Source organism: Oryzias latipes, chromosome 16 (genome assembly GCF_002234675.1).
Source record: "Oryzias latipes chromosome 16, ASM223467v1".
NCBI classification, from domain to species: domain Eukaryota; kingdom Metazoa; phylum Chordata; class Actinopteri; order Beloniformes; family Adrianichthyidae; genus Oryzias; species Oryzias latipes.
Genome location: NC_019874.2, coordinates 31,245,571 through 31,387,610, shown reverse-complemented (window position 1 = coordinate 31,387,610; position 142,040 = coordinate 31,245,571). Strand labels below are relative to the sequence as shown.

The following is a 142,040-nucleotide window of genomic DNA, read 5'->3' as shown; positions in this document are numbered from 1 at the left end:
GGCAAGTCCTGAGAAGCCAGCTCAATGGCAAAAATAAGACCCGGGCAATAAACAGCTACGCACTGCCAGTTATCAGATACCCTGCAGGAATAATAAGATGGCCAAAGGAAGAGATACAGACCACGGATGTTAAAACAGGAAAGCTTCTCACCATGCATGGAGAGTTCCATCCCAAATCCAGCACCCTGAGACTGTATGCTAGCCGCAAGGAAGGAGGCCGAGGACTAGTGAGTGTAGAAGCCACTATCCAGGATGAAACATCCAAGATGCATGAGTACATCAAGCTCAAGGCCCCAACTGACAGTGTGCTCAATGAATGTCTCAGGCAATGGAGAACAGAGGATACAGTGCTGGAGGACAGATCCTCATGGGAGGACAAAACCCTGCATGGGATGTACCACCGGACCATAACTGAAGTGGCTGATATCAAGAAGTCCTACCAATGGCTAGAAAGGGCTGGCCTACAGGACAGCACCGAAGCGCTCATCCTGGCAGCTCAGGAACAAGCCCTGAGCACCAGAGCGATACAGGCTCAGATCTACCACACCAGACAAGACCCAAGGCGTAGATCTACCACACCAGACAAGACCCAAGGTGTAGATCTACCACACCAGACAAGACCCAAGGTGTAGATCCACCACACCAGACAAGACCCAAGGTGTAGATCTACCACACCAGACAAGACCCAAGGTGTAGATCTACCACACCAGACAAGACCCAAGGTGTAGGCTGTGCAAAGAGGCGCCTGAAACAATCCAACACATAACTGCAGGGTGTAAGATGCTGGCAGGTAAAGCATACATGGAGCGCCACAATCAAGTGGCTGGAATAATATACAGGAACATGTGTGCAGAATATGAACTGGAAACCCCAAGGTCAAAATGGGAAACACCTCCGAAGGTGGTAGAGAATGAGAGGGCAAAGATCCTGTGGGACTTCCAGATCCAGACTGACGGACCAACCAGACATTGTAGTGGTGGATAAAGAACAGATGAAAACCGTTGTGGTGGATGTGGCAGTGCCAAGAGATGGGAACATCAGGAAGAAGGAACATGAGAAACTGGAGAAATACCAGGGACTCAGAGAAGAACTGGAAAAAGCCTGGAAAGTGAAGGTGACAGTGGTGCCTGTGGTAATTGGAGCACTCGGGGCAGTAACCCCCAAGCTGGAGGAGGGGCTACAACAGATACCTGGAAAGACCTCAGACCTCTCAGTCCAGAAAAATGCAGTGCTAGGAACAGCTAAGATACTGCAGGACCCTCAAGCTCCCAGGCCTCTGGTAGAGGACCCGAGCTTGGAGGAGAAACCACCCGCGGAGGGTGAGAGGGGCGTTTTTTTTTTATATATATACATGGACCTAAAAGCTCAGTGTGAAAGACGGGCTTCAGTAAATAGGTTGGTGTCTGAAAATGTTGGTGTTTTTTTTTTTTTTATTTAAGTATATTTTCTGTTTAGTGTAAATGCGTTTAATGTAAAATAACCACTATTGAGCAGCAAAAACAATCAAAACTGGTGAAAAAGTTTATTAAGACTTTGTTTGAGGACATCTTTAGGTTCCAATTATGTGAACATAATGGGAATTTCTTTAACATTTACAAACCTTTAACCAAGCAAATCCGCACGCTTTCAAAGTTCAGCTTAACAGGAATAATTCAGCTCTGGTCTAATTATTGTCTTCATGTCTGACAAAGACGTTGAGAGTACAGAAAGTCCACCTTTAGCGGGTAACGTCTCCTCTCACTGAGGTCATTGACAAGCTGTGACTCACACGTTGGCTTTGATCTGCGGGTGTTCACACCTCTTCTGCGAGCGAAGGCGCATCAGCAGGTGTTAACAGACCGATTTAAGGAAAAGTCTCTCAGAGATGACCGCAGGCTACCCACAATCCCCTCACTTCAAAGAGCTCAGACAACCCTGCTGTACCTGCAGCACAAACTGCTTTATGTCCCATTTCTGGCATCCATCGGAGCAGACTTAACACAACACAACAGCCTTAACACACACAACTGTGTTGTTAAGGGTGGAGCTGCAGCCACGGCCTCGGGCGATCCGCTGACGGAGAGCCTACAAGCCACACAAGAGGAGCTAAGCCCTGCTGAAGGGAGGCTGTCATCCTTCCCACCTGTGCAGACTGGCCTGCTCCTCCAAAGGCCAGGCAGGAGCAGGGAGCTTTGCCAGGATTTGGGTGAGAATGGGAGACCGCGTCGCACCTTAATTCAGTAAATGCTTCAAATGAAGTCGACATGTTTGGTATCGAAGCCTCAGGGGAGGAGATGAAAAGGAGACTGGAGGCAGGAGCAGGGAGACCGAGCTCACGCCATTTTAGGAGGCGAACCGCACGGAATTCTGGGATGGATTCTGCCCTGTGACTAAATGAGGCGAGGCAAGGTGTCCGTTTGAAAAGGAGGTTGTCTCTGGGAATCTTACTCCTGATCCTCTGCTGCTTTTTTCATTCCATAAGTGAGAATTTTAAGTTTATGACAGCGGCGATTCGAAGTTTGTTTGAATGTTGGCTTTCTTAGGAAAAACACGACTGTAAGGAAACTCAGACAAATAATCTCTAAAGTCTGACAAGTTCGTTGTTCTCCTTTCGGCATCTACTTCAGGTGTAACCATGGCGACACCGGTGGTTTTGGTAGAGAGTTTTACGCCAGATGGCTTTTAACTTTTTGTTTAAAAAAAAAAAAGTAAAAACTGAGCTCAGCTACAGGTCACCAAGTCACCACCAGGGTTTCCCGACTCAGTGAGTCCCGCCTCACTTCCACTTTAAATAGCCTAATTGAACTGGTTTCAAACCTTTTTTTTTGTCTTCAGGGGTTAGATTTGTTCAGGCTTTTATGAGACTTGTCTCGAAGATGAAGGTGTGGTCTTTTGATCTTTTGTTCTGCTCATTCGCCAGTTCCGGCAAAAACTTGCCAAAACGTTTTTCAACCTTCAACGTTTTTCACTAGTCTTTCTGTTGCAGAAAAGCTGGTTTCAAATGTGACCACAGGATTTATCCCTCTTTTTCCAGTCATCCCTCCAAGTTTAGTTAAATCCATTTACCTTCACATGTGCAACATGTTCATCTGTGTTTATTATTTGGCTGCATTTGTTTTTGTTACATGTTTTGAATTTATGGGACAAAATGAAGTGAAAGTTATTAAAAGCCGTGTCCCACAGCCACTTTTATGTGTGCACCTCACAAAAATCACCCACAATTTCATAAGATCTACAGAGAAATTGCTTATAAATCACGTTAAGTACAGATGAACTGCGTAATTTCCAACCCACCAAAAATTGTAAACAGCTCAAAACCAAATTCACGTAAAGACCCATCCGCCGAAATCCTCGATGGACATCTGCGCACACCGACGAACGAGGAACACAAGAAACACTTAGGATTTACGTTCGTCACGCATGGATCAGGAAAAACGCACATTTCACATGCGCACAATGTGTATGGTGTCTGTGTGACACTGCCTTTTTTCAAAACTGAATGGCAAAAGCTTTTGTTAGTTGTATTCAAATGCAGCACCGAAAATGGGCGGAGTCAAAAGCTTCCTGCTCCGCCCCTTTCTGATCATCCACCTGCAGACCAACAGATCCATGAACGTCTTTGTTTTCCTGGTCTGAGCTGGAATCTGGATCAGAACTGGACGGCTGGATGTGTAAACAGCGTGTAAACAGAGAGCTCTCATGAACAGGAAGAAAAAGAGGGGGGGGGGGTTGCTCTGTGCCCACAACTCAGAAGGGAATTTCTAATGAAATCCTGCCACTTTATTCAGAAAACCACACCGTTTTTGAGATTCTGGCTAAAAACGTCATCATTATCTTTAAAAGACCACTGGGAACGCTCCGAAAATAGATCAAAAGATGATTGCAGTGGAACTTTAACACATTACAAACAAAGAAATACCAATTTGAAACAGAAAAACATTTCAGAATTTAAGTTTTTTTTATTGTTTTGCTGAAGAGACACCATTAGTCCATGGAGCGCTCAATCTCCTCCTTCCAGAGCCGCCGCCTCCACAGAGGAGCGTTTCACAGTCTGGTACTGCAGATTTGTTTGCACACTCTTAAGCCCGATGTATTTATTACCAGGCCGCCTCCCGGCCGCTCAGTCACTCAACCCTCTGCCTGAAAACTGCTTCCTGACAAACAGCCTCACAAACATTTGCACACTTATGGATTTCACGGAGAGCGTTTGGCTCTCACATTTTTCCTCCAAACACGCCGCTCCGAAGTACTTAGCGCATTAGAGAAGTAAAACAGATGGACCACTCAGCACTCACTAATCCTCAGGCATCCAGCTCTGGGATGCTGTGCAGGCCGAACTCTGCATCCCAGCGGCTCTGCAGAGACGGAGCGCCGTCTCACTGCCGAGCAGCGGGTCAGCGGTTCAAGTGACCTGTCTCTGGATGACACACCACTAGACACGCTACTAGCCAAGACATCCCTCACTGACAAAAAAAAAAAGCAAACGGTGAGCCTTGAGAGTCATTTGGACTTTTTACAGTTTTCTGAAAAGAAATCTGGATGTTGGATCCACTTTTGATGTTGATTTCCCCCCATGTGGTCATGGACATGGTGGTGGTGGGCGTATTCAACTTTTCAGAAGCTCAGCAGATGTTAAAGATGTAGAGCAGGGGGGGCCCTGGCCCGTGCCCGGGGTCGGGGTGGGGGGATGCCCAGAACTCCTGGGTAGTGGTGGGTTGATTGTCTGGGGCTGGGGGTGCTCTCCTGGGGCGGGGCTCCGTTGCTGGGCCATACTGGCGCTGCGGGGGGGCTGCTCTACTGGCTGGGCTGGGGCTTGTACTCTCTGTCCCCCCATGCCTTACATGCCAACTTGTTGCCTTATGCTGCTTCATGGTTTTACCCCCCCCCCTCTTTAATCACCCTCATACCCCCCCCCCCCCCCCCCCCAGGCATCCCTCTCTCTTCTTCTCTTTTTCTCTTTTCTGTCCGGTCCAACAAAAGACTGTTACAGAAATGAGTGAGATCAATAAAGTTTAGCCTAAATTACAAAGGGGGTTTATTTAAATATACACCTAATGAGTCAAATGTTTCATAACTCCTTTTCTAACAGTAAAACACAGGAGGCTTTCAGCTCTCATCTTTCTGCTCAGCTGTTAGAGAAGTTAGAAAGAAAAAAAAGATGTAGAGGAGTGGAAACTAGACCCAAAAGTCTGAGACCCTTGTGGGGTTCAAACTATCAGGCATCCGGACAAGTTTCAAGGAAAAGATTAGGACGATAATAAACCAGAAGAAGGAACCAATAGACGAACACCATGAAGACCGGACCTGATGAGACTGGACGAGACGCTTGATGGGCAGTCTGCAGCTCCAAAACGGTCAAACCTGTACAAGGAGCTCTTTAGAGCTGTTCACGTGATACGTGCGCACTCCTCGCTGCAGCCTGACTGTTAGAAATGATAAAATTAGACAATCACAGGTATGTTTGCTTAGACGTCCTATGGGCACTTATGTATCACTTGCACACCTCGTGCATACGGTCAGTAAGAAGCCAACACTCACACCTCACTAAAGACTAGAGTACGGCCTAAGAAAATCGTACGACAGCATCACCTGTACGTCATAAGTGCCTTTAACTTCTATTAGTCTTACAAATACTTCACAATACACTAACGTCATGCAACAATGGTACGAGCCTAAAGGGAACTGAAAGACACACCTGTGCTCCCCTGTGATGCAGGCGCTCCTCTCTACGACCCTCCATGGGGTTCCAGTTGGTGGAGCCAGGTTTCCTTGTTGGTTTGTATTTCTATTTTCACTTTGAGTTTCATTATTGTGTCATTTTGTTGGATGGAGGGATCGGGAGGGTTGAGGGCATTCTGTGTGTTGTTATCATTTCTTTTTACATTTTTTTAAACCGGTAAAGACCTTTGTGGTTCAGCAAAGTACTTTATTAATAAAGTTTGATTTGAATTGACGAATAAAAAAGCCATTTTAGTGAGCCAGTTAGGGGACAAGACAAAGTAAAGTCATATATCAAACTCTTGCTAACAAACACTCACTGTAAACTTTTATAATAAAAATAATAATAATGATTTTTCTTTAAAAGCGCCTTTCAAAACACTCAAGAACAATCATTGATAAAAGAAGAGAAAAATTTGTGATCTGCTAAAAGCAAATTTAAACAGATAGGTTTGAGTCTGGATTTAAAAATGACAAAATTATGTGAAGATGATCCATAAAACAAGTGGATTTCTTCCCAATCTCCTGGATAACTGATGGGGAGACTCCCGTCTGTCTTTCTCTCAGCTGGAATTCTAAAACTAAACCCTTTGCAACTATTTCCAGAATACAATTGTTATGTTACTATTTTTTATTGTTATTAATATTAAAGCTTGATCCAAAGACGTCTCTGGAGTTCTTTAACTCTATTGCAGAAAAAACGAAACGTTTGCCACAAAAGTGGATGCAGACACTTTGAAAAATAGAGACACTTTTAATCCAGTGGAGGAAAAATGAAGGGACGAGTGAGTGTCTGCAAAGTATGCCATCAATCACGAGGCAGGAGAGAAGGCCGGCGGTAAAATGTGCGAGCGGGAGGCAGAAATGAGGGCCGGGGTGGGGGGGTTTGGGTGCAGATAAGTCGGAGCTCTGGTCCTGGGACTGGTTTGAAGGACAGGCCCTCTGCTGTGGGCGCTTCTGGAAGATCTCAGCGGCATCCAGACGTGCCGTCTGCGATTCACACGCCTGCAAACGCCGATGAGCAACACAGACGCATTTTGGCTCTGCGTTTCTGATTCTTACATCAAGCCGGTTATTTCCCGACTTCGTTAGTTTCTCTTTCCTTCAGCGTTTCAGTGAATCGTTGGAAGTTCAGAGCCAAACCCTCCGGATGTCTGTGTGCAGCGTCAGGCCTCCTCGGCCTTTAATCAGCCGCGACACGAGTTAGCAGGTCTGTTTCACACCATGACGCTCTCTCCTGCTGCTGCTGGCAGGTGTCTGCTGAGGAAGGTGACAGCAGGCGGTGTGAAAGTGCTGATAGGAGGGCACTTTTCCAGAACATTCCCGCCCGGAGCGTCTGCGCTGCATGGCAGCGGGAATGCTGATCCGCTGGCAAACCTCCTCGGTGTCTGCTCGTCCTGTCAGGAAGACGTGGAGAGGATCAAACTTCCATCAACGGAATGTTTTTTAAAGATTCTGGGAAAGGTGTGAAGTTGAGTCGCGACATTTGGACTAAAACTAATAAAAAGGTTTCACCGCTCAGCCAAGTGTCTCCATCGGTCTGTTGACCTGCTGGTCTGCAAATGGAGGCAGCGGCCTTCATCAAACTGATGAAGACTCTTAGATGAGGAGTCTAACGTGCAAAAAAAGAAGATTTTCAAGACTTTGTCTTGAAAATCTTCTTTTTTGCACTCCAACTCCAGCACAGGAGTTGCCGTATTCTTGTAGTTTCGCTCTTCGTATTGTTGACTCCAAAATTGCCAAGAAACGGACATTAAAACTTTGGCTAAAAAGTAAAAGTGAGCATGGAAAAAACAGAAATAAACAGCTGAAACGACTTCAGCATCAGCGAGGCAAGTGCAGCCAAGCGGCGCTGTGACAAGTGTTTTAGCTCCGCCTCTCCACACTGCTGTTCTTCCACGCGTTCATCCAAGGCAATGCTTCTTTTGTTCATGGAACCAAAACAGACCCGAGCAAGAATATTCAGAAAAAAGCGACGCTGTGGACTGTTTCCATGGAGACGCATCATCACTGATTGACATTTCTCCTTTTTATCTTTTATTTACATTCATACACCACAGCTGAAGTTCTCTGGAGGCCGATCTGGTTCAAGTTTAGAGTTTTTGCCTCTGAAGGTCCCACCACTTTGACCAGTGATTGGGGGGGGGGGGGGGGCACACACACATATGGAGGTCTGTTCAGTGTTTAATCATCATTGAAGACCCACCAAAAGCTTTTCTGACCAACAGCCTCATCAGCGTGCCGGAGCAAAGTGGACCGGGACACTCCATTGATCTTCTGCGTACGGATCAAATGCTTTTGCCTGTGAACCGCCTCGGAGAGGGAAGGCGAGCAGCATTTCCCAGAAGGCCTTGTTGGAGCTGCCTTTGTACTGAACGGTCTTTTTGCTGCGCTGTGGGTTCCTCCTCAGATGCTGGTAGCTCCATTGTGTCTGGGGTTTGTCATCTCCTGCTTTGGGAAGCTTGGCTGTGGGACAGCTGCCTTTGTGTCGGCCTGGTGTTGAGCTCCGGTGAAAAGGCAACAGGGACCAGGCAATGAGCTAAGTGATGTTTAGCTCTTTGGCTGCCTCCAGTCAATGCACACACACACACACACACACACACACAGAGCAAACTGTACACGCACAGTCACAACAATACACAAAAAATCATGTTTTTGTGCTGAGGAGCCATTATGAGAGGCTTCAACCCTTTAAGCCATCATCACACACAGACACACACACACGCAGACACACACACAGACACACACATCCTTCGTCAGGCTGCAGGTGACGTTGACAGGCCGCTCTTTTGTCCATCATTCACCGAGAGACGAGAGCACAAACAAGGCCGAGCGAGGGAGAGATAAAAGCCCTCCCCCCTGCCCGCTGTAATCCAATTACAGGCCTGCAAATTTGATTGGCGCCCCGGGAGTGTGCCTTCAGCTGTCCGTCATTAGCGACTGGTGAACGGGGGTGGGGGGGTTGGTTCGGAGGGATGTGTGTTGTGTCTGAGTGTGACGGAGCAGGACTGACACTGCGTCTGCGTTGGCTCGCGTCTCCTCCGTCTTCATGTGCCAGCGTCCGATGTTTGCCTCCCATTAGAGCCCATCAGAAAAAAATGAAGCGCACTGAAAAATGCCTCTATTAAAACATTCGTCAGATTATCAAACGAGCGGCGGCTTTGTTTGCCAGGACTCTGGTCTCTGCAGCTGCAGAAGGAAATCCAGCTTTTCTGATGTTTGCTGGTTGAAAATGAGGAGAAGAAAAGCTGAAGGTCATGAAAGATCATGAAGATCAAGAATTGACTTGGATTCTGATAACAGTCAGAATCGCACACAGCTGTGCGTTTTATGTGCAGGTAATGTTGGAGACCTGTGTCAAGACTTCCATCAAGCCTCAGTTTGCACTGCAAACTATTGGATCCTGATAAAGATTTCAAATATTGTTTTTAGACCCTTTAGCAGGTTTGTTGTTACTTCTCTTTGCTCTACACTTTCACAAACTTTTCTGATAATCAGCACAGCCTCATTAAAAACTAGGATCTGAAAATAAGGAAACAATTCTAAAAACTTTTCTCACTCTTGACCGTACAAAACTTGATTTGAGACCCAAAAAAGTCTAATTTCACTGTAATTTTTAGTTCCATTTTTAAGGATGTTGTTTTAAAGTATAAACTGGCATTTATTGTCATTTTTTTGAAGAAAAAAAAGTTGATTTAATTTTAAGGAATCAGTGCTAGTTTTAGATTTAATGAGGTTTTCTGAAGGGGGCCGACTTGTACTAAAATTCATTTTGGTCACATTTTAAGCTCATTTCCACGGTTTTATGTCCTAAATTAAAATACAATGAGGTTCATAAAAACAAATACAAATCGTTAGCTTAGAAAAATAAAAATTGCTTCTTATTGGGCAGAGTACCTTTACATTGGAAGAATCAGTAATTAGTTTGTGTTTTTAGTTTATTTTTCCTTTTTGAAAGCTTGTGTGGAAATCTCTGTTTCTAGATTTTTATATTTTATCACCAGATTTCTTGAGTAAAAGTGACTTGATGCATGGTCAGATCATTTCTAGTGGTTTCTATCTTTAGGCTTCCACTTTTGCTGTGGTGAGAAAAGTGGAGAAAAATAGTTGAGTTTGTCCATTTAAAGACATTCTCAGTAAAACCAAAAGTCTCACAACGTATTTTTGTCTCGTTTCTTTTTATTACACCCGATGGAAAACAAAAGAAACTTTTGGGTGAGAAATAAAAACTTGTTTGCAGACGGAAAATCTTGAGCATATATCATCTTTTGTTGTGCGTTTTTAAGCATTAGTGTTTTTTGTAACTTTGTTTCAAAAAAACAGGTTTGTTTGATTTAAAGAAAGCTGGAAAGTTTTTTTTGACTCATCAGACATCTAATTTTAAAAACGTTTGATTCCAGTCTCACTTTAAGAGGATTTAAAGATATTTAAGACAGAGTAAAAGACTTCAATGTGAGCATCTTTGGCTCATAATTTCATTTTAAAAGGGCAGGACAACACAACTTATATGAAGAAATCTCCTCAAGACAAATTCCACCAGTTCCACCTTCTGATTTTTTCAACAGATAAAAAAAGTATAGTATTTTTTTTTAACTGACTTGACGTTACTTTAAGCACAGAATGTAAATGTAGAGCAATCAAGTATTTAAACTGGTCAAAACGAATCTGTTTTCTGTTCTAAATGCAGCTGGCAGAAGCGGTTCTGTGCAGGAAAACCGGTCCAGCTGTGAGCCTGAAACCAAACAAAAGCTCCAAAATGTAGACAAAAAAGCCTTGAGAGGCCTCGAAAACTCAAAGTGGGAACCTCGGAAAGATGAAACACATAGAAAAGATTTTTCATTTCTAAAAGTTTCCTGAGCTCCAACAGTGACGACATCAGACATGCGTTGATCAAACAATAATCTTCAAGTCAGTCGTCGTGGCGTCCTGGCTTCCTCTAGAAACTACCAGCAGACGTGTTTCGCCCGTCCATTTGGTGAACAGACCTTTCAGATTATTAAGGCAGGCGCCTTTTCCACCCAAACCCCTCCCCTCCGTCCTCAGGAGACCTCTAACTGGATTTATTGCAGATTTGTGTGAAATTTGCTGCACTTTTGGTAACGTTGCACAAACAAAGACGCTTTTCCATGTAGGCCTCACTAGCATTTTCTTCCTGTAAAACAATAACCTTCTTCCAAGCGGCTTTGAGTTGTGACGGTGTTCCTTGTCAATAAAGTTTGTTTCAGTGGGAAAACGTTTCAAGCAGATCTTTTCTGGTCAACTGGAGTTGTTGCCGCTGTGGAAACACCACTTTTCAGGTGTGAAAAAAAAAAGTGGTTGATTTAAACCGGCCTTGTGGAGGTGGGTCCGAATCCTTTCCTTGAACCAGAGGGGATGAATCCGCTTGAATGAGGGTCTCTGAACAGGACACATCTAGATGCCAGTTAGACGCCACACATATCAGCACCGTTACTCATATCTGCCGAAGGAAGATCAGTGAGGAAGTCACAGACATGCCCCTGGTCTTATCTTTTATTGGCTGGCTCCTCTGTCAAGCTTATCTTTATTGGCTGGCTCCTTCTGAGGATAGCCTGTGAGCTGTGCAAAGCTGAGGTGGTGGAGGAGCCACTGCCAGCATGACTGAGACCAACGCAGATAGCTCTATCTGCAGCAGTGTGGGAAAAACACAGAAGCCTGTTTCCACCTTCAGGACAAAGACACACATCAGCAAAGTCTCTGCCGCAGCGTCTCCTCACTTCCTGGACTCCCCAACTCATCCGCTGCCGTAGTGTGGACCCCGCTGCTCTTAAAGCCGGGCGGTCTGCCGGTGAAAATTGGTCAAAGCTGCACTGGCCATGCAGGTGAGCCGCGCCACATAACAAGGTCATAGACCACTCACTGGACTAGACTGCAAGGGAGCCCATTAGTGCTCTTCACGTGATAAGTGCACACTCCTTGCAATTAGGAAATTAGACAATCAGATTGTAGTTTGCATGGACATCCAACGGGCCCTAAGGTATCACGTGCACATCCCATGCATGCGGCATTCAGGACAACATACGGCAGCAAAACCTGCACGTCATAAGTACCTGGAACTTCCATTAGCCTTACATATACTTCACAATACACTTACCACACCACAATGGTACGTTCCATTTTCACGGCGTTCCCAGAGGCGGTCATACGAGCCTCAAGGAAAGAGCAAGACGCACCTGTGCTCCCCCATAAGATGCAGCCGCTCCTCTCTACGACCCTCCAAGGATCCGGACAACCTAAAAACCCACAGAACCGGAAGGGCCAACCCATTGTACGGGTGCATGTGACTATGGCTTACATAACTGACTGCTTTCATAGCAGCTGTCTGTTTTTCTTCCTCCAATGACAACCATTTATCACAGTTATCTAAACGTGATCAGAACTATTTCACATCACAAAAACTCTGTCTGGAAAACGTTTAACTGTCCTCTGACTGTTGTCGTTTTTTATCTCTCTGGTTCACTCACAACAGAGATTTTGTGAAAGAACAGCTAAAAGTGTAAAAGGAAAAAATCTTGTTGGAAAAATGGTCTGAAAATTTGATTAAAATTAGATATTTATGCATTTACTGTAAGCTCTGACTATAGCTTCATCGTGGCAGATTCCTGCACCCTTTGCTTGTTTTTCTGAAGCTGAAGTTTTTTTTCTTTCACCTTTTCATGTTTTCTTTAAAAAAAGGGAAATTTTTCCTGTTTGTTTTTAGCTGCAGAAACTTTGACTGCACGTGGCTTTTGGTTTGTTGGTGAGGGGAATCTAATGGACCATTAAGTTTTGGAGACGGAGAGCAGAGTGTCATCGGCATAACTAGAATGGGAAACAGTTGTTTGATCCTGAAGGAGCTTGAAAAAACTCAACAGAACTACATCAAAGTTGCTAAAGGTGGATGTCTGGCTTGGGGACTTGGATGTGACTCACTTTCATGTCTTACTGACTTGGACCTGAGCTTAAAGCTTGAGGACTTTGGGACTTCAGTGTTACTTCGTTTAGTGTTCTTCGAGGATGTGAAAGTCTGACCCAACAAAGGGGGACTACATCTTATGGTGGTAAAGGTAAAGGTCTTTGTAGTGACATTCTGGACTATTAGACTTGAGACATGACCTACAAGAGGGGATGTATGAGCATTTCTGGTGCCTGACAGTTACACTTTCATCTCTGTGGAGCTTTTCTGCTTGGCAATGATGAAATAATGAGGTTGATGAAACACGTTTGACTGATTTTATACAATGAAATGTTATTTGTACGTAACATGCAGTAAAAATGTGCATTTGTCCCAAAATAATGTTCACTGAACAACAACTGAGACCAGAAATGGGTCCATGTTGAGTTTATGTCTCTGGGGAACTGCGTAAAAAAGAGATTATGTTTGTATTGTTGAAATCCCAACAATTAGGAAATGGTCATCTGTAGTGAGAGGTGTTGACATTATCTTTGTATTTTAACACGAACTCACCTTTTTTCCTCATTTCCTGTCCAGCCGCCCTCTGGTTTCCAGACGATGACGCTCTGATGTGCTGCTTTCAATCACCAGCCTCCCTTTAGCTTATCACATGTGGCATCACTCAACCCTGCCTAAATGTACAGTATGTGTGTGTGTGCCTGTGTGTAAGATGACAAAATAAGACGCTGTTCTCAACACTTGCTTCCTGGAGTCTGGTCTATCAGCCAGATAAACTGCAGGTCTTGTTTGGCAGATCTGTTACAGGAACTGCTGTCCACAGGCGTTACACAGTTTTATCTTCCAGAGCTCAGCTGATCCGTCTGAGCTGACGGAGTGCTAACAATAATTAGCTTATAGAGGTCTGAGAACACTAAGGCACCTGCTGGTAGACACCATACAGTATTTGAGCTTTAGTGTCCCATGAGGGGGTTCATTTAAATCCGCAACAAAACACTGTTGTCAATTTTACAAAACTGTAAAACATAAGCTGTTAAAAATGTCAAAGAGCTGGAGCCTCAAGACCTTCAGCTCAACCTGATCTTTGGGTTCAAGGACTCTGGAAAACCATCTGGATTGGTTGGTACTATCCAAAATCCATCCTGATTGGACAAGCCCTCAAAGTATTTAGGCAAATCCAACTTTCACTTTCAGAAGGGCATTCCACAGGGCTCTGTTCTTGATCCTCCCCTCTTTCCACAAATCTTGATATTTTTTTTGCTAAACTTTCCGTTGCGGAACAGCAAAACCATCAACTCTTGGTCCTCCAGAATCCCCCCTACAAATTCTCCAAGAAAAGTCAGAGTCATCATAAACAGGAAGTTTAACTTTACACCATCGGGAAGATCCAACATAGTTCAGTTTCCTCATCTCCTTCTTCAGGACCTTTTCTTTGCTTGGCTTGATTTTTGTAAAATTCTTTTAAACGTCTTCCAGCCTTGAGATCCAAAATGCATCTGAACATGTCAGTTCTAAAAGGCTGAAGAAGGATAAACGTCGGAGTCCGGTCCAGATCGCCACACTGGGATCCTGGCTTCAGCTCAGTCATATTACAGCAGTGAAACAAACTACAGAACTCTGCAATAACAACTGCACTCCCAGCAAAAAAGGCTGAAAATGAACTTTTCTGTTCTTACCCACCAAAAATAAATTTCCCCACCCGCCACTGACAATTTTTGCAGTTTCAACCGTTTTCTCACAGCATTTGACCTTCAAAAACCTTGCATGTTAGTTTTTTTTTTTTTTTGGGGGGGGGGGGGGGGGGGCACAGATATCTATTATGGGACTGAAAGTAAAATCCAGATTTTTTAGAAAGGAAAAAACAGAAAAAACATCAAATGCGCTCTGAATTGCATGTCATAAACAAATGTTTCAAACCTCTTGAGACTAAAGGTGTCATGGTGCCTCTGTCAGACTCCTCCCCCTCCAGCTCTGCTCCACTCTGCTCCTGATTGCCACCAGCTGCCGTCACTCCACTCATCACCCTCTGCTGCTCAAAAGGAGACCCAATGCCACAATCCAACGCCTGTTCGTTGCCCATTATGGTGACTAGTCTGGTCTTGTCTGGAACAAGGATATTTTGTCTTGCAATCAGTTCTGGCTCTAATTCTGTTCTCCTGCCTCAGGAATTCTACCCACGAGTGACGTCAGTGTGGACCAACTACCTTGCTGTCTTGAAGAACCGGAAGACCACTCGGACTACGCCGACCGTGTTTGTACCTCCAGCCACGCCACAAGCCCTTCACGGCTCCGGACCACGCCTCGCCAAAATCATAACTATCACTGGGGAAAGAAATAAATCATTCTTACCTGCAACTTACCTGTCCTCATTCTCGGCTCCAGCACCTGGGTTCGCCTAGCTTTGAAATCATGACAAAAGGATCAGTATCATAGTGCACATGTGTACTGAAACATTCTTCTGGGACATTTGCACCACAAAGTATTTGAGGCTAAAAGCAAACACCTGTAAGGTCGCCTGAGATATCATAGTGTTATCTCATTGAAGACCACCTGACAGGTGATATGGTTTATATGTCTCCTTTCTGGATATCTGGAACCATAGGAGACCCAGCATCACATTTTCAGTATCACAGGATGTTAATCTGCTCATGATATGATCTGCCCTCAGTGTTCCTTCTCAATCAGGGGGCTGACATCCCCAAGGATGTAGGTCTGGGGATCTGGCCCCCTTTATCAGCCCCCTCCCCACCAAACAACGCTGCCCACATCCCTCTACAGTCATCTTTGTCCTCGGAGTCTCCGAACCCTGAGATAATGTGCGTGAGTTGACATGACTGCGTCCTGCAGTGGCCCCCGTCTGTCTCCGTGGCTTGAAATGACATCACAGGGTCTGGAGATGGTGAGTTGTCTTTACGTTGCCATGACAACAGCATCATTCGTCCTCAGGGAGGGGAGAAGTGGATGCTTATCACACAGAAAAGCTTTTTAACAGAAAGAAATAAAGTAGTTGAAGCTTTGGGAAGCAGTGCCTGATGGGTAACTCAGTTATCCATAATCTATCCCAGTTCCCGTATTCTCTCGTCATCGGCTGAGTGCCGCATGTGCGGGTTTTCTCTGCATTTGTGAGGCTTCTGCGGCCCACGGCTGCCCTGTTTTTTTTTGTTATCATTAAATTTAAACTTTAGGGACCAGAAAAACATCCCGAGTCCACCTCAGGGGGGAGAGGCTGGAGCTCCTCCTTCTGTTTCCTTCTGAAGGGATTACTGAACATGTATAATGATGAATTTACCCAAAAACTCAACTTTGACCTCATGTTTACATTTCATTTATTCATTTATAGAGAACCGTCCACCAGCTTCAAGTGCTGTACTGCACACAATATTACATTAATAAATAAAAAATGCTAAATAAGAACAATTGAACAATAATTAAGAACAGAATGATTAAAATGTTGATGCATAAGAGGATAAAACCGTCCTGGCATGGTCCTGGACCTTTTACGGGACCTTTTTCACCTCGATGGTGGACGTCCCACCATGTCACATTCCTGATTTGGTTCTGCAGGTAAAGTGTTTTCACACTAAGGAAATCTAACAAGAAGAATAAAAAAAACTGCCTCATTAAACACAAATGTATCCACAAGAATCTTTATTTCAATTATTCACACTTTTTGAGTTTTGGTCATATATTTTTATCTAAATCTGTTCCTTCGCTGTATCGCGGTTCATCTTTTCCGGTCTGACTGTTTCGCAGATTGTGTTCTTTGTCCTGATTGGCTGTTGACCTTGTCAATCAATCTCCTTGCTATGACTGTTGTCATATTTGTGTTTTGCCGTTTCTCTTTATATTTTTATAGCGTAAGGTATGCAGGTTCTTTTCATTTGTTTCAGGTGCTCTGGATTGGAGGAAGGTAGATTGGTGGTCGCTTGCGATTGGAGGATGAGGACTTAAATACCTGGCTTCTTCACTGCCCCATGTGGAAATCTCACCAACATTTAATAACAAATACAGTATTTGAAGACGCAGCAACACCTCAACAGAAACGGAACCACAGACTCACAGTCCTTTTCTATAAACTAACAACAGACTTTCAAACAGAAACTGACTGTTTTCATCTTTAGAGGAAAAAACCTCCCGAAAAATCCCAAAACTTTAGACGAACTTTTTACAGATAAGCTATGGTACGACTTCTCTGCCATGCTAGCAGACGGTCACATGACGCCACATTATGTGACAAAGTTTTCATACAATTTTAATTTCACAGTCATTGTATTTTTTATCCAAATTGTCGACCATGTTTAAAAGAAATTCATTTTTTTGATTAACTGAACTTTGTCTTTTTTTTCTTGTACAAAAAATATACATCATAATTTTACTTTGAAAATGTCTTTACTTCCTGTGACAGGGGTGCATTTGGGTTTGTTTAAGTATTCTTCTGCCTTTCAGTTGCATTTTCTGAAGTGTATTTTTACAAAGATCACGAATCTGTGATCTCAGATGTCGCAAATGTTCGCAGTCAATTTTTCGCAAACGGATCGTGAATTTCTGAGTTTTCGGATACTTGGCACAGCCCTGGCGCTGACAGCTGTAAACATCTGTCCCCTTACTCTTTATGAGACTGAGACCCAAATGAAGCCAGAAGAGCCCTGAAGACCTCATCAACACGCCTTTCATGCTGTTTGACTCCCACCATCCACACATCCCTGCTTATCTCTCAGCTTCTCGGACAAATATGGAAAGTGCCGTCAGCGCCATCCCAGTAATCCCGGTATGGGCCAGGACTGTGGACTGTGCAGCTTTCTCCTGACACACAAACAGATGGGGGATGCAGACCTGCCCCCCCCCCCTCCCTGGGAAAGTGCAAAGGGGGGAGGACAGAGAGCCATCGTTGTTGGCGTTACATACCACTCAGAGCGCGCTCAGATAAGACAAGCAAGGAGCTGAGTCCTTCAGGAGACCGACAGATCCAAACCGAGAAACAGCCCCAGAATTCACAGACAAAGGAGTTTGGTTTGGTCTTCACATAAAACAACACTCAACGTTCCTGATGTTCTTGCAGAGCACGCTGTGGGGCTCAAGAATAAACCTAATGAAGGAGGACTCAACCTTAAAGGGAGATCTCTGAAGACAAAGTTCATCTGACCGACTCGGACCAATGACTGCTCACTGGTGACAAAGTAAACCATTTTCTGTTTGTGACATCACACCAACTCCAGATCATTAGTGTTCATTGGTGTGCACAACTTTTATGACAAGAAGTCAGCTTTAAACCTTCCTGATTATTTTTTTAGTCGCATGGGCCCGTTCTGGTTTTTTTTGGGTTGTCCGGGTCCATGGAGGGCGGTAGAGGGGAGCGGCTACATCTCAAGGGGAGCACAGGTGTGTCTTTCAGTCCTCAGAGGACCACTGTCGTTAGTACTGGCTCTCTGCTGACCGTGCACAAACGCTGCACGCATGGGGGTGTGCACTTAATAAGCTGGTGCCCGCATAGGACCCCCGTAGCTGTTATTTCTAACAGCTAGGCGGCATGCAAGGAGCGCGCACGTATCCCAGGAACAGCACTAACGGACTCCTCACGCAGTCCACAGGATCTGTGGATTTGTGGAAACTGAGAAAATGAAAAATCTGTACGACACGCCCGTCCCCCCCCCCCCTTACTTACACTCACACGTTGTACAGTGACCTGCGCCTGCAGTATGCCTGTCGAGAAAAACACGCATGAACATTTTCTCTCTATGGGTTCACTGACTACGACCTGTTTGTCCCGTACAGGTTTGACCATTTTCCCCCCGCATGTAGCTGTAAGGGCAGTTAATAATTCACACTAAATATACTGTTTTATTCCCCGCTCTTCACATGTATCAAACCAGATTTGCATCAGTAAACCTTCCATCTGTCCAGAATTGTTCCCAAACGATAGACTTTCCTTAATCCAAAATTGTCTGACAGATCTCTCACAAGAGAAACTGTGTGACGGACGACTGGAGAGTCAAAGGTCATGTATTTTACTTTCCCAGATAAGCAGCCGGTTTTACAGCTGGTAACTCGGCCTCTCCCACACCTCAAAGCCCAGACCGCTGGAACCGGCTCATGCAGGCAGGTGGGCAGAAAAGGACTTTGTCAAACTTATAGCCGATCAGTTTCACATTTCTTACAATGCAGTGTTAAAACAAAAAACGGTGCTCAGTGCTGATATGAGGAGACGGTGGGGTTGGGTGGGAGGAACCACAGCGGCGGCGCTGATAAAGGGAAAGATGAGGTGTCACTCTCAATTGTTGGCTAATTTAAGACTTTTTCTAATCGCGGCTCACTAATGGCTGCCATTAGGATTTGTAAGATACTTTATCTGTGAGCTGACAGAACACATCGGCCGCTGACGGTCAGCGAAGCCGAACGCGGCGGTGAAAGTCATCCAGCCACGCTTTAGGGGGCGGAGCCAACGAACAAAACATCGTAACACAAACAGAATATTCAGTTTGTTGAAAAATGTGAAAAAAAAGTAGAAACTCTGGACGCCATGGTGCACGCACCACAGTGCATCTGTAAAATGAAACTATGGATTTCAGCTCACGTTTGGGAGACGTGTGCACGTTTTGTGGATGTAAACAACTTTGAAACTGATAAAAATGAATCTTAGTTTCCATAAATTGAATTTAAATCAGACCTCCTTTCTGAGCCGCCGAAGGTCCTGTCAGAACGATAAACACATGGTTGACATGTGGCTGGAAGAGCAGCCTCCTAAATCAGAGTACAGGCTCCTGCAACAGGACTGGGGGGGTCAGCAGGTCACAACATGAGGCCCGCGGGTTCAGGCCGCGGCATCTGTGGGGCTTATCCTTCAGGCTGCACACTCCTCCCATCCCTGACCCCTCCATCACAACACTTGTTTTTTGAAAATCAGAAATCTTTGCACATTTCCGTCGTCAGAACATTTTTTGTCGTGTTTGATTGTCAGAACAAAGATTCCCCAGACCGAACGCACAACAGCATCAGACATGCACCGCCGTTCAGCTACCAGAAAGCCGCCGTACATCTTTCACTCGCAGGGCGGGGGTCAAAGGTCGCACAGAAGGTCATGCAGAAACAGGAGTCCACAGCGACATCTATCTTTCATCACCTCATCCGTCTACACCTCCTTCAGCAGGAGACAGCGGAGCAAAGTAGTGACAGAGTCATCAGCACTTCATTTCTCAGAAAGAAAGTTTGTTGATTTGTGCTGCTCCTCCTTTTTAAAAAAAACACAAAAACAAACGACTGAAAGTCCGTTTCCTGATCCAAACACCCAGGAAGAGAAAAGGGCCGGCTCCATGGGTGTTGGCGGCGCTTCCTGTTATTTCAGCTCACTCACCCTGCAGGAAATGCATGTGTTTATGGAAGCAGGTACAGATAGAAGCAATCAGCTGCTTTCCCTGTTGATTCCTCTAAGCATGACTCTCAGAAATGTTGAAACTGCAGCAGTAAAACCCGACTGAACATCTCCTACATGTTAGCATCCAGCTGACCCGGACTCCAGGTCAGGTAACGACCAGCGTCCGGATGAAAACGTGCCTTCAAATTCATTCTTGCTCTCTTATTTCGCTCGAATGCAACGACTTTCATGCCTGTTGCACAATTTTTCTGTGGAGTTGCTGGATTTAAGAGTCTCTCTGCTCATGTAATCTCCATGTAATCCTCCGCTGCCTGCAGAGCTCTGCTGCCCTTAAGCCGGGGGCTTGCAGCTCTTCTTGGGGTTTGACAGGAAAACGTTTCAGGTATTTTTTTTCCCATTTGCACTCGTATTTTTTTTTTAAAAACACTTAAACAATGTTATCACCTTCCCATGAGGACTGAGCAATCAGAAACATGAACTAGTTTAGCGTGTTCTCAGACAGGCATCGTGGTTGAGTTTATATACGTTTTTAAACCTTTATGTTTTTAACAAATCAAGTCATTTCTGTGAGAAATCACCTTTAAATCAACTTTTGTTCAGCCCCCACTGGTCTCTGCACTAACCGGTGAGTTTTTCAATCACATCAGCTGTTTACAGAAATATAGGAATGACTCTGACCCCCCCATTAGGAAAGTTTTTATGTTTAATATAACGTGAAAAAAATGTATGTCTGAAAGGTTTTATTTATAACTAACATGAAAAGAGTTATGGCAAATCATTTGAAAACACCTTGAAATAAATCTTTGAAACGTTGTACACTAGAGTTTATGGAGCTTTTCCAGTTTTTTTTAAATATTTTTAAAAATACTTTTAGTTTTATACATTTGTATTTTGAGTTTATTCCTCTTATTTTTAAGGAAAAAATAATAAGTGAAATATCAGGATAAATATGATAAACAGAAAGAAAGGAGAACAGTAGAAGAACTATGTTTTGATTGATAGAATAGATTGCTGGTGAGTTCATAAAGAACCCCCTTTATGACTACTTGTTTTTGTAATATAGTGGCTCCAGGTAGGGCAGTACTAGCACGCCATAATATATAAAATATACTTAGTACTGTGATTGATTGTTTGATTGATTGATTGATTGATTGATTGTTTGATTGATTGATTGATTGATTGATTGATTGATTGATTGATTGATTGATTGATTGATTGATTGATTGATTGATTGATTTTAAGCATTGCAGTCAAAGCAATGAAGAATGTACACAGATTTATCAAACTCATTGCAGAAATGATGAAATGCATGGATGAAAAAAAGCAAAATAAAACAAAAGAGACACTTTAATCCCATTTGCTTAATTAAATATAGTGATCATTAACTAAAGTATAAGTAGAGTTTGATTTATTGCTTGAAAAAGAGCGGGAAGAAGCACGTTTATATAATCCCACCCCTGCTGAGTTCATGCATTTGATAGTTTTACAGTTTTTGTGATCCAGTTCTGATTTGATAAGATTCTTTTCAAGTAAGAAAATCCATTATCAGTAACGGTACTGATATGTAATCATTGATCATTAAACACATGATCACATTAAACCAATAATTTTTGCAAAAGATTCAGATCAAGTAAATAAAATCAAGAGCTTATTGATTGTAATTCAAACATTACAATGTAAAACTCATTGATCGTAATCAAAGAGCTTTGATTATTTCACCACAATCAAGTTCACACAATTATTCAAACACCTGTTGATCCTTAAATCCTCTTATCTTCATATCCTGAAATCACAGTTTCTTTATACATTTTCTTGAATATTTGAACATTTTTTGAGCTCTTTACTGAACCCGTTCCAAAGTTTAGTGCCACACACCGACACACAGAAACTTTTCTTTGTGGTTCGTATCAGTTTGATCTTGAAGTTCCTACATCCCCTCAGTCTGTAGCCTCCTTCATTTTCTAAGAACTGTTTTTGGATATTGAATGGTAACGATTTCCCACTGACTCTGTATAGAAGCTGTTGATGTAAAAATCCACAAGGTAATACTGTTTTTAAAGTCTACATTGATCAAATAAATTGTGTGATCAAGATATCAGCCTTTATGTACAATTCTGACGGCTCGTTTTTGAAGTAAAAAGAGAGGATGTAGTGAGCTCTTGTAATTATTGGTAATATTAAGGAGCAGTACAATAAATATCTACTGTTGTATCCTAATACATGTTTAGATTTATTTACGATTGAAATACTTTTTGAGAGTTTAGCTTGTATGTGTCCAATGTGTTTCAATTAAGATATTATTTATTTCAATTGAGAGCTCTTTATTGCCGTTGCAGGTACCAAAAACATCACTTTGGTTTTATCTAGGTTCAAAGATCATTTGTTGTAATTCATCCATAATTTATTTTTTGTTTAACTTTGTGTTCACCACATTGATAAGATCCCTATGATTGTCTGTAGAATAGAATATATTTGTGTCATCAGCAAATAATAAGTGTTTTAAAAGTTTTGACACATTGAATATATCATTTCTGTAAATATTGAATGGCAGTGGGCCCAGAATTGATCCTTGTAGGACACCACAACTTATCTCTGTTGCTTCTGATGTAAATTCATCAATCCTGACAAATTGTTTTCTTCCCGTTAGAAAAACGTTTGACCCAATTTAGCGCTAGTCACATTCAGCAATATTTTTGTCAGTTTGATGTTTGTTACAAAACCTAAAACCGGTTAGATCTCAATTTTTCAATACTTTAGCTGTAAAATGACTACATTTACCACTTTCTTTTCTTTCTTTTTTTGGAGAGTTTTGTGTTCATTTAGGAATAATAATATAATCAAATAAAAAAATATCTGTAAAACAAAAATTTGAAAATAATAAATAGTAAAAAAAAAAGATTAACATCCAGGAAAAGCTTTAGAGATAAATTAAAGTTGAGAGCGGCGTTGTCTGGGCCTACAGGCCCCCCCCCCCCCCCCACCTGCTCATCTTTGCCCCCCCCCTCACTGGCTAAGCGGCTTCTACACACCCCTCACTCCCCCCCCCCCCCCCCATCTAGAGCGGCACCTGACAGATTCATTCTGTCTTTTTTTTAGAAGAATCTGCAAAAGTTAAATTTTTCTATTTTCTTGGCACCAGGGGGTTTTGGCTAGCCACGCCCACATTCCTGATATGGATTGGTTTTGTTCAGCTTGAGCCAAGAGTTCATGTATTACGTTTTCGGTATACATTCCCGTCAGAAATGTGAGAACACATTTTTGTGATGCTGTTGAAAATCAACTATTTTTCCCCAGTAGCTTCAAAGTCATGCTGGAGGAGTTAGGAGGAGATAGATGGGAATCCCTGGGAGGAGTTCACATTTGTAGAAACGTCAAGTTGCTGAGGTCAAAGGTCAAAGAAAATATAAACGATTTATGAATGAATAAATGATTAAATGATAAGAGAAGGCTTAAAAAGGCCCGGACTGCGGCGAAGGGTCAGTAAACCTTTTAAAGGAGGGATTTCCGTGACACGAGTCGTACCGCGCATGGACCTGGCGGCGGTGTGAGCACAGCCCTGAAACCTGAACATGTCGCCGCAGAAGTGCCGCCTCCAGGGACGGCCGAGGTTCTTAGCAGCTGCTCGGTGTCTCTGTGACACCTTTTCAGGAGTGCTAATGCTGGAGAGGCATTTAACAGCCAAACGGGCCCTTTGGCTGCCAGAAAACTGTAATGGATGACTGGACAGTGACAGAGCTGAGCTGGGGGGGTGGGGGGCGGTGGTCCTGATCCTGATCCCATGGCGGCTCTCCTGCTGCGCTGGATGAAAGCTCCCCGACCAGCCGTCGTCGCGGTAACTAATTTACTGAGATTTTCTGCTTGACTGGAGGCACGAGGAAGATCCCCCCCCCCAACCCCCTCCTCATCCTCACATCTGACCATCAACTTCCCCTCAGCTCCCCCTCAACACTCAGAGTCTGAGCCGCCTCTGCCCCTTTCTCAGGGATCACCCTGTGAGGCTTCCAGGAGAAATCTTCATCGTTTAGCAGAAACTCTTGAAGATAACACGACGACAGATCAGAAAATCGTTTTTACAACCACACTACAATTATCAATTTGGTGTCAAAATGCTTTTAAAATCAGGGGCACCGTTATTGATCACTTTTTAGAAGTTGGGAAAGTAAGGAGAGAATTCTGACACAACCTTTATAGAAGGATTCAGCAGTAAAAGCTAATAACACTGCATTCAAAAACCTTCCTGCTCTCTCATTGGAGAATCCGAAACACGAGGTCCAGGTTTTAATGCTCTGTGCTGTAATTTGTCACATGTTTAAACTTTGTTGTGGAAGAAAAAAGTCATCAGTTGGAACAAACTGAGGTCTTCACCCAAGAGCAAGTTGACAGACTGTAACGGGGACAATGAAAGCTGCTGCGGTTGACATAAATTCTCTGCAGGAGAAACGCAGCACCGCTTCTATTAGTTTTAGTTCTTGATAAACAGGAGCAGGACGACTGGAACACGTCCAGACCCTGCAGAAGGCTAATGGCAATGACCGATACATACGACACAGAAGAGACACCTCCTCAAGACCAAATGAGATCCTCCAGGCGGCTGTGACCATCTCCAGGGGGGCGGGGCATCCAGGAGATGGTCACAGCTTCACCTGCTCACAACGAAAACCGAAACACAAAAGGGAAACCAGAACAGCATTTTGAACAGCCTCAAAGAGCAGCCTTCACATGCTGGCTTCTTGAAAAACATTTAACATTTTCAAAGTTAAAGTTTTACAATTAAAATAAGCAGTTTTGCGGAACAAACTCTCATCACAAATCTATGACAGTTTAGCGTTTGATCAAACACAAAACCTGAATGAACTCCAAGCTTCTTGAATATTTCATCTTCTAACATTTTTTTTTGTTTGCAGAACTTTTCTGACATAGATTTTTGGTTCATAGTTTTAATCAAAGAGATAAAATCATGACCTGCCTCCCTTTCTCTTTCACGGCAGTCAGTCATCTGGTTAAGACTTCCTCCTGGTTACTGTTGCAGCCTGTAGGCCTCACATGGGTCACGGGCAGGAAGCCATAATCCTCTCCATGACCTCTGACCCATGATGGCAAATTTAATAAGGTCAAACTCTGGAAGCAGATCACATCCCAACCAGAACCACAAACTCTGGCTGTGTCTTCCCCAAGTACTTCCTTTACGAAGTACGTTCCCTATTTGTTATTTATGTTTATTTATTGTTGTTTGCGCCAAGAACAAAGTTCAGTTTTCCAAGCTTGTTTGGAGCTATTTAATAAAAGTGATGAAACGACAAAAAGAGGAAGAACAATAAACTTCAACAAAGAGGCTTCAGTCCTGCTGTTAAAAAATAAATCTTATTCAGTGTAAAATCACTTTATTCATGGATCTTTATTAAAGAAAAGGCAGTAGAGCTAGATGTTAAGAACTGGATTATGGGATGGGATTATTTAAATTGGCTTCCTCCTATTCCTCCATTCACCCACAAACACACACATTCACACACCGATGGCGGCAACGCTGCCCAACACTGGCGCCAACCAGAAAGGTCAAAGGCCACCGATGCGTGGGCAGGTGGGACGGTGGCCGAACCTGCAACATTATGGTCAGAGGTCGACCGCTCTACCTCTGCGCCATGGCTGCCCCTAATCTTTGATCTGAGGGTTAATTTATCACACAGAAAGCGTGTGTGAGTATGTGTGTGTGTGTGTGTGAGTGTGAGTGTGAGTTCCCGCTTGTGCAAATACGAGAGGTCCAGCTAATTCCAGGTAATTCCAGGCAATAACAACACTGGGGCAACAATAGGGCTTTTGTTTGAGCTGTTCCCCCCCTCCCTCCAGTGTCCTCTGGGTTATTTTTGAGGTGATGCTAATCCCACTTGGAGCGCCGTTCAACCAGCAGAGCAAAATAAACCGTCTGTTTGACGGCAGGATTACGGCTTACATCCCACACGGTAACCTGGATGACGGCTCGTGACCACATCTCTGCATGTATGTTCTGACGATCCGCCTGGACGCTTCTTATGACTGCATGTAGCCTCAGCTGAGGCTGGACCAGAGGAACCTTTAGGTTTTTGTGCATATGGGAAAGTTAAGGGACATAAGTTAAGGGACATAAGTTAAGGGACATAAGTTAAGGGACATAATACCAACTCAAAAAGACGACACTGAAGTTGGCTTCTTACTCACAGCTTCCGAGTGGCGAGGCCACTAAAGGAACATTCCACTGCATTTTTCACACCAAGACCACCTAGAACTGGGTCCTGTTCAAAAACCGCTGGACCTGGACTGCTCCAACCTGGATTCAATTATGATTTAGATAGTTAAGAATGCAATAAACACAGTTTCTGATTTGTGAAAATGTGAAATAGGACCATTTTATTGCATTTTATGCACCGAGTCCACCTCAGACCAGGTCCTATTGAAAAACCGCTGGACCTGGACTGCTCCAACCTGGATACATTTATGATTTACATGGTAAAGAATACACTAAACAGAGTTTATCAAGAAGAAAAGAATCCAAGCTTGAATTTTCAAATGTCCCTGCGTCTTCCTTTTGTCTTCTTTCGGTGTCCAGAGCGAATTTGGGCTCCTCGCAGACTCGTGCAGGCGACGGTTCAAACGCGGTGCTAGAGGTTGTTGTGGTCTCTGAGTGTATAAAGGTTGAAGTTTGCTTCACTGACAGGAGCTCTTTGCACATCAGGCAGCACCCTCACCTCCCTTGGTGAGCCTGATGTTAGCACCTTTGCATCCTCTGACTCCCCACATCCAAACTGTTTCCCCGAACGAACCCGACACAGTTTCACTCTCACAAATCAGGAGGAAAAAAAGGATGTTTGATGCCGTAAGCGTTCATTTAATCTTTATTTTTTCAGAATTACACATTTGTTTTAAGAAATAAACTTTGTCTGTTGTATTTTCTGATGTTAATACTCCGATTACAATCTCAAAAAAGTAATCTGAAAGGAAATTAAATAATTGAACTGTTTTATTTGAGTCTTGTTACGTAAATAATGTATCTTGTAAATAATGACAGAAACCAGAACTGATGTAGAACTCACTGAAAAGGTTGTTTTTTTTACTTTGGTTTCCTAAAAAAAGTGGATCTAAACTCCACGGTTTTCAAAGTTTAAGGCTAACCTTGGCTGGCTGAAACTTTCCGGCGGCCGTTCTCCTTCCGTCTCCTTGCCAAAGTGAAAATCTGTGGAACTGAAGTGTGGAGTTCTGAAGTGGAGGTCAAACTAATAGAAGGACACAAAGGTGAAGCCCACAGGCTAACATGCAGGAAGGGCTGCCGCTCGCTCTGGCCTTATTTAGATATGTGACTCTTGGCACATCTCAGGATCTGCCTCCCCGGGGGGTCAGGCGGGTCGATCCAGTCTGCAGGACCGCAACACAATTACAGCCCTGCTTCTTAAAGAGATGTTTCTCTGAAGTCCGTCTGTTAGCTTTTAGCACCACGCCCCTGCTGCTAAAACCTCATGGTTGTCCGTGCTATGCTGCAAAAAGGGTTGGGGTGTTGCGGTAAGCGTGTTGTTGACCTCTCGCCGCCGGCGTCTGTCGGGCTCCCTCCCTGACAAACGCCTGTAAATGCACATTAATCCCCCTACTTTGACCACAGAGCTGCTAAATAATTCAGCAGCAGCGCGGAGTCAAACATTCCCATCTTAAGATCGAACACTTGTTTGACCAGCTTGATGTCTGATCATCGTGTCGAGATGGAGCAGGCGGCTGGAACGGGGCGGGGCATCAGACACTTTAGAGGCTGACACAGTTATGACATTCAGATGAGTCCGTTTACTTAGGAAGCGCCAGTAAGGCTGACTGAAGGCCAGACACAAAGACATGGAACCACAAAAGAGGGATTATGATCCAATCATCAGAACCAAACTTCAAGAACATGTTAAAGCCAAATTTCCAATGAAGCGTCACGACTTTCTTCAGCTGGCTCCCTTTCTCCAACAGAACAATAGATCCTTTTGGGTACTTTTCATGGTACGGCTTCTTCTTTTCCATCCGGTCCAACAAAAACACAGGATACAAATGTAATCCATATAAAGAAAGGTTGGACTAAATTACACAGGTTTGTTTTTTTATACACCTAGTGTGTTAGAAGATCCACAGACCCTGTTGTAACAGTAAAAATGTCCAACACAAGAGGCCTTCAGCTCGAGGCCTGAGTCGAGCAATGGAACAGACGTTCCCAGGTCTACGTTTCCCAACCGCCCTCTTGACTTGGGCTGTGTCCGAGTTCCCACCCTAACCCTGGAAACGCGAGGTAAAACTGTGAAGAATGAGAGGCAAAAGTCCAAAAACAGACATATAAATATAAAGTATCAGCGTGAAAATGGAATCGTTTGTATGGAGTTTTAGGGGGTGAACAATGCAGAATGACATAAAGGAAATGTTTTTTGGAAAAATTTGCCAAGTCAATGAACTCTCCAACGTTTCTCTTTTGTTGTTGTCATACGATCCTGACGTTTAAAAAGTGTTTCTGCTTTTGATTCCTTTCAAACTGCGTTTGACTTCTGGTGAATCCACTGCTGCTCATCGACCCTGCGATGATCCATCACATCCTCTTCCCTCTTGTCCCCGTCCTCCTTCCATTTGACCTGTCCTTCACCAAGCTCCACAGCAATCCCACTGAGTTTGGGCAAAACAGAGCTGAGGAGGAGGAAGGAGGAGGGAGGAGAGGGGGTGAAGGTGGGAGCAGGGTCAGGAGAAAACTTCTTCTGCTCTCCAGAAGTCAGCTGTGTGCTCCGGAGGCTTTTTCTGCTGCCTGACAGGATGTTGTGGGTCTTATGGGGCTGGAACACCTTAACCTCTGAGATCTTTCTCAGACAAAACTGTCTGCAAATCAGTCTTTGATGGCACTTTCATTTGTTTCCTGCCAGATTCAAGCTCTTTTCTTCACAGTTAAACTACGCATTTAGACCGCTTTTTTTAATGCAAACATAATTCAACATTTTTAACTGTTTTGCCGTGCTGCACCTGCCAAAAGAGGAGGGTGGTGTTTTCCACATTCTATCCTCCAACATCCTCGTCAGTATGGAGGATAATCCTGTGCTTTTTCCACTGTGAGATGTATTGTATAATTTATTTTCAAAGAAGTCTTGATTATTTCTTTTCTTTGAGTTTGTTAAAAGTTCTTTATTTCAGGTGCAAACCCTTTTTTTCTCTGATGTGCCTCATGTCATGTCAGCTGACTCCCAACCTGCTCTCTTTGATTTGATTTGATTTGAAATGGTTTAATTTCAAGCAATCAAAGCAAGAATAATACATAAAAACAACACAATCAGCAGTTATACATTCATACAATGACGTATCAAACTTGGGATAAATAGAATTCAAATCAAAGATTGCTTGAAATTCCACCCTGTTCTACCATAACCATTTTCATTACATGATTTATCATCATCCAGTTCATAACTTTTATCAGACAGAATTAGGAATGACTATGATTACAAATAACAATATCAGTAAAAAACAGACATATCACTGTTTCTGAAATATTTATAGCAAATGCAGATCAAGTATCAAAAGTTAAAAATATGTACAAATTATTTTTCATTAGAAAAAATCATGAATCCATTTTTGGGACACGTGAAGTGATATAATAAGTGATCAATCACTTTGACCACCTTCAATAATTTCATTATTATAAGGTAATGCTGTGAAATTAAAGGGTCCCTATCCTGTCGATTGTCTAAGGTTGGTATTCCTTGTTCTGCTGATTTACAGCCGTCCTTCTGGATTTAACAGAGCTTTTCAGTTCTCGGCGCTGTAACGTCTGCAGACTTAGTGTAAGGTTGTGCAAAGCCACCAATTTGTGTACACATCTCGCAAAAATCAATTACAATTGTGTAAGATTTACATAATAATTGCGTATAAACCAAAATTCTGAACAGCTCCAAACTGAATTCACGTAAAGACGTCTGCGCACATCGATGAATGACAAACACAGAAACACTCATGAGTCACATGAATCACACATGAATCATGAAAAACTGAAATGTCATACATGGAAAATGCGCAGTTTGCACGTAGCGGCCTTTACGGATCAGGGGAATCTGACTTTTTAATGAAAACAAAGTATTGTTTGGACCCGTGGCGGGAGCTGACCGTGGTGCTGACGCCATGGGCTCACTGCTCAGTGTTCTGAACGTTAAAGGGAAGAAATTCAATAAACGTGTTCTTTACATGGTTTATTCATACTTCTGGGCTTTTATTGTGGTTCATTCATGATCCATCTGTGAAAATTTCACATAATTTCATATAAATTCTGCGTATTTTCTTGTATGACCAGTTTTCGTCCGTGGACAACACGCGAGTTGTACATAGCGGCGGTGACATATAACCTTTAGCAAGAGACTTAAAAAAAAAAAGTGAGACCTGTGAGAGTCTGCGTTTGTGAGGATTCTCGTTGTCGGCGGATGAAGCTCCTTGGATGAGCGGTAAAGGTTTCAGCGTTCGTTGGAGCACTTTACCTTTCCATCAGCAGACCGCAGTGCTGGGGATTGGACCACTGATTGACCTGAAAAGAGGATTTAGAAAGTCAGGAGAGCTGAGGACCAACAGCCTGAAACAAGAAACTGTGAAGTTCTGACTTCAACAAACTAATGTGATGAACGCAGCTGGAGACGCTCTCCATGTGAGCTCGTTCCTAATCTGTCTCATTTAGTGTTCCTCACAAGCATGTAGTCTTCACACTCATCCGTTGGTTCAGCTTTACGCTGTTTTTGCAAACTTACTGCACAGCAAATAATTGGACTTCTGCAAAGCTTCCTTTGTCCTTTTTGGCTCCGTTTACCTGCAGCTGCTTTAGAAAGTGACAAAACACTCGGTTAAGCTCCTCATGAGAGAAATGAGAAGGGGGGATAAGAGCGTTCAAGTAGAGGTCAGCGGTGGGGGTCAGGGAGTGGTGGAGATGTGGGTCCTGCATTTGAACTTAACCTGACTGTGGCCGGGACTGACGCAGCAATTAGCACCAGGGATCAGCTTCAAAAGGAACGGCACAGTGTGAGGCTGGTCTAATTAGTCATATGAACAGAGGCAACAGACCGACCACTGCATGCCTCAGGCTCTGTGCATGTGTGTGTGTGTGTGTGTGTGTGTGTGTGTGTGTGTGTGTGTGTGTGTGTGTGTGTGTGTGTGTGTCATGGCAGGTGAAAAAGGCTCCACGCTGGTGAAAGTGCTTCAGATCAAAGCTGTGTTGGCAGCTAACGAAGGATCCAAACTGATTTGGTTCCGAAACGAGAACAGAAGACACGTCCTGGTGATGAAATTCATTTATTTGGTTTATGTTCGGCAGATTTCGGCTCTCGATTATGGAGATTGTTCAGGTCACTATGATCGTCAGGTCAGCCCACCAGACACTTTGAACATAGTTTTCTATATTTTTTCACAGCAGCTCAGGGGAAGAAAAAAGAGTATTTAAAAGCAGTGAAAAGGATAACAAACACGCTTTGTTGAAGATGAGCTTTTTTTGATTGGCAGGTGGACTGTCCAATGGGTGACCCCAACAGAGCTTTAAATTTCCTTTACTCCAACCAGTGACTGTATCTGAGAGCTGGAGTGAGCGACTACTACCACCTCCAACCAAACGAAGTCGCCATCCTTTCATGATACGGACATCGCCATGTTGGAGCCAGACGTCGTCAGTAAGCAGTGAGAGGTCCGAGTCGGTCTGAGTCACTGTTTCTATGGCAACCACTGTTATTAATCAGGAGTGAGCCTGTTGGAAGGCCACACCCCTCCCCTTGAATCCAGGCTACAAGAAATTCTGTCAAACGTTTTGAACATTTGACGCGGCGGCCAGCAGGCTTTGTCTACTTTTATTGAGCCACCTGATTGGTCAGTTTGTAACTTTAATGTCTTGAACTACTGTCATGACAAAAACAAGGAATATGATGATGATGTTAAAAGGTATCAGATCCAGAATGGTTCTTCTGACCTACTGAATGACTAACTAACAGCTGTTTCTTTCTCTGTAGACGTCTTTTGGGTTTTGGCTTCTTGGAGCCAGCAGGTACTTCCTGTTTGGAACGCCAGGGGGGAGGAGTCACTCGGTCCAGTTCTCTTGATCGCATGCTACTTTAGTTTTGATTTTTTTGTCCCCTGCAGAATCTGGGACTTCAGAAAGGAGTTTTTATGGTTTTATTTCTGTTTCTATGACTGAAAAAGGGAAGAGTGGGGTGTTCCAGAGACTCACCCATCAGACCCAGATTCCTACCAAAATTCAATGAGTTCATTTCTCTGAATCATTTTGGGTCTGCTTTCAGAGCTTCTGCAAAAGACTGAAGTTCTGGCCTGAATCCAGACGCAGTTCAGTCCAGTCTGCCCTCAGAGTCACAGAGTCTCTGTGTTTGCTTGCAGGAAGCAGACGACTGACTGCAGACGTGTGACGGGGGCGGGACGAATCTGGGAGTGACACTGAGCGTCAGATAAGAGCCAATCAGGAAGTGAATGAGGATGTCTGTGTCATTGTTACAAAAAGTCTATGTTTCAGCCTGTCACCAGCTCTAATGGACTTTTCCGTGGATGTTTTCGCCCAACACTTTGGCTCAAAGAAGCGGCATCTTTGGGGAATCACTTCCTGCTTCACGCTGTCTCAGGTTTTTCATGAGATTGATGCTCATTTGAAAGGCTATTCTTCAAAACAAGACTGTTTCCTTTCTGTGAAGAGTTGTTTTTTATACTTTCATATAGGTGGAAAAATGCATCAATTGGGATTCCCAGACAGGAGCCCTGTGGCACCCCCACAGGTGGGCGGCAGCTGTGATGGGGATTTACATCCACAAAACAAAAGCATGCACATTTATTCAATGTATTCCTGTAGGCAAATAGTCACCCCTGCTGCCTGCTCTGTAATCTGGTAAAAAATGGCCAGGAAGGCGAGAAGGTCGGGTCGCAACAACAGCCATTTCATCAGGGCGGCCCGAACGCCCCTGGATTCAATTCAATCACAGGGCGATTATTTTTCCTTAAGTCTCACTCTGCAGGGAATTGGCCGGCGTTTGCTGCTGACCTTTTCACACCGCGGCCATTTATCCGCCGAATAATTGTTCAGACGGTTTCCTGGTCATATCCCTGAGTGCTGCACGCGCTCGCCGTCACACATCCAGTTAACTCAGCATCAAGCTGTCGACTCATCAAGATGAAACTCTGCTTAAAACAATTTCCTCTTCTACTTTCTTTGACAGGTTTTAAGAACATTTGATTTTAAAATTATCATTAAAGTGATTTTATCTTTTTTTATCTTATTATAACATCCTTTTGCATCATAATCTGCACTAGTTTTTGTTTTGTTTTTCTTATTGCACTCTTCCAAATAAAGGGACTCGTTCATGTTCATCACCAGCATCAGAATATGTGTATTTAATTCAAGAAAATTTCTAAAACTTAATTGTGAAAGGAAAAAGAAGTGTGAGAATTTCCATAAAACACCCGATGACCTTTATTTAACCAGGCTCAATGAAACTAAGAAGCACAAAGAGCTTAACGAAGAACTGAGCTGCATTTGTGCCCTAGTTTTTTTTTCAAGCTTTATTAAGTAATCTGTTAGTCACAGAGAATTTCTCTCAGTCTACTTAAACTAGAATCCTGCAGAATATGTCCAATAATGTTGCCTGCTATTCTAAAGATGTGAAATATCACTTTATTTTGGTCAAATGGCGACCTTGAGTGCCCAGAAAGGCGCCTTATAAATAAAATGTATTATTATTCTTATTATAATTTTGCAGCTTCTAATCTTTATGTTTGAGTTCAGCCAGAAACCCCCCAAAAAGTAGCAAAAACTCAAAACTCGTTGATCTGTTTTATGAAAAGCTTCAGCTCTGCGCAGCATCTGTGTTTCATCTCCACGCCGTCTGTCGCTTTAAGGCGGCGCGGCCTCCAAAGTGTGAATAATATTCAGTAAGGAGAGGCGCTTAAGTGGGAAAGCTTTTAGCACATTATCCGCTGGCAATTGCAAGGTAATCTCATTTTCCAGTGCAGGTCTCCTATTAAATATCTGCAGCAGAGGATTTGCATTCAGGAGTCTCCTAACAGGTTTAGCCGGTGGGCAGATCTCCGCCTCAGTGTTTATGTGGGGGGCCCTCATCCCGGGGAGGACAGGAAGTGACATTGAGGACACAGACGGAGACCCACAAACAGGCACCTTTAGGAAAATATGAAGTCAGCGCCTCGACGAGGCCGTGCCAGGAGCTCCTTGAAAGCTTCGGCGGCCTGATTGGCCCTGGAACAGCCAGACGGTGCTGCGTGGCGTGGATCCGGGAAAAGGAGGGAGGCGTGCTGTGTGTTTGGGGAGATTAACTCCTTCCTCTCTGGACTCCTCTGTGTTTGTGGCACATCATGGAGCAGCTGAAGGGTTTTCTCCCGGTTCCACTGCGTGGAATGTGACAAACCACTTTCTCCTCGTTGCAGCTATTTCTGGTTTATACAGGAAAGAAAGGTTTTCTGTTCAGCATCACTGACTTAAAGATGGGAAAACTAATGATAGATTTTCTTTTGCACCAAAATCCAGCATTCGTTCATTGATGAAATGTGTTTCATTAATTAGCGTCCATTAAAACCTGGATATAGAAACTTGAATCATGATTTTTTGTCCATCTTTTGTCTGCTTATTAGCTCTCTGACTGTAGATCACGATCAGTGCTAACGGTCTCATTCCGGCACGCGGTACAATGCTGTGGTCATCCCAGTCTTTGACGTCGTCCGTGGAATTTAACTCTTCTCATTTTAGGCGGTTGCTGGTTCCAATCCCAGCTACTTCAGAATAAAAGGGGGAGAAAAAGATTTACCGTTTTTATCTTTTTCATCTCCATTTAGGCTCTATAAAGACCCCTGACCTCTGACCTCTGCTCTGCGGTAGAAGAAACTTCCTTCCATTTCTCAGCAGTTAAAAAGCCTAAACTGCAAATTTCAGCACATATAAAAATAATTCAGGACAGAAATATTTGTGAGGAAAAACCTGAAATAAAATAAAAATCATGTAAAGCATGAACTTCTTCTTTTTACATCAGACGGTCAAACGATGTTTTAAAATTATTGTATTGTTTTCTAAATATGTTTTAGAAATTATTTCATCTGCTGATCATAAAAATACCCATAAATGTTACTTATTTATGAAATATAATCTAAAGTATGTAAAGGAATCCTGTAAAAATAAATATTTTTCTGCAGTGAACTAAACGGCTCATTTTTAATTCAGGATAATATTGTCTCCTTATTTTGTCATAAAATGACTCAAAAAGTGACTAAAAATCATACAATGTTTTAATAAATCTAAAAACAAAATCTGTTAAAGTGAGAAATTTTTTTTCTTCGCTCGACGTGTTATCTACCAAAAATAAAAAAATAAAATTTGAGATAAAAACCAAGTAAAAATGAATAAAAATGATTAAAATGTCAACAGGTGGCGCTATTCAGTGTTTCCTGACTGAAATAAAATACAGCGTTTCTCAACTTAAACTAACAACGAGGTTGTCTTATATGAAGGTCAGATTCATAAGGTTCTTTCATGCGTTTTATGGGAACAAATTCAAAAACATTCAGATTTTCTGTGTTTATTTGGACAAAATATTTCAATTTTATGCAAAAATCTGTAACTTTTGCTATCAAACTAGAGATAAAATCGAATTATTTTCTTAGATGAAACCAGAAGTGTGAATAAAAAGGATTTCCTGTCAGCCTCACAGAAACTCATCTGGGGGGGTATTTTCTTTTTTTTTGGCTCCTCGGTAGTTAAACTCCTCCCGCGCGGGCTTCTCCGTGGCTGCTCGCGCGCTCAGGGCCTCCGCTGGACAGGATAGCGTGACGTGGACCCGGGGCCGTGATTGGAGGGGGGGCTGGAATTAAAACGGGAGTGCAGCCTCCCCCCCCTCATCTGACAGCCGCTCTGCAGGACTCCGGAGTCAGACTCTACCCGCGCGCCATGAGTCCAGCGCGAGCGCACGTCCAGCCGTGACGCACCGAGTCTGCGCGCAGACAAGGGCCCCAAATCTGGACACCTCCCGCAAGAGTTCACGCCAGCTTTCCCCGAGCGTCTTTCTGGAGGATTTGATCTTCGGGGGGTTATTTCTGCGTCCAGACCGACATGGAGTTCACGGCGTCCCCCAAACCGCAGCTGTCCTCGCGGGCGAACGCCTTCTCCATCGCCGCGCTGATGTCCAGCGGGAAGCCCAACAAGGACAAGGAGGCGGAGGAGAACACCATCAGACCGCTCGGTAAGACCGGACGGGACCGGACCGGACCGGGGCTCCAACACAAAACCACCGAGAAAGGAAAAGAGGATTTTCAAATAACAATCCCAGATTTTCCGGTAAACCATCAGATTTACGGGAAACCTGAAAATGGGAAAGTTGAAGGAAAACATGATCCCGGTGATCGGCGGGTTATTTTAGCAGCAGAGATGTTTAAGCAAAACGCAGCTCTGGCCACGAATAATTATTAAATTAAGAATTATAATGAATCCATGGAAGGTAAAGGAAAATTATTTACTGATTTGGAGGCTTTTTCCATTTTTAAAACGATGAGCGATATTTGATCAAAGCTTTCCTTCTTTTTCTGTTTGATTTATTTTAGAACCGCTTTGTGTCTGAAGGGTCAGAAACCACACATTTTATTTTGATGTAAATATTGACATTTGTATTTTTTCCTCCTATTTCTTTTTTGTTAAAAAAGAAAATGAAAACAAGAGAATTGTTTTGTAAAATAGTGTTTCTCTCCTGAAAACTGTCGCTTCTTATCATAACGGAATAAATGCAACCCAGACGCGCGTTTCTCCTGTTTTTGCTCCGCGGCCACAGAGCAGTTTGTGGAGAAATCCTCCTGCAACCCGCAGCCTCTGGCCGACCTGTCCACCCTGGACGCGCACGGCGACTTCAGCGGGAGCGCGCCCGCGGTGTGCACGGAGCCGCTCATCCCCACCAACCCCGGCCTCCCCAGCGAGGAGATGGCCAAGATCTCCTGCAGCCTGGAGACCAAGGAGCTGTGGGACAAGTTCCACGAGCTGGGGACGGAGATGATCATCACCAAGTCTGGACGGTGAGCGGCGGGAAAGACGCGTCTGCCGGTTTAGCCGCTTTTTACTTTAGAGGCCACAGTAAAAACGGCTAACAGTTTTTTAAACAATGAATATTAGTGCTACCAGGCTTTAGGTGCATTATAAGAAACTTCTATAAGTAAAGTAATTAAAAAGTCTGTATAAAATACAATATAAACGTTCTGCAAAATATAAGTCCTATAAATTACACGTTAATTTTGAGAAATATTAAATTTCCACTTTAGAATTATTATAAAAAATATTAACATTATTTAACAATAACGATTATAAACTATACTTTTTATTTAAAAATAGTTTGTTTTTGATTATTTGTTCATTTCATGAAGATCAGCACCAGAAACAACATCTTCATGGAAAGGAGCAGTGAGGAGAATTAAACTCCTAATTTATTTCTGTCCGAAAACATAAAAGAAGAAAAAAAGACATACATAATTAAACACAAGAAAAATACGTTAAAAATATATATTTTTAGGCTATTTATATTTTCAATGTCAAAGCCTACAAGCTTTATTTCTCCTTAATTTTAGATTATGTCATTTCATGGCCCTTATCCACTGTTTTTGAACTGTACTCGACAACAACAGCAACAACAACAATAATAATAATAATAATAATAATAATAATAATAATAATAATAATAATAATAATAATAATAATAATATGGTGAATTTCTCCGTCAGGAGAATGTTTCCAACCATCCGGGTCTCCTTCTCCGGGGTGGACCAGGACTCTAAGTACATCGTCTTGATGGATATCGTCCCGGTGGACAACAAGCGGTACCGGTACGCCTACCACCGCTCCTCGTGGCTGGTCGCAGGGAAAGCCGACCCGCCTCTGCCCGCAAGGTAAACGCACGAGACAGGAAATGGATGAAAGAACAACAAGGAAGGAAGAAAAATGTTCAGGAGAAATGTCTAAAGTGAAGAGTAAAAGGAAAGAGATGCGACCTTTAGGAAATCCTAAAGATTCCCTTCAGGAAACGATCTTTATTTTTGCAATGAGCTTTAATGAAGGAGCTCCAGAAATGTTGGATTTTTCCTGTGATGACAACACGTAGCCTACTTATTAAAATAAAAAAACTTTAATATTTATTGCCATCACAATTAATTTTAATCTATATTTATCGTTTTTCTTTTTATCAAGTAAACACACTTATCAAATATTTCTTTGGGTCGATGACGTCACAGGTTGACAACCACCTCTTTAAAAACTCATAGTTCTGTTTGTGTTTTTGTGAAATATGTTAATAACGGTTTTTTTTTAATTCAGACGCAAAAATGATACTTTTTATCTGCTGACAAAAAATAAGAAAAAACAAAAAAACGAATAAATTACATTTTTGAGATGGGTTTAATTTTGAAAACTGTTGCTAAGTGATCCGAAATTTTGCCAGCCTCATGCGGTCGAATGCTGACCGCTGATTGGTCTGAAGCCAACACTTGTCGACCAATCAGCGGTGTCGCCTTCCGTCTGACAGGTTGTACGTGCATCCGGACTCGCCGTTCACCGGGGAGCAGCTGAAGAAGCAGATGGTGTCGTTTGAGAAAGTCAAGCTCACCAACAACGAACTGGACCAGCACGGACACGTGAGAACCTCCCGCTGCTCTAGAACCGGACCGAGTAAAAAAACAAACAAACGAAAAACAATTCTTCCGGTTTTTTTCTGTCATCTCAGGAGGACCAGAAACTAGCTTAAACATTAGCAGACCGTCGACAAAACCCAGCAAAGATAATCACGGTCGCTTTTATAACGAGGGTGTTTTGTTTGTTTGTTTGTTTGTTTGTTTGTTTGTTTGTTTGTTTTCCAAGGCGGGAAAAGATCGTGTTAGATTTTTATTTGTTCTTTTTGGGCCACAAAATGGAAAACGAAAAGAAACATGTCAGCGTTTTAGAGACACAGTTTTTTAAATTATTGTTCAGATAAAATGAGGATTTTATTTTTAATATTTTTATTTTTGTAGTTGGTAGAAACCTATAATTCTTTATTAAGAATCAGTTTTTGCCGTTTATCCTTTTTTTAACTACTATAAATGCAAGTGAAATATTTTACAAAAGCATGAAATTGTAGAAAAAATCCTTATTAGTCAGAAAAAGGCTGAAAATAAATCACAACTAAAGCTATTTAAAAGAAAAAACTTGTGTTTTTCTGTAAATATATAAAGTCATATTTATCTAGAATTAAGTCATACAGACGGAATAAAAACCAACACAGGTTAACTTTTTTCTGTTATTTTAATTTGGGAAAGAATGTTTTAAAAAAACAAACGTAAATTTGGTTAAAATAGAATAAAACTTCTTTTGTAACCCAAAAATACATCCAAGAATTTGGGTTGAAGAAATCAGTTTTAGGAGCGAGATGTTTGTCTGTTTAACCACTTTAGTTTCTGCAGTTTGAAAGCCTTTTTCTCACCTTTTCTATTTTTGTTTAGCTGTCAGACGTCACATTTCGCTGAACTAAGTCCTTATTTTTTAAACATCCTGATGCTGACAGAAGCAGATCTTTCCATAAGAACAGAATCATGAATCCACACATTTCACCAGGATCCCTCTAAAATAGGGCTTTATTAAAAATAAATGGTATGTCTGCAGAAACTATGGTTGCAGGAGGGAGAGAGTTAGTCAAACAAACGGCAGACATGTTGATGAAGGACTTTGTCAGCTGCTGCTGTGGTTCAGTGGCCAGCAGTCTGTGGGATCCAGCTGTAAACGCACAAACTGTGCCGTATTCGTGGCGGTTCTGGGAAAACGTGGGAGAGGACCTTCTGGGTTATTTTCAGCAGAGGTGGGGTCTAACGCAGCCTGTCTGTCATGGTCTGTAGATCATCCTCAACTCCATGCACAAGTACCAGCCGCGGGTCCACATCATCAAGAAGAAGGACCACACCGCCTCGCTGCTCAATCTAAAGTCCGAAGAGTTTCGCACCTTCGTCTTTGTGGAGACGGTCTTCACCGCCGTCACGGCGTACCAGAACCAGCTGGTGAGTTCTGCTGCTCTAAAGGTTTACAGCGCTCTGAAGTTCACAGAAATGTTATGACATCATCATTTTAAATTTAGTTCCGTTTAGCCCACAGAGCGCCTCATCAGAACCGAGGTGGTCTCAAAGACGCTACGCAAAAATACGAGAATTCTGACGTTAAAATAATCAGAATGCGGACAGACTCTGATCCAGTCCAACAGAAGTTTCTCATTCTGACGTATTTTTAATCCATTTTAAAATGACGTCACATTCAAAGTCCTTCAGTGGAAAAGTTCATAAAGAAGAAGTCTGACTTTTTTATCATGAAGGCTAGTTATGTGTTTATGGAAAAACAATGACTGGATATCCATGCGGCGCCCCCTGGTGGGCTCAGACTGTCCCCCACAGGTCCAGGGTTGGTAGTTTGAATCCACTGGAACGAGTGTGAGCTTCATATTTTACATCAATCTGGACGGAGAAAATCAATTCTTGGGGTTTTTCGTGGTCATTCAGAGCAGCTGAGGCTTCGGCGCCTTTGATGTGACGTTTGCTGAAGCAGAAACCGATGAAGACTCCCGTCTATCCTCCTCCTCCTCTTTCAGATCACCAAACTGAAGATCGACAGCAACCCTTTCGCCAAAGGCTTCCGGGACTCGTCTCGGCTGACCGACATGGAGAGGTACAGGGGATTCTGGGTCCTGCATGGGGGGGGGGCGGCTCTGTTTCACCTTCCATCACTTCCGTCTTCAGGTTTTATGCTTTTTCTTCTCTACAGGCGGATGTTATTCACACCTATTAACGTGCAACCAGCACAAAAAGTGAAGGAAGTTCATGTTGGCATCACGTCATACGTGCAGATTTCTGCGTGTGCCCCACACATTTAAAATAAAAGTCTCATCATCTGTCATGCATCACGTGTGTGAAATCACATGTAAACGTAATCCTAATCGTAACGTCTAGCTGTTTGAGGCTGGCCTCACGTATTTAGAAAATTACCCGCGAATAGACGCTTTCTTTTCTATATTTGTCTGTTTTTTCTCCCCCTAATGAGTTTTTTATTCAGTCTTTACATTCTTTGTTTTTTTGAAATTGTCTTTTATATTATAGTGTCGTTTCTGGAATAATTATTGCTTATTTCTTTCCTTAAAAAAAAAGTTTTTTCCACCCGTTTTTGTCTTCTGTCTGAATTCCTTCACCATTCCCCCTCCCTGTAGACGACTATAGAATCTCTGGATGTAAACGTAATTCACACGCATGACGACTACTTTCTTATCTCACGCCAAAGACGACATCATCCATTTGCTGAGCCTGATCAATGTTTCACAGAGGCTGGTCATGAATCCGCTGTGCTCTGATGACAGAAACTTAAAAAAATACATTTACATACATTTATTTTATTGTCAAAGGACAAATGGTTCAGTCACAAAGCATTCTGGTTGATATTTATCACCGTTTATTTGCAGAGACTTCTGGGAAATTTCCAGGGCTCTGAATTTTGGAAATGTAGGGAATTCAGACGCTCCTGTTTTTGGTGATTAAATCTCTTGTTTCCCTGATAATCTTTCCATTTCTTTGTGCCCCCCCATTTTCCAAGGACGCTCCCAAAACAAAACCTTGACTCCGGCACCGGGTCCAAAACCGTCCGAGCAGCTCAGGACCTCCAACCCTTTTCCCTCAATCAGAACCCCCCCCCCCAAACCGGCCGGCCCCCCAGCACACACCCCTCCTGTCCGTCTCTTTGAGGGCTGTGAATTAGACCTGATCAATTGATCTCAGAGAGCTGCAGAAATCACATTAGTCTGGAGTCGCCCACTGCACTAAAACACACTCTAATTCAATCCGCCGCAGTGACTGATTGAAGCCAGCACGCTCCACCCCCCTGCCCCCCCCCACTCCTCACCTCGCTCCCTCACCCGCCGCGCATTGTGGGGGATCTCTGCGCCGCCTGGGGGGGGTCCGACGCTGATAAAAACACACACATTTGTACTCGTCTGCTGACAGATATTGCACTATCCTAACCTAATTGAAGGGTCGGGGGGGGGGGCTGCTAATGCGGGCGCATGGTTCTCATGATGCAGGCCACACGCCTGTCCACTCACATGCACACAGTGCCCCCCCCCCCCCCTTTTTACAATTTGTGTCATTGTGTTTGCAAAGTGCTGTCTGACAAGCCTCAAATGAGCTAATGGGCTTTGAAGGCGCCGATGACGCACACGCTTATGCACACGCTTATGCACACGCTTATGCACACGCTTATGCACACGCTTATGCACACGCTTATGCACGCGCGCGCACAGGTGGTCCACGCTTTTCTGCCCCGCCCTCTGACTCCGGCTGTACCGCATCCTCCGTGAAGTTTAAGGAAAAGCTGAGGAGCGGTTCCTCCTCTGACGCCTTCCCGTCTTTTGCTTTGGTCTCCATCGGTTTTTCTGTGTCGTTTGTGTCGCCGCACGACCGCCCCCCCACTGGAAGCAAAGAGATTTATTTTGGGGCTCTGTCTTTGGCTTTTGCTGCAGGGAAAGTGTTGAGAATCTGATCCACAAGCACTCGTACGCCCGCTCGCCCATCCGGACCTACGGCGGCGACGAGGAGAGCCTCGGCGAGGACGGACACTCCGCCCACAGCAGAGGTGAGACCCAGGAACCCACTGTTTTAGATGGTGCCGCATGGGGGGGGTAACCAACCAAGAAACGGTGCTTAACACGAAATCATTGAGATTTGACCTGGTTCCAGTCCAGCCCCCCCCCCTGGTTTGGATTCACCGTAAAACTTTCAGCAAGAAGTTTGCAGTTTGATGCTTTTCCAGGAGAGAATATGGGTTGATGCTATATTTCTGAATGGAAATGAAACTTAAAGGGTCAGAATTGGCTAAATAAATGCTTAAATTTGACCTTAAATAAAGTGAAAACAGCACAATAACAATAAAGATGTGTTTGGGAAAAATGCCAGACCCGGGTATCGAACCCGCGAGCTTCTGCACCAAGGACTCCCCATTTATTTCAATGGAGGCAAAAATCCTGGAATATCTGGAAAAGTTCAAGGATTTGAAGGAGCAAAAGTCACAGCTGGGAAAAGCTGAAAGAGCTGAACATTTGAATAGTTGGATGGTTGAAATAGATGAAAAATTGGAGAAGTTAAGAGGTAAAAAACAATGGAAGATACTAGAATAAAGAAAGAGAAACAGGAAAACAAGGATTGAAGGATTTATGGGATTCAACCCATTATGGCACCAAAAATCAATGACAATTCAAAATACAATAATTTTGCTAATTTGTTAAACTTTGTTTTTAAAAAATGTTGGATTAAATTGTAATTTTTCTCATATCAAATTGTAAAATGGAAAAAGCAGTTACTAATTGCACATTGAATTGAATTATGGGTAAAAACTTTGACTAAAATGACATCATCAGAATTAAAGGCCACTGATCAGAAGATGATCAGAGCGGGAATTTAACATCTTCAGGTTCTCGTAAAAGTACCTCAGAAGCAGATCCGATTGTTTTTTTCCTATAAATAGAATCCATTCATTTCATTTAGAAATGGTTTTTAATGATGGTATAGGTGGACTCTTTGATCAGAAATCCCCCCCCCTGAACACGCTTTGGTTTCTCCTGAACTATGGTAAAGATCTTCTTTGAACGTTGCAGTAAAATCCGTCACTTCCTGCTTCTCCGCGACAGTTTTTTTAGTCTCTCTGTCAGCTGATCGTCTAAACGCCGGTCTGCCCGCAGGCTCCGCCTTCACCGCCTCGGATAACCTCTCGCTGAGCTCCTGGGTCACCACCACCTCCGGCTTCTCGGGCTTCCAGCACCCCCAGTCTCTGTCCGCCATGGGCACCGGCGCCGCCTCCCTCCCCCACCCCATCCAGGGATCCCTGCCCCCCTACAGTCGCCTGGGCATGCCGCTGGCGCCCGGCGCGCTGGCGGGGACCATGCAGGGCAGCGGGCCGTCCTTCCCCGCCTTCCACATGCCACGCTACCACCATTACTTCCAGCAGGGGCCTTACGCCGCCATCCAGGGACTGCGCCACTCTTCCACGGTCATGACCCCCTTTGTATGACTGTGAGGAGAGGCTCTGCCCATCGCTCAGTTTTGTGTAAATAGTTTCTCCGCAGCGAGTGACGGCGCGGCCGACGAGACGGGGGGGAAAGACTCGACCTCGGTACAAACTGTGAAACTGAGCGCCTAGCATGTTAAGAACACACCCCTCTCCCCCCTGCAGACGGGAAGCGGTTGCTACCGGCAACAGCGTCTGGTGGCGTGTGATCCATCACAGGGACGCCCCTCTGCAGGCGGAGCTCCGGCCGCGTGGGAAGCGTTCACATGTACAGAAACACGGAGGTTTAATCCCGGCTATGCTCACAGTAGACTGACGTAATCCCATAGGACGCATGCTGACACACCTTTACCTCAACAGGAAGGACTTTTACTTTGAAGAGCCACTCACGCCACAAGTTTCATTCCACAAAAGTAGTTATTTCAAAATAAAGGCAGATGAAACTCTGACTATTTATGAAGCAACACGCCGGTCTGCAGCCTCACAGCAGCTGAGGCTGCAGCTGCGCAGCTCCATCCGTCTGCAGATGAGAGAGTCTCATTCGGGTGGGATCCAGGTGGGCCGGCGAACCGACCCGCTCCTTCGCCGTCAACAGGACGTCCGCGAGGATTCGAGGCCGCCACGTTCCACCCTCACACACGCACAGAGGAGACATCAGAACTGAGGTCGTGACCTCCATCGTTCACACAGAAACAATGGAGACTCTGCTCAGCTTTCAGTTCGGTTCTGACCCGTTTCTCTGAACCGTGCTCACAGAAACTCTGCATCCAGGAGGAGGAGCTGCATCCTCTGGAGTCACAGTGTTGATGTGCCGTGGAGCCGATGGGCGTGTCTGGATCTTCCTTTTGTCATGTCTCGGTTCAAACACACACGTTGTGCTTTGAGGGTTTTTAAGTGCAATATATTTATTTTGCTCTCTGGAAACATTGCGCTGTAACACTACGCGGCATTTAAGACGTTATTTGTAAACCGTGAGAAGTATATATAAAAATATCACCACCGAACTCTCTGGAGCGACTCTTTTATTGTTTCCGCAGCACGTTCATGTTGTTGATGAATCCCACACACAAAAACAGCAACAGGAAATGCAATGACTCCTGGTTTTACTGAAGGGTTTTTGGAACGTTATGACTGTGCTTCAGCGCTCCACACTGCCCCCTTGTGGGCAGTCTCCTTTAGGGCAGCCGGGGATCCATCATTCAGCTCACAATTCTCCTTTTCAAGTCTGAAGTCTTTGTGTTAAAGTTGAGGTCGAGTCTTGGAGAATTTCCTGTTTCTGAGGAGTTTAATGAACCTTCAGAAAATGTTGGCATCAATATCATTTATGCAGCAAACGGAGAAATCTGTTGGAGGTTCAAACCAAACTTAATCCTGCAGATTTCTGCTTCAAGTTGCAACAGGAAAAAACATGAAACGATCAAGAATTTCCCCTTTGAAGAACTCAACTTTAGACAAAGGTTTGTGGCCGTCCTGCAGACAGAAAGGAGGCGGAGTCCTGAACCGTAGAAACGCCTCAGCTCAGCCACAGAGGAAGCCTTCAGAAGAGATCTGCGTGTGACAGGATGAAGACTAATCCAAGAACCGCATGTGGGTACGAAGGTGATGTTGGCACTGAAGCTGAATCCAGATTTTCTCAAATGACCTTTGATGGCTGTTCTGGGAGGAGTAAACTCCACGGTAAGAAGGACAAACGTGAAGTTCTGTTCCTGCATTTGTAGGACCTCATCCTGCTAAAAAATAATAATAAAGCTTCAGTTGCAGCTGATCAGGCAGGTCCAGCTGCACACTGAAGGTCGCTGAAGGTCACTGAAGGATCACGCCAGTCAAGAACGCTTCCATCTCAGAAGTAAGTGCTCCCTAACAGAAACGTGTCACTAACACCACGATTATACAAACATGATTAGAGAAAGGAAATAAAATCTAAACACAACGACACTCAATTCATAAATTCTGTGGATAAAATTGGAGATTTCTTTGATTTTAGGTTTACACATTAAAAGCACAAATTAAACAGACGTCATCTAAGATAACACCCTTGTGTTATCTTAGATGACCCCTCCCCTTCCATTGAGGTGTTCTCCCTACCATGACAAAGGTGGATAAAGGTGGAAAGATTTCATGTAATCCATGGACACCAGTGAAGATCATTGAAGAAAAAAGGTTCAGAGCTCTGTCTAGTGGGTCTAGATGACCCAACTCCCAATGTTAAAGTGCCTAGGATAGCACAAGGGTTACATGAAATCTGTTTTTAATAAACAGTGAAATATAAAACACTCAAAGATGATTAGGATCTTAATAAGGTGTTAACTTTTTACTGCTTTAAGCCTTAATTTTTCAATAAAATATGTCCTTTTATAATATTTGTAATGATGGAGGACGAGTGTGAAGAAAATTAAGGTCAAACTGACATTTCTGAGTATTTCTTTATTCAAATCTTTGTGAATCTGGAACAGATGAAAAAATGGTGTTTTAAAAAGGGGGGCCGCCAGTTCCAAGCTCCGCCCCTTCCCGTCTGATGCATCCACCTGCAGACATGCAAATCCATGAACGTCATTGTTTTCCTGGAATCCAGATCAGAACTGGACGGCTGGATGGCTCCCATGTTGCTCCCCATTTGTGTTGCACCGCTAATGTTAGCTTGAGGGGCTGTAAGCTAGCAGGAGAGAGCCTGAACAAAGGGATGATGGGACATCAGCGGAGGCTTACTTCCTCGCCAACGGTCCCGCCAACAACTCAAAGGTGAATTTCTAACGAGCTCCTGCCGCTTTGCAGAAACCAGGTCCTAGAAAAGCACTGGGAAGGATTTGAAAATGGATCAGAGGATGATGGGAGAGAGCGGTCTTCTCTGGAATGAGGCTTCTCCATTTGAGAACCTGGCGGTTTGCAGGACGAGGCGACCCAGCTGGGCCTTCCTGGTTGGGCGTAGGGCGATAGCTTCTGTCCTGGACGATCCTTTCCAGCTCCTCCAGATGGAAGCGGTCTGCTTGACCTCCTGGTTTCCCCTCCACGTGGTCCTTGGTCTTCCTCGTCTTCCTTTGGGGATTCCAGGTGATGCTGGAATGGATGATGTTGGTTTCCTCAGGATGCCGTCTTCTTCTTCTGGTCTCTTCTTCCACTGACATCTGGTTTGGGGTTTTGCCAGGATTGTCTTCAGGATTGTTCTTTTGATGAACCTACAAGAAAAAAGTGGTTTTGAGGGATTCTGGCTCCTCCTAACCAACATCTACACCCAGTTTAGCTTCTGAGCTGCAGGACGTTCCATCAATCAGTCATCTGAGCTGCCACAGTCCAAAGCTATCTGCACGGGATTGGTGTCTTCCACCAAAGCAAAAGGAACTCTGGCATCAGTCGGTTGTCTTGGGACGAGGGAGGGCAAACGCAGGAAGAGCAGACGAGGTTCAGATCCTGACAAATGCAGTAGAGCTTCAGCGACTGCGGCGCTCACGGACGCACGCGCGGCCGTCTATCAGCAGTAGCATCAGCCGCCACCGCAGACCAACTGACGGATCGATGGCTGGACGTTAGTCACCGTTTCACCAGGAAGGAAAGCTCTACTTCTGCCCCGATAAGAATCGCTTACATCCTTTGAAAATAAATAAATAAACAAATAAATAACATCCAGCGTGGCCCTGATCGGATTACAGGGGGGGAGGAAGGGCAGGACGAGCCGCCGTGAGGAATGGCCCAACAAATTGGAGCCAACAGTTGGGCTGGAGAGTCCATTTTGGGGCCTAATTTACACAGTGAGGAGCAGGAGCTGAATCTAATCTCATTTCCATCAATTTTGCATTTTGGCCTTTTTTTCCCGCTCCCGCAGGCTTTTGGCGGGCTTTCGAGGTGGAGGACAGTCGGCGAGCATTACCGTGTCACAGACGAGGTTCTGCACGGCGACAGCAAGAGGGGCTTCGTTATGTGACGGGCCGCAGAACGCCGTGCTGCAGCCCAACGTATGCTAATAGGCCAAGAGCTCCGAATCCGCCGAGACAAGCTGCTTAATGGATGTTTTATCTGGAAGCCGGGAGCCGCAATCTCCTCTGACGAGACGTGCCAAGTCAAATTTAGCGATAAAGCGCTTTTAACAAACAGGCCAGCAAATGCTTGGGGCAGGACAAAGGACACCGACACGCCGAGCGGCTTGTGCTGAAATGTGGGGCCTGTTGGCAAACGGCAGAAAATCGTTGAAGGGAGGGAAGACGGCGAAGGAAAAGTTGTCTGAGGACAAACGGGGGCGACAGGACTTCCTGGCAGAGCCCAAACTCATTTCACTCTCTGCAGAAAAACAAACGCAGGACTTTAAGGTTCTGAGCCTAAACTGGGCCTGACAGCGAGGCGGCTGCAGTTTCTTCTGACGCATTTGCTCTGTAATGCAGTTATGAACACCAGCAACGCTAAAGGGCTCAAATCTGAGGGGGTCAGGGGGTCCTGAGGGGTCATATGCAAAGAAATGTAAAGAAAACGTAAACGATAAAGTGACAAGACATGCATTGATTGTGGAGGTTTCAAATATACCAAGTTTAGAACCAACTTTTTAAGGATTTTATTCATTAAAGATCAACTCTGATCTATTTCCAGCGACTGATAGATGTGACTGACAGATGTGACTGACAGATGTGACTGACAGACCAAGTGTTTGGTCTTTTATCCACTGTTATGCCGTCTTTAGCCAAAATCATATAATAATATTGGTGCTTCATCAATATCAGATCTATCCGGTTCTGATCCAGATTCCCGCTCAGACCAGGAAAACAAAGACGTTCATGGATCTGTTGGTCTGCAGGTGGAGGATCAGAAAGGGGCGGAGCATGGAGTTTGTTGCTCCGCCCAGCATATTTTCTACGTCACAACAATCTTTTTCAAAGGGCGTTTTCTCGTCTGCTCTGAGAATATGCAGTTTTAATCTTAATTTTCTTCACAAATGTCCTCCATTATCACCAAAAACCCCATTTTCATTCAAGAGGGTCTTTAAATCTCGAACTAAAATATTTTACCTCAAGTTAAACATTTTCTCTTTTAAAGAAAAACAGCAGAAATTCAAGGAAAATGTTGGTGGTTTTTATTCTTCCTGTTGTTCAGTCGTCAAAATTACACATTAAGTCTCTCAGTTTGTGCTTTTGTACATACTGTATATTTTATTCTAAATCTACTCCATAACTCTAAAACATTTAATCTTTCATATTTTTCTAATCTAGTTCACCTTTTAATTAAATAGACATAAATGGCTTTTGTTCTTCTCATTTTTATCTGCATCATACCTTTAATTATGTCATAACCTGTGAGCTGGTGTTATGTGTAGCTTCTGCACTGATGGTGACGCCTCATCTACTGACAGTGAAGGCGTCACGGGTGTCACCCAGCATCTCCCCCCTGTGCCAGCCGCCCCACCAAAGAGAGCGAGGTCTGAAGGCGTCATGATGATGATGATGATGGAATGTCCTCCCTCCCACCCCTCTAACCCCCAACACACAGCTGTGGGGGGGTCCTAACCAGATTGGTGTAACCGCATCAGGAGTCGGTCAGTAATTGGACCTTCTATGAGCGTCTACACAGGAATCCATGGTCATTTGATTAGGGGGTTCCGGGGGGGGGGGCTCTGGAGTGTATCAGTCTGAGCTGCCTTCCTGACCCGACACCCCCCTGAACGAGGGCGCTATCAGGGGTGAGTGTTGCGCCATCCCAGTCTTTTTTTTTTTTTTTTTTTTCAGTTTTATTTTATTTTTATTTCACCTTTGCAGAATGCAATAAAAATATAACATTTATAACAATACAATACAAGATTAAAACACAGTTCTGCAAATCTGCGACTTTAAACATCCTGCACATTTTTTTTTTTTAACAAACTTTATTGTACATTTTTCAATTTACAGACATTCACAGTCACTTGCTCAATAAACAATTGTAATATCAAACACACATATAAGACTGAAAAAACGAAAAATAGTAATATTTTTAACAATGTGTGTGCCTTTTTTTTTTTTTTTTTTTATAGATGCTCATATACAAACCAAATTAGGGTGAACAAACGTTATAAATGCACATATAGAAAGAAAAAGAAACAAAAATGAAATAATAGGCAAAGGCAAGGCCAAAACAATTCAAAATAATAATACTTTTGATATATTTTGATAAATGACTGTAGTTTTCTTGTTTTTGTTAGGAATGCATTTAAGACACTTATAATAATCAGAAAAATAATTCAAAAAAATACTAAATAAAGGGCATGTATTTTTCCATTTACACAAATGAATGAAATGTTTGCATAAAATAATAACAACATTAATGACATCAGAAATTCCCGGGTCCAGATTTTCCATATAGAAAAGAACATCATATAAGGAAAAAAAGGGAATATTTAAAATTTTGAGTGACAACCAATTGTGTATATCAGACCAAAATATTTTAACCTGGTTGCAACTGTAAAACAGATGTTCTAATGTTTCAGTTTCAGATGAACAGAATATGCATAGTTCCGATTCAAATTTGAATCTTTTATGTAAAAAATCTCCAACAGGGTAAATTTTAGATATTATTTTAAAATGTGTTTCTTTCATTTTAGGAGGAAGTGGGTACTTTGTGTATAAAGAAAAAGATTTGTTCATTTGGGTGGTTTCTAAATCGCATCTATTGTTTATACTAAAGTTGCAGAAAATTAATTGTTTAAAGGTTAGAGTTATTAATTTATTGTTGCATTTTTTATCTTTTAGGGGAATATTATTAATTTTCAGCTCCGAAAGTTTTGGTTTGATTTCATTGTATTGTAGTATGTTTTGAATAAGATTAAGTAGAGGTATGGGAATTGCTTTACAGACTTTGTTATAACAGTTACTAGAATCCTTAATCTTGTATTTGGTTACAAACTCATAGTATGATAACAGCCTTCCATCAGTATGCATCAAGTCATGGACAAAATACACACCATTACCATACCATTCAGACATAAACAAGGATTTCTTGTTTACAGTTATAAATCTGTTGTTCCATAAAACAGTGTTGTGAGGGGAGAAGTTATGGTTGAAAAGCATCTTCCCAAATTCTAAGGCTTGTTTGTAAAAGTTTGATAGTTTTATTGGTACTTTTGAAATATTATAATCACACTTCAGCAAAAACTCCAGTCCCCCGACCCACCGAAGAGTTTGTTTGGGATATGATACCACATAGAATGAGGCTGGGAAATACAGCCTTTTAACCATTTCAATCTAAACGCTACAATCTGTGATTCAACATCTAAAGCTTTTAAGCCGCCATTTTTATAATCTCTGACCAATTGTGATTTTCGTATATAGTGAGTCTTATTTTTCCAAATAAATTTAAAGAGAATAGAATTAGACAACTTGATGTTCTTTGGGGATGTATATAATGAGTGACAGGGATACACAAGTCTTGAAAAACCTTCCGCTTTGGATAATAGAATGCGGCCAAATATTGATATATTGATAGGCCACGCCCCAACCATTGATTTAAAGTTTTCTGTATTGTTTTTAGTCTGGGAGTGATATTTACACTTTCTCTATCATTACTATTTTTTGTTATTATTAGACCAAGATATTTCACTTCACTTTTTACAGGTATGTTTTCAATAATACTTTGATTGCAGGTATGTATAGGTAAGATTTCACATTGTTTGAGATTTAGGGTAAGGCCAGATGCTCTTGAAAACAAAAGTATTTTATTGATAACAACAGGTACCATATTTTTATTCTTTAAAAATAAAGCTGTGTCATCAGCAAATTGACTAATTTTAAATTCCCTGTCTAAAATGTTAATACCCTCAAAATCTGGAGAATATTTAAGAAAGATGGCTAGTAATTCCGCTGAAATTATGAACAACAGCGGGCTAATTGGACATCCTTGGCGAACGCCTCTATTAACAGGAAAACTGTTTGAGAAACCTCGGTTGAGTGCAATGTTGCTACTTATGTCTTTGTAGAACATTTTAATTATGTTACAAAATTTTGATTCAAAGCCAAAGGTTTTCAAGGCATTAAACAAAAAGGCGTGTTCTAATGAGTCGAAGGCCTTAAAAAAATCCAAAAAAAGGATAAGACTTTCCTGAGGAATAATTTGATTGTAATCTAATATATCTAAGATTAAGCGAGTGTGGTGGTGAATATGTCTCCCCTTAATAAATGCTGATTGTGATTCGTCTATGATCTGAGATATTCCTGATTTCAGTCTGTTAGCATAGATATGTGCTAGTATTTTATAGTCACAACAAAGAAGTGTGATTGGTCTCCAATTATCAATTAATAACACATCTTTGCCTGGTTTGGGTAAAAGGGAAATAACGCCTCTTTTCATTGTAGGTGACAACATCTGTTCGTCGATGCATTCATTGAACGCCTCAAACAACATTTCTCTGATGTCAGTCCAAAAGTGTTTGTAGAACTCAGCTGTAATTCCATCAGGCCCCGGTGATTTACCACTGGCCGTCTGGGAAACAGCTTTATCAAGCTCATCTATAGTAAGTTCAGATTCCATGAGATCTCTGAATGTCTTGTCTATTTTAGGGACTTTATCATAGATTAACCTTTAAAATAAAAGTGTGTTTTGATTTGAATATTGAGTAGTGTAAAGATTTTTATAGAAGTTGGTGATATAGTCCTTAATATTGTTTTGATCGTCTACTAGAGAGTTTTCTATCTGTAACTTAGTGATTGTTTTTTTCCTTTTTCTGCTTTTTTCCAAGTTAAAAAAGTAAGTTGAATTTTTTTCTCCATCTTCCATCCACTTTGCCTTTGAACGAATAAATGCTCCTTTGGCTTTTTCGGTATAGAGTTCATCTAATTTAGATTGCAATTTGTTAATTTCAATGACATTTTCCTCACTCAGTTGAGTTAAATTACACAAAGTGTTTAATTTTGAAATTATTTCAGTCTGTTCTTGTCTTTTTTTTCTAGCCAAAATTTTTCCTTCTACAATTGCAATTTTTCTAATATTAAATTTCAACCACTCCCATCTATTAATAGGAGACAGGTATTGTATTTCTTTTATTTCAGGAATAAGTGATTTGATTTTTTTACAAAAATTTTTGTTATTTAAAAGGCTATTATTGAATTTCCAGTGGGATGTTCCATTTTTTGGTTGATTTTTTTCAGGGGAAAGAGCCAAAGTGATAGCAGCACAGTGGTCAGTGAGAGGAGAGTGGGAGATATTACAATTCAAGGTTGAAGATGTTAGATTACTTGTTACTAACCAGTAATCTATCCTTGAGCGTTGAGAGTGTTGAGAGTTATTCCAGGTGTATTGAAGCTTATTTGGATTTTGTCTACGCCAAATGTCGATAAGGTCGAGAGAGTTAGAAAATTCAGAAATAATTTTATTGAAATGAGGAGAGTTGTGTTGAGTTGGATGTCTGTCTTGGTTTTCATCTGGTACTACATTAAAATCACCTGCAACAATAATCTTGTCAGTTGCATACATCTGTTTCCAGTTGATTATCTTGTGATTTATGTTTGTGAGGAATTTCTGATTTTTTGTCCTATTATTGAAACCATAAATGTTAACAAGAATATATTTAGTGTCGTCCACCTCAATGTTAACCATTAGCCAATGACCTTCTGTGTCACTTTTATGATCAACAATTTTACCATCAAAATGATGTAAGAAAATTGCCACTCCTGCTGAACGAGGACTGCCATGAGATAAATAAATGTTTCCACTGCCCCACTGAGATTTCCAAAAATCAAAATCTTCTTCACTACTGTGTGTCTCTTGAAAGAAAAAACAGTTCACGTTAACTTGTGCCTTACAGTAAAGAAAAATTGCCTTGCGCTTTGTTACATTCTTAAAACCACGAACATTTAAAGATAACAAAGAAAGAACCATAAAGAATAGCTGGAAAGCAATTAACTCCATAAAGGGCTATAATGCAATTTCACATTTTTCTAATCGGTTTTCTCAAAGCTGTAATAACATTCAACACAATAACATACCAGCTTTGGATTTATTTTCTCTCTTCTCCTTCAGGAAGATGCCTTTGTCCATTCCGTCTAGATGAAGGAGTGTTGGTTTCAAGCAGTGACCTGATGACCATCGATGACCGCGTATCCGTCCTTTAAAAAGGCCTTGAGTCCTCTCTTCCTCGCCTCCTCCACTCTCGGCCAAAGACGCTGACGAGTCTCCCTGTCTTCTTTGCAAAAGTCTTCTTTGAAGCGAACATTTAGATCTTTGCAGATTTTTGCATTTTTTGACATTCTCCAGACTTGGTCTCGAACAACTCTCATTCCAAACTGGATGATAATCTGTCTTGGTTGGTTATTTTTTCCTTTCTGTCCCAGCCGATGCACTGTGTCCACTGAGTGTCGTAGTTCCTCAACGTTGACCGACATCACTTTGGAAAGGATCTTGAGAGTTTAATCACGTGTGATTTCCCCTTCTTTCTCAGGAAGGCCAATAAGTCGCAAAGACCATCTTCTTTTATACCATCCCAGTCTTCCCAACCTGGATGAACCAATCATCCTGATGACCAAAACCCACTAGCGACCTGGAAATTTCCCAGAAGTCCCTGTGAAAAATCAGTGCGCGTCGATGCTCACTAGATCGGCCAATATAGACCACAATGCATTGCGTCTGAACAATTTTTGCCAAAAAAAGAAGTACTTAAATGTATTTTTTAAATAAACCATCAACGTTTTTATCTTCAGCAGACAGTGGAATCATAAATAATCGTCTCAAAACGCTCATATCAATCAAATTTTAACTTTGTGAAATCGATGACGTCATATCCGCCGTTTAAAAAATAAAGTAGTGAGCGTGGCCAATGAGTTCTAATGCAAGATATTTATTATATATCTATATATAGATATATATAGAGAGCTTATATATATATATATAGATATAGATATAGATACATAATGTATAATATAATATATAGATAGATAATTTGTTGTTGTTAAATAATAGAAAACAGTCAGCCTTTAAAGCTCAAACTTTAATGAAACATACATAGTTGCAGGACAAATTAAAAAAAAATTATTACAAATAATTTTTAAAAATAATTTCTAAACATTTATAAGTTTTAAACCTCTTTGACATGTAATTTAAATGATTTAGAAAACCCAACAATAAGTCAATAATAATAATAATAATAAATAGAAAAATAAATAAATAAAAAGTCAACAAATAGTCCAAAAGTCAATAACAGATTTACCCTTAAAAGAAAAAAGAAAACCAATAGATTTCCTGATTTATGTGAGTGATCAATTTGTGTAACACAGATGCTCTGGTGTCGGGTTTCAACCTAACAGTCTGGCCTCTTATCCAAATCTGTTTCCACAAATGTTTTCCACAAATGTTATCCAGACTGTATTACTAGTTGGTACCACACTGATCCATCTGGGTTAGCTCTTTATTGCTAAGACCCACTTTCTCCTGAAGTATGAATCCATTAGAAACCTGCAAGAAAAGTTCAGTCACTGAGTCAGAAATGTATAAATCTATATAACTATAATAGTCTAGTCCTAGTATACTGTATTTAGGTGTAACACAATAAAGTTTACATTTATGTCGACAGCAAATTATCCGTACATCATGCAGCATGTTGATGATAGCCCTGCAGCATCATGCATGTCAACATGTGTTCTATTAATGAAGCCCCTGCAGCAGTAAAAGAAAAATATTATAATCCAACTTACCTGTGAAATGTTATGCCTTCTTCCTGGACTAATTTTTCTGATTTTGGCAGTTGAAACCCTCACAATGAACTGGCATTTTGCAAAAAATGTGTTCACATGCATTCACTGCAGCAGAGACTTGACCTCACCAAGATGGCGGTGCTCTCCTCCCATGAGGAATCACGTGACGTCTCCTGTGAAAAGGTTTTTGTTTTAGGTGCATTCATTTATTTTTGTCAAATAGCACAAGGTTTAACCCTTGTGCTATCTTAGATGACCCCCCCCCCCTTCCATTGACGTGTTCTCCCTACCATGACAAAGGTGGATAAAGGTGGAAAGATTTCATGTAATCCATGGACACCAGTGAAGATCACAAATCATTGAAGAAAAAAGGTTCAGAGCACTGTCTAGTGGGTCTAGATGACCCAACTCCCAATGGTAAAGTGCCTAGGATAGCAAAAGGGTTAATATTTTAAATTTAGAAGCAGCACAGGCTCTTCTGTCTTTAACATCTGCAGCTTTTGTAATAAAACAATTTTCTTTAATTTTATAAATAACAATAAGTTAAAAACCGTATAATTTCTACAGCAATTTCTTAAAAAGATCTACAGTAAAAACATTAAATGCTAGAAAGTCACTTGATAAATAAAAATGTTCATTCTCTCAAAACATTTTTCTCACGGCTTCAAAAAATCTGACTTTGCATCGAGGAGGGCGTGGTTCAAGTCCCGCCTCTCCGAATAAATAAAAGGTTCATTGTATAAACAATGAGGGTCACTGAATCAGATGACTGAAGGCAGATGCTGCCCCTACAGGACCATGAGGGTAAAGCACAGGAAGTCCAAATCAATTCAAAGTTTTTTATTCAAAAAGCACATAATCAAGAATCAAAGATGCATATACTTACACGTGTTAAATACATAAAATGTGCTTTAGTAACTGCTGCACCCACGTCAACACCCTCCCTCCTTTCAACTCTGAGTCCAGTTTCTCCATAAAAGCTTCAGAACCTCGACACCGTCCAGGCGGGAGGACGGCTCCTCAATCGGTTCCAACCGTCGCCGTCATTCAGGAAAAGAAACACCACAACCTTCAACCGCCACGTTCTCTACACCGTCTCTCTGAACCACTTCAAATGTTGGCAGCAGACAGATGTTCTGACGGGTTCTGGTCACTCTGGAGTGAACAGGTCCATGGAGGTCAGAAGCACCTGCTGGAAGCTGTGGGGGGTGGGGGTCTAGTTAGCCATGTGGGGGGGTCTCTCAGGGAGGAGTGAAGTGAAGAAGGTGCTGATGAAGGACCACGCTGTGGTCAGTAAGCTGGGTTCTGGCTGAGCCGCGGCGAGGGCCCGGTCCTCCGGACCTCCCCCGCCCTCCTCAGCACTTTCCTCATCCTCCATCCCCTCATCCATCAGGCGCTCCTGTGGGGACACGTCTGGTGAAACTTCAGTTTGAAACCGGTTTCTGTGCTCCGGCTGCAGGCCGACTGACCGAAGGCCAAGGACGGCAGCAGAGGGCGGAGCCTCACCATTTCCTGGATGTCCTGCCGTCGCTCTGCCTCCCCTTGTGGAGCACCGACCCGATCCACTCCTCTGAAGTTCTGCTGCTCCGGTCTGAAGATCGCCCACCCCGCCTGGTACCTGAACACACCAAACACTTTTCACTACTTACGAAACCAACAGAGACGAATACAAATATAGGACGACTTTTATTCTGAAACAAAATTATTCTGAAGTATGTTGATCGAACCGTAGAAAGCTAAACTTTCAAAAATAAAAACAGGTTTTCTTTAGAACAGTTAAAAAATATGCTGTGACGGACAGCTTTGACTGACGGATGCGACTGACGGGTGCGACTTACAGGTGCGACTGACAGATGCGACTGACGGGTGCGACTGACGGGTGCGACTTACAGGTGAGACTGACAGATGTGACTGACAGGTGCGACTGACAGGTGCGACTGACAGATGTGACTGACAGGTGCGACTGACAGGTGCGACTGACAGATGTGACTGACAGGTGCGACTGACAGGTGCGACTGACAGATGTGACTGACAGGTGCGACTGACAGGTGAGACTGACAGATGCGACTGACAGATGTGACTGACGGCTACAACTGACAGGTGCGACTGACAGGTGCGACTTACAGGTAGACTAGCAACATGGCACCAGCCACCATGACGAAGCGGCTGAAGGAGGAGTAGAAGTAGACGATGCTGAGCAGCACGCCGGCGCGGGACACCGTGTACAGCCAGTCCAGCCAGTCGCGGTTCAGCTCGTCATCGTTCAGCACGGGCCCGCCCTGTGCGTTCATCTGGATGGGGTTGGCCGGCTGGTCCTCTGGCAGGGGGTTTTGGGCGGGGCCGAGCGGCTGTACGGCTTCATTGGGCTGAGCAGGGGCCATGGGCGAGGGGGATGGGGCAGGGACTGGCGGGGCGGCGGGCTGGGCGGAGGCCACAGCTGCGTGGCTGAAAACCAGAGAAGCAGAAAAATGAAAACGGGCAACGGGACGTCCCAGCAGCTAGAGGGCGGTCACACTTACTACTGTAGGTAGTAGTGACGCGCGTACATCTGCTGCCACCACAGCATCTGCAGGGGCATGTACACGGGGTGAAAGGGCACGTTGGGGGGCAGGCCGCCTTGTAGAGGGACCTGCGCTGCAGCCGGCCTGTGGAAAGGAAAGCCCCCATCTGAAGTCTGAGGCCTCAGATCCACTGAATGAAAAGGAAAACTTCACAAAAACTCTGCTTACCACTGAGCATTGGGGGGGAGGCGGTACCTCAAACCTTCATGACTTCCTGGGACAGAGGAGGAGGGGGCCGGGAGGTTCTCCGTGCTCGGTGAATCGTCTGAACTCTGAAACACACGGAAACAGTCACTCGGCAGCACAAACAGTTCTTCCAAACAGACAGAAAATCCAAAAGAAACGGACGGTTAGGTCCTCCACACATCCACCGACTGTTCTGGGGTTACAGGCAGCAGCTCCTGCAGGAGGAAACAGGAGGAGGCACTCCTGGGAGAGCCAGGAGGCATCTTCCCCAACGTCCCGGTCAGGACCCCTCCCACATGGTCAGGACCCTCCCACATGGACATACCGCATACCAAGGAAGACGTTTGGTGGAGTGGAGAGCCCAAACCAGCCTGACTGGCTGAACATGAAAGGAGCAGTTAGAGGAGGAAAGCTTTTGCTCACGCTGGAGTCGGAGGAGCTGGAAGGAGTCCGAGGCACCGGAGACGCTGGAGGACTGTGGGAGGCGCAGACAAGATGCATCATGTGGTATTCGTCCTTCTACAGGAGGGGGGCACCAGGAGCAAATGAAGACGTTGGACAAAAAAACAAGAGATGAGAAACAAAAGACAGCAAAAGGAGGAAGGAGTCCAGCCGGACAGAACGCTCTGTGGAGGAAATCAGCTGTTTCTGTCCAACAGCAAACAGGACCAGCGTTAAAAAAGAATTATTGATCATTAAAATTGAGTTTTCCTATAGTTTCTATATTAAAACATCTAAATTTAATGAAAAAGTTCCACTTGTTTGAGTGGAACAAATGATTGTTTTTCATGGATTGAAACTGTGCAGCATCCAGCCGTACTGAAGGGAAAAGGTTCTTGATAGAACAGCATCAACAGCAGACAGACAGAAAGGGTTCCTCTTCTGTAGACCGGGAGCTTTTCCAGACTCCTACCTTTCTGAGCACGTCTCTGAGCTGCAGGTGGTCCTGAAGGAGGCGTCCCGAGTACACCAGCCGCTGGTCCCTGCAGAGCTGCAACACAAAACGGTCGGCTTCACAACTAAACGCCTTTTGCAGGTCCTCTGCGTCAAACCCAACTCTCCCCTCTGACAGCGGCTGCTGCACATCTGTGCAGAGCCTCAGACAAGACTGAGATCTGCTCCGCAGGAGGAAGAGGAGCTGCAGCTCAAACCTCAGCCCTAAACAGGAAGTTGCAGCTCACCGCCGGGAAAAGGAAGCCAGGCGGCGTCTCGGTCACTCACCGGTCTGCTGGGGTACACGTTGGAGATGTGGCTCTTCAGCCTCTCCACAGTCCAGTTCAGGAAGCAGTTGATGGTCTGGTCTTCATACTTCTGGTTGGGGGCCTTTATGATCAGGGTCACAGGGCTATCCACTCCCCCCGAGTCCATGGCTCATGTTAGAAGAAAAGCCGACTCCGTCCTGCGACGGCTACAAACTGAAGGCTGGAGCCGAGTTTGTCCTTTTCTTTTCTGGGTGGGGCGGTTTGCAGAAACACATGAACACCAGCCAGCACATTACTTTAAACCAGCAAGACGGCATGACCCCCTTATGCACCTAATGACTGACGCAACAATATTTGCAGAATCCATTTTAAAAACTATAACATTGATAACAATACAAGATTATAACACAGTTCTAAACACAAAATGTGGAATAAAGTTCCACATAGATGTGCAGTTGTTTCAATATTTCTTAACCCAGATTACCTTGAGTGTATTATTAAGTGCATTGAAATCAGTACAATCTTTGTCAGAGGCATTAAAGCAACAGATTTTCAGAGGAAAATTTTTTCACCATAAAAAGTTATATAATCTTTGATAAACTTCATTACAAGCAGCTCCTTCTAGTTTCTAAACATGTCTCTGGTAAACTGATCCAACAACAGAGCCTCATTGGACATTGAAAAAGAAATTATTTCACATAAAACGATTAATTATTAAATATAAACAACAGGAGGCTGTTAAAAAACACACGAATGACGTCATTTTTAACGTTCAAGTCCCAGATGTGATGTAAACAGATTTTGTGACCGGGGGGGGGGGGGGGGGGGGGGGGTCACGAGCTTCGGTTCACTTCCTGCACCTGCCGCGTCGTGTCACCTTTCCTGTAAACTCTACCGGACTGCTAAGCGCCGCCCCGCGCTCACGCGCCTCCCGGTGCAGTGAAAGTGCGGTTCCACCTTACCGAGAAGGACGGTCTAAGGGCCGTTTAGCCAATATCTATGGAATTCTTCATGTTTATCATAATTCCCGGTATGAAGCCCGTTGAGACGGCTGTGGTTGTAACATCGGGCTGTAGAAACTAAATGGAATTGACGTCACACACAGACTTGTTGTCAGAGCGGCTCGGTTTAAATAAAGCTTGACTTTTATTTAGAGCTCGGTTAGCATAGCACAGCTAGCTCCGCGGCGGGTTGGGCGGCACCGGACCGCGGGGAGTTCGGATCAAACTGTCTGTCGTGTTGAAAGCAGCCTTTCCTCCCCGTCCAGAACCCCCCCGTACCTGTTCGTTCCTTTGACCGTCTCCTCGCGCCCCCGCTGCTCCTCCGAGCTGCTCTCTGGTTGTCGGAATGTCGGCCCGGGAGCGGAAATCACGTGACCGATTCAGCGCCAACAGCTGACGCGAGGGGCGGGGTCAAAGAAACAAAACAAAACAGCAAGACCAAAACATTTTTTATAGATGTCATTTCCTGCAGTTTGTAAAGGTTTAAAAATGATAAAACCTTTGTGAAATGTCGACAACTATAAGTATTTAGTGATAACTATATTTTTACTTATTTATTTAAAATGTTAATGTGAGTTTTTTCTTCAAAAAATGACATCTTGAATTTTGTTTAACAAAATTATGCAAATTAAAGAAAAGAGAGAAAAACTACCAAAAGGAAATGTAAAAGCCATATTAAAATTAATTACAAATAAGAAAACCGATTATCCGTTAGTTACAGTACTTCTCTGTTTCATAAACATCTTCAAAACTAGTTTTTAGGGTTTTCGGTTAGTTTGACTCCTTTTGACAAACTGGTGGATCAGGAGTCTCTTTAAAAAAAAAACTAATACAGCTTTTTTATGATTTGGAAATAAACAATACAAGATAGGATTTCGCTTAGCAATTAAGTGTACTACAAGTATACTTAGTCTATACTAATAGTAAGGCAGTTGCTTTTTATATTTTATCTATATATTGTACACTTAAATCTAGTCTGAACTATTCCGTTTGTATACATCCTATACTACGTGTACATGGTCTATACTGAAGTATGCTTGATGAAATAAACTTCAGGTGTTGGGGTTCTAATTTATCGCTAAAGATTTTAAATTATTTTGCAAAGTGTTGTATAATTTACAAATTAAACACTAATTTGAGAAAATAAATCAGTTATTTTTAATGAAGTCTTGTGATTTATAAATACATGAGTAAAGGCTAAATAAATCATGTAATTCCTAAAGGTGATTATAAAACAGATGCATTTGATAGTTGGTTTGGCAAACTGTGTTGCTTTTTCTCTGAACTTTTGCGACCTCTCATCCTTTAAAAGATAAAAACTTCTGCTCATTTCTGGTCCCCCATTACTTCACTTATAGATAAAGTTGGACTGAAACCCTCCAAAATGTTCACCATAAGAACCACCGGGATAGATTTTTATTGGTCTGGCAACAAAATGCAAAAGAAAAAGGCTCATTTATGTGTAGAGGATGTGGTTCTGGGGCTTGATGATGCCTGTTTTTGGTTCTGGATCTTGCACAGAACCTCCCTGGTTAACTGTTTGCTGTATCGGTTGATCTTCCAGTGTCCCGGCATCCATCCCAGCAGAAAGCGGTGGAAGTCTGTCCACGCAAACGCGAACATCTCCCTCCACTCCTTCTCCAGAGCGTCGCCGTCCACATCCCGCCTCACGGATCCCCTCAGCTCTGAGAAGTAGTGCTCCAGCAGTCCCGGGACTCTCCTTTCACACTCCCTCTCGTCCATGCAGCTTCCGAGGAAATACGCCACATCTTTCATGCCGCAGCCGCCTCCTACGTACTGAAAGTCCACAGCCGCCACCTCCTGTCCGCTCGGGGAGAAGCAGAAGTTTGCCAGCTTGGCGTCTCCGTGGACGATGGTCTTGAAGCGACATTGGCTGAGCGGCGGCTGCGGCTTTGAGCTCGGCGTCGTCCATGGCCTCCAGCTCGTCCGGCCGGGTCTCCAGGTGCCAGTAGGTGCCCACAGGCCACAATCCCTCCGGTTCGACACCCAGGAAGAGAGCGTGGAAGTGGGCGAGCCAAGCCAAGCAAGTGTAACAGGACGTGATCTGTTCATTTTAATTACACAAAATATTGACTGTCTCTAAGTTTCTTTCCCCCCTTGTATTCTGTGTTGGGTTTTGTAGCCCCTCCTTAATGTGTTCTTCTTCGTGGTTTTCTCTTTATAAGGTTGGCGCTTTCTTTCCCTCTCTCCTTTTTGTTTTACTGTCCAGCGGGAGAGGTGGGTGTCCTGTAATGTTAGCCATATGAATCCTCATTTTATGTTAATTATTGTGCCATATACTGTTATTATTTGGAATCTGTTGTGAAAAACATAAAAACCTTTGTAGATGTTAACTGTTTATTTCAGAATAAGAATTTCCTGTTCATGTTCTGTGCTCCCTCTACCTCTCACCCTCATGTAGGAGCTAATACGGGATGCTAACACCGTAATTTCTATTTTCTTTTTGGAATATTGCCAGATACGCAATAAACGGAGGTGGTCTCCAAGGGTGCTGATGTGTCCCGAGATCTTTTGACTTCCTAAACACAACGCAGAAGTGATGCGGTTACACTTGGTGCCGTTAGACCCGTCCTATCGCGGATCAGCAATCTCTGTCGCCATCACCGTCTCTGCATGATCCAGACCACCTCGCAGGCGGCTAACAGCGGCAGTTTGTAACGGTTGAACTGTTCCCTGCACATTGACTTACAGGTTTTTCAACAGCCCATTGAATAAGGGCGCAATTTTACCTGTGCTCTGACTGACAGGTGTTTTTTTTGTTTGTTTGTTTTTTGTTTTTTTTACATGCGTCGGCTTGCTTATTGTCAAGTATGTTGTTACATGGCAATCAACATTTCTGATTTTTTTTCATGAGTTAATAAGAAACAGTTTTTCCCCCCCATTCTTTTTCTGTTTTTAAGTACTGTGGCTGCACCAACACAGCATATTTTCTGTTGAGGTGATTGATATTTGTGGGACCCTGAAACCGGAAAATATGTCTGAACAAAAGTTTACCAGTCATCAGATTTGTTCTGGTTTGGGGAGGGGTCAGCCCTTGCTTTCATTTGGGAGGGGAAGATTTATGAGGCCCAGCAACTTTCATTGTGTCACAGAACAGTCAGAAATTTCTCCTCCTCTAATCCCTGCTGCAACTTCCACACCTGTTGCAAATGCCCCCCCTAGTCCCACCCAAGTTATTACAGTTGAAACGCTCAGCACTGTAATTAGCGACTTGGCAAAACAGATTGGGGACAATATCACAGCAAATCTCAGTGTGATGCAGCACAACAAACCTGTCCAATCACAACCCGCCGAGAGACAACCCTCAGAACACAATGAACAGTTAAGAGTGGTGATCCAGCCGGAAGCTAAAGCACCACCGTATTTTAGGGGTGACCAAACAGATACCTTTTCTATTGATGAGTGGGAAGATATGATGAGATGTTACTTGTCCAGGCTGAATTGTGGATCTCAACAAGCATTTGACTTAGTGATGTCCAGACTGATGGGCAAGGCCAGGGATGTAGTGAAAGTGTCTCTGCGCTGCCATCCCACACTGAGTGATGCTGAATTGATGGATGTTGTTTTTGACATTTTGAAGCGCAACTTCAGTGAGCTAACATTCTCTGATCTTCCAATGAAGGACTTCTATAATACATTGCCATTTCTTGGTGAAGACGCAATGGATTATTGGATCCGCCTTAACAAAGCTATGGATGTTGCCATTGAGTGCCTTCGAAGGCGAGGCAGACTTGTGGAAAACCCAAGTGCTGAGGTTGTCATGATGTTTATTAACCACTGTCCTGACGCCCGCCTTGCACTGTCTTTTCAGTTAAAAGACCCTCACGAATGGACAGCAGCTGAAGTACAGAAGAAATTGGACAGCTATTTAGGCAAAATCAAAAGCTCAGTCCCTCAGTCAAAACATGGTTTGAGTCAAACCATTCCCAGTCAGAATGCCCTGAGTTTTACCTGTCAGTCTCAGCTTGATTCTAATGCAGTCGCTTTTCCTACAAAAGATCAACACTGTCATCCTTCGCAGGTTTCACAATCAACCAATGTCAATGGCCAACATCAGTCTGTTGGTGATGTTCGAACCCCTCAACACTCAACGGTGACTGCTGATTCTGCTGCTAATACATTCATTTCTTCACAGCCCATAATTGAACATGCCACCCAACAAATGGTGAACATGTTTGATAAAGTTCTGTCACTGTGTACTTCTTCTCTTACAACTGATCGTCGGAGACAACAGCAAAATGGCCGTCCACATGGTCAGCAAAAATTTGAACATTTCCCATGCAAGGTCTGTAGTTCAAAAGACCACACTACCCACGCTCATTGCAGACTATTTAGACTATGCCTCAACTGCTTTGGTTCAGGACATGTGAAACGTGACTGTACATTGGTGGCTCAGAAACCACCAACAGTAGTTCCCTCTTCTAGCACTGATTTAAACTAGCAAGCCCATGTGAAGAGAGGGGCAGCATGGGTCACACGGGAAATACCCTCAGAAATACAGTAGACCCTTACGCAGTATATGTGAACTGTTGTGAGTCATTGTCAGACAAGAAGACTGTGATTTTTGTTGGATCACAACGAGTAGATCAGGCCTGTGAGTTGTTCTACACCCCCGTGTCTGTTGGAAACAGAGCCGTTTTGAGAGGAATGCTTGATTCAGGGAGCATGTCATGCACAATAAGTGAAGAGGCAGAAAGCAAACTACAGTCTTTTGGTGTTGTACTTACTCTCAAATCTGTCCCCGAAAATGTGGTTATGGTTGGTTGTGGTGGCCTGCTAACACGCCCAAAATGCATCTACAATTTGGATCTTGAAGTCTATGGTTTTCGATTTGAAGTGCCAACTTTTGTGGTGCCAGGACAGAGGGATGAACTGATCATTGGTACCAATGTACTCCGTCCAGTTATACAGAAAATGAAGTGTGACCCAAAATATTGGGAGCTGATATCATCAAGGACTTCAGACCCAGGATGCGATGAGTTTCTCCAGCTTCTCAGTTGCACCTCACGATGGTCTGGCTCCGAGCAACCAGACAAGATTGGATCTGTGAAGTTGAGACAAGCTGTCACTTTACTGCCACAGAAGGAATATGTGGTGTGGGGGAAACTGCCATCTTCTACTCCAGTGTCACCAGGGTGCACTGTGATTGTAGAACCATCTTCAACTCGTTCAGCCCCAAAAAGCATCCTTGTTGGTCGAGTTGTGACACCCATGTGGGGTGACCACTGGATCCCAATGAAGGTTCTCAATCCCACACTCAAACCCATAACACTACGTCGAAACACCAAGATTGCTGATGTATTTTCCTGCGTAGCTGTTGAAGATATGACTTTCTATCAGGGTTTGTGCAAAAGTGTGTCTGACTTTTCAGGAGTGCCCACTGTAACACCAGATCCAACATTTGACCCCGTGAAGCTCCTTGCTGAAAGAGGTTTGGGGGACATCGATGTCCAGAGCTGTGAAGTGTCAGATGAATGTAAGAGGAAACTTGCACATCTCCTGTTGACATACCAAGATGTATTTTCCAGAGACAAACTCGACTGCGGTGAGGCTAAGGATTTTGTCCACCGCATTCATCTCACTGATGATCGTCCATTCCGCCTCCCATATCGACGCGTACCACCAGCCCATTATCAGCAGCTGCGTGAAGTGCTTTCTGACATGGAAATCAAGGGCATTATCAGTAAGTCAGTCAGCGAGTATGCTTCACCTCTAGTAATTGTCTGGAAAAAGTCAGGTGATTTAAGGATATGTACTGACTTTCGTTGGCTGAATGCCAAGACCGTCAAGGATGCTCATCCCTTGCCTCATCAGGCTGACTGCCTGGCTGCACTTGGTGGTAACATCCTTTTTAGCACCATGGATCTGACATCAGGATTTTACAACATTCCACTTCATGAGTCTGACAGACACTACACTGCTTTTACAACCCCTCTTGGTCTTTATGAATACAACCGCCTACCACAAGGTCTATGCAACAGTCCTGCTTCTTTTATGAGGATGATGCTCAGTATCTTTGGTGACCTGAACTTCTCCAAGCTCCTCTGTTACTTGGATGATCTCCTGATTTTTGCACCTACAGAAGATGAAGCCTTGATGAGATTGCAGATTGTTTTCAATCGTCTGAGAGCTAATAATCTTAAACTGTCACAGAAGAAATGTCACTTTCTTCGGAGCTCTGTGAGATTTTTGGGACATGTAATAGATGCTGATGGAGTCTCGGTTGACCAGGAAAAGGTCAAGGTTATTTCTGCCTTTGTGAAGAACGATCTCATGAACCCTGATGGCTGCACCCCATCTCAGCAGAAAATCAGATCATTTCTTGGGATGGTACTGTTTTACCAACACTTTATTCCTGGTTGCTCACGTATTGCGAAACCTCTTTATGCTTTGACAGCAGGACAAAAGAGAAAAGCAAAGGGGCGTGGCAAAGCTGGAACCTATCGTACACTCACCCCTCAAGATTGGACACCTGCTTGTGAGAGAGCATTTGAGGGGCTTAAAACTGCGCTACTGAACTGTGTGATGTTGTCCCACCCGGATTTTGACTCCCCCTTTATTCTCTCAACTGACGCATCTATGGATGGGTTGGGTGCTGTTTTATCCCAAGTTCCACCTGGTGAATTGAAAGCTAGGCCTGTAGCCTTTGCCAGCAAGTCCCTCAGTCGCAGTCAGACCAAATATCCTGCACACAGACTTGAGTTTTTGGCATTGAAGTGGGCAGTGTGTGATAAGTTTTCCCACTGGCTAAAAGGTCATAGCTTTACAGTTTGGACTGATAACAATCCACTAACTTACATCCTCACTAAGCCCAAACTTGATGCTTGTGAGCAGCGCTGGGTCTCTAAACTTGCCCCATACTCTTTTGACATCAAATACATTCCTGGGAAACAGAATGTAGTGGCAGATGCTTTGAGCAGAACTCCCTTTGTGACCCCATTAGCACAGCGCATTTTGGCAGAGCCATATTCTGAGCTTTTGGAACAGGTTTGTGAAATGAATGGTGATGTAGTGCAAGACTCATTTCATTTAACCTGTCAAACACAGCTGTTAGACAGTTTGTCTGTTGCCAACAATGCCGACATGTCCATGTCACAAGAGGACGTTTCATCTGTTTTGACTTCTCTGATTGATTGGGATTCTGCTTCCAGGCAGCGTGCAACATATCTGGCTAACCATTTGACAACACTTGAAAAAAAAGACCTGAACATCTCCACTGTCTTTGACCTTGCCGACTTACGTTCTAGACAAGAACAGGATCCTGTTGTTTCAAGGGTGTCTTTCTATGTTGAACGTAAGCAGCGCCCATCAAGGCGAGAACGTTGTAATGAGAGCCGACAAACATTGAAACTACTCAAGCAATGGGAAAAACTTGCCTTTCTAAATGGTATTCTCTACAGAGTGACAAAAGATGCAATAACAAAAAAGAAGAGGTTCCAGTTTGTCGTCCCTGGTTCTTTAATAGCTGCAGTGTTGCGCGGTGTTCATGACGATGCAGGTCACCAAGGACAGCCACGAACATTATCACTTGCCCGTCAGCGGTTTTTCTGGCATGACATGGAGAAGGATGTGCGAGGGCATGTCAGGAACTGCCACAGGTGTGTCCTCAGTAAGACCCCAGAACCTTCAGTAAGAGCCCCTTTAGAGAGCATTAAGACCAGTGCTCCACTAGAACTTGTGTGCATTGACTTCTGGTCAGCAGAAGACCACAACAATAAATCACTGGATGTTCTCGTTATTACCGATCATTTCACAAAGCTTGCACATGCTTTTCCATGTCAAAATCAAACTGCTAAGTGTGTTGCCAAGAAGTTGTGGCACTGCTTCTTTTGCATTTATGGTTTTCCAGAACGTATTCACTCAGATCAGGGGGCCAATTTTGAGAGTGAACTTATGACAGAACTCCTTCAGTTGAGCGGTGTTTCTAAGTCTCGCACTTCACCTTATCACCCTATGGGTAATGGGACGACAGAGAGATTCAATCGCACTCTGGGGAGCATGTTGAGGTCTCTTCCTCCAAGATCAAAGCAAAAATGGCCACAGATGATTCAGACTCTGACATTTGTTTATAACTGCACCAGCCATGAGACCACAGGTTTTGCTCCTTTCTATCTAATGTTTGGTAGAGTCCCAAGGCTACCAGTCGACCACATGTTTAAAAGTGTTCTAAAGGACGACAACATTTGTGACTACAATGTTTATGTCAAAACACTTGTTGACGACCTGCGTTCGGCGATGCTTCATGCACAGCGCAATATTGCAAAGGAGCAAAAACATCAGTCTGACCAATATAACAAGAGAGTGAAGGGTCTGCCTCTTTCTCCAGGTGATCGGGTGCTGGTTGCAAATAAAAATGCCAGAGGCAGACGGAAACTATCGGATAGATGGGAACCCATCATCTACACAGTTGTAGCGTCTAAACCCGCAATTCACATTTACAGGATCAGGGATGCCCATGGAAATGAGCGAGTGGTGCACCGGAATCTCCTTCTTGACATCAACTTCTTACCATTGATGGTTGATATAGATAACAATGCATCCTGCTCTGTCAGTGAAACTGCAAACACTGCTCAAGAGGGCGCAGCATTATCGGTTGTGGATGCGGAGGCTGGAACAGTTGAATCTTCTTTGGCTGAGTCTCTGACCTGGCCTAGTGAGTCTGCTGATGACCGTACATCAGAGTGGGTCAGACAATTCCCCACATCTGTGCCTGACAATGTCACATCACCTGGAGTGCAATCTTGTGATGATTCAGTCCACCCTATTTCATGTCCTTCAGAGCCGCATATCGTAGAGCAACCGACAACTAGATTTGGGAGGGTTATTAAATCAGTTTGCCGGCTTATTGACTCTATGGCTCAGATAGAAATACTTTTGGACGTATGAAACATACAGTTTTTTTTACATGCATAGGTTTTCTGAATGCATGAAAAACTCGTGTTTGACAGAATTCCTTGTATTTTTATTTGTTTTTCTTGGATGCTTTTCTTTTTTAGTAAGGGAACCTGGAAATCTGTATTTTGTGTAGCTAAACGTTAAGGTGTAAAAGGCACCTTATAATGTCTGGAGTTTTTATTTTTGGGAGTGCTATGACTCTAGCACATCTCAGGTCTCTAACCTTTCATTAGGTAGCATGTTGCTGATTTGTTTGGCTCAGTTTATTGATTCCTCAGACCAAAGTCACGTATGCTTTTGTAAATATATTTGTATTTTGTGTAATTCTAAGGGGGTGAGTGTAACAGGACGTGATCTGTTCATTTTAATTACACAAAATATTGACTGTCTCTAAGTTTCTTTCCCCCCTTGTATTCTGTGTTGGGTTTTGTAGCCCCTCCTTAATGTGTTCTTCTTCGTGGTTTTCTCTTTATAAGGTTGGCGCTTTCTTTCCCTCTCTCCTTTTTGTTTTACTGTCCAGCGGGAGAGGTGGGTGTCCTGTAATGTTAGCCATATGAATCCTCATTTTATGTTAATTATTGTGCCATATACTGTTATTATTTGGAATCTGTTGTGAAAAACATAAAAACCTTTGTAGATGTTAACTGTTTATTTCAGAATAAGAATTTCCTGTTCATGTTCTGTGCTCCCTCTACCTCTCACCCTCATGTAGGAGCTAATACGGGATGCTAACACCGTAATTTCTATTTTCTTTTTGGAATATTGCCAGGTATGTGTTAGCGGGCCTTTTTGTTTTACTGTCCAGCGGGAGAGGAGCTAATACGGGATGCTAACACCGTAATTTCTATTTTCTTTTTGGAATATTGCCAGATACGCAATAAACGGAGGTGGTCTCCAAGGGTGCTGATGTGTCCCGAGATCTTTTGACTTCCTAAACACAACGCAGAAGTGATGCGGTTACACAAGCTCTGATCTCCTTTTCCTTCACGCTGGTGCTGCAAAAAAAAAGATGTTTGATGAAACGCCGGCATCACCGCCTGAACTTGCTTACTCTGGGTATGTCGGTTCCAAAAGACCGGATATGAGTTATTGGACTTAGTGACCCTGGGTTGATGCGCCGATATCTGGAGTCACCATGGAAACGCGTGGAGAACAAAAGAGAGCGCAATACTTCAGTGAGTCTGAGATTTTAATGACGCAAATGAAGATTAAACGCCCATGAAAAAAGTAACACGGCTGCATCATCGGCAAAAGAAAGAGTTTCTGTTTGGAGAAAAAGAACAGACAAAGTAAAATATGTAAATATATATATATATATTTACATATTTATTTAACTAAATGTCATATTACTCCAATTCAATTAAATGTTTTTCTATCTCAATTTATTATAATTCTTGAACTCTCATATGTCTAAGTTTGAGTCTGCAGATATTCTCATTTTCATATAATTCAAATAAATGATACAGTGTGAATTTACGATATATACCAAGCATTTAATTATCATAACTCTGACTCTATCTTCAGTTCTCTTTTTCTACAGTTATACTAGTGGTGCTAAATATCCTCATCCTCCTCTCCCTCCCTCTCACTCATGGTGCAGAAAGAATTAAACATAACAGGACAAAATAACTCGGCAAAACACAGTAAAACAGTTAAACAATTAAACACATTTGGTCAAAAAGCCACACTTAAACCCAAATCCATCCAGACAGGCAAAAGGAATGGTATCCCACAATCCCTTGCGGTGCCGATCTAACAGCATCACCAAAGTTACACCTACATAATTGAATTAATTTGAATGAAAGTAAAATAACTGTCTGAAAACTACGTGTTATTTTTAAACTGACTTAACAAAAAAGAATTGATTTATCTTAACTGAAGCAAATCACTAAGTTAGATCAAAGTATAAAGTTTCTCTTTCCAACATCCATATATGGTCTTATCAGCCTCTCATGGTGGAAAAAGTATTATCTGAGCTTCTTCATCCACTAAATCATCTTCAAATGGACACGCCATGCTGCTTCACCTCTCTGAAAACAAACTAACCTTCAACTAAACCTGCTCCAGACCAGGTTATGTTCAGAGCATGAGTTGCTATGGCAACTTGACCTACCCTGAAACATACCTCCATTTCTGGAACTGAAAGCTGAGGTTATCAACTTCCTTAGCCTCAAACTTGCCGTGGGAGTTAGCATAACCTGCTTTCTGGAATCCCCCCCTGGTTTCAAACTGCAGCAGACTTTGGTTTGAAAAATAAGACTTAAGAGGAAACATGTCCAGAATATACAATCACATTTTGTAGTTTCAATCAGAAAATGGTAAAGAAAATGAATTCAATTTTATTTGTATATCCCCCAAAATCCCAACAACAGTCGTCTCAGTGGGCTTAATGTACACTTTAAACTTTTACTGTTAAAATTCAAAAGCTAAAGTTAAAAATTAACTTTAAGTTTCTGAAAACAAAATAAACAAAAACTACATAAACATCTAATGTTCTGTAAATCATTTAATCATACCGTCTCCCATCAAATCCCGCCACATCCAGATCCTCCAGGACTATCAGCATCTCGTCGCCATGGGAACAGGCCGCCAGGCAGGCGGGGATGCGGCAGCTGTCGTCGGTGGAGAAGTTCTGGTACCAGTTCGTCTCCACCTGGTAGGATCGGACCTTCCGTCTGTGGGACCGGTCCGTGTTCCCGCCGCCGGCGCCGGGGCGCCCCGCCTCCTCCGGGAACTTCACGTGCTTGAGGATGACGGAGGGCCGGCGGCAGCCCTGCAGGTGCACGCGCACAATCTCCCCGTAACCGCTCCACAGGCTCTGGATCGTCGCGCCTGCGCACAGGGAGGAGGCTGCGCACGCCTGCAGGATGAAGTCCCGCTGCTCCGGGGTCATCTCCACACCCACGGACACGAAGGAAAGACGCGAATCACAACATCTTCAGCTGGAAGACGCTTTTTCAGAGTCCAGGCAGAGGAAGGCGTGAAACCCGGAAGTAAAAAAAAAAAACAAGTCCGAGGAATTTAAAGAAACAGGCTGTAAATTACAAACCGAATGGACGCTACTGCCCCCTACCGGTCAGGTGTATATTTACTGGTTGACATATTTCACAATTATCCTAATTTTTATGTAATTACTGATAATTTCAATAAATACAATTTTTCAATTAAATGACAAACATTTTATATTAATTTAAATCCAAGTACTTTCAAACTGTTTTCAAGGAAATAAACAAAATATTTAAATGGATAAAGAAAGTTTTATTCAAAGTGATCCATAAACAGAATTTACAGGAGAAAATGGAAGCACGGTTATTTATTTCACCCTTTTGTCCTTGCATTAAAATTAAACAAAAGAAGAAAAAAAAATATTAAAAGCCGGTTTCAATTCAGGAGAGCCGACATGAAATAAATCTGATCAAACAGAAAAGTACAGACAGAGCCACTGAAGGGAATAAATACTACTTCTACTGCTATATCCCATAGTTTTTGACTGTTAAAATGTTATTCAATGCTAAACAGTACAGGGATGAGGATGATGAAGAGGATTTTGTTGTTCCTTTGCCTGGCAGTGATGACAACTAGTGACTTTATGACATGTTTTTAAGATTGCGAGTGTATAAATTGGAAATCAATGGAGGACTCAAAGATTCACAGAGAAGCATGAACTACAAACATGTAAAGATAAAAATGAATACATTACCAGAATAAGACTGTAGTTCAGGTCATTGATGTAGAGGTGAAGTCCCACGATGAACATCTTTTATCTGTTTTTCATTTAAATATGATAATAAAGTTTTTAGACAAAATAAAGAAAAATCTGTCTCGTTTTTAAGGACATAGTCTCTGCAGAGCAGCAGGAGTTCATTGGAAATTCACCTCTGAGTTGTGGGTGGGTGGGACTGTTAGCACAGAGCAGCCCCGCCCCTCTTCCCATTGCCGAAGGCTGGACCTGCTCTATATATTTTCTCCGTCACAAATAGGATCTTTTTCACACCTTAGTTTTTTCGTCCGCTCCTAATTTCACCACAATTTGAAAGAAGAAATACTCAGAACTGCAGTTTGGAGCTGAATTCTCTTTTATCCATGTCCTCCATTGTCAGAAAACGGTACAAGAAGATGTCAAAAACAGCGTTTTCATCAGAGTTTGTCTCTAAGAAGCCGCCTGTCGTCCTCATCGTCGTCCCGTTTTGTGGGTTTTTTCTGGATTTGTTCTAATTGGGGGACGTTTGTTGTTCAGTTTCTAGTGTTTTCTTCCAGACATTTTGGTGTTTTTCTTTTGTTCTGTTAAACCTTTGGATCTTTCCCGTCGTTTGTCCCCTGGATCTCATTTCCCGCTGCTGTGACACCGACACACTGGAGTGTTGGAGGTCATCTCTTCAAAGCAGCACGCCGCCCGAATGGAAAGTAGCCGACTCCAACTCTTCCTGTTCATGCAAACCGGCCCTCACCTTTGCATGTCAGTGCCTTGGGGGGGGGGGTGATTAAACAAAACCTGGACAGCTTTGTTTAGCTTTACAAAGGATCACTGCGGGAAAAGACACATTCCTGATTCCACGACCACACAGTGAGTTTCTACGCCTCAAACAAGCCGCCGTCAGGTGGAGGACATGCGATGTGGGCGTGGCCTCAAAGTGTGTCCAGTTTTCTTTGAGGAGCAGAAAATGTGTAAGGGAATCATCTAAATAATAATAACGAAAGAGAAGCAAATCTAGTCACCTTCTAACAACTACAATTGTGTTTGTGCGCTCACACACATCTACGTTTGCGTGTTTTTCAGACACTTCCAGGATTGTCTCGGCTTTGCTTCGTGAACGCTTTCCCGTCGGACCCCGTCCTCCACCTCAGTTGGAAGTGGCCGCCCGTGGTCTTCCTCAGCTCCGTCTTCATCTGTGGAGTGAGAATGAGGAGACGTTTGTGTTCGGGACAAACGACCATCTTCCTCTCCGTCTGAGGCTGACCTGCTCCAGGAGGCTCTCCTGCACGGTCGGGTCGTTCAGATCCAGCGTGGCGTCCTGAACTCTGACCTTTACCTTGATGAAATGCAGATCCTTCATGGCTGTCGCATAAAAAAATAGAAAAATAAAAAAGAAGGTTGGGGGTCGTTTGAGGTCATGGCTGCATCTTCATCTGTACTCACTGTAGGAACACAGGAACGGCCTTTCCACGGTGCAGTCCATGTCTCGCCAATGACCCGACTCCCCGCTCAGCAGCGCCACACACTTCTCGGCGTACGCCGTGTTGACCGTTTGGGTCGGCCTCCAGAACCTCAGCGAGGACTCGGTCTGGTCCGACCACTCCCAGGGGTCTCTGCTGAGGCCGACGTAGACGTCCTGGCCTTTGGAGACCCCCTCCACCGTCTGGTACTCGGCATGGTTCCTCAGGCTGGTCAGGTCTGTGTGATGCTCCCGGCAGAAATTCTGAGCGGCCATCCATTTGGTTTGCTGTGGAATCAGGACGTACCGATCCGCTCCCTGTTTGGTTCCTGAAACGGGAAGCTGAGTTTGTCATTCGCCACGATTGGAAGTATTCCTTTGACTTTACGCACCACTTGTGCTGTCTTGTCTTGTGGGTTTGTGTGTTTAGCGCACTGTCTTGTGGGGTCCAGATGACCCAACTCCCATCGCTAACGATGGGAGTTGGGTCATCTGGACCCCACAAGACAGCACTTCAAATATTTACCCCTTCATCTCCACGCTAGAGTCCATTTATCGGGGTCTTTGGGACTTTAGACGAGTCCTTACCGTCAAAGCAAACGCCCCCACGGGGGTCTTCACACGACCTCATATGCAGTTTCCCGTCTTTGAAAGTGACGCAGTTGTTGTCCGTCACTGTGCCCCAAATGAAATGGTTCTCCTCCCCCTCCCCGTAGAGGTCTCTGCCGGTCAGGGACCAGTGCCACCTCAGCGTGGACCCCTTGGACAGTCCGATCCACACCTCCTGGCCGTCTCTGCCCTGGACGGCTGCCAGAGCCCCCTGCATCTCCTCCATGTCGGCGAAGGAGGCCAGGTCTGTGAAGTTCTCCCTGCAGAAGATCCGCGCTGCGGCCCAGCTTTTAGGAGACCGGATGAGGACGTAGTGGCGCTGGGACCCGCACACAGACACACAGCACAGTCCTGTGGGCGAAGAAATGCCACAAAATGACAATCTTAGTACAAGCTGGCCCGTCCTAATAAATCCTCCTAAAGTCTAGAACCATTACTTTTTCTAAGAACATAAATCTTCATTTTTGTTTCCAAAATAACGACAATAAATGCCAGTCAACACTTTGAAAAACAACCTTAAAGTAAAAAATAAAAAGTTTGTGACTCCGAAAAATCCGCCTAAAATTCGGACAAATGATTCCCGACATAAACGACACCTGTAATTATATTCAGTAAGAAAGTTAAAGTTGACATATTCAGAATAAATGCTAACTGACCTGTTAGTAGCAGCAGAGTCTTTCTCATTTCCATTGTTGCAATATTGTTCTTAAAAGTGCCTCAAACAAAAGCAAAATTAATGGTTTTTTTTGTCAATAAAATGTCAGAAAAAGGCTCGAGAACGAAGAGAGTCTGAGGATTCCTGCAGATTTGACTCATCCGCTTCCTTTTCTGACTTTATCCTCCTCTGTATGTAAACCATATGAAAAGTCTGCCTTAAGTCGCTCCTTAAACACCAAATTTGCTTAAAATAAGTTCAGTTCTTTTATATTTAAAAGAGACTAATGCAGACTTTTTCAAATCCCCCTTCTTCATGTCTGGGGGGTGCAAATATCTTTTTTAGCACGTGCTTCTTTTTTTTCATCTAAAATTTCATCTGCATCGGAATTTTTTTACATTTAAAATGACTATTGTAACATTTTTGTAAAAAGAGACACGCAAGTTTAAAAACATACGAATGCAACATTTCTTTAAGTCTGTCAATCACTGAAGGGACTCCTGTATGTCTTAAGCTTGTGCTTTAGGCTTCATATGTTTGTTTTTGTCATTTTTAAAGGATAAAGGAGCAGACATGGTCAAACTTTTACCATCTGCCTCCTGTACTTCACTGAAACAGCTCTGCTAGTCCTCAGCCGTCGCCACGCTGTAGGACCACAGTACATCTCTGACACGTTGGTCTGCACGGAGCGTCTCTGCGAATCGTGACGATGAAGTTCAAACCCAGGATAAAGCCGTTTGTATTAGATGAACAGAAAGATGTCAAACTGTTATGGGTCATTTTAATGTTTGTCTTTCTGTCTTTTAATGGAATTTTTCTTCATTTTGAATTACCTTAAGCATTGTTTGTTTTATACACATAATATTTCCTTTTTACGTATCAAAAAACGAGTTCAATTAATTTAAAACTAAGAACATTTTATTTGAGTAATCTGAATACTTTCTCGTAATATTAAAAATTTGTGATGCTGATGATTAAATCAAAGCCTGATAATAGAATCAAACTTTTAATTCAATTTGGGCTCTTTAATTTGTCATATCTCAACGACACGATAATTTTATTCTCTATGATGCAGTAAATGATCTTCTTTCTGCAAGAAGCAACATTTCTATGAATCTATTCTGAATTTTTATTTGTTATGCGATTTCTAATGTAACCCAGAAGAAACAAAGGACTATTTGTCTCTGGGATCTTTTTCACGTAAATTCTTTATTTTTTATAATTTTTATCTATCTTCTTGGTTAGCAGCCATAAACAGTAATAAACAAACAAAAAAAGATTACAATAAAGAAATAAATACACTTTATTTAATTTAAGTAAAATTAATTTAATTTAATTGAATTACTTTGACCCCCGTGCTCTCCGGGGGTTTTCAGTTCCCAGACACTAGGGGGCGCCGCTGAGCCGCATGTTGACTCACATTCCTCGTTTGGTTCGAGCGAAGAAGAGTCCCAATTAGCATCCCGTCCATCAAACCCGACAGGATCGTGGAATAAACGGCTTTTACTGAAAACAGGGGAGTTACATTTCGGTGACTGAAATTCCTTGGACTCCAGGAAGAGCCGCCATGTTTGCTCCTAAAAAAGGAGACCTTTCTCCGAGCGAAAAGGAGCTGTTTGAGGTCATTAGCGCAGGTAAGCTTCTCGAGCTAATCCCGGTTAGCTTCGTCGTGGATAAAAACCTGATGATAGGAGAAGAAGAAAGTCGCTGCTGTGGCTCTGAAATTCACCAGAATGTAACCGTGTCTGACCAACAACTATGTCGTTTGTCTTCGTACAGATGGTTTTCTGTCTGAGTCTTATTTTACACATGTTTCTGGAAAAGTTTAAGATCTAGAAGCGTCTATTTGTCTTTTATTTTGAAATGCAAAGACCACGCAGCGAACTGTGGGTTTGCTTTGCTGACGTCATCAACTTGCTTGGAACTGCGTAGTTTTTCAGTCCAGCTTTGATGCTCACAGCGTCTGTGGGGAGCAGAGATGGAGCTCTGCTGGTTTCAGGCTCTGCTTCAGCTGCAGATTTTCTTCTGCGAGTTCCAATCCTCCTCCTCCTTGTTTTCTGCTGGTCTTTGGATCAGCTTTAACGTTGAAGTTAGATCTAAATCAGGGGGGACGCTCCTCTGACTGTCCTCCATTGGAGTTTGGACTCAGCCTGGTGGTTCAGGGTTTGGTCTCACTGCCTAACCAAAAATATGCAGACATTGATATAAAAGTCCCCAAAAAGAAAACAGATTTGAGTCTGGAAGCCGGATCAGATCATCTGGGTCACAAAGCCGGAGGAGGCTGGTCAAAGTGCCACGCTCAAAACCGCCACCTTCAAGGCTGTGGAGTCACTCCGCCTCTGACTTTTAGTCTGGACAAAACTCTGCTGCACCTCCTTTAACCGTCACTGCTGTTGGAGCTTCACTATAGCATCTGCCTGTCCGTCCATCCATCAGCATTCATCCTCCTAAAGCTTCTGATCCCCTCCACCTTCACTGAGCAGCTCACTGCTGCCCCCCAACTGTGGATCCACCTGCGTCTGCAGACATCCTGCTTCTCCTCTGCTTCTGTGTCTAAATCTGGTCCTGAGACCTGGAGAGGACAAAGTTCCAGATGAAAACGGTTCTGATCTGTTTCTAAGCTGTGTTCTGGTTTCTTCCTCTGTGGTAAAGTTCACTCCCAAACACCAAGGAGGACATGGTGACTCCTCAGAAAGGGTCTCCTCTCTGTGGTTGACCCCCTGACCTTCCTTCAGGCCCAACGACCGGATCAAAACTCTTGGTGTCTTTCAGGAAACGTTCAGGAGGCCTCCAGGCTGCTGGGCTGTAAGGACGTCCGGGTCAACTGTCTGGATGAGGTAACGGGAAAAAAATCCTTCTTTCCTGTTTCTGTTTGGACGAAAAAATAAAACCAAACTCAAAACTCTGAGACCTTAAATGTCTCCAGAGGACATCTGGTTTCCTGCTTACAGTCTGTTCACCTTTGACCTTTTAAAAGAACCATCTGGACCCAAAGATCAACATTTTAGTGGAGCTTTGTCTTCTCTTCTCGTCATCAGAACTGACTGATTACAAGACAAAGTTCAGAAAATCCTACATTTATTTGTCTGCATCTCGTTTCTGCTTCAAAATTCATCATTTTAGCAACAAGACGGACCCTTTTTTCAGATTAAAATACTGCTTTTGTAAAATCTCTCCTTTTATAACCAAAACCTGCAGCTTTTCCAGCTGAAAACTGAGGAGGAATCCCTAAAACTTGGAGTCAACAAAGAGCAGAAATGTTTGTTTCTGTTCTCAATTCATGAGAACTCAAGGCTTTTATTCTGAAATATATTCACTTGCAGCTAAATCCAGCTGTGATAGAAGCCAAAAACATGTATTATCATCTTGTAATAATGTTGTACAGCTGGCTTCATGCATTTATGCCTAAACACATAATAATCTGTGTTTTTCTATGCAACAGAATAAGAAGGCGTGGCCTAAAACTCTGTAACAGTGAAAATGACCTCCTGCTGAGCTGTCCTCTCCTCCACAGTACGGCATGACCCCCCTCATGCACGCCGCGTACAAAGGCAAAGCGGACATGTGCAGGCTGCTGCTGCAGCACGGCGCCGACGTCAACTGCAACCAGCACGAGCACGGCTACACGGCGCTGATGTTCGCCGGCCTGTCAGGTCGGTTCACGGGCGGAAATAACGCCGCGCCTCCGCTTTGACCCCCAGCGTCTGACATGAGCGGCTGCTCTGCGTCCGCAGGGAAGACCGACATCACCTGGATGATGCTGGACGCCGGCGCGGAAACGGACGTGACCAACTCCGTGGGGCGCACGGCGGCGCAGATGGCAGCTTTTGTCGGTGCGTTGGGATGTTTTCTGACCGTTTAGAAAGATCTCATCCCGTAAACCAAAGCAGATTCTGAGTCTGAGCAGGAGATCATGTGACGGGTGGGCGGAGCTTTCACACCTCCAGTCGACTGAACTCCATCTGAGGCTTTCCTTCCTCCTCTTGGACCTTGTATTTTATTTTGAAAAACCTCCTGCTAGTTTAATCTGCTGCGCAAATTAAAGTATTCTAATGTTTTCAATTACATTTTATCTGGATTATTCGAGTCCAAATCAACCAGAAATCTTTTAAAAAGTGTCAGAAAAAGAACCGGGAGAATTTTCACAGAAAAAAGGACTGTCTCTGCAGATTTTGATTCTTCCGCCCCAACCACCGCTACCGCGGCCTGGAACCGGACGGGTTGCAGAGACAAAAAAAAAAACGTTAAAATCTGATTCTAAAGGAAGCTTTATTTTGGAAAACTCCTGGATTCTCTCCATCACATCCGACTTGCTCGCTTGGTCACTAAAATTCATCCTCTACTTTCTTAAAGCGGCTCCTCTGAACTGAAACCCTCAAGTTAGCAAAGTTAGCGAAAATAAACGTATTCGGAAAGTTTCCTTTTGGAAAAAAGAGGAAACGGAAGAAGAGCCTTCCACTTCAAAATAAAAGCTGCATTTAACAGACAAAAACCTGGAGTCTTTACTCCTCTTGATAGTTGTTGGCCACAGATCATAATAATAATGTAGAATATTCAGCAACTAATAAAGTTATTCAAACGGTGGATTCATGTTCATGATCATATTTAGAAAATACCGGTTTGAGTGACAGCTTTATTTGTTTTTGTTTCTTTTTTAGTTCGGCCGAGGCTGAAGTTGGCGTCTGATTTGCAGCTTCCACTTTAACAGATGGGGGTTTAGGGACAATCTGTCACATTTGAACGGTTGCTGCACAAACTCTAGTTTGTTAACAAAGTTTAAAGCTGCTGCAGAGATTTTACAGAGGATGAAGATGAACTCAAACGTTAAACTGGAAGCTAAAAAAAAGATAAATCAGACTTCAGCCTTGGACAGGCTGGTCTGACATCAAACTGAAAAAGGTTAGAGAGCACATTAGTGGAAGATGAAGATGCTGTAGAGCAGTGATGAAGATCATCTGATGATTATTTTAGTGAATCTGTTCTTCTGACAGAGAAGCAGCTTCTTTTCACATTTTTGACCTTCAGAGTTTAGTGCCGTTTTTTTTTTTTTTGCTCCCCCCTGGACGGAGGAGCGTCCGGCCGCTCTTGAACGCGGTCCCGTGTGAAACCAGCTGCTCCCGTTTCCTCCTCAGGCCAACACGACTGCGTCACCGTCATCAATAACTTCTTCTCGCGCGCCCGCTTGGACTACTACACCAAAGCCCAGGGTTTGGAGAAGGAGCCCAAGCTGCCGCCCAAACTGGCCGGGCCGCTCCACAAGATCATCATGAGCACCAACCTGAACCCCGTCAGGGTAAGGCCCGTCAAAGGAACCGGGAGCCCCTCCCTCCCCGTTCCAGGATAAAAGGTTCTGGTGTCCTCCAGATGGTGCTGCTGGTGAAGGAGAACCCGCTGCTGGCAGAGGCGGAGGCTCTGGAGAAGTGCCGGCGGGTGATGGAGCTCATCAGCGAGAAGTGCATCAAGCAGCAGGACATGAACGAGGTCCTGGCCATGAAGATGCACTTCATCGGCTGCGTGCTGGGGAAGTGCGCCTCCTTCCTGAAGGAGCGCCAGGACGGGCTGGACGCGCTCGTGAAGAGGTCAGCGTGCGGCTTGGGCGTCGCCTCGCCGCCGCTCCGCAAACCTAACCGCCGGTCTCCCCCTTCAGTTTGCTGAAAGGTCAGGACGCCGACGGCTTCCCCGTCTACCAGGAGAAGTTTGTGCGGGAGTGCATCCGGAAGTTTCCGTACTGTGACGCCACCCTGCTGCAGCAGCTGGTGAGGAGCATCGCGCCCGTGGAGATCGTGAGTCTCTCTCTCTCTGACCGTCCCATCACACCGCCGTGCTGATCAGAGGTCCAGGTCGCTCCGCCTCCAACCCCCTCACACTGAATCTGGGGGGGTGGTGGTTGTTCCATCCTGGACCAAAGGGCCAGATTGTTTCTTCTTTTTTTTTCTGCTGCTGAGCAGAAATGTGAGGCCGCCACAGAGTCAGAACCTCCAGAATTAAAGAACAACCCTTCCTCAAAACATGATGACATCACAGCGGGAGAAACTGTCACAGAAATGAAACTCTAATGGGGCTCCACTAAGAAAACCAAATGAAGGGGATGAACAGGGGAGGTACGGCTTGGTGGCCGTTTGGGGCAAAGGGAGAATTTTCCCCTTTTACCACTAAATGGGAAAAGAAACTTTTGTTGGAGCAGCTCCCGTCGTGAGGGCATTCCTGAATCTGAACTTTGCTCTCCTTGAAGGGAAACGACCCCACGGCTCTGTCGGTGCTGACCCAGGCCATCACGGGCCAGGTCGGCTTCATGGACGCAGAGTTCTGCACCACCTGCGGCGAGAAAGGAGCCCAGAAGAGGTGCTCCATCTGCAAAACGGTGAGCGAGTCCAACCCGCCAAAGCCATCCGGTGAGGAAAACAGGAAGCTGAACACACTGTTGTTGGTGTTTTTTCTCTCCAGGTGATCTACTGCGACCAAACCTGCCAGAAGATGCACTGGTTCACCCACAAGAAGGTTTGTAAGAAGCTCCAGGAGCAAAGAGAGAAGCAGGAAGCTGAGGCGGCCAAACTGAGAACGCAGCAGAGCAAAGGTGAGAGTCGAAGCGGGAACCTCCCACTCAGAGTTCAACCTGCAGTTTCACAGAAAAAGTGGCACCCGGCAGGCGGATGGCCTCTTCCTGCTCTACCGTGCCGGTGTCGAAGGGGGGTCCTGGCTACCACTACCGCTTTGGGTGTGTGTGTGGGAGGGGGTGAGAGATAGAGAGAACTGGAGTTGTGAAGATTTTAACACTTGATTATGTGTGTGGACAGGCCCCGCCCCATTTTGACCAACATTAACACCAGACTGTGATGATGATGGTCCTCCAGCATCTCCTTGCTTCATGATTGTGCCCCCCCCCCCCCCCCTCTGTAATCATCCTCCAGATGTCCTGAACTCCTTCCTTACCCCCTTTCTCCAACATCCCCCCCCTTCTTTGCCATCGAGTCCAACAATAAACATTTATCCAAATCGACACCTAGGGTCTCAGGAGACCCAGAACCGCCTGGTGGAACAGGAAAATATGTCCAACATCAGACGCCTTCGGCTGCCGTCTGTCTGCTGAGCTGTTGGACAAGTTAAAAAAAAGGGAAATGAGCGTCTGTGGGAGGTTTGACCCAAATGGCCGTTTGTGTTTCAGAGGACAGTGGAGCCGTTCAGGACGCCATGCAGCAGCTCTCCGTAGAAAGCAGCGCAGACGCTGCAGAGACATCAGGCCCCGCCTCCGTTCCAGCCGCCGACAACTGAGGAGAATCTGGAGGGTCTCCAGGAGGAATCCACGCGGCGAGGAGCCTCGCCGACCATCTTCTCTCCAGATGATCCCTTCCTTTGTGTTTGTGGGACATCCTCGCGTTGAAGATGGAGTCCAACTCTGCCTTAAAACTGTAGCAACCTGCAGGAGGGAACCAAGCAGACACCTGAGGGCGTTTCTGAACATGGCAGTGTTCTATGACGTCACCAGGTTTTACAGAACTAGTCCAGCTCATGGGATGTTTGTGGAAAATCCGTCATGGCAGCTCCCCGCTGTGGTGCTTTAGGTCGACCTTCGTGCAGCACGAAGGAGCAGAAAACATCTGGACCGCTCGGTTCCAGCTGCTGCTGTCCGTCAGAATAAAGACCAGCCGGAGACCTGATGTCATGATCTGCTGCGTCCACTCATCCACATTTCCTGTTGAATTATGTCAGCTTTATTCGTTTATGCTGATGAACCAGAAACCTTCAGTGGAGTCAAAGGTGTTGTAGGTGTTTATACGTCCAGCAGGGGGCAGTGTGCCACAGGAGGCTCCATGTGGTTCACTGACTAAAATGTCTGCATAAAGAGATGAAAATAATGTCATCAGAAACTTTTACTTTCATCTTGTAAATCTATTTTTATCAGCGAATAGAAATCACAAAGTTTCAGACCTTTGGTAACAGATTCAGGTTGACCTTTAACAAATGTTGAAACTTTTTAGTTCAGTTACAGCAACCGTGGGAACACAAAACTTTATGTTTAGCCTTAATGATGACGAACAACAGAAAAGCTCTGTTGTCAGAACAGACTGGGCTATTCGAGGGAAACAACAAACATGGAGTCATCTCCTCTGAGCTGAAGGCTTCAATATTTAACAAGAAAAAATAAATACAGGTCATGTTGATGAAATAGTTTGGATTGTTCTTCAGAACCAAAACCAGAATTCAGCTATAATTAACGGCAGTTTCTCCATTTAGTCACTCCTGTAACTTTTAGAAAACTGGACATTCCTGTTTTTTCTTTATGTTAAAGAGCAAATAGGAATGTTTAGGAGGGAAGTCAATAAGATCCTCTTATTTTCTGATCCATTCATAATTAAGGTCTTCAGTAGATTTTAAATATCTATGTATTTGCATTTTTCCTTTGTTTTTTATCACTGAAATGGCTCGAAATAAACTAAAAACTAAAATCAATGAATCAAAAGCTGGTTGTCTAGATAAAAGTAAACCAAAACCATGCAGTGTTGTGCCTTAATTGATTGTAGCCACAAAACTAAAGACACCCCTCAGTTAAACATAAAAGCCATTCGTCTTATAAATGGTAAATGGCGTATACTTATATAGCGCCTTTCTTCCTACAAGGACAAAGCGCTTTACAGTCACAGACCCATTCACCCAGTCACACACACATTCACACACTGAATTACATAACTAAAAGGCCTGTCAAGGGTTCAATACTCGTCCAAATGATCATCTTAGGGTATGGAAAGGCCGCCGTCCTTCAGAGCTTGCATTTTGACTTTCTCCGTTTCCCGTTTGGCCTGCTGCTGCAACCGCTGCTCCTTCAGGATCTCCTCAATTGAAACCTGATCCAAATCTGTTTCCCCAAGCAGAACTACATTTTCTCCCCTGCCCGTCACCCTTCTTTTATTTCTTTCTTTCTTTCTGTCTCCATGGCCCAAACCCTCTTCCGTAAGATTGTTAACACCATATGGTGTTTCCTGATTTCTCTAAAGCAGAAGCTCCATCACAAATGTACAGAGCAGAACATCAGCTCCATCATTAAGAAGGCTCAGCAGAGGATGTACTTCCTGAGGCAGCTGAAGAAGTTTCACCTCCCTGTAAAGATGCTGGTAAACTTCTACACTGCCATCATTGAATCCACCCTCACGTCCTCCATCACAGTCTGGTTCGCTGCGGCCACAGCCAGAGACAAGGCCAAGCTGCAGCGTGTCATCCACTCAGCAGAGAAGGTGATCGGCTGCCACCTCCCGTCTCTCCAGGAGCTGCACATCTCCAGGACCCGGAGACGGGCAGCCAGGATTGTAGCCAACCCCTCTCATCCAGGACATAATCTCTTTCGGCCCCTCCCTTCTGGCAAGAGGCTCCGGTCCATCAGGACCAGGACCTCGCGCCACAAGAACAGCTTCTTCCCCACTGAACAGTACCCCAACTCCCCCAGGTGACCCCCCCCCCCCCACCACCACCACCAAAGGACTATCGCTGCTACTTACAGACCATCCCAGCCCACCTGTGCTCCCACCTTACTCAACTGTATATAGTGTGTTGTTGTGTTAATTTAATTTTTTAACTTATTTTAATTGTACCATACACCAAGACAAATTCCTCGTTTTGTAAAGTGCGCTCTACTGAACCTGGCAATAAAACCTATTCTGATTCTGATTCTGATTCTTCTGATTATGTTCTGCCTCTCCAGGAGCCGTTTCAGTTTGGCCACTAGGTGGCGCTCACGCTGTAACATCACACTTTATTCAAGAGGATTGGAGTAAAAACCTGCTTTAGACACAAATGGTTACTTTAAAAAATGTTTCCTTGAAAGAGTTTGGAGAATTCCTGCCTGTGAGGATATGAAGCTGTTCATTTATTTAGCCGTGTGTGTTTAGGTCGACTGAGTGTTAGCATTAGCCGTCCTATGGGAAATTCCATTATACGTTAGCATCAAGCTAGCAGACTTTGGCTTTGCTGCTGCCATGCGTTAATGGCATAAAAGATCAATCTCAACTTTTGTGGGTTGACTTATAAAGCTTGAATGGATTCAGATGGATTTGATCCACCCAGCCCTGGATCTGTCTGAGTCACGCGTGAACCACGTTAAAACCACGGAAGGAGTCTGAAGAAACCACAAAGAACACACAAACTCATGCTTCTTCGTTGAATGCCTCCACTTTGACACACATTTGAACACTGGGCAGAAACCCCGTGGCGTCAGCACCACGGTCAGCTCCCGCCGCTGGCCCCCGTCCCTGGCCCCCGCGCTGGCCCCCGCCCTCCACACTTAGTTCATTGTTAATGTATTGAAAGTGGTCGCTTGAAGCCAACATTATGGTTGTTTGGTTTCAGGTGTTGTTTACAGCTTTGATGGCCCTCTGTTCACCATCAACACACCCTCCATTATTGCCCCCCACTCCTGCTGTTGACTCAACCAACCTTCATTTCCTGTGAGGGGGGGGGGGGGGCGCAATAAGGCCCTGTCTCTGAGTTTACCAGGAAGGGGGGGGGGGTCTCTCTTTCTTCACACACTGAGGACACAAAAGCTGGCGCCTGTCATTCAGCTTTCAGCATTCATCCAGCCCAAAAGCCCCAGTGGGGGGGGCGGGGGGGGTTGAAGTGTCAACAGTCCCCTGAGAAAAAACGACCGAGTTTTCCCCTCAGAAGTGGGCTGAATGAGCCTCTCCCGTTTGCGTTTGAGGAGAGGAAACAATAAGACCGTGTGAAGGCTGGTGGCCGACGGCGCACCTGTGAAACGTACAGGTACAGGTACAGGTACAGGTACAGGTACAGGTACAGGTAGGTGAGTGTGGCAGTGCAAACAGCAAACCAAAAGACTGAAAGGGCGGGACAGACTGTTTTAAAGAAGTTTTGCCACAACCTTTTCATTCATAAACACACTCAAGAACACGTTTTTTTCAGCTGTGAAGGACAACCGATTGCTGCTGCTTCACAGCAGTGGATGCAGTTTATTTGTAGGAAACACAAGCGTAGAGGTTTATGTGTTTGTGGTTCATTTATTTTTAGAAGAACAGTGTTGTTTACAAAAAACATGTAAGCATGAAGTTGCATTTTACAAATTCTTAAATTGGAACGTGTTTTACCTGCCAGGAGTCTGCTGAAAAAACATGAAACAGATGCTAATTAGATGTTTTTAAATTTATTAATTTTCCATTCAGACATGAATGGTCAAATTGCTTCAATAAAACTGTTTCCTTAAAGGGTTAAATGGAAAAAAAGGCATGGATTTTGTTGTTTTTTAATCCGTACATCTGCTCTGAACAATGAGCCAATCAGGAGACAGACAGCAGGAAGTGATGTTTGCTGGAATTCATGCCATCAAACCTTTTCTCTTTAAAAAATAAAAGTATCTCAAGTAGATATTGTTACAGAATTAACCAGTGACATGCAGTCAGGAGAGGCAGGTGAGGCTGTGCCTCACCTGTCATTATGGGAAGAAAAGAGAAAAATAAATTCAATTATTATATTTAATCAGTAATTTGTGCTTTTGCAGTCATTTTCCATTTAAATGTACCATTTTTGGGTGTTTTTTCTTTTCAAAATCGCTGAATTTCCGCATTTGCCGTTCAGATACTAAGTGACGTGCGATGAGGCACCAGCCCGCTGAGCCTCACCTTGGATTGCGCAATACCTATGCAGTCAGACGGTACTGCTGTCTCTCTGTATGTCGGTTCAATCACTTGTACTATATGAGCTGAGTTTACATAATTTAGCAGATGTATATGATGTACAGTTTTTGTTTTTATAAATAACTGTATGTGAGGGACGTGTTTCTTGTGCTGAGCGCTAAACGCCGGCGAAAAAGCCGCTGGGTGAGGCCAGCAGTTCTCGTGCCTCATGTTAGGGGGCGCCGGTGAGCCCTGAGATTATGACGCTAAAAAATAATAGAAGTGATAGCAAGCGGCAAGTCATTTTCTTCAGAAGGAGCGGCGTATGGACTTTATTTACAAGTAAAGGTAAGATGATAATAACGTTTGTGTTTTTTTCTATGCTGCAGTTTGTATATGAAAAAAAACATGTTGAAATGATATTTTAAACAAAACACGTTAACTGTTGTCAATTAAATGGTGAATAAGTTACTCAGTATGGTTCATATGTTTGTAAATCTGACTGATGACGTCAGTGCCTCACCAGCCATTAACCTCACCGCACGTCACTGGAATTAACTGTCAGCAATCCAGCGTATGAGAACATGTATGTAGCATGTGCACTAAACTCCACATGTGATCAAAGATGGTCCAACATGTGAGCTGATTCTTATTCAATCTTGTAAGGAAAAAAAGGAAATAAATTAAGTTTGTTACACAGAGTAAATAAATGTGTGGTTCCTAACTGAACCCATATTTTCGGATATGATTTTAGTTATTTTAGCTCGTTTTTTTCAAACACGATATTACATGTTTAGGCGCTTGTTGTCTTTGTTTTAAAGAACTTTTCTAAAATTTTGTTTGTGTGCAATATAAGCAAAACAAATCCAAACATAAAATAATGAAAATATGGTAAAAAAATGAAGCAAAGACAGGAAAAGAAAAAGTTAGGATACATTAAAGTTTGCTTCATGTTAACACGTTCAAAGTTTTTGAATATTGTTGCCGTTTGTTTCCTCATTATGGTCTGCTGTTGATCATTAATTAAAAAGTAAACGCTTATTTGTTGGAGTAAAAGCATGGACAACAAACATATAAAAACAGAAATCAGAAAAACAAAAGCTGCCATGAATTAGTGGAAACCTCTCAGGGGGATTCAGGAGAAAAAAAACAACGATTTACATTTTCCATCACTAAACTATGAGAACACAGGTGATAAAAAACAAAGAACAATAAACTGTACATCAAGTGTTTAAAGTAACTGTCAGGGTGGATAAATACACAAAAATAAACGTATATTCAATCATAAAGCTGAGCGAGATGACATGTTATCATTGCTTTTTTGTTTGGGGGAAATAGAATGTAAGGATGAATGATGAAGCAAAAAAATGGGAGCTTTCTTGCTAAATTTAGTTTTGTGAACATGATGCTTGGTTAGTAAAATCAGGAGATTTATTACATAAAATTAAGATGATCACCAAACATCTTCAGCCTCATGACGTTTTCTGCTTCACGGGTCAAATGGGCGGAGTTTTCTCACTCCAGCGACCAATCAGAAGCTCCTGACGGAGACGCACCTGAGCAGCCGCCTGGCTGAGGCGGGCCGGCTCCTTTAAAGCAGGCTCCGCGCGCGCGCCGGCTCATCTCCGCGCGGGACCCCGACGCTCCTCCGTGTCTCCGCTCACGTGCAGCCATGCAGCTCAGCGCGCAGGAGTCCCGCCGGGCCCTCTTCTTCTTCTGCGTCCTCCTTAGAAGCTGTCACACCTACAAGAACGACGCCACGGAGCGGCTCTTTACGCACGCGGGCGCGCCGGTGCCGGTGACGGAGCTGCAGAGCAATGCGTCCCTGAACCGAGCGCGCGCAGGGGGGAGAGGAGCGGGGGGCTCCGCGCACGACCGAGCCGGTAAGCTGGATTCTTCTGTTGGAGCAAAGGATCCGCTTTGATCCAAAATGATCTGTTGCAGATCATGAGAGAGTGATCAGTTTAAGGGACAGGAAACGAGCAGGTCCTCCAAAATAAAAGAGTGGCACAAAAACAACAATAATAAAATACATTATATTTATATCATTTTATATTATTTAATGTGTGTTGTTTAATACGATCATATTATTAATATTCATTTTAGTTTCTTTATTTTCCTTTATGTGTTGTTATTATTTGTTTAACTTTCTTTACTTTTTTATGGGGGGGTTTCAATCAGCTAAGCTTCTGTCTGCTTCCTTTCAAAGATGTTTGTATTATTGTTTAGCTAATATTATTGTCATCACGTTTAAGTTTGCATCTTATTGCTTTTATTATAATTTTAAACATGTTTGAAACAAATTGAATTAAAAACTTTTGGTCAATTTAGACCAATTTACAGGAACACTGTTGTTAAACTTTTAACGGCACATCATCAAACCAAATAAACACTTTAACAAGAAAATCAAAAGAGTGAAAGGGAAGAAAACAGGAGCAGGTGGAGCTCAGGTGGAGCAGAGGAGCAAAGGTGGGTCTTAAATGTGGATCCAGGAGATGTTCTGTGAGCAGAACAGCAGCTTTTGGTTCTGACCCGTAGCTTTCTGCTCCCTGTTCAATCCTGTGCCAACAGTGAATTACCGACATGCAGGGTTTTAAAGATTCTGTTCCAGGAGGTGATGTTAAAAAAAGAACATTTTTAGTTGTTTTTCATAACTTTAAACTAACCCTAAAACAGATATGGTTTGGCTCCCTGACTTCCATTTGACTCTTTTTCTTGCACTTTTAAAAAATCCGATAAGTTTCCTCCAATGTTTCCTCTTGTGTGATGTGACACTTTGTTGAAAATCCCGAACAGAACAAGAGCAGTTTGCCATCTCTTGTGGGTGGAGTCTCCCTGCCCCAGGTGAAGGAGTCTAAATACTTTGGAGTCTCGTTCACGGGTGAGGGAAGACCGGAGCGTGAGATTGACAGGCGGATCGGAGCGGCGTCCGTAGTTACGCGGTCGCTGTATCGATCCGTTGTGGTGAAGCGAGAGCTGAGCCAAAAAGCAGAGCTCTCAATTTACCGCTCGATCTTCGTTCCAATACTCACCTATGGTCATGAGCTCTGGGTCATGACCCAAAGAACCAGGTCCTGAATACAAGCGGCTGAAATGAGCTTCCTCCATGGGGGGCGGGGCGCTCCCTTAGAGATAAGGGAAGAAGCTCAGAGTAGAACCGCTTCTCCTCCACATCCAGAGGAGCCACCGGCTCGGGCATCTGGTCCGGACGCCCCCTGGACGCCTCCCTGGAGAGGTGTTCCAGGCATGTCCCACTGGGCGGAGGCCCCGGGGAAGACCCAGGACACGCTGGAGAGACTATGCCTGTCGGCTGGCCTGGGAACGCCTCGGGGTCCCCCCAGAGGAGCTGGAGGAAGTGGTGGGGGCGGGGAAAGTCTGGGCATCTCTGCTTAGACTGCTGCCCGTGACCCGGTCCTGGATAAGAGGAGGAAGATGGACGGATGGAAACAAGAGTTAACGTTAAAATGTTAAGTTTAGTCTCCTCCATCTCCTCCTTCCTCTCACCTAAAGGTTAAAGTGAAGCTGTTGGATTCAGTTGCCCCATCCAGGGGGGGCATGAGTCACTTTAGGACAGCCTCCCAACACCTTTCAGCCCTTCCTCATCACATTTTTTAAAGATGATTTTAATATAATTGTTTGCCATACAAGACCATACGCTACATCCCCAAAACGTGTACGTTTTTTTTATTTACATAAAGTTTGGGTCCTTTTTCTTTTCTCTGTTATTGTTGTTTAGTTGTTAAAACAAAATTTTGTAACAGAGAATCTTGTTGAACATCATCTGTGGAAATTTCCACCCTCCTCTCAGCATCATGACTGCAGAGATTCCTGCTGTGAAAGCTCATTCAAAGGCCTTAAATGGTCACCATTATCTCTGCAGAGATGCAGACATTTAGAAGAAATGTGACCTCAGTGCTGAGATTTTTTCCCGGCCTCATCGCCATAGTGAAGGCCTGGCATCACCGACTGCACGCCCGGCTGGCTGCAGAACAAAGCAGACGAGGCCTTTTCCTGAGCTCTGCGTCTCCACACCTGACCGGGATGGATGAGGTGGGGGCGGAGGGACAGGAAGACAGAGCCCATCGCCACTCCATTCATCCAGAGCTGTCACCGACGTGCCTTTAGCTGTGTGAATGGAGCCAGTCTTGGGTTACAGTGGTGGCGACTGTGTTTGTAGCCTGCAGGATGACAATGCTGCCTGCACACAAGCTGTCCTCCTGCTAATCCCTCCTGCAAGTCCGTTCTGAAGAAGTCCCGGTGTTCTGCTTCTGGTGTTCATGCCTCGCTGAAGGCTAGAAACTAGATAGGAGAGTGGGGGGCTCTGCCTTTTGTCTGAGTGCGGCTGCATTTTAACACCTTGTCTGTCCGCAGAGCGGAGTCACGTCGGCTGTAGAGAGTTGAGATCCACAAAGTACATCTCTGATGGCCACTGCACCAGCATCAACCCCATCAAGGAGCTGGTCTGCGCAGGCGAGTGTCTACCCGCCCAGATGTTGGAGAACTGGATCGGTGGAGCCCGCGGGAGGAGGTACTGGGCACGACGGAGTGGAAACAACGACTGGCGGTGCGTCAACGACAAAACCCGCACGCAGCGCATCCAGCTGCAGTGCCAGGACGGCACCACCAGAACCTACAAAATCACTGTGGTCACCTCCTGCAAGTGCAAGAGGTACTCGAGGCAGCACAACGAGTCTGGTGGCAAGTTTGAGGAGGCCGCCGCGTTACCCCCAAAGCTTCTGCACAAACACAAATCCAAGAGCAAAAGAAGGCTGGGCAAGGGCCGAATGAGTGAGAACTGGCACGAAGCTGAACCCTGAGAGGTGCAGGACTTCAAAGACTCCAAACCCTCTGAAGGGAAGTCTCTGGGATGTCCAGTGTTTGCAGTTGAGGATGATCTCTGAGACACGTTCAAGCTTCTGACAATCAAATCCATGTTTTAAAGCAATGTGAAAAATAGTTTACAGACAGTAGTTTTGTAAAGATGCACGGTCCCGCCTGCCCCTTCCCACCTGCCCGTTCGCGTCTGCACGGTCCCGCCTGCCCGTTCCCGTCTGCCCGTTCGCGTCTGCACGGTCCCGCCTGCCCGTTCCCGTCTGCACGGTCCCGTCTGCACGGTCCCGTCTGCATGGTCCCGCCTGCACAGCCCCGCCTGCACGGTCCCGCCTGCACGGTCCCGTCTGCACGGTCCCGTCTGCTCGGCCCCGCCTGCACGGCCCCGCCTGCAAGGCCCCGTCTGCACGGTCCCGCCTGCACGGTCCCGTCTGCACGGCCCCGCCTGCACGGCCCCGCTTGCACGGCCCCGCTTGCACGGCCCCGCCTGCACGGTCCCGCCTGCACAGTCCCGTCTTCAGTACGGCTGCAGAAATTCATTCTAGGAGTTGACATAGGTTGGCACCAACTTCTGTAAAACACCCAAACCAATCCTGTGTAAATACCTGTACATATATCAAATGCTAAAGACGGACCATATGAAAAATATTTACTTTTGTAAGATTCATAGTGTATGATGTAATATATTTTCACAGGGAACACATCGGATATTAAGTTCCAGCTCAGAAAGTGTTCATTTATCATTCCTGTAACAACTTTGTATGAAATAAATTCAACTTTTGTATTGCACAGTGTTCCATTGAATACTTGACTATGACGTCTGATTAAAAAGAAAAGTTGTAAAATAAGTTAGTAATAAATTATCCCTGAAAATTTGAATGCCAATGAGGCAAGTCAAAAAAATGTTGTAGTGATTTTATAACATTTGGACCGAATCATAATTTGTCTTTTGCATTTAGGTTTCACATCCTTGGAAGCTTTAAAAAAGTCTGACATTTATCTAGTAACTGAAATTACCTGCTTAATTTTATTTAAGCCATTGAATTGGGTAGCAACGGTTACATTACATGGATAATCGTAGTCAAATTTAATCTAACTAAACCAAATTAAAAAAAATCTACCAAATGCTATATGGACCTTAAAAAACTCTAAACAACCAGATTCATGACCGGACTTGTCTCAGGACAGTCATAATTACAAATGTAATTAAAATGATAATCATCATATTGATTCCGGTTTGAATCAACAAAATGCAGCTGGAAATGTTTACCGAGTTCATTTAAAAGGTTTCTATTTACCATCTGTTCATTTCAAACTCCAATTAAAATATCGAATGACTTTTTCTTTTTTTTTTTTTTGACTTTTTCTAACAGATGGTTCAGACAGGAAGAAGAAACTTGCTCTCAAATACTCGAGCTAAGGGGTGTTGCTTGGGGTCGGGGGCCGGGGTTTGCTCTGCGGGGGGAGGCGCTTTCTTGGCTCCTCTCTCCTTGTGTGGGGTGAGGGGTGTGGGGCCTGGGGGCTTGGCGCTTCAGGGGAAGGGGGACGGTTGTCTCGTCACCCGAAAACAGTCTACCAGCTGTCCCCCATTTACCCCCTTCCTCGTATAATCACTTATTAGGAAGGTGATGCACCTTGGTGGGAGGAGTCACTTGGCACTGGTCCCCCTCCCCTGGTTGTCGTACGGAAACACCCCCCCCCCCTGTTTTAATTGCACTTTAGACATGTGGGACCCTTGGTGGGGAGGGTGTTTGGGCATCACTGTGAGTAATCAGGAGATGTCCCCTCAGTGCCCTACACGCCAATTTTAACTGCACTCCTTTACCCCTAAAAAATATACTCTCCAACACATACACACGCACAAACACATGCAATACAAGGAAGGTGGGACCTCGGACCATCTGTCCCCTACCCCATGCCTGGTAGGGGGTACCAGCCCTCTCCACACGGGGAAAGGGATCCCTGTTCTCTCTGGTAAGACCGGGGGCCGAGGTTCACATCACACCTGAGCCTGGGGGTGTCCGTGTCCCTGTGGTGTGGGTTCTGGTCCTTCCTCTTGAGAGCTGGCCTTCTTCAAATTCCATCTATGGGGGAGCCTGGTCGGGCCATGGTAACAACACTCCTTGTGGACCCCCACCGCTCTGGGGCGTCTTTCTCCTCGGCAGGGGTGGCTGGCCCCTGCCTTGCTCTCACCTGGACCATCAGCTCTCATCTGTCTGATCAGCTGTTGGACAAGTTAGAAAGAAGGAAGAAAAACAAAACTAAGTCAGCCATCACTTATCAAACATGCCGTGTTGCATCTATTTCCTCAGTTTATCATCTTATAGTAAAATATCATATTGCATTATTACTTTTTTTGGTAAAATTAAACTATATTTGTGTACATTTTAATTAACTTCAGACGAAAGAGCCTCTGATGCACAGCTGGGATGTCTTATTTTGAAAGGATCTCCCGGAAGTAGCGTCTTTGTGGGTCTGGGATTGTTGGCGCTGATTTGTCGGTTCTGCACTCTGAGCTGCGGGATTTCTAGAGCCCCGCCCATTACCGCGGCGTGAACTGTTTTTGAACGGTACGGTGTGCCACCCCCACCCCCCCGCACAAATTGATGGAGGTTCTGCATCCTAATGTCCGGAACAAATGTGAGGGACCGGGCAGGCCCGCCAATCCCGGGGTTTTCCTTGACGGACGTGCCGGCAAAGGGGACACCTGTTCGGGGGAACCCTCCATCGACTTCCCGGTGTCAGTGGTTCTTCCTGCCGGCGGTACCGGAGAGAGAACCGGACTCCACACACCCAAACAGTTCTGCTCTTTGCTTGGCAGGCCGCTCATAAGCTACACTATCCAAGCTTTCGAGAGGTAGGAGATTAAAAAAGCGCGGTAACCGTCTTTTTTGCCGGCGAAAAAATAAAACAAGAAATCACACACATTTCTGTTCACGGGCGGATCCACAGAAAACCGGGCCCGCGGGGCAAACTTTCTGATAGTGGGCACCTTGAAACCCCCCCCCCCTTTTTTTGTTTTAGTTCCTCATAAATCACTCCCATTTTTAATGTAGAAAATCACTTTATCAAATGTGAATGTGTATGGATCATTTTATTTTTCGTCAGACGAACCATTCTAGATCAGATAAATTTCCTTAACGTCTTATTGATAATCCACCTTTTTTTAATAGTTTTTCTATAATTCAAGTCATAAACCGACCAATCAGAAGCCTCAATAAAAGTAGGTGGAGCCTGCTGACCTCCACATCCAACATTCAAAACATTTGACAGATTTTGTGTAGCCCACTCTCAAGTGGGAGGGGTGTGGCCTTCCAACAAGCCCGCTCCTGATTTGCGAGAGTTGTTGCCCTAGAAACGTTGACTCAGTACGAATCGGACCAATCGCTGCTCACTGTCGACGCCTTTGTGCTCCTTCACAGGGTGTCGTGGATACAACACATCGTGGTCGTGGTCGCCAAAGAGAGCATGGGTCTGATGGCGGACATCATCCAGCGGTTTCAACATCATAAGGTTCTAGTGGTGTCAGGCGGCTCAACCCGTCACCGCTCCATATGCAACGGAGTTCTGGCGCTGGACGAGGAGGGAACGGCGCCGGACAGACCCAGGGTGGTCATCATCCACGACGCTGTGCGGCCGTTTGTGGAGGAGGGCTTTCTACGCGAGATCGCCGTGGCCGCCAAAGATCATGGGGTCGGTGCAACAAGCGATTCGTGTTTGGTCAGATTGTAAGAGCTGAAGATCTTTTGGAGTTGGGATTTAACCCATGAACACGCGCTCTATGGCGTGCTGTGAATCATTGAATGTTTATGCGATCAACGGGAATCTGTCAATTCTGACGCTGATTTTCATATCGTTTTTTTGTGAATACAGCTGGAGTAAAAGTGTTGCATCACAGCTGCTTTTCTCCCCTTCAGAATCTGATAGAATTGCATGAATTACGTAAAGATCTGATTACGATGGTGGAGGGAGTGGAAACACCTGAACTCAAGTGTTAATTCGCTGAGAAAAGCTGAACTTTACCACAAACTAAACGTTCACAACAAATACTCTATGGATTCATGAAACAAAAGACGAACTCTTTAGGAACGTTTGCATCTAAAGTCAAACATTTTTGACTGAGAGCATGTTTTTAAGGTGAAGTATGGCGGTGGTAGTTTCATGGTCTGGAGTTACTATGCAGTTTTAGCACTTTAGCAGCTTTTTAATATTTAATGGAATGATGCATTTTCTTTTTCTCTGAACAGTATTTTTTAACCTCTCTAGGATGTCTGTTTCTAGAAAAATGAAATAAAGTCAAAGTCTGACCTTTAATGGAACGTGCACAACGTGGAGAGACACAAATTTGTGTTTGCATCACACAAAAATCATGCACAATTGCGTAAGATTTACATGATTGCTTATAAACTACGTAAAATACAATTTAACGTAAAACCACTAATAAAATAATATTAACCAACCAAAACCATTGAACAGCTCGAAACCGAATTCACTTCAAGAGCCTTTGGCCCTCAACAAACATCTGCGCACATCGGTGGACAAAAACCAAAAATCAAAATGAAAGCCTCTGAAGTCTTTTCTGTTTTTAAGCTTTTAATGTACAGACAAATGTGTTTAAGCAAACCCCCCAGGTTCGAGTTCAGCTAGAGTTCAATATTTTTGTTTCAAACAAAAAGTTAATATTGCGGTTTTGGGTTTATTTTTTACAACAAACCTGAACTCTGAAGGAAACTACAAAACATTGCACTTTATTTGCGGAGTAATCGATCTTACCGATCTTTGTTTGGACGCTTCCAAATGACTGATGTGAGTGAGGACAACCATGCGGCGCAAAACCGTATCAGTTATCAGTCCTGCTTCCACGCCGATGTCAGGACGTCCGTCTTCACTCGGAGCCAACAGATCTTTGGCTCAGAGTTGCTTCTTATTAGCAATTGCTTAAATATCAGTCAAGGATCACACATTGTTCTGATTTTTTTGCTGTTTAATTTTGAGCTTCAGAGTTCAAATTAAAAAAAAGCTTTGTAATTTAAAATGTTTAAATTTAACCCTTAAGATAGGAATTTTCTTTAAACAAATCTCCTCTGAGATGCTTGTCAAGTTCTCTTAAAGTGAAAAAAATAATCAAAAAAGTGTCAAATTCATATTCCACGTTTGTTTTTTGACACAGGCAGCGGGAGCTATCCGACCTCTCGTTTCCACGGTGATAGCCACCACATCGGAGGGCTTCCTGGATCATTCTCTGGAGCGAGCCAAGTACAGAGCCAGTGAGATGCCTCAGGGGTTCACCCACCATGTGATTCGCCAGGCCTACCAGAGGGTAAGGCCTGCTCTCCTGGGGGCCTCGGCTCGGTCGGAAGCTGCTGGGAATGTGGGATCTGGGTTTTCCAAAGCCACAGGTGATGCATGTGACGGATAGCAACTGATCCGGACCAAAAGTCTGAATTGATGATGGACAGAAAGAGACTTAGCTTCGGTCTGCTGTGGAGTGACAGAATTTATGAAGTGTTTGGACCCAGGATGGCTCACATTTGCTTTAGAGGAGCTGCAGAACTGTGGACTGAATTGAACAGAGGAGGCAGATCAGGAAGGGAAGGAGGTGAAGCTCACTGTTTCAGCATTTCAGCAGGAATAGAATGTAATCTGTGTAATCTGTGAAGACTCTGACTCGGCCGGCAGAAAAGGGTTTTAACAGGTCACCTGGACTTGGTTTTCTATCATTTGAAGACGTCTTGTGTCTGATGGTGTGGCCGTGGTGCTTGGCTAGGGCGGTCGACCTCTGATCGGGAGATTGCTGGTTCGATTCCCCCTTGCCCGCCCATGTGTCGGAGTGTCCTTGGGCAAGACAGTGAACCCCACCTTGCCTCTGGTGGAAGGTTGGCGCCAGTGTTCAGCAGCGGAGCCGCCACCAGTGTGTGAATGTGACTGTAAAGCGATTTGGGCCTTAAAGTACTTTTTAAATATACGCCATTAAAGTATATGTCATTGAAGTATACGCCATTGAAGTACACAGCATTGAAGTATAAACCATTGAAGTATACGCCATTGAAGTATACGCCATTGAAGTATACGCCATTGAAGTATACGCCATTGAAGTATGCGCCATTGAAGTATGCGCCATTGAAGTATACGCCATTGAAGTATACACCATTGAAGTATACACCATTGAAGTAGACGCCATTGACGTATGCGCCATTGAAGTACACACCATTGAAGTATGCGCCATTGAAGTATGCGCCATTGAAGTATACACCATTGAAGTATACACCATTGAAGTATACGCCATTGAAGTATGCGCCATTGAAGTATACGCCATTGAAGTATACACCATTGAAGTATACACCATTGAAGTATACACCATTGAAGTATACACCATTGAAGTATACACCATTGAAGTATGCGCCATTGAAGTATGCGCCATTGAAGTATACGCCATTGAAGTATACACCATTGAAGTATACACCATTGAAGTATACGCCATTGAAGTATGCGCCATTGAAGTATACACCATTGAAGTATACACCATTGAAGTATACGACATTGAAGTACATGCCATTGAAGTATACACCATTGAAGTATACGGCATTGAAGTACATGCCATTGAAGTACACGCCATTGAAGTACACGGCATTGAAGTATACGCCATTGAAGTATACGCCATTGAAGTAAGCGCCATTGAAGTACACAGCATTGAAGTGTACACCATTGAAGTATACGACATTGAAGTACATGCCATTGAAGTACACGCCATTGAAGTATACACCATTGAAGTATACGGCATTGAAGTACATGCCATTAAAGTATGTCATTGAAGTATACACCATTGAAGTATACACCATTGAAGTAGACGCCATTGAAGTATGCGCCATTGAAGTAAGCGCCATTGAAGTACACGGCACTGAAGTATACACCATTGAAGTATACGACATTGAAGTACACGCCATTGAAGTACACGCCATTGAAGTACACGCCATTGAAGTATGCGCCATTGAAGTATACACCATAAATGGTAAAATGGCGTATACTTGTATAGCGCCTTTCTTCCTACAAGGACAAAGCGCTTTACAGTCACAGACCCATTCACCCAGTCACACACACATTCACTCACACATTCACACACTGATGGCGGCTCCGCTGCCAAACACAGGCGCCCGCCTACCACCAGAGGCAAGGTGGGGTTCAGTGTCTTGCCCAAGGACACTTCGACTCATGGGCGTGCAAGGCGGGAATCGAACCTGCAATCTTATGATCATGGGTCGACCGCCCTACCGCTGCACCACGGCCGCCCATAGAAGTATATGGCATTAACTATATGCCATTGAAGTATACACCATTGAAGTATACACCATTGAAGTATACACCATTGAAGTATACGACATTGAAGTACATGCCATTGAAGTATACACCATTGAAGTATACGGCATTGAAGTACATGCCATTGAAGTATACGCCATTGAAGTACACGGCATTGAAGTATACACCATTGAAGTATACGCCATTGAAGTATGCGCCATTGAAGTAAGCGCCATTGAAGTACACGGCATTGAAGTGTACACCATTGAAGTATACGACATTGAAGTACATGCCATTGAAGTACACGCCATTGAAGTATACACCATTGAAGTATACGGCATTGAAGTACACGCCATTGAAGTATGCGCCATTGAAGTAAGCGCCATTGAAGTATACACCATTGAAGTATACACCATTGAAGTATACGACATTGAAGTACATGCCATTGAAGTATACACCATTGAAGTATACGGCATTGAAGTACATGCCATTGAAGTATACGCCATTGAAGTACACGGCATTGAAGTATACACCATTGAAGTATACGCCATTGAAGTAGACGCCATTGAAGTATGCGCCATTGAAGTAAGCGCCATTGAAGTACACGGCACTGAAGTATACACCATTGAAGTATACGACATTGAAGTACATGCCATTGAAGTACACGCCATTGAAGTACACGCCATTGAAGTATGCGCCATTGAAGTATACACCATAGAAGTATACACCATAGAAGTATATGGCATTGACTATATGCCATTGAAGTACACGCCTCCGCTTTGCATCGGATGGTTCAGGCTTCCACGGCGTGGGTTAAAAAGTGATAATGCACACTTCGTCGGCCATTAACCCTTACTCAATGCACACCCAGCAGCCAATCAGAATCGAGTATTCACCTAGCCCATGGTATAATATTTACTATCTATCCAAGAGACTTTCTCCATTTCAGGCGTGTGTCGCTCCCTCGGCTCAGATTGATGCACTCGCACCAGGCTATCCCGCTTTGTCTGAAATGCGCTGCTTCTTTGCCGAAGTGAGTTTGTTAAAGATGTGGAAGTTTTTTTTCCAATATTTAAGTTTTGTTTCTACAGCCTCGAGGTCCTCAGAGGGTTTTTGAAGCTTTAGGGAAAATAAAAGGTGTGGCTCCAGCTGGTACCAGCTATTTTTGTTCCTGGCACACATGGATCTTCAGACTGCTATGAGAGCCTCATGTTGGCTTTGGCCTCCTCAGAAAATGAGCTCATGCTTCTGCTGCAGCTTCAAGGCCCGCCGAGTTAAAAAAAGAACAAAGTGGGACGGTCAACTGAGGTTCTGTCAACTTCAGGAAGAATAGAAAGTCAGAGGGATCTGTCAGTTAAAGACCGTAGGACACACTCGCATAAAAATGTCCCATTTGTGTTTGACGTCCATTGAAAGGAGAAGAGCAAAAGACAAAAGGCCAGATCCACTGTCCTCCATCAGGGGGGTCTTTTGTGTTTTTAAAAGAAAAACTAAAGCTCATGTTACGAGGAAAGCAAAATCCTGTTTCTGTTGGAGGTTTCTGTCTTTTCTAGTTCAAACCTAAGGCCTTTTCCTTTTAAAAAGAATCTAAACATCATCATATACTTGTAGATTCTGTAATTGAAAAAGGAGTTTCCCAAGACTTTAGAGATTTTATCACCAACCACTTTATATTTTTTAATTGTAATGTAGCCACGTGGGGGTCCAAGCCAGTGTCTCATTGTGCCAGTCCCAAGCCTGGATAAATGCAGAGGGTTGTGTCAGGGGGGGCATTTGACGTAAAATTTTTGCAAGCCAAATATGCAAATCAGACGCTATGAGATCCATACCAGATCAGTCGAGGCCCAAGGTAGCAACAACCGCCATCGGTGGTGTTCACCGACGAGGACTACTGCCGGTCGAAGGAGAGGCAGTCCTCCCCCTGGGCAGGGGTGGCAGGCCCCTGCCTTGCTCTCTCCTGGACCAACTGTGGGCTGGGTTGTAATTATTGGAAGCTTGATGCATTTATTAGGTTTCGATATTTCTTTAGATGCATCTTGAAGTGTTTTAGTGGGCTGGGTTGTAATTATTAGGCTTTATGACCCCCCCCTTTCTATAATCACCCCCTCTCTAACATGCCTCTCTCTTCTTCCCTCCTTTTATTTTCCGTCTGGTCCAACAAAAAACTGTTACAAATATAGTTAATATGAATAAAGTTTAGTCTAAATTACTAAAAGGGTTTATTCAAAGATACACCTACTGTGTCAAAAGACTTCAAACCTTTATTGTAACAGTAAAATCTGTCCAACACAAGAGGCCTTCAGCTCTCATCTGTTTGCTCAGCTGTTGGACAGGACAAGTTAAAAAAGGAGAAGCAGTGAATGAAGACATGGAGGTAGCTGGTGTTAGAGGAAAGGATGCAGGAGACAAGGTTAGATGGAGAAAACTGATTCGCTGTGGCGATCCAAGGAAAAGACGATGACCTTATTTTGTACCTTTATACTCAGAAAGTCTTGACTTCTTGGTTCTTTTGTTATCAGACACGGTTGTGTTTTTTCACATACCTAACATGTTTCGACGGACGTCTTCTGCAGAGAGGAGAGTGTTCATTGGACCGCGGCTACCCTCAGACTCCACAGTATGGCTTAAAGCCGCTGTCCGTTTGGCATCTCAGAAATGACAAACAATTTGTAGGAACTCAAATATACATTTTCCTAAAGTAATATTGATGTACGGCGTTCCCTCATTCATCGCAAAAATAAGCTCTACAAATAATCCTTGATAGACAAAATTTCTCTTCATTTTTTTTACAATAATTCTCACTGCCCACTTTATCCACTTCTCTCAGACAGACATGAAGATTTTCAGGTCTCTTCTATCTTCTTGTTAAAACTCTCAAAGTTCAAACTTTCACAGAAAAAAAAGTCCAGGATGATGGAATGAAATCCAAGATCTGATGACCATCAAAGATTTCTGCAATATATCAAGGGAGCACTGTATTGTAATCCCGGGTTGTCATAAACGCCATTTCTTAAGTTGCACCAGCATTATCACTGCTGACAAACGTTAAAAAAGGCTCATTGTGCCGCAGCCGCAGATACTTTCACAAACCAGGAGATTCAGGGTTTACTGCTCTCTGTAGTTACCACCATCTGCATCCTAACGATTTGAACATGGATTTAACAAATACACATAGACAGCAGATGAAACCTGTCCTTGTAAAAACAAAGAAGAAAGAATCTTATGTATCTGATGGAACTAATCTTAATACAGAAAGATAGGAGTCCAACTCGGCTGTAGCTCGGCTGGGTAGCTCGGTTGGTGAGGTGAAGGACTGACATGCAGGAAACCAGGGTTTGACTCCCGGGGGGGGGGCAATGAATAAGCATGCAAATGGTGAGCAGTTAACACCACCCAGTGAGGGCCCTTGGGCAAGACCCTTAATGCTACTGCCTACCAGCATGAATGTTCCCAGGGAACTGGCAGCAACGCCTCCACCATCACCAAGTATGAATGAATAATGGACACGTTGTTTGGTAATTGGGCTTTGAGCGTCTGGAAAAGCGCAGATTAATCCATTTTTAAAATTAAGTCTTATCGGCCAAAGAAAACAGTATGTGCTGAAAGGTGTGGTGATGGCAGTGGAGTGTTCTGAACCTCTGCTGCTCAGCAGGACTTTTATCAAAGCTCAGAGAAGAAATGTTCACATTCCCTTCAGATCGTAGTAAAAACCTGCAGCTAAACAGTCACCTGCGTGGCTCTGAACATCGTTTACCTGCAGACATCCCGGATCCACCCGTTTAGGGACGAACACTAAACCACCAACTGAAACTGAGTTCATATTTTCTTTCTGGTGATTTTCTTTTTACCGTTAATCAATCATTTTCCAAAATGAGGGTTTGTTGTTGGAAGCTTGATGCATTTATTAGGTTTCGATATTTCTTTAGATGCATCTTGAAGTGTTTTAGGAGGACAAGACAAACGTCCTGCCGGACTGTAGATGTCCTGAAACCAACAAAGCCATTTAGAAAATCCAGCGTCGTTCCAGTCCAGGGGTGGGCAAACATTCTGACTAGAAAAGGGCCAAACCAGGAACAAATATGTGATTTGCTAATCTACCTCATAAGAGACAGAATTAATATTGGATTTGCATGAAAACATGCTTTAATGTTGATTTAAAGAAAATAATGCTTATTTTTTAAAATGGAACATTTTGAAGTTTTAATTGAAAACTTAAACTCTTGTTCTCATTTTGGTGCCAATTGTTTCCTATGGGTTAATGTCCCTCAGGGAAACAATGCAAACTTAATGCTGCGTTTATGTGCTGATGGAATGATGGGAAAAATGACCGTCTGACTCGGGAAAACGCGCATGAGCATCGGAAAAACAACAAATCTGCCGACACCACATGAATGCAGAGCAGCTTTCTGCATCTAAGCAAAGGTGAGTGTTTCTGTAGAACGTCATCTATGGGGAGACACAAGAAATACAGGGAAAATAAAATGAGAAATACAACTGTCAATATCATTTATTTAATTTGGCGGGCCAGATAAAATAGCTTTAGGGGCCTCTGGGCTGTAGTTTGCCCACCGCTGTTCGCGTCTGTCATTTGGGATTTGTGTTCTTAGGGCTTCAATAATGGGATTAGTAGGATTTCAGTTACTGTAATGAGAGTCCATTGTAGTCAACACACACCCAGAGCGGCCTCTTCTTTTCACCCCCCCCTCCCCGCAGTGCACCGAGGCCGACTTTGAGTTCGGCACCGAGTGTCTCCATCTGGCTCTGCAGTACTGTGGCACCAACGCAAAGCTCATCGAGGGGCCGCCAACGCTGTGGAAGGTGAGCTCATCGGCGTTTGGGAATCGATCTCCTGGCTGATCCATCTGTACACCTGCCACTCATTTATCACACACACAGAAGGACATCTGGGGAGTCAACCATGAATGGTTGCACTCATGCTGGGAAATTCAAGGAAAGCATGAAAAACTGCAGCTTCATTCCCACCATCAAATCCATACATCCTCAGATATGATCACCCCAGGTCTTTCCTGAGCTCTGTTTCTGGTTTCTAGAAGATCAGGTCCAGAAAATGACAAATAAAACATGTATTCTCCTTTATAAACACTCTTCATAGAAGCAGCTACAGCTGCATTGGTTTGTAAACTCTGTTGGCACAAAGAACAGCAAAACCAAAGGATGCTTCTGCTACAAAAGATCTTAATTTCTTCAGAAATATTGCAATTACGAGAATATGAAACTAAATGAAAATATAAAAATACCTACAGAGGAAAAATAAAAGTAATAATTAGTTCCAACACCTAAAAGAAACAAAAAAACGACGCAGTAAAGTATCCACAAATTTAAAAAAAAAACTGTATTATCTGCATTTTTTAAATGCAATTTTTTAAATTCATTTTCCTACCCAGAAGTAAGACTACTCGAACGCTGAGGCTCCGCCTCTTGCTGTCTGTGGGTGCCGCCCATTTCATCACGTCATGCATATAAAACGAAAGCGTTTAGCGGATCACCGCTAGCTCCATGGAGAAGGTGGGTGTTAGCCTGGGGGGCGGGGCTGGCAGCGCAGACTCTTCCTGGAAGGGGCGGTTCCTCACTTTGTGATGTCACACACAAAGGTTTCTTTTCGTGTGGAATGAACATTTTAAAATACCTAAAAGCTCAAAAAATAGATTTTGCGTTATGAAGGCCCTTTAATCTCCTCCCTACTCACTTTATCCACTTTTCTCTCGGTTAAATTAAGTTCAGACCTTCATAAAAAATGAGTCCAGTGTTATTGAACGAAAAAAAGATCTCTGGCAATTGAAGATTTATGAAGCCGATCAGGACGGAGTCTCCTGATTGGCTAGAAAATGCACTAATAAATATGTACGAACCCACAGGACTGTTACAGGAGAGTCATGTTATAGCCAGGGAACACTAAATTAAAATGACGTAAGAACGAGCTGAAGCACGCGCCTCCCTGAAAAAGAATAAAGCTCTGATTTGACCCCCAGGTGACCTACAAAAAGGATTTAGCTGCTGCGGAGTCCGTCCTCAAAGGTGAGTCACAGTCCTTATACACCTGCATTTGCACTGTTTTCCACATGCTTTGTACAAAGTTATATTTTTTCCCGTCTTTAAAGTTTAAAAGTGCGCGTTCTCAGACGGCTTAAACGCCAACAGACGGGCAGAACAGGCGAGGTTTCGTCCTCTTTGTGGGGAGTAAAAGGGCGACATTGAAGCGAGGCTTTCGCTGAGAAATTCCTTTGTGGGCTTGTTTACCTTCAAATGAACAGGGCGGGAGACAGCAGTCTGGGGGGGGGGCAAGTCAGGACAAGGGACACCACCACCAGCGGAGCAGTGGAAATAAACACAGCCCCACATTTCACCACCTGGACCAACATGTACCTGTTTGACGGTGACAGGAGGAGCACAGCCGTCACTTCCAGAGTGAATGAAGTCATTGTGTGATTTCAGGAAGGATGTGGAAGGAAGTTCTGTCAGTTTGAGGAATGGCCGGCGGGGTGCTTCAGGCTCCGCCTTTGAACGCTCCGCCTGATTCGTTAGCGGCCGTCTCCTAAGCGAGATGTTGGAGGTCTGCGATGACACGATCGTTAGGTTTTGGCATTTCTCATTCTTCTGTCTTCCAGTTTGTCTGCAGTTTTAATGTTATTTACATCCAACTTTGTTCCCTTTTTTTCTTTTCAATTGCGTCTTTGGTTAAGTTTATTGCTTAACTTGCTGTGTCTTGTAGAGTTTTATCTCTGGAAGGAATGTCTTGCTGCTTTGATTTGCTGGTCCAACTCCCCCTGTCCTGCTGAAGGCTGTCTTCCTCTGAAGCCCAGCTTTGCTTTATCAGCCGCATGGATCAAAATCAAATTACTTTGTTTCTAGAGCACCTTTCATGACAAGAGAACAGCTTAAGGTGCTGTAAACACCAAGTCCTGCATATGCAATAAAATAATAGAATTATCCCCTCATAATAAAAGACACAAACACAAGAGAAATGACTATAAAGAGCTAAAGAAGGGAACCCAGAAGGCGTCGGCGCCCTGTCCTCCTGTTGGTTGGGGTGTCGGCCTCTGAGCAGCACAAGCACAACTCACTTCTTCTACAAAGAAAACACCACTTCTTTTTATGCTAAAGGACATAATTGAGGAAGGACTGAAGCATCTTTTCTGCAGCTTAAGGCCTGCCATTCAGGCTCCACAAAGCCCTGATCTGTGCAGGTTTCTGCCCAGAGAAAAATGGTGTTTACCCAGACTCGCTGTGCTGTTTGCCTTGGATCTTTTCTAATAAAGGTAGAGAAAGGTGTGCGGCTGCTTCCTTTTCCTTTTCCGCTGCAGTGAAAGATCAAACAAAATGTGGTTCTTTGGGATCACCTGGTTTAGCCAAAGCAAACTGCTGCGGTTCACATGAAGCTTTCCCAGAGATTTCTTCATTCGTTTGGTATCAGAGGGTGAAGCAGTTCATCAATGGGGAGCCGTTCTCAGATGAAAAATCACCAAATGTTTCCCGTTATACTAAACGTGTTACAGAAACACTTTAAAACAATTGAAAACCTTGTGTTTCCATGACGACCAACGTCGTTTTGAGCTGCAACGTTAAATCCCAAGAAGTTTGGGAAGAATTTTCCAAACACTTTCCAGGGTTTTGAAAAAAACAACAACACAAAAGTCACTGAATGGATTTGTGAACAGTTTCCAAACACGGTGAGATGAGTGGAAGTCAGTTCACCGTTGATATCTTGGAACACATCAGCTCTTCTCAAACAGGCTAACAACCTGTCCCTTTGTCGGTCGTTCGTCTGTCCACGAAGACACGCCCTGTAAACCTAAAGCTCTCATGCAGGGCTGACATCTGCCGGCAGCTCCCGAAGTTCTGCTGCGTGTCTCTGCTTGTAGGAACAGATGTCCTTCCTCAGTGGGAGCGTGCACAGCTAAAGCAAAAAGCCAGAGCTCGCCGTTTGGATGTGAAAATAACAGTGTAGTATTCCGTGAGGTCATAGATAACATGGACCTTTCATAGAACTCCACTGTTTTATATACACATTCATAGTATTTATAGAATCTGAAAACTGGATGTCTAGAACAGCCACAGCGTAACACAACACTGGTGTGGTCACGTGCACCGGTGCGGCGTTTGACCCGAGCAGGTGCGGTCCGTGGAGGGTGGTAGAAAGGAGCAGTTGCATCTTAGGGGCAGCTGTGTCACCTCAAGGGACGTCATGAAAATAGAGCGCACCATTGTGGTGTGTGTGGGAAGTGTGTCATGAAGTATTCGTAGGGCTAATGGAAGCTCCACGCACTTCTGATGCTGTCGCACGGCGTCCTGACGCCACGCTCTAGTGCCTAGTGAGGTGTAAGGTGTGAGCTCTGGCTTCTTACTGACCACGTTCCAATGCTGCACACACGTGATGCGTAGGATATCAACACACACTACGACCTGCTGGTTTTCAGTTTAGGTCTGAACTGTGTTCTCCTTCCTCTCCTGCTTCTGGTGCTCAGCATCATGTTGAATCATCAGCCTGACCCCCCATCGGTCTTCTGGGTGCTTCATCTTTAGAAATGCAGTTTACAGCAGACATCCTCTCCTTTCACCCAGCGGGTGACCTTTCTGTTAGTAGCTGGGGGGAGGTAAGGCGTTCAAATCGGCGGAACGCTGCACCTTTACTTTTTCCTGATTATTCTTTGATTCTAAACACAATCTTGTCTTTTTAAAAAAATGTTTTTTCATGTTTGAGTCATTTTGTTTTGCATGGCAGTACAGAAGATCTGCTTCGTCTCTCCTCAGAGTCTCTGTCTGAGTCCGCCTGCATGATCACCGGAGGGCGGACGGCGGCGGCGGCGCTGGCCGAGGCCTTCCAGAAGGCGGCTGGAGCTCTGCATATGGTGTGTTACCAAACGTCCACAGTTCTCCTTTTGTCTCCCTGGTCTGTCTTCACGTACTTCAGTCTGTGAGCTCCGCATGGGTGGCCCGGTGAGGAATCTGCTCCTGCGGCAGACCTCATGGTGTCCAAACTTTCCCTCCTCGTCTATCCACATCAGAGCAGAGGACGGTCAAATACCAACCGTTGGAGTCTGCCTTGATAATGGGGTGTTATGGAGGACTTGTAGTGAGTTTTTTCTCTTCATCTCCCTCCTACTTCACCGCCGTTAACCTCTACTATCTCCAAGTTCCCAGCTTTCCCTCCAGACACCCGTCATTGCTGTTTCGGTGCATCTGATTTCCATTTACTCCATTTACTCTGCAGGATTGTTGTAAATGTGACGGCATAAAGCGCTCTGCAACTGTTGGGTTTCCTCTCATCAAGAGTTCTCAGACTTCCTTTGAAGAAGGTTGGGGTTGAATACTGTTCAGAAGCAGCCGCGTTTTTCCATTGTTGCTCCACACAGCTGGACCTTCTGGAGAAACGTTGGTTAGAAAGGTGTGACAGCTAATGGGTTCACATGCAAAGACCTCAGGCTGCCGACAGCGAGGTGGAGATGAACAGACGCATCTGCATTCTGTTTTATTTCACTCTGAAAAGTTTGAAATGTCTCCGTCCAAATGCAAAAACAGAGAATTCTAATGTGATAAATGCCATTGCATCTTGACAGAAGAGCATATCGAAATGAATTTATGGGACTCGCTGCTCCAGCCGGACATGAACCGCAGCAGGGGGGGGGCGCGGTCTTTTAACCAAATCTCCTTTTTTACCAGATGTGCTTTCTTTTGCTGTTATGTTAAATGCTGCTCAGTGGAGCTTAATGTAAAGGATTCTGGGCAGAGCCATAAGAAAACAAAACATAAAAACATGAATCACAATCTATTAAAATTTAGAGATAGGAGACGTATTTCCTGACCTGAATGCACCAAGAATCTCATCTTAGCAGCTTCCTCTGATTCGATGGTTGTTTCTATAGGGTGACAGATGATTGTTTGGATGGACTGCTTTAAAAGATCAGATTGAAAAAAAATGAAGTTTTGAGACGTCTCACAATAAACGCTAATTAAAGCTTTAAGTCGGACAAAACTAAAGAGCAAATAAGCACAACAAGTACATGTGCAAGCATGGTGGTGGAAGAGTCATGATGTGGACTACTGCCAACCACTCGTCCATTTATTTATCCATCTATTTATTCTTGTATGCAACTTTCTATCAATCCATTCATCCATCCAATCATTCATCCTTCCATCCGTCCAGTCCCAGTCCCAGTGCAGTGCTGGCTAAACCCTACAATGACTTTGGTACAGTAATGGTAAACGGGACTGTAGTCAGAAATCATGTTCTAAACCTCAAAGTACATATTACTGTATACGATAACAAAAAGAAAAAGCTGCAGACTAAAGTTATCAGTTCATTGACTGTTAAACTGGGCGCAGTGTCCTAAAGAAGTAAGTTTTAAGTTTGAATTTTAATGGATTAAATGGCTTTAGGCTTCGCCCCCCATGATAGGAATGGAGAAGATCAGCCAGATATGGGGAGCGAGGTTACGTCATACTCTGCCTGGAATACCTATTCTAGTTGTTAAAGCTTATAGTGTCAAAATGAATTTTAAAGTTGTGTTATTTCTGTCATTTTTACTTTGATTCTCAGGACCCCAAACGTTGCCAGTGATCATATCTCTCTGTTTATTGGCAAATATGAAAAAGGTCACAGAGTTTGTCTGCAGCCTGTGATTCCCAATCACAGATAAAAATGTTTGTGGTAACTCTTTGATCATAAATGCCTTTATATTTGATTTTAATATCCTGTTTAATTAAAAAACATAAATTATTCTCTGTTTGGTTTAAATGAGTTCAAGTAAATAGATGTTTGAATGGGAAAAAAGCACACAGAGTTCATCTTAGAAAGACTAGCCAAAGCTCCTCCTCCTCCTCCTCCTCCTCTTCCCTATCGTCATTAATCCTCTTATCTTGATGTATACGTTCAGAAAAAAGTAAAAGTTCAGGATCATTTGTCAAGTTCTTTTTTTTAAATCCCTTTAATCTGCTGAAACATTTTTCATTTTCAGCAAATAATGTCGGAACATTTTCCTATTTATCAGCCCAAACATTTTCTAGTGGATTTCACTTTAAAGGTTAGTGTACCACCTTTAGATATATTTTAGGTTTAAGTTCCTGACTGAAATATGAAGCATATATTGTGAATAGAAAACAGAAGTGAATGAGAACTTTGTAAACTGGTGAAGAACGGTTTATGTTGTTTATTCTCCTCAAAAGTTTAGCGTTTTCTTTCCTGCTTAAACAAGCCTCCACCCCAGCGTCTCCTGACAAAACCAGAAACCCAACATCAGCAGTGAACTAATAAAGTGGAGCCAATGGTGCTTCGTTGTCATTTGTGTTAATTAGTCAATCAGCCACAGCAGTTTTGGAATGTAATAAATCAGAAAGTGATTGATGGCAGGAGAGCAGGTGTGCTTTCTCAATGAACAACCCAAGAAGTGGCTGAAACAGAAACCAGGCTCCTGGTCTTCCAGCGCTGCAACTTGACCTCAGTCACATTAAGACCGTGGGACGGCAGCACCTGCCTCACCAGTTATCAATCACACTTCACCTCCAAATGTAAATGGTGTCTGTTCCAGGGGCTGGACCCCATCCCAGATGTGACGGCAGAAAACTCCAGGTACCTGCTGAAGGAGTCCAACTTCATCCAGGTTTCTGTAAGTTTCCATGTTGGCACAAATTTGAGAGACGTGAAGGAAGCAGACGTGCATTGATGGTATTGGCTGTTGTTTGTCTCCAGATAAATGGTCATTGTTTGTCTGAAGTGGAGGCTTTAATCAAAGCGTTAGAGGAAGCTAATCCAGCTGCTCTTCACCCGCTGGTCATCATTTGGGTGAGTTTGCACCCCGATGACGGACACTCAGCCATTGACTCAAACATCTAGTTAGACCAATAGAATTCAAAGTCAAGCGGAACTCCAAACCTGATCCTTGTTAAGGAAATTTCCTTCTTAAATATTTATAACGAGTCGTAAAGAAACCTGCAGACAACCAAAACTCTGGTGCCCTACAGCGAAACGTTCTATGAATCCCATATAGGAATAATGAATCTTCCCAGGAAATCATTTCACATAAATCGAATATGCTGCTTTGACGTTTTACTATGTCTACTTTAAAAAAGGAAAGTTCTCTTCAGGTATTATGCATTGAAAGTATACCTCCCAGTATTTCCTTAAGTGTGCATGGATGGAGACCTGCAACTGTAAGACGGAGTGTTTGGTTCTTTTCTCTGCTCGTAAAAGCGTCACCTGCAGCCGACCTCCGCTCGCTTTATAGCTGCCAGGAAACTGTATCCATCCCAGGGGAGTCGTGCAGCTCAGCCTGGCTTACTGCTGCTGCTGCTCCAAACACCGATGTGTGACGGAGACCTTAGATATGACAGAAGAAGAGAGTTTCAACTAAGAATCAAAAATGTTGAGAAATACCCAGCTGTCCTGTTGCACACTCAGCATAAACAAAGAACAATTGAAAAGGTTTAGGGAAGTTATTTTTCTTGATAAAACTTCTTCCACTTTCGGCTTCTCCCATCAGGGGTCGCCACAGCGAACAAGTCGCATGGTAAATTTTGGCAATGTTTTACGCCGGATGCCCTTCCTGACGCAACCTTCTCAAGCCGGGCTTGGAACCGGCAGAGGTAGAGAAGGGAACAGGGAGCAGCCCGGAGTCGAACCCGGGTTTCACGGACGGAAGGCGCCGCAAACCAGCACGAGCTAAACCGATTTTTCTTGATAAAACCTGAAATGTTTATGAAGATTGTTCATAGGTGCATTTTTGACCTTAAACTGTTTTGCCATAGTTGTTATTTTTTATCAATTCCATCTTTGGTCAGTCAGAACTTGACCGCCTGCCTTAGTTGTCTGTGTGAGTCAAGGATGTCAAGAACCCTGCAGATGTCCATGCAGATGTTTTTATTGACTGATAGAGAGTCTTGACACTTTTTACTTTGTCTCCAACCTATTTCAAACTACTCTGTTATTTTGTTTTGTGTAGAAAGTGCAAAGCAGGTATGTGGGGTCTGATGACCTAAACCAAGAAGAACAAGAAAAGCCTTCAAGTGATTCAATCTGAGACTCTTCCTGTCAAAATGTTGCTCAGCTCTTACATGACATGAACGTGCACCCCAGACACATTTGAGCCCAAATACAGTTTTTGAGTATTGCAGGACTGTTTCAACTCAAGCCTAAGTCACAACTGCACTTACGGTTGATATGGAGTGTTTTTCTTTTTTTTTTTTTTTTGGGGGGGGGGGTGTCAAATCCGTACAGGGCACGCAGGTGACATTCTGAAAATATCAAGATCGTAGATTGTTGACTGATGAGTGTGCGCTCTTGACGTGCGGCCTGACTGTTAGAAATTAGACGCTCTGAGTGTAGTTTGTGTGGACATCCTACAGGCGTCCTACGAGCACTTACGAATCACGTGCACGTATTTGTATGAGGTTAGTAAGGAGCCAATACTCACGTCTCACTAACGACTAAAGTGAATGACAGCATCACCCGTACCTCACAAGTATGTGTCACTTCCATTATCCTCACGAATACTTCACAATACATTTACCACACACACAACAATGGTACATTCCCATTTTCATGGCGTCCCTTGAAGTGGTCGTAGAGTCTTAAAATGTGGCCACTCCTCTACGACCCGGACAACCCAAAAACCCAACCAGGGGTTGGGTTTTTGGGTTGTCCGGGTCGTACAGGAGGACAAACCCCTGGACTTAAACCCCTGGTTTGTTCCACAGCCACCGCGTACATTTACCCATATTGCAAGGATGAACACTTGTCATACGTGAATAAACATGAAAAAAGTGAGAGGTTATGATCTGTGTGTGAAATTTATCACAGATGTATCACAAATGAACCACGTTGAAACCATGAAAGAATACGAACAAACCGCGCAAAGAACACGTAAATCAACATAAAAGCCAAATCTGGCCCCAAATTTGTGCACCGATTATGTCATTTTAACGTGATATGTGGGCTACACAAGTTACACATCGGTGATAAATGTGTGAAAGGTCTGTCAGACATGCGTGGAACGGTCTTGGAAAGCCACCAACTTGTTTATGCATCTCAGAAAAATCACGCACAATTGTGTACAATTTACGTAATAATTGCGTATAAACTAAGTAAAATATGCATAAACGGCATAATTCTCAACCGGCCGAAGATTCTTAAAAAACAAATTCACGTAAAGAAATCCTCGACGGACATCTGCGCACACCAACGGAGCAGTTATGAATGACGTTCATCACGCATGGATCACGGCAGACCAACAGTTTGGTCCTGATGATCCAAACCTTAAGTCACAGAGAGGTGATAGTGATAAAAGACCATGGAGACGATCATCACATCTTCAGTCAGACGGCCTTAATTTACTCTCAACACAACAGAGTACAAACCCTCTGTTTGCAAACGTTCCCCACAGAAAGAGAGCTGCTGTTTGCAAGTGTGTCCTGCTGGTCTTTTAGATGCGCGTGCTCACCGAGGACGAGGCGTCTGACAGCAGCACGGCGGCACCGACATCTGCACTTTTGGACATGGCCTCAACAGCCAAGCTCCATCAGATCCTTCTTTATGGTATCCAGTTTCTTCAGTCCAAGGTAAGGCCTTTGTCTTTTCCTCACCTCTTCTCTTTTGTCTTTTTTTCTCTCCAAATAGGGCTCAGAGTTCCCAAGGAATGTAAATTAAAGAGAAGCTAAACAAAACAAGATGGGAAATGTTCTTTAAGGGTCTTGTTCCCATAACTAGCATCGCTGCAGGCCATGTTGCTGTCTTTTATCACCCTTCTTTGCTGGCTGGCGCGCACGCTGCCTTTTGTTTGATCAGCAGAGCAGGACCGGAGCGTTCTTCCTCAGCCGCATGTGTCGAGCTGTGAGGCTAGCAGTGGAGCTTCAAGCTTTACGCTCATGGAGCTCAGTAGCTACAGTCGCATTCCTGGTCTTTCAGGAAAAAACAACAACAACAAAAAGAAAATGGGAAGGAATAGATTAAAAACCAAAACGACATCTTATTGATTTTTTTATTCTTTAAAGATAAAAGTTCGTTCTCTTGTTCTAATAAATACAGTTACCCGGCTTGGAAGCAACAGTTGGAACAATTCGTTTATAATGGTTGGGAATAAGTCTGACTATTTCTAGACCCTTTTGTTGTGTTAAAAGCTTCATTCTGCTGAAGAAAACCCATTTCTGGTTATGTCAAGACATCCAGGCTTTCATAAGACTAGTGAGCCCCACACCATCACACCTCCATCTCCGTGTCTGACTGTTCCGATGTTCTTTTTTCCGGAAGTCTGTTAGGATGCGGATGTCACGGTACTCTCTCCTTCCAGAAAGTTCCTGTTGTGTCTCATCGGTCTGGAGGTTTTGTGGATAATTAGTCCAGGAGTTTGTAGGTAGTCCAGGCCTGACCTTCTTATCCTGGATGAGTCCTCCATGTTTTACAGTCAGTCACTTCGTGGAGGTTCTCCACTGTTGAGTGTTCTCCATGTGGGGATAAAACACAAATGTTTTTGAGAACCTTTAAGGAGGAAACTTGATGGAGATTGTCTGTTCTTGAATTTCTTCAGATGCAGCACGATGTCTTTGTTTGGAGATCTTCTCTTTGCTTTTCTTTGCCAGACTCCTGACTTTCCTCATTTTAATCAATTAGACAGTTTGGGTGTTTTTTAAGTAGTTCATTACAGTTAATGTGTGATTTAGATTGTTAATGGATTACCTTTTCAAATTGAGCAGATCTAGGGGCTTTTGAAAGGGCCTTTTTCTTACTTTGGTCATCTATTAGTGATGATGAAGATCTGGCTCCTTTCTAATGTGGTACCGTTTAAAATAAAAATCAACAGGCTGTCCAAAAGAATAGCTTTTATTTCCACAGAGTGTTGTTACAACAAAGAAAGGATTGACCCAAACCAAATGTCCTGACTACTTCTCAAAGTTTTTCTAAAAACCAGAAAAGACAATCAACTGGTTGTTGTGGAAGTCCTCTGCTGTGTTCTCTGCAGGATGGATGTGGTTGGAGTCCAAACGCTGCTGCTCAGTAATGACAGGATTACTTGAAATTACATCCTAAGTCATTCAGAGTTACAAATGTCAGGATTCCTGCTACCAAAGCCGTCGAATCAAATCCTGGGCTTTTTGGCAGATTTGCGCGACAAACCCAAGAGAAATGTTGAGCATTTTTGGCGTAGTCGGCCTTAAATATGACATCCATGGTGATAAATGTTCTCGGCTGACTGCAGCAGTGTAATGGGCGAGGTTTTTGGCAGTTGCTTTCCTTTGCAAATCAGTGGTAAAAGCCTGTTGTGCCTCAGGCGGGTGGCTCCGTTCGCTCCAGCCACAAAACTCCGATTAAAAACTCAAATCTGACCTCCGGGAGGCCAGCCTCGCTCTGTGGTCAGTGTAATCTTGGCGTGCCTCGGACTGCGATATTGGAGCACCCTCTAATTAAAAGTAGATGTTTGCTCCGAGCCAGGCGCGCAATTCCCCGCTCTCCTCCATATGAATTTGATTCCCTCTGTCAGGTTTTGCACCATCATGGCTTTTCTCTGAATTATGGAGACTAATGCTGTTAATTTGTCATCCAGGTCCACTCCTCGGAGGAAACAGAGGAAGGGAAGGGAGTGAAAGCAGATAACGCATGCTCCTAAATTACAAAATGCTTTGTGAGATAGTGGAACAACAAGGGGAAACAACCCCGTATACATCAATGTTTGCTTTTAACTGTAATGAGGATAAGTCTTTCCAGATGATGGGATTCATCCTTGTTGAGATGTCTGCTTACATTTCTTCTTTCAGCTCTTCAGCATACATGCATGTTTCCCACAAAACCTTGCAGTCATTTGTTTTCCTGCTAAATGAAATCAAGCGCAGTGGATCCAAACAGAAACCCTGTTCTTTGCTTCTCTGCCATATAGAATTTTAAACATCCAGAAAATTAGGATGTTTTCTGTTTGGTCTCCAGAGGTCAAACCTTCTGTTTTTCCTCATGAAAGTCTGGATTACATTTTGTGTTCCTCACTGAGAAAGGTCTAGTTTTTATCCTGGACGCCCGAGTGTTTCTCTGTAAGAGACCCCAGCGTAGACGGACAGCTACATTTGTCTTTCCTGTGAGCTTTGGCACTTCAATAATTCTCATGAAACTCTTTTGCTTCGTTTTTTTTGTGCCAGTTTAATCACAGCTGCTTGTTCCTCAGACTTGTGGACTAAACGGGTGAAACTGAAGTCTTTCAGCCTGACAGGTTATCCGACTGTCCTAAATCTTCTTTGAATGAGTCATTTTTGATGGAAGAACTAACAGGTTTGAGACATAAGCTGCATCAGGTGGGATGCTGGAACTGCTTTCACTTTGTGTCTTTGAAAGTTTGCCGACATTTACAATGTTCAGATGGTAGCCGCTTACTTCACCCAAGTGTACCAGAGGGGAGGAGCATTTGTTTTGGGTTTGTAAATCGGGGTGAATGGCGTATACTTGTAGGTATACTCAAAGGCCCAAAGCGATTTACAGTCACACACTGATGGTGGCTTCGTCAATCATCCAAGGCAAGGTTGGGTCTTGGGTCTTGCCTAAGGACACATCGATATATGGGCGGGCAAGGCGGGAATCGAAGCTGCATCCGACCACCCTGCCGCCCCATGAATGAAGGGATGAAGCAGAGTGAGTTCAGGAAAAGGAGACGTCTTTTTGAAGTTTGACTCTCAAAGCCTCATATAGAAACATGTCTTTCTCAAAACTAGTGAAAAATATAGACGACTTGATTTCTTCAAATAAAATGTGAAGTCCTGCCCTGTTAAGTCCAAATTAAGTCATAAAATTAGTTACAAGCTGTCATGTTAGGTATATTACTCTTGCAATTGGAAATACTATGTCTGAAAATAAGCGTTTATTAAACGTCTATACTTCCCCCCTTAAAATGATCCTAATTTAAACGCTAAGTTAGTCCAGTTGCACTTTATTTTTTAACCAACTGACATAAGACTAGAATTACACATTATAAAATAAAGTTGTCAAAATGTGTAAAATATGAGTCAAAAACTAGTTTAATTAGAGATATTACTTGAAACGAATGTTTTTAAAATCACATGACCCATTAGGATATTAAAGATCATTGTCTTGTATTGTCGTAATGGCGGATGCATCAGAATGGGGCAGACCAGGGAGCTTGTGGCCTTCCATTGTAAATTTTACATAGTAGCCAAAAGATTTTTTTCCCAACTGCAATTTTTTATCTGCTCCTGATTCACAACAATTTGAATAAAGAAATGCAGTTTTAATCTTTATTTTCATCAGAAAAATGTTAAAACATGTTAAAAACACCAAAAGCACAATTCTTATCAGAGCAAATCTTATAAGGGGTAACTTGGACGTGGAACTGCTCCCTTCTGGAACCAGCTTAGTGGTCCTTTGAGGAACCAAACCTCTTGGTATCTCCTGGGTTGCATCAAATCCACGGACAGGAGGTTCTGAATTTTGATTAAGAGGTTCTGCAACAAAAGTAAAGCGTGGAAAAAACAAACAAAGCGTTCTGTCTTCTTTACAAAACAAACCAATGGGATGGGAAGTGTCATTGGATCTCTCCATGCTCTGGGTCTTAGGGACATGTCATCCACTGAAAAGGGAGTTGTCTCTGTGATATATGGGAGGAGTAATCCTCACACTAAGAACCCTGATGTTTACCCAACCCCACATTTCCTCCTCCTCAAAGAGCCCGGACCTGGAACTCTAAAGCTCAGAACAGGTCATGAAGAAAGAAGGGAAACAAGAGGAGGAACAGGAGTGCGCTCTGATGGCCTTTTCTCTCCGACTTCTTCAGATTTGAAAGGCAGACACGTGGAATCATACCAGAGTAGTTGGACCCTGGCTGAGTTCAAGGGAGGTCGCTTCTGTCCCCTCTGTGAAGCAGAGGGCTTGGTGAAATTCATTTGTTGCTCTTGAAGTTGTTGCAATTGTACCCAAAATTTCCAGATTGTTTCTCTGCCTATTTAATTCTCATGTTTTTGTATTGGAGCAGATAAAAAACAAAAACAAAAACACTAAGTCAAATTGAGACGTGAGACCCAAAGAGTGTTGCGTAACTGTCATTTCCTCCTTTGGGAGTATAAACCCAGATGAACACAGTCTAGCTGCAATCTATATTGAATCTTGGTTTCTACCAATGACTGTGTATAAGAACTTTACTGTGTGGCCCCGCCCCCCTGGCGTTTCAAACAGGAAGTACTAGATGGCTCTAAGAAGTCAAAAACCCATAGAGAAAATAAATAGCTTTTACTTAGTCATCCTATTAAATGGTAAATGGCGTATACTTATTTAGCGCTTTCTACCTTCTTTCGAAGGCCCAAAGCGCTTTACAGTCACATTCACTCACTGATGGTGGCTCCGCTGCCGAACACTTGCGCCAACCTCCCACCAGAGGCAAGGTGGGGTTCAGTGTCTTGCCCAAAGACACTTTGACACATGGGCGTGCAAGGCGGGAATCGAACCTGCAAACTTACGATCATGGGTCGACCGCCCTACCGCTGCACCACGGCCGCCCTATTACTCAGAATAACATTTTTTGATCTTTGTTTAACATGTAGTGGTGTGGCCTTCCAACAAGCTCCCTCCTGATTGGTGAGAGTGGTTGTCATAGAAACGTTGGCCGAATCCAAATTCAACCCCTACGGCTTTTTGCTACCCCTGCATTAATCCTTCCAAGCAGAGAGATGTGGAAAAAAAGTCTCTTCAAATTCCAGCGTTACTACCGCTTGAGTACGGCATTGATAGTCGCCGTCATCTATGTTAGCATATAGCTCCCACCGCTCAGAAAATACATAATAACATCGCTTTTATAACTTTAAAAAGTCATTAACGGTACTTGCATTTAAATTTAAACGTCTGTGCTTCAGGGCTTACCCACGTAGCGTTCTCCTTTGGGCCACAGCGCGACCTTAATAACCCTAACCGCAGAGGGATATCCAGCCCCAAGTCACTACGGCTCCTCTGTAAATAAAAACAAAACAAGTTCAGACACCACTACAGCTCCAAATGGCCCTAAAATTGGAGCAAGGGAGGGGGGGGGGGGGGGGGCTCCAGAGGGGGAGGGAATAAATTTGGATTTGGTCGTCGACTCAGACTGACTCGGACCAATCATTGCTTACTGATGACATCTGGCTCCAACATGTTGGCGTCCATATCCTTAAGAAATGGCGACTTCATTTGGTTGGAGCTGGAAGTCAACCATTTTCTGTGGATGACCTCACACTCAGTCAGTCCAGTTCTCAGATACAGGTGAGGGTTTCCACTTTGCAGTCACAGCTGTTGGTCTACCATCCACCCAGAACAGAGCTGCAAAGGATTCGACAGTTCCAGGAAGTTCCAAAGTTATGCCATTACATTTCCTAAAATGAATAACAGATTTTAATCTTGATTAAAGTTCTGGACCCACTGTAGTCTTTATTGCACCCATTGGCATTGGGTGAAAGAAAGTTAATGATGATTTTGGAGCTAAAAACAAACATAGGAAAACACCACATCCTGCACCTTTACTTTAGCATTAGACAGGGCAGGGGTGCCTAAAGGACACCCTTGACACTAGGAGTTCACATCCTGACTTATGGCGTCCTCCTAAAATTCTGTGGCAACTCTTTGAGAACGAACACCATCTTACCCATGTTCAACATCCATTAAAATCAGCTTCAAAGTAAAAAAATAATGAGGATTTACTTCATAGTCCCATAACTACAGTCTGATCCTCCTGTTAGTGCCCTCCAGAGGAATTACACACTTCTCAGGTATTCTCTAAATGAGGAGTGGAGGGAAAATGATTTCTCCAGAGATGCTTTTCCACAGTTTTTTCTCACACTGGATATGTCAGGCTAATCCTGTTGAACTCAACAAGGCAGACAGGTGAAACCTGACACAGGGAACCAAAGCTCCTGCTGTGACACTCACATTTTCATCAGTGGAGGGCCAGCTGAGATTAAGGATGGCTGCAGTCTCACTACACTCCCACAATCCAGCCGTTGTCTTCAAATGAAAAAGTGGCTGGTTTAAACCCGCCAAGATAAATGAGAGTTGGAATCTGTCATGCACTACAAGAGCCTTTGCTCATTAAAGCGCTTATAAATAGGAAATTATGCACATGGGGGAAATATTCAGACCATGTGATGTTTAAATCAGACACAGTTGTCTTTTTGACTTATGGACTTCAGTGAAGTAGTAGGAAAGACTTCATCAAACAACTGTGTCTGAACGAGCCAGCTCTCATAGATTTTAATATTTTTTGTCAGTTGGACCGCTTGATAGGCGTTTCTTTAGATGTGGAATTTTCACGGTAGATTCTAAAAGTTTCCTTAATACACTTTCAAATATAAAGCCTTCAAGCACATGCAATTGTCCTAGCTTTTATGTGAACGGATCTGTTGTTTTTCCATCCAGTCTGTCACCATACAAAACAACAAAACTTCTGGGCCGAACTGATTAGCTACTTCGTTACTCGCATGCACCCGAATGGGTGCCGTGGGTTTTGGGTTGTTTAAATGTTCACTATGACCTGTCGCCAGCAGCATGCCCGTTAACAAAAAATGAGCATTTTTCCCCTGTAGGGAGCCCGTATCCACCCGTAAGGACAGTTGGGACTTAGGTTTTATGTCTGTCTGTGTCTGTAAATGGGAATATACCAGATGAATGGATGGTGTGGTTAAAACTGGTTTGTAAAAAATGTATAGGAAGCTGATTTTTCTGTGTGCATAACGTGTCTGAAAGATGATGTTGCTCTTATCCACACGCCTACAACTCAGTGCCCAATGTTGAAAATACACATTTGAAGCTTCTAGAGACGTCGAGTTATACCAGTTTTTAAAAGTTGAACTTAATTTTTTGTAATTGTTTGGTTTCACCACATTGCTTTATAGGGGTGCAATAAATCGATTGATATTCCTACGATCCAACCAGATCAATCTGTCTGAGGCAAGTTATTAATCGAATCGACCTAAACCATTATAAAATTGTATAAAATATATCGATGATATTGATTGAGGTGAGGTAGGTTTGTTCTCCTATAACGTAAGTGCAGAGTCTCAAATTGGACTTCCTTAAAAATTTTGAAACCCCTGACTGTCCTGACAACTCTGTCCTAACCTTCACAGGATTTCTCTCTGGAAGTGAGTTGGTGCACTTGGCTCCATCTGTGACATATTTACACCTTCACACAGACAGAAGCTCAGGAATTACTCACCCCTTATCCGTGTCTTTTTAGAGTTATAGTCGTAAACTTGGGAGAGACTTGTGCTGCTGTGGGCTGATGCTGTGAAAAGCTCCAGATGTGTGAAACTTGGCAGCCGAAACTTGGCTGTTGGAATTGGACATAGCAGAGCGGTGTTTACTCAGCTTTGATTGCTGAAAAACAGCAGCAAGCCCTCTGTTTGGGCTGATGCGACCCCATTCAGGCCGCATGTGTTTGGTATAGTCATGCCTCACCAGTTCTTCGGTTTGTAAATATTCAGTCACTTGGATTATAGAAAACATGCATTTAAAAGGATTCTGAGTCATTTCTAACCACCCACCATTATGGCCCTGGTGTTTTTTCCTTCCAGTTAAGCTGGAGCGCTGCAGGAATTATGCTTTATCAACACATCAATGGGTTTTTTGTGCTTCTGCCTTCCTGCTCTACTGGGGCTTTTGTTTGCAGGCGTGTCTTGGTACACAGACTAGTCTGGATGGTTGTGGGCTTAGGAAAAAAGTTGGGAGTGTCCTAAACTGTGGAGACAATTTCACAATTCAGACAAACCTATCTAAAAAAAACAACCTATAAAGCTGTAGTCCCAACTTTCCTTACGGGTGGGAACGGGTTGTTTGGGGGTGAAAGGACACGCAGGTGACCCGTATGAAGTATCAAAGGCGTAGACCGCTCTGTGAACCTGTTGAGACAAAATGTTCACGCACGTTTTTTCTATGTTTATGCTGCGGGCGACAGGTCATAGTGAACACTTATACAGCACGTGAGGGTGAGTTAGGAGGAAGTAGGTGAGAGGCCGGCGTGTTAGACTGAGAAAATTAGCCAATCAGAGTGTAGTCTGTGTGGACACCCTACATGCCTATCGCATGTCCATCCCGTGTGTACAGTACTTATGCATGGTCAGTAAGGAGCCAGTACTCACACCCTACTAATTGATAGTGTGGCGTAAGGACAGCATCACCCGTTCATCAAAGGTGCATGAAACTCCCATCATCCTGACAAACACTTCACAATACACTGGCAGTTAAGCAGGCTATCCAATGATCGTAGGGTCAGCGGTTCGATCCCAGCTCCCCAGTCAGCTGTTGTGTGTCATTGGGCAAGACACTTCACCCTCCCTGCCTCCAGTGTTGCTCCACTAATATGTGAATGTGTATGAATGTCCCGGTGATGGTCAGAGAGGCCGTTGGCATGAACTCTGTCAGTCTGCCCCAGGGCAGCTGTGGCTGCATCAGAAGTAACCATCACCAAGTATGAATGAGGAGTGGATGAAGAATGGACACACTGTAAATGCTTTGAGCGTCTGGAAAAGTACAGATAAATCCAATCCCTTACTAACCGCATGCACGTCCATGGTACAGTATGGTATTGACCCTAACCCGTGGTAAAGAGTTTCACTTTTTTTAGTATTGGTTGTTGGTGTGTCGCAGGATTTTAGTCAAGGAAAAAGTGTACCTTGGCTCAAAAAAGCCAAGGTACAGCCCATACTGCTGTTTAGTCTGCTGTAGACCCATATATTGACAAAAGTACAGAAAAACTGTTGCACCTTTGTGTTTGGCCTGGAGCCTCCTGTGATGACAATCTCCGTCTTGTATTTGGGGGTGGAAGTGACGCCACTAATCCTCGGCCGGGAGGAGAGCTGCTGAGCGTTCGGCCGGTCACAGACGTCTCATTTGGGACGTTACTGCTCCACCTGCGGCTGACCTCAGACGCCCTGCGATCCGCCGGCTTTTCAGCTCTCCTGGGTTTCTGTAAGTGATGCAGAACAATAAGTAGAAACAGCATTTGCAGAGGTCGTGTGATGTGGGCCTCTTTCACCACGTGGTCGATGAGGTACCCCCCCCCTCAGGAATCCCACCCATGCCTTCATGCTTTCATGCCTCTACAGCTAAACATCCATTCTCCTGCCGACTGTTTTGAGGTTTGTCCTTCAACGATCTGAATTCAAACAGTTGTCTCTCAGCAGAGCGTGTTTAAAAAGTTCTCACAGAAGGAATTTGGTGGAAATGCACCCTCCATTTAGTGTCCCATTCTTCTGGGGGTTAACCTTCTCTGAAAAGGTCCTGCAGGAAGAAAGAAGCCATATTGGCGTCGACTCACAAACTGCTTTGTTTGCATGAATCCGGACAGGATATTCGGAAGACGTACCTGAAAGAGATGTAGCAGATTTACCGTGAAGGGTTTGCGCGGCACAAGCCGTCCTCAAAACGAGGTCTGAGAAAGCAGTTACATAAGTAAAACGTTGGTTTACAGAAGCTCTGTGGGGAAGCTCAGAATTTCCAAGAATCTAAATGTCACACTGAAGTCTTTTTCACAGAAGTGGGAGTGACATGGATAAGTCACGAAACTCCATGTCAAATTTTAAAATGAGCTCACTTTTTTGTCTGAAACTTCTGGGTGGCTTTTTTGTTTAGATCCAAAAAGTAATGAAACAATAAGAAGTTGTCCTGAAGTAGATGGGATTGAAACTAAAAATGTCACCAGCAGTTTAGAAGAGTTTTGTAGGTTCCTGCGAATTTTTTTTAACAACATCAGAAAGAAAACATGTTTCCAAACGTCACCTCAAGGTACAAAAAAGTTGATATAGTTAGAATCTGATCTTTTCCATATGGAGAGAAATTATACTCAGTCAGATTTGTGCGTGCATAATTCTTGATTTGTGCGTAAATTAGGATTTTTGCGTGATTTGTTACTCACATAATATGTTTTGTGTATAAGTTAAAAAAATACAAAATGAAAAAAATACAAAATGCAATTTACGTATGCACAAATTAAGATAACAGCTTGAAACTACTTACACACACACATCTTTAAAAAACACGCACGAATCCCTCGTTACGCACACACGAAGCCAAAGTTACGCACGGATCTACCGTGAGACTGTTTTCACGTCTCACAAATTCGTCCGTAAGTGCTGCGTTTAAATACCAGTGGAATGCTCGGTCATTAGAATTTTCCTATCAGCCTTCCCTTCCAAACGTATCCAGACAATGACTCAATCAATACATGAAGACAGTAGATGTTAGTGTTGAACATAGAGGCTACTTACTTCGGGGCGCTGACCACCGAGATGGGCCGCCATTCTTCCCGTGACTCTCAAAGCCTTTGATTTTTCCGGAAGAAAAAAAAACAGTGCCCCCTACTGGTCGTTCCTGTTACGCATTTTGTATCAATTCGGTGTCTCGGAGAATAATATACTTTTAATATATATATTAGCGTTTAAAATTGAACGTCATATTCTCAGATAATAATTTTTATTTTCCTTTAAAGTTTTTTTAAGACCTGCTACACCCACTGAAGGAAAAACGTTTAGAAGGGAAGGCTGATAGGAAAATTCTAATGACCGAGCATTCCACTGGTATTTAAACGCAGCACTTACGGACGAATTTGTGAGACGTGAAAACAGTCTCACGGTAGATCCGTGCGTAACTTTGGCTTCGTGTGTGCGTAACAAGGGATTTCTGCGTGTTTCTTTTTTTTTTTTTTTCTTCTTTTTAACTTGTTCTGTCCAACAGCTGAGCAAACAGATTAGAGCTGAAGGCTTTTTGTGTTGGACAGGTTTTACTATCACAAAAAGAGGTTATATAGCTTCAAGAAACTAGAGTGTAGATTTGTATAAACCCCTTTTTGTCGTATTATTTTTTATTTATTTGTTACATTTAGTGTGTGTGGGGAGGGAGAGGGGAAGAATGTGAGGGGAGGGTGGAAGAGAGTAAAAGGAAGAAAGGTGAAAAGGTGGGGGATACAAGCACTGATTTGACTAAGTTATTAATTTAAGCTGTAACAATTATACCAGATCTGCTGGAAAGACGAATGTTACATCAAAGGTAAAAATCTGACACTAAGATGAGCGAAAAAAAATCTGTCCATCAATACACTGTAGGTAAGGAGGAGGGATGAAGCAGACAGGGAGTGTGGCAGTGTGCACGTGCACGTGGGGGTGGAGATACATGCATGCTGCCGACGTGAACCGTGTGTTCATAAAGGGAGCCAGAACCTACCCAGCCAGACCAGCCAGACCAGGAAAGGGGAGGAGAGCCCCCCAGGCCAGAAGCCCCCCCAGCATCCGGACCCAGGCAGCCCGGGAGGGGAGGAGGAGGGGACCGCCCACCCCACCAGCCAGGCACAGAGAGGGCCCCCCTACAGGGGCCCCCCCAATGCCCAGAGGCACAAGCGAACCCAGTGTCCGGCCCCCAGGCCACAAGACAGGAGCGCTTAGCCGTACCAGGCGGCAGCCATGGGGGCCACCGGGCGCCGGACCCCGAGACAAAGGCCCGGGACGAAGCCAGGGCCCCCGGAACCCATGAGCCAGCCACCACCCGACCGGCGCCCCGTCCCCGCAAGCCAGCCCAGGCACGCGACCTTAGCAACCCAGGGATCGCCACGCACCCACAGCCACAGCCACCCCCCTAAAACCCTACGCACTACAACCCCCCCCCCGCCATAATATCTGACCCCCCCTCCCCAACCCTCTCAGTGCCCTCCCCTCTCTGTGATGGGGAGGGAAAGCCCCAGAGGGTCCCAGCGAGCCAGCCCCCAGGTCGGTCCTACCCATGCACTCACACACACATACTCACAATCATCTGGTTACCCTCCCTACCCCCGCCGCCACGCAGTAACCCCCCCCCCCCAGCCGGCCGACCCCCAGCGCCGCATGCCCGACCCCTCCCGCAGCCGACAGGATACCCATAAGCCCGGCCGCCCTGAGAGGACCAGGCGGGTGAAGACCGGCCGCCCCCCCCCCCCCGACCCCACCCATGTATGGAGGTGTGGGAGTGCTGTGTGTGTGCTGCAGGTAAAATAGGAGGTCACCAGTGTGGGGGGCTCCACCGCTGCCAAGCCGCAAAGCCCCCCACTCCGGAGTCCCTCTGTGAGTGGTGTGTATTTGCTGTGTGTGTGCTGCTAGCATGCAGTGTGTGTGTCTACAGAGGAAGTTAAAATTGTGGGGGGGGCCAGCGAAAGGTGAGCACGGATGTTTCACCGTGCCCCCCTCCACCAGACCCTCTCCACAAGGCCCTAGATGAATCAGAGTGTCTAATATGCAAGTAAAAAGCGGGGAGGAGGGCGGGTGCCAACGAGAACCCAGAGAGGGGCATCCCCAGTGAGCCCCGCCAGCATACCCCTCCCATCCAGATCCCGGGGCCCTATGTGCCTGTGTGCAATATTTGTTTGGGTGAGAGCGGGGAGGAGCGGGCAGATGGGCACAACCGGGGGAGAAGGCTCCCCCGAGCGACCGGCCCCCCAGCCGGCCGCGGTAGGCGCCCCCCCTCCCAGAGCGGCCGGGCAGCCAGAAACGGCAAGCCAGCCGCAGTTGGAGGCCAGAGCCTCGCGGCGCCGAGAGACCGCCAGCGAGGAAGGGTCCCGGCGCCAGAACGGGGGGGCAGGGGGTCCAGCCCCACCATTCATACCCTGGCCCCCCTAAGGACTAGCACACTGCCCCCCCAGGCCCCCCCCCCAAAATAAATAAATAATAAAATAATAATAATAATAATATTAATAATAATAATAAAATAATTAATATAATAATAATAATAATAATAATGAAATAAACCCACCCAAGTGAACCCATTAACCCCTGCTGTGACTGCGGCGTCGACCCCCGGGGGGCCAGGCCACGCGCCAACCACCGGCCACGGGCGAAACACCGGCCACGGGCAGACGACCCCAGGCCCCAGAGCCCCAAGCCCCCCCCCCAGCCCCCGCCACGGCGACCAGCCACCCAGCACGGCACCCGGCCGCCGTTCCCGGTCAGCCGCACTGCCTACCCTGCGCCCAGAAGGCACCCGCCCAGGAACCCCTGCCAAGTTGCCGGCAGAGTGTGCGCCCCCACCACCACCCCACCCAGGCAACCAAAGCCCCGAGCCGGGAGAACGACAGGCCCGGCAGAGCCCACCCCCCCAAACCCACCCCGGCCCACCCAACCAGCCACGACCCGGCTCAACCTATCACCATCCCACCCCCACTAGGTGATGTGACTAACCAGCTGGAGCCAGGGAGAGTCTGAAGCCGACAGGTTTTTTGTGGAGGACATTATCTCTGAACTAATATGCTCTGACATGAGGTTTCTGTAGTGGTTGATGCTAAGATTATTTTTAGATTTCCAGTTTAGGAGGATAGTTTTCTTTGCGATACATACAGCGGTGAGAACCATATAAGCCTTGTTAGATTCCATGTTGATGTTATTCAGGTCACCTAATAAGCAGAATTTGGGGCAAGCAGGAATCTTATGATTAAACCAGATTGATAAATCCTCACAAACCTTACGCCAGAATGATTGGACAGGTGGACAGACCCACAGGGCATGCAAATAGTCGTCTATGTTGTTACCTATGCACTGTGTGCATATAGCAGACTGATTGAGACCCATTTTAAATAACCTCTGTCCGCTGTAGTGAGTTCTGTGGAGAATCTTGTATTGAATAAGTTGCAGATTAGGGCTTTGGGTCATATTAAAGGCATTCAAACAGATCTGTAGCCAAAATTGATCACTAAAATTCAATGATAGCTCAGACTCCCATTTTGTCATGGGTAAGTAAATGGTTTCATCTATGTTAGATATCAACTTATAAATTTTGGAGGTGAGTTTGGATTTTTAAGGTCCATGAAATGTGTTACTGTAAGGGGAGGGTCTAGGTCTATTTGGGTCAGGCAGTATTTAGTGCTTATAGCTGATTTAAGCTGCTGATATTCTAGAAATTTGTTTATATTAATTCCATAGGTTGAGGATAACGTTGAGAGGGACATAAATTTTCTATTCCGAATGATATGCTGGAACTGCTGGATTCCTTTGTTCTTCCATGAAGCAAAATGAATCATGGTTTTGTTAATTAAAATGTCAGGGTCATTCCAAATGGGGGTAAGTTTACATGGAAATAATGTGAGGTTGTTTTTTTTAAGAAAATCCCACCAGGCTGTTAAGGATGAGCTGATGTTTAAACTTCTGAAGCATTTGTGTTGTTTAATTTTAGAACTGAAGAAAGGTAAATTAGAAATATCTAGGTTATCACAGAGATTTTGTTCAATGTCTAGCCAGGATTCATCTAGCACACCAGGATTCAGCCATTTTTGTACATAACACAATCTGAGTAGTAGTCCTGGAAGTCTGGAAGGCCTAGTCCTCCTCTATCTTTAGGTTTTTTAATAGTTTTTAAACTAATCCGTGGGGGTTTACCTTCCCAGAGGTATTGGGAAATGAATGAGTCTAATGATTTGAACCAAGTAGTTGGAGGTTTGGAAGGAATCATTGAAAATAGGTAGTTAATTTTTGGGAGAATCATCATTTTTATGGCTGCAACTCTCCCGATTAGAGAAATGGGTAGAGTTTTCCATCTAGTGAGATCAGCCTCGGTTGTTTTAAGTAGTTGGGTGTGGTTTAGCTTGAGTAGATCAGAAAGCCTAGAGGAGATATTTATACCTAAGTACTTTATGTTGCCTGTTTGTATTTTAATAGATGGCGGATTTAGATAATTGCAATTAATTGGTAGAATTGTGCTTTTAGACCAGTTTATGGAGTATTCTGAGACTGAGGAAAATCTATTAATTAGGGAGATGATTTGGCAGATGGAAGATTGTGAATTAGGAGTAAATAGTAAAACATCATCTGCATAAAGATTTATTTTGTGTTCTAAATTTTTGGTTTGAATGCCTTCAATGTCTCGACTTTGCCTAATAGCAGCAGCTAGAAGTTCAATAAATAGTGCAAATAAAGACGGAGATAGTGGACAGCCTTGTCCGGTTCCTCTTTGTAAATTAAAGCTTGGAGATGTTTGATCATTTGTTCTGATACGAGCATTAGGAGAGGCATATAGTATTTTAATCCAGTTAATAAACGATTTTCCAAAGCCAAATTTGTTCAGGGTGGCTATTAAAAATTTCCAGTTGACCCGATCAAATGCCTTTTCTGCGTCCAGTGACAAAATGGTTGCTTCTCGGTTGTTGATGGTTGTATAATCTATGAGGTTGATTAATCTGCGCATGTTGGTAGATGAATGTCTACCCTTTATAAAACCTGTTTGGTCAGGATGTATTAGAGAGGGAACTACCTTCTCCAGCCTTCCCGCCAAAGCTTTGCAGATTATTTTAAGATCTGCATTAATCAGCGATATGGGTCGATAGCTGGATGGTGATGTGGGATCTTTCCCAGGTTTCAGAAGTAAGATTATATTAGCAGAATTCATATTTGGAGGTAGATAATGGTTGTCCTTAATTTCTATTGTCATTCTGAGAAAAATGGGAGCTAAGATTTGCCAAAACTCTTTATAAAATTCTGCTGGGAAGCCGTCTGGTCCTGGGGCTTTTTTACTAGGCATGTTGGTTAATGCTTTATGTAGCTCTTCTTTAGTAAAAGGGGACTCCAGGGCTGTGATTTGTTCCTCTGTTGGTCTAGGCAAATCTATGCTATTGAGAAAAATGTTGATGTCATTGTCAGAAGGATTAATTTGGGATGAGTAGAGGGATTGGTAAAAGTTTTTAAAAACTGAATTTATTGCAGCTGGATCATGTGTTGCATTTCCTGTTAGGTCTATGACTGATGAAATAGTTGTCTTCTCTTTGTTTATTTTGAGTTGATTTGCCAAATATTTCCCAGATTTATTACTGTGATCAAACCTCTCCAAGCGTAGTCTCTGTAATAAAAACTGTGTTCTTTGATTAGTTATTTCATTTAATTCGATTCTTACTTTCCTTATTTGTTGTAGAGTTTGATCATCTGGAGAGTTGCTGTAGGTTTCCTCTAACAGTCTGATTTTTTGCTCTAAATCCACTAGTTTAGAGTTTTCTTTTCTTTTTTTGTGGGATGAGAAGGCGATTATTTTTCCTCTCATGACTGCTTTCCCGGCCTCCCATAAAAGGCACGAGGAAATACCTGGGTGGTCATTATTTTGAAGATATGAGGACCATTATTTAGCAAAGAAATCTATAAAGTTAGGGTCTCTGAGCAACGATGTATTGAACCTCCAGCTCCTTAATGAAGGTGGTGATGTTTTGTTTTTAAGAGTCAGGGAAACTGGTGCGTGGTCGCTGATAGTAATGGGGTGGATCTGTGCTTCCGTAGCTATGCTCAACAAGGAGCTGTTAACCAAGAAATAATCTGACCTGGAGAATGATTGATGAACTGTGGAGAAAAAGGTATAAGTTCTTTTCGTGGGGTGGAATAAACGCCAAACATCACAAAGACCAAAATCCTCCATGTACTGTTTAACAGTGTTTGTGGATTGCCAGATTCTAAGATTTCCTGTGTTATTTAGCCTATCCATCTCTGGATCTAAACACATGTTGAGGTCACCTGCAATGATTAGCGATTTGTCTGTATGTTCAGATAGCGCAGAGAAGAAGGAATGAAAGAATTTAGGGTCATCTACATTGGGGGCGTACACATTAGCTAAACACAGCTGCATATTTTGAGTGGAAAGAGTGACTATTATAAATCTTCCTTCTGGGTCTATGACTGTACTAGTTTCTGTGAATTTAATTTCCCTATTTATCATAATTGTTACTCCTCTCTGTCTAGAATTATAACAGGCTGAATATACGTTGGGAAAATCTGCTGTGGCGAGAATATTCACTGAGGAATTAGACATATGAGTTTCTTGAAGAAACGCAAAATCAGTTTTGAGGTCTTTTAATTTGCTCATTATTTTCAGTCTCTTCTCTCTGGTTCCAGCTCCGTGCACATTCCAAGTAACTAACCTTAGGGTGGACATGCTGCTGTTGAGGTGAATGTTAGAAACTGTATGTTATTGATGGAGGCAAAAATGAGTATATATGTACACATAATGGTGTGCTTGATGTTGCTATGAGGCTTAATGTGTAATGCACAGTGCATGTGATGTAATGCTGGACATCCTGAGTGTCTGAGTGTGTTGTGCAGATCAGTACTATTGTAGAGTGGCTGGGTTATGTGGCAGCTTAGGTGAGGCGGAGGGAATAGTGTGTTAAAAAGGAAAAAGGGAAAGGAGTGCAGAGGGGGGGATAAATAAGGAAACAGGGAGGGTAGAAACAGAACAAACCTATCATGAACAGGCTTGAAGCTGCTGAGGAGACTGGGGGTGATTTTACCTAAAGTGAAAACCTTTATGCCCCGTGAGTTCTGCCCAGTGTGTCACATATACGCATAAACTGACACCTGTGCAGAGAGTGTAAAGGGTGTGGATACATATCTGGTTTAGAAGAGCCAGGGAGTGACGTTTGGGTCGCGGTGGAGCTGTCCATTCACATAGAGTCGGTCCACAGAGATGACAGCGCGGGCCCCTTCATTCAGAAATTTCTTCCTGATGGGGAACAGGATCCTTCGGCGCTCCAAGATTTCTTTGGGGAACTGGTCATCCATCCTGAAGTCGGTTCCCCGGAGCTCCCTGCCACGGCGCCTCACCTCTTCCTTCTCCTTGTGAAGGACAAACTTGGCCACGATGGGTCTGGGCCTGCGGTTCCCAGGTCTCACTACTCCCATGCGATGCACACGGTGAAAGTTTATGGTTTTAACTTTTTCCTCTGGAAGCTTTAGCTGGGTTTGAATAAAGTTTTTAATTTTTTCCTTGGCGTTTTCTTCTGGTGTTTCTGGTATTCCCATGACCACTAGGTTATCTCTCATGGATCTTGATTGAAGATCCAGAATGGACTCCTTGATCTTCTTATTTTCTTCAGAGAGTTGGCTCATTCCATCAGTGATGGACTTTACCGACTCCCTCAGCGCTGAATTCTCCGCGGTCAGGGTTTCCACTTGTTTTTGGGAAAATTCTAGAGCATCCTTGATCTCTTGAAATTCCCGGTGAAGAACTTCCAGGAGGGAAAGATGGCTGTCGAAGCTGGATAGTTTTGCATCAATGCGTGTTTTTTAAAGATGTGTGTGTGTAAGTAGTTTCAAGCTGTTGTAATCTTAATTTGTGCATACGTAAATTGCATTTTGTATTTTTTTCATTTTATGTTTTTTTAACTTATACACAAAACGTATTATGTGAGTAACAAATCACGCACAAATCCTAATTTACGCACGCACAAAGCAAGAATATGCATACACAAATCCTAATTTACGCACAAATCAAGAATTACGCACGCACAAATCTGACTGAGTCTAATTTCTCTCCATATTTCCACTTCATTCTAATCAAGAAATGAAATCAGCCTGTTGAATAATCAAAAGGTTACAAACTGTAAAGTGATCAAAATGAACTGAAATAAACAAGGCCACAATAGAGCGAAACCACTGTTTTCACACAGAGGCACATGTTCAGTTCTGAAGAGTCCATTGACTGAGTTGACTTCATTTAGTTGGAGCTGGATGTGAACCATTTTCTATGGACAGGCATGAACCTTCAGCAGGAGGGTTGCTGGTTGAAGTCTGAGGACTGGAGTAATGGTCAAAACATAAATATTTGATCTGTAGAGCTGACAGTGACCAGTCTATTTAGAAGAGGTTTGACTGAAAATAAGAAGTCTGGAGAGACGTTTTATTTGAACAAACTCAGCTGATGCAGAATCTTAAAGCCGTGCAAACGTGTGAATTATTACTCTCCCTCTGTTTTGTTTTTATGTAAATGAATAGTTGACATGTGAGAGTAATCCAAGATCAACTTTACAGGATAATCTTTCAAACAGTTCATGTGGTAAATGACCTTTTCTGGATTAGATAATCCATATAGAAATATTTACAGTGGAGTGACTACATCAGGGTGTTTTGGCCTAACAAGCCAATTCCTTATCAGTGAGGAAGAATGCAAAGTTTATTGTGGTGTCACTGAGGTATTATTATAAAAAACACGTTTTAAGTAATGAAGTATTTTTTATCTTCCTAAAAATGAATATTTTCCCCTCAGTGCAGAGTTTTAATTCTCTTGAGGACTCCTCTCCTCTCCTGTAGGATTTGTTTTTGCTGCCAGCTGGGCTATGCGTCTTCACACCTCCTTTTCTCTGAGCGTCCTGGACTTGATGAATCCTCTTTGTCAGACGTTCCACCTGCTCTGGAGATGCGATTTACCGTCGGCATAAAACATGGAGGAGTCAGACGATGAGCAAACAGGAGGCATTTCTATGCGGACATTTAACACAGAAAAGCCTCGATTTATTCATATGTTTTATTTTTACAGCTTTAACATGTCGCAGTGAAAAATTACACCTGCTGAAGACGATTTAAAGCCGGTTCCTTCTAAATGCTGGTGATCTGGAAAAAACAAACTCACATTGATGCACTTAACACTCCGATCTTCAATAGGATAGGATTTATCATGATGTCTTTGTATAATTACAATAGCATACATAACAAATTGATGGTAAAGTTGTATATATTTACCATGGTTTCTATGCCTCTGTTCAGAAAGGTATGCAAACCTCAGCTGTTTCACTGTTTCAGGCTGGAAATATTTTCTGTCAAACCTTGATCACATTAACATAAACATTTCTTTTTCTTACTTTTTAAAAATGTTTTCATTGTCACATGTTCAGCAAAATGTAAACGGAGCTCTTAGGTCAGTCCTTAAAAGAATAACTAGATAAATGACAATAAACAAACAGTCCATCATTAAGTCATTGAAACAATTGACTATTTATAAAGACTGTTAAAATTGTTAAAACAAGATTAATATTAATAAACGTACTCTGTACCAGATTTTCACCAGATTTACACATGATTTTCCCCAGATTTACACACAATTTACACCAGATTTACACACGATTTACACCTGATTTTCCCCAGATTTACACACAATTTACACACGATTTAAACCATATTTACACATGATTTTCCCCAGATTTACACCCGATTTACACACGATTTAAACCATATTTACACATGATTTTCCCCAGATTTACACACGATTAACAGCAGAGTTTCACTAGATCTACACCAGATTTACACCAGATGTACACACAATTTACACAAGATTTACACCAGATTTTCACCAGATTTACACTCGATTTACGCCTGATTTACACCAGATGCCCAGCGTATATGTAGCTTTATGAAATAACAAGGCGGCACCCTTTTATCATTTTGGATGTTTTTGTCACAAAAAATGTTGAAAAAAGTCAAAAAACAAAGTATTGACTTTCAAATGTTATAGTTTTCAGAGAGTATTGGACCTGATCGTACTAGAATTTTATGTGACATCAAAAACATGTGAGAGAAATATTGGATTCCTTTTTCTTTTTTCTTTCATTTTCAGTTGAAAAATGGGGAAAAAAGGGGGGGGGGGGGGAGAAATGAAAAAAAAAAAGATTCCATTGGATTCCAATAAATCTTTGATGCACGTTTGAGCCAAAATATCTCAGTTGGATTTGTCGGTTTTGGTTCAATGTTTGGTTCAAATGTTCAATACTTTGGGGCCACAGATAATTCTCAGATATTACATTGTTCATGATTCCTCAAATGTGTCATTATACACATTACGTTTATTATTGTTATCTATATGTTATTCAGCACAACTTTAACATTGTCACTATTATGGACTTTATTTAATGACGATCTGGGGTTTCCTAGTCATAGAAGTAGCAGGTACCTGGGTTAAAGTTCAACGTCGCCTTTTTTAAACAAATAAACACAATTAAACCAAATGTAAAATGTGAAACCTCAACAGCTCTTTTATTTTTAACCCCTGAACCTGAAGTGAATGTTATACTGACCAGTAACCGAGTCTGCAGTCTCACATCTCAGTTTGGCCCCAAGCTCCTCTCTGTCTGCAGTACTGGGGGGGGGGGCACTTGGGGACAAGCTGTCAGAAACCCTGAAACTCGATCTTCTGACGGAATAAAGCAAAGGCTGTTTTATGTCTCTGCCTCTGCGTGAATTTAACTGAAGGTTTCTCTAATAAAAGAGGAGAAGTCTTCTCAGCTGCAGAGACGTCGTCCGGTTTGGGATCTGGAGGTGATGCTGCCCTCAGCTGGCTGATTACTGGAGCGATAGAACTCTGAAACGTTCTGCTGGGACTCAGTCGTCCCTTTGGATCAAACGTTTTATTAGGAACCAAAGGACTTCTAAAGGGTTTGGGTTTTTGTCGCAGCAAAACTGTCTGGGACCTTCAAAGGCAGCCTTCGCATCTGGCAAAGTGCTGCTCCTGCTGGATGGAAAGGTCGATCGCAGAGTTTACAGCTTCGTTTTGTGTGGTCGCCGCCCCCTCTCGACCCCCCCCACAGCCTCTCCCCCTTTAAACAGGGATCAGAAATAGAAGCTAATGGTTCAAGTCCCATTCTGTGCTTTTTATAAACTAAGAAGACAAGAGTTTACGAATGTCGACATGTGGGAGCGATTGGGAGCATTTTGCTTTTAATCAAAGCACTTGTTCATATATTTAAGGAACGTTTTAGTCTTTTTCTTCTGATTGTATCTTCTCCTTTTCATGAGGCCAAAGAGAAGTGGCATCCATAAAGCATTAATGGATACAGCAGAAACACAGAGGGTTCAGACTGTTGCCTATGTCACTTTGTCTTCCAAAAATGGAAACTGTCACCTGACGATTCGGAAAATATCTTAGGTAAGAATTAGGAAAAAGTAATTATTGGAGAAATGGAAACTAAAAGGAAAGGAGACAAAAAGCTAAATGATCTCCTCTGTTGGAAAATGTGAAGATTTTTCCAAAAAACCAATGAAGCCACATTAGCTCAGCTATAATGATCTGTTTTTATTTTAAGGTATTATTCCTGTAAGCACTTTTCCTTACACATTTGTTTTCTGCAGTGCGGCTGAGTTATTTTACCTGCAGGGTGGATTAATGGAGTGGGGGGGTTAGATTGGTCAGATTATGTGACGTCCTGAGACCCTCTGGAGCCTTCAGTCTCTGATCGATCGGTTGAGCCACAGTTTTAAGGGAACAAATCCTGGATCTGTTGTGTGGAAGTAACAGCATGAAGAAAAAATATTTAGAATGAAGAACTGGTGCATTCTGGGTTTTTTAGGCACCCCAACAAACGTTTAGAACAGTCACTGTCGGGACATGTTCCTCAAATTAAAACTCAAGGCATTTTTGTAGAGATAGAATGTAGAATATATCAAATTAATATGTGAGGGACTGACAACAGCACAAATAAATTAAAAAAAGTAAAAATTAAACAACAAGAGACGTTAAATTCTGTTCTAGGTTTGCATTTTACTCACTGTAGCGGCTACCATGGCTAGACAAACGTGAAGGTATGGATGGAGCAGAACAACAACTATGCTAGCTAGCAGGATGCTAGCAACTATCACAATAGGAGGCAGAATTGTGTCCCGTAAGTCACATGACCACCGGTTGTTCAGGAGGCAGTGAAAAGGGCTTGTTTCCATTCAACAATCACACCAACACTAAAATAACAGTGCTGTGGAAGTAACCATGTGCAACCAACGACAACACAAAACCAAACTTTATTTCCCATAATGCCTCACGCTGGGTCATTACTTTACTTCACCAACACAACTAAATCCCAAATAAAAGTTGTTGCTAGTTTTAGAATTTCCTCCCACTTGTCATATCCTGTTGAATAGCTATGATAGCTGTTGGATTCACTCTAACAAGATTGTTGCACACATTCTGAGTTCAGCTCGGGATCAAATGTCCATTGAATTGATTGACAGTTCTATTGCTAAAGATTTCTTCCTGATCTAAATGTGAGGTTCCTGTTTTCCCTAAATTAGATCATAATTAGCTTGGTAGATCTCATTTGAGAAATTGACATTTTTTTCAGTTTCAGGTTGATGGAAACTTTAGAGTAGCTAGAGATGGTTTGAGTAAACATTTAAGATCAAATCTTTGCAAGTGGTTTAAAAAATTTCTAAATTTAGGCTAACATTTCATGGCAGTGCCTCACTGACGAAACGAAATAACCGCAGAACAGTTCTCAAAGTCTGTTCATGTTGACATTAGTATAGACTGTGGAATTCACCAAAACAAATTCATAATGACATTTCGAGTCCATACAAGTAAAAAAAATAAATAAAAAAACTGGGTTCCTTTTTTACACCATACACACGAACTGGGGTTGACCCGTGTAGTGTACCCGTACTGAAGTTGACCCGTATTGGAGTTGACCCGTACCGGTACCATTGCCATGTGTGTGGTCAGTGTATCGTAAAGTGTTCGGAAGGCTAATGAAAGTCACACTCACCTATGGCATACGGCTGTCATATCGCGTCCTTACGCCACACTCTAGTGACCCGTACAGGTTTCACCATTTTTCACTTACAGACAGCCTCTATCCACCCGTTGGGACCAGGACTTTTAATGTTGCTTTCTTCATGCATCAATTCTCCATACTCCAGCTTTTCCAAGCCCACTCCCCTCTGTGCTCCATGAGCGCCATGGTATCATGTAACATCAAAGCGCCAACATTTCAATATGGTTCCTTCATTCAATAATCCACATTTGTGTCTCTCAGACTCACTACTTGATGTTCCTCGTCTGTTTACAATCAGTTTTCCTAAAGTCTCCACATGTGCGGATGTCTGGCGGTTCTTCATTCTTTGCATGTGAATGCTGTTACACGCACAATGAAACATCGCAGTGAGTTTTACGGTAGATTTTCTGTGATTAGATCTCACCACACTTTTGAAATCTTTGATCCGGATCTTTTTGTTTTCTTTAGTTTGTCCTTGATGATGATGATGATGATGAGTTTCTACTGTAAGCAATGAGAAGCTGCTCGCTGCATTTCGCTGCAAGCTGAAACCTATTTGCCTTAAAGACTCTTCTGTGGAGCACAAAGCAGTTGCACAGTTTCAAACCAAAGAGCACTCCTAGAAAGGCTCATCTGTTCCTGACCACCGGCCTTTATTTGATCACTTCTCTCTGGTAGTTTTGGTTTCAGCAGAAACAAATGTTCTGCCTGGAAAACAAGGCTCCCTTCACACCCCTCCAGTCTCCGTCCAACTCCTGGACCGTTTACTCTATAAATGGATTGGAACACATTTTTTTTAAGTAATTTACTGTATTAGCAGAAGACCGCTTTTCTCTGTGTCAGAATCAGCTGTTAAGTGTTGCGTATCAGCGCTAAGCTGCGTTCCTCGGCTTCAGAACTTGTTAGATTTGCGTTAACCATGTAAAAGGATTGAAGAGTTATGGTCATTCAAGGTTCGCCAACACTGGAGGTAAAGGTCTGATGTTAACGGGTTAAAGGGGCTGAGTTTTGGTAGACCTGTGGAGTTGGACCACAGCACAGTTGAATGAGTTCTGGGACCATACAGAACTTTACTCCGTGCATTTGTTGGTAAACCAATGAAAAAGCCTTACTGCCACCTACTGTTTGTGGGAGAAACTGTAGTATCCTCTCTCGGGCCTGCTGGTAACGGGAAATAGGAGGGACGGGTTGAGCCAGCAAGAGGTCAAACGAGGTACAGAGCTGCGTTTTCACGTGGTTGGGACAACATCAAGGCGGTCGTGGTGCAGAGGCAGAGCTGTCAACGTCTGACAGGTCACCTGTTCAGTTCCCGCCGTGCCTGGCCATATGTCAAAGTGTTCTTGAGCAAGGCACTAAACCTTATGTGGCTCCTGGTGGTTACAGGTTGGTGCCTTGTAAGGTAGCATCAGTGTGAATGTGTGTGTGTGACTGAATGGGACTGAGACCATAAAACACTTCGGGTCACAAACAAGGTAGAAAAGCGCCCTAAACGTTTACGCCATTTACCAAACCGCCTGATGTTAGTAGCTGCTCCGTCTTCTCTGATTGACCATCCGCCGTATGATGCTTCTCTACAGCCATTCCACGTGGAACGGCCTCATGGGACTCGGAGTTTGTTGCTTTTCAGAAATTCCATCCTGGTCTGGACATTGTTTCTTAACCACAGCTGAAGCCTGAGCGGCAGCTGTGGTTGCCTTGAGCTGAGGAACGAGTCGACGAAGAGCTCAAGTCCTTCTGGCGTTCCGCTCTGCAAGCATCCGCTTGATTGAACACGCTGTTTTACGAAGCAGGATTCATATTTCCAAAAGCCAGATCAGTGGAGTGCAAATAATTTAGTACTGGAGCTTCGACAAGCTTAAACCTTTCATCCTCCTTGGTGATCTTAATTTGCTTTCCTATCATTTGGGTTCCATGTTTTTTCTCCTCGAGTCTCCAGACAAAGCTCTTATGATGGAGGGCATAGCTGTGCTCGTCTTTATCACACACTCCCAGCCTTGGTGACTCTCCCAGGTCCTGGTCGTTGCAGCACTTGGGTGGTTTGTGAGTCGCCTGATCAGCGCATTCATCACATTCATCGTGTAAAATGTCTCTTTCTCTAAAGATAACAACTGGAGGAATGCTTTGATCAGACAAACTTTCAGATTAAAAGCTCATATTGAGCCTGAGACTGATGCTTTCCGCATCATTGTGTTGACTGCTCACAGATGCTTCTTCTCAATTCTTCCTAACGTTCTGCAAACTATCCAAGCTCTGTGACAGACAAAGAGCATGCTGGGTAAAGCTTCAAGTAAATTTTCCTTTTTAATTTCCTTTTGTTGACTTAATTAGTAAGGCAGAATTTACTGCTCTGACCTTTACTTTCTGAGTTTTTCTCCAGAGTCGCACCATTCTCCCTCCGCTGGTTCTGATAGGGCCGTAGACCTTCAGGATTTCTGAGTCACTGGACTTTTGCTTCCTTCAACACCATCCATCCATTCAAAGTCGTTGCTTTCCCATACAGTCCTGAGTTTGAGGTCAACTGGAAGACTGGAGTGACCTTTGCCCTTTATCGGTGGAGCGTGAGCTCCAGTGTTTACATTTTTTCCACTACCGTAACACTTCAACCATTTACGCCATTGACATATTTCCAGGGAATTCTGAAGCAGATTTTCTCCACGATAGAATCAGCTGATGGTCAAACAACATGTCAGGGAGCGCCGGTGTTAAAGGGTTCAAATACTCGGGTTTCTTGTAAGAAATTAACCAAATTATATATATAATATAAAGTACTAATACTAGAAGATCAGATCAGCTGCTGTTTTCTGATGCAGCTTCTGTCCTTCAGGACTCTGAGCGTTGGCAGAGGTCCGTGACCAGAGCGGCCGAGATCACCAGGACGCTGATCCGGGAGAGGAGCCCCGCTCTGGTGGGACAACTTCTGCAGGCGTGAAGCTCAGACTGAGGAGACCTTTTATGGCGGCTTCCTCCAACTTTGCAAAGGTGGACTCAACATAAACCAGGAGAATTTCCAAATAAAGGTGTTTTGAAGAAGTATCACATTCACACTTCCTCTTGCTTCTTAAACCTTTTTTAAAGGACAAAGAAATCTTAGTTGAAATCTTAGTCAACATACAGCAGGTTAGATGTTCCCTCCCCCAACCTGATGGGGTCGATTCCATTGGAAGATGCGCCTTGATGATATCGCTCGTTGGCTCTGCGGTCAGCTGCTTTCATCTGCAAACAGGAACAGGAGATCAGCCCTGAGACGGAACCAAGAAACAGTTTCTAGAGATGAATCTCTGGCGGGTTAAAAAAGAATAAAGGAAACTATTTTTCATCATCTGGATTAATGTCTGTGTTCTGCTGGACAGACAATGTTTCTGCAAATTTTTTACAGCATCTGTGGAAAGAAGGTTAAGAAAAAGTTTGTCTTTTAATAGCCGCTCCCATGAAAATGGTGTTTTTTTGTGTTTTTAACGTTCTTTTAGCATTTTCCTCATGATGGAGGACACTAAGATCAAAAATGTTTTTCACCAAATCAGTGTGAATCAGGAGCAGACAAAAAACGCTGTTGAAAAAAAAGATTATATTTGTGACGTGGTACAAACTCCCTGCTCTGAGCGCTCAGCAACGGGGAGGGGAAGAGGGGCGGGGTTGCTCTTCACCAGCAGCCTAGAAAACGACAGGTTTTTAGATTTTGGCTAAAAACGGCATAAATATAATTAAAATACCACTGGGAATGTTTTAAAAATAGATCAAAAGATGATTGGAGCGGGGCTTGAAGAGATTGCGTCATAGCGTTTACAAAAACATCAAATGCAGGACGTTGGGTCTACAGAATCAGCTGAGCGACAGCTCAGAGAACGTGGGAAGGAAAGCTCCAGGACAGAACTGCTTCGGAGATAGCAGCGTTTGAAATGTCAGCCCTTCTTCAGAAGCTGCAGGTGCTCAAACGATGATGACTTTCTGGTGCTCCCATTGTGAGCCTTGTGATCAATGATGGTTCTGTTCTAATGATCTAAACGAACAGATGTTTGTTCTTTCACACGGACAGAAGGAGAACTGAGATCAGAAAGCTGCAGCTTTTACAGGAGAAACCCACCTCA

The 142,040-nt window shown here is 43.7% G+C and overlaps 6 protein-coding genes and 2 long non-coding RNA genes across 13 annotated transcripts; 5 read left to right on the top strand and 3 right to left on the bottom strand.

Moving 5' to 3' along the window:
• Positions 1 to 14,417: 14,417 nt before the first annotated feature.
• On the top strand, positions 14,418 to 14,962 carry LOC110016731. The gene is made up of 2 exons (XR_002874955.1): positions 14,418 to 14,691; positions 14,773 to 14,962. It is a non-coding gene; the product is annotated as an uncharacterized LOC110016731 (long non-coding RNA).
• Positions 14,963 to 35,852: 20,890 nt separating this feature from the next.
• On the top strand, positions 35,853 to 45,062 carry tbx20 (T-box 20). Of its 2 annotated transcripts, none has more exons than XM_023964407.1 (8): positions 35,853 to 36,205; positions 36,788 to 37,025; positions 37,725 to 37,889; positions 38,522 to 38,630; positions 39,864 to 40,022; positions 40,604 to 40,680; positions 42,518 to 42,630; positions 43,733 to 45,062. In XM_023964407.1, the coding sequence occupies exons 1-8, from the start codon at positions 36,076 to 36,078 to the stop codon at positions 44,059 to 44,061; spliced, it is 1,320 nt and encodes a 439-aa protein (XP_023820175.1). In that variant the 5' UTR covers positions 35,853 to 36,075; the 3' UTR covers positions 44,062 to 45,062. The 2 variants fall into 2 exon arrangements, with proteins under 2 accessions (XP_023820175.1, XP_023820174.1); XM_023964406.1 differs by having other exon boundaries at positions 42,515 to 42,630.
• Positions 45,063 to 56,513: 11,451 nt separating this feature from the next.
• LOC101161084 (homocysteine-responsive endoplasmic reticulum-resident ubiquitin-like domain member 2 protein) lies at positions 56,514 to 72,563 on the bottom strand. 3 transcript variants are annotated; one of them, XM_023964109.1, is made up of 9 exons: positions 72,071 to 72,563; positions 59,657 to 59,884; positions 59,349 to 59,426; positions 58,859 to 58,954; positions 58,418 to 58,521; positions 58,208 to 58,333; positions 57,813 to 58,133; positions 57,195 to 57,306; positions 56,514 to 57,087 (listed from the first exon to the last, which is right to left on the bottom strand). In XM_023964109.1, the coding sequence occupies exons 2-9, from the start codon at positions 59,801 to 59,803 to the stop codon at positions 56,905 to 56,907; spliced, it is 1,167 nt and encodes a 388-aa protein (XP_023819877.1). In that variant the 5' UTR covers positions 59,804 to 59,884; positions 72,071 to 72,563; the 3' UTR covers positions 56,514 to 56,904. The 3 variants fall into 3 exon arrangements, with proteins under 3 accessions (XP_023819877.1, XP_023819878.1, XP_023819876.1); XM_023964110.1 differs by lacking the exon at positions 72,071 to 72,563 and adding an exon at positions 60,918 to 61,030 and having other exon boundaries at positions 56,514 to 57,101; XM_023964108.1 differs by lacking the exon at positions 72,071 to 72,563 and adding an exon at positions 60,918 to 61,030.
• A 900-nt stretch (positions 72,564 to 73,463) lies between these two features.
• Positions 73,464 to 75,124, bottom strand: LOC110016775 (lactose-binding lectin l-2-like). The gene is made up of 3 exons (XM_020710637.2): positions 74,692 to 75,124; positions 74,513 to 74,610; positions 73,464 to 74,441 (listed from the first exon to the last, which is right to left on the bottom strand). Exons 1-3 carry the CDS (start codon positions 74,981 to 74,983, stop codon positions 74,328 to 74,330), a joined length of 504 nt encoding a protein of 167 aa, XP_020566296.1. The 5' UTR covers positions 74,984 to 75,124; the 3' UTR covers positions 73,464 to 74,327.
• A 2,260-nt stretch (positions 75,125 to 77,384) lies between these two features.
• On the top strand, positions 77,385 to 84,135 carry ankmy2 (ankyrin repeat and MYND domain containing 2). Of its 2 annotated transcripts, none has more exons than XM_020710504.2 (10): positions 77,385 to 77,605; positions 78,744 to 78,808; positions 79,486 to 79,624; positions 79,706 to 79,804; positions 81,104 to 81,264; positions 81,336 to 81,550; positions 81,619 to 81,727; positions 82,204 to 82,332; positions 82,416 to 82,545; positions 83,134 to 84,135. In XM_020710504.2, the coding sequence occupies exons 1-10, from the start codon at positions 77,539 to 77,541 to the stop codon at positions 83,238 to 83,240; spliced, it is 1,221 nt and encodes a 406-aa protein (XP_020566163.1). In that variant the 5' UTR covers positions 77,385 to 77,538; the 3' UTR covers positions 83,241 to 84,135. The 2 variants fall into 2 exon arrangements, with proteins under 2 accessions (XP_020566163.1, XP_004078459.1); XM_004078411.4 differs by having other exon boundaries at positions 81,619 to 81,754.
• A 5,002-nt stretch (positions 84,136 to 89,137) lies between these two features.
• On the top strand, positions 89,138 to 93,202 carry sostdc1 (sclerostin domain containing 1). The gene is made up of 2 exons (XM_004078410.4): positions 89,138 to 89,466; positions 91,955 to 93,202. The coding sequence occupies exons 1-2, from the start codon at positions 89,256 to 89,258 to the stop codon at positions 92,398 to 92,400; spliced, it is 657 nt and encodes a 218-aa protein (XP_004078458.1). The 5' UTR covers positions 89,138 to 89,255; the 3' UTR covers positions 92,401 to 93,202.
• A 1,666-nt stretch (positions 93,203 to 94,868) lies between these two features.
• ispd (isoprenoid synthase domain containing) lies at positions 94,869 to 141,280 on the top strand. 2 transcript variants are annotated; one of them, XR_910336.3, is made up of 11 exons: positions 94,869 to 95,270; positions 95,836 to 96,106; positions 97,584 to 97,733; positions 104,420 to 104,524; positions 105,697 to 105,742; positions 108,476 to 108,573; positions 111,250 to 111,327; positions 111,411 to 111,503; positions 114,143 to 114,274; positions 140,780 to 140,934; positions 141,031 to 141,280. XR_910336.3 is itself a non-coding variant. In XM_004078409.4 (10 exons), exons 1-10 carry the CDS (start codon positions 95,020 to 95,022, stop codon positions 140,882 to 140,884), a joined length of 1,329 nt encoding a protein of 442 aa, XP_004078457.1. In that variant the 5' UTR covers positions 94,869 to 95,019; the 3' UTR covers positions 140,885 to 141,271. The 2 variants fall into 2 exon arrangements, 1 of the variants encoding a protein (XP_004078457.1); XM_004078409.4 differs by having other exon boundaries at positions 140,780 to 141,271.
• LOC110016729 lies at positions 115,515 to 119,680 on the bottom strand. The gene is made up of 2 exons (XR_002292067.2): positions 119,559 to 119,680; positions 115,515 to 118,150 (listed from the first exon to the last, which is right to left on the bottom strand). It is a non-coding gene; the product is annotated as an uncharacterized LOC110016729 (long non-coding RNA).
• Positions 141,281 to 142,040: the final 760 nt, after the last annotated feature.

Excerpts from the sequence above, each read along its gene's own strand:
- tbx20 (XM_023964406.1), top strand. The coding sequence starts at position 36,076 with ATGGAGTTCACGGCGTCCCCCAAACCGCAGCTGTCCTCGCGGGCGAAC. Across the intron at positions 38,631-39,863 it reads AACTGGACCAGCACGGACAC|ATCATCCTCAACTCCATGCA; the intron begins GTGAGAACCTCC and ends CATGGTCTGTAG. Across the intron at positions 40,681-42,514 it reads CGGCTGACCGACATGGAGAG|CAGGGAAAGTGTTGAGAATC; the intron begins GTACAGGGGATT and ends TGGCTTTTGCTG.
- LOC101161084 (XM_023964109.1), bottom strand. The coding sequence starts at position 59,803 with ATGGACTCGGGGGGAGTGGATAGCCCTGTGACCCTGATCATAAAGGCC. Across the intron at positions 58,522-58,858 it reads CCAGCTCCTCCGACTCCAGC|AGTTCAGACGATTCACCGAG; the intron begins GTGAGCAAAAGC and ends CGTGTGTTTCAG. Across the intron at positions 58,134-58,207 it reads CGTCACTACTACCTACAGTA|CCACGCAGCTGTGGCCTCCG; the intron begins GTAAGTGTGACC and ends TCTGGTTTTCAG.
- LOC110016775 (XM_020710637.2), bottom strand. The coding sequence starts at position 74,983 with ATGGCCGCTCAGAATTTCTGCCGGGAGCATCACACAGACCTGACCAGC. Across the intron at positions 74,611-74,691 it reads GCCGTTCCTGTGTTCCTACA|CCATGAAGGATCTGCATTTC; the intron begins GTGAGTACAGAT and ends TTTATGCGACAG. Across the intron at positions 74,442-74,512 it reads AGGAGAGCCTCCTGGAGCAG|ATGAAGACGGAGCTGAGGAA; the intron begins GTCAGCCTCAGA and ends CTCACTCCACAG.
- ankmy2 (XM_004078411.4), top strand. The coding sequence starts at position 77,539 with ATGTTTGCTCCTAAAAAAGGAGACCTTTCTCCGAGCGAAAAGGAGCTG. Across the intron at positions 81,265-81,335 it reads CCAACCTGAACCCCGTCAGG|ATGGTGCTGCTGGTGAAGGA; the intron begins GTAAGGCCCGTC and ends GGTGTCCTCCAG. Across the intron at positions 81,551-81,618 it reads CTGGACGCGCTCGTGAAGAG|TTTGCTGAAAGGTCAGGACG; the intron begins GTCAGCGTGCGG and ends CTCCCCCTTCAG.
- sostdc1 (XM_004078410.4), top strand. The coding sequence starts at position 89,256 with ATGCAGCTCAGCGCGCAGGAGTCCCGCCGGGCCCTCTTCTTCTTCTGC. Across the intron at positions 89,467-91,954 it reads CTCCGCGCACGACCGAGCCG|AGCGGAGTCACGTCGGCTGT; the intron begins GTAAGCTGGATT and ends GTCTGTCCGCAG.
- ispd (XM_004078409.4), top strand. The coding sequence starts at position 95,020 with ATGGAGGTTCTGCATCCTAATGTCCGGAACAAATGTGAGGGACCGGGC. Across the intron at positions 111,504-114,142 it reads ACCCGCTGGTCATCATTTGG|ATGCGCGTGCTCACCGAGGA; the intron begins GTGAGTTTGCAC and ends CTGGTCTTTTAG. Across the intron at positions 114,275-140,779 it reads TCCAGTTTCTTCAGTCCAAG|GACTCTGAGCGTTGGCAGAG; the intron begins GTAAGGCCTTTG and ends TCTGTCCTTCAG.